Consider the following 144,179-nt stretch of genomic DNA (forward strand, 5'->3'; position numbering starts at 1 on the left):
ATCATAGACTTGTTTGGCATATACAACGACATTACGAAAAGGTTGTTGAATTTTAATGAAAAAAAAATACCCATCAAATCCATTACACATCCAATATCCATTAAGTAGCGTAAACATGTACCTATTACTTTAATATACACCAATATATAGGGCTTATGGTGTACCTTTGAAAATGAAAATGACAAATGAAAATCTAATATAGTAAACTTAGTACCAATTTAATAAAATCGCACTTACCTATTTCAAGTGCATATTTCCTCTTTATAGAATTTTGTGCATCGGCAGATTTAATGACAAACTTCATTAAATCTGCCCAGCATATTAAAATGGTAAATATTCAACCAAATACCTGAAAAAACTGTCAACAATGTATACGCTCCTTCTGTCAAAAATAGTTTGATAAATATTACACATGCAACATCTCAACGGATAAGCTCATTCCGGAAACAGGGGTATTTAACTTTTAATGTGCACAATATTGTTGATATTGCATCAAATAAAAATGCATGAGCATGCAAACATCATTCATATAATCTTCTTTAATATACCGTAACAAGTTTTAAGTGAATACCAGTGGCCAATAAATTGTATTTGCTAACCCGAAATAAAAAGTGTCACTTTCATTAAAATGCAATGGCTTCGTCCATTTAAGTGTGTGTGTTTTTTGTAGAAGATGCCATCTACGGAATGTATAGTCAGTTTCAACTTTGTCCTTGAAAAAATCAAATGAGTTTTGTATGGGACCATTCCTTTTGATACTAATTTAATATATTTATCTTGTTTTTTATATGTTGACATTATATGTTATTCAAAGTTGACATTAAAACGTTTAGTTTTATATGTTATTCAAATTAGTATTATTATTCAAATTTAAACTCATTTATATTATAAGTGACTTTTGGTATCAGTATCAGTACAGAGAAATTATTAGTTTACAATTTAACCCTCTCAGCATAATACAATGTATTATTAATAACTTATTCTCTATATGGCCTTAGATAAACCATTGCGTGAATTCATTTCCACTTACCAGGACCACAAAATCAACAGATATGAAATATAATTTATTTTCTTTATTTTCATAAAACTATGTAAATAAATTCAAAGTCAGTGTGTAACAACACACACATGTATTTAAGATTAATAAAATCTTTAATGTTAGTGTTGAAGAGACATGCAAATTTATTTTACAAACAACAAGTCAATAAAACCACACTCTAGCAATAATGTATTTATTTTATCATATTTGTTATAAGATTTTTTTTAAAACCAACCATTCATCATTTATACAAAATGTTCGTTACTATCCCCCCGCCCCTTCGAAGAAGAGGGGTATATTGCTTTGCACATGTCGGTCGGTCCGTCAGTAGACCAAAGCTTGTCCAAGTGATAACTCAACAATATCTGGACGTATGGTCATCAAACTTGACATGAAGGTTGGGTCTGACCAGTAGATGACCCCTATTGACTTTGGGGGTCATCTGGTCAAGGTCAAGGTCACAGTAACCTTTAACGCATAAAAGTTAACAAATCTTCTCCCAGTGAAATCTCAACAATGCCTGAATCTATGATCATCAAACTTGACATGGAAGCTGGGCCTGACCAGGAGATAACCCTTATTGATCTTAGGAGTCATTGGGTCAAAGATCAAGTTCACAGTGACTTTGAATGTGAAAATGTTTCAAATTCGACAATGCCTGCACCCATGGCCCTCAAACTTGTCTTGGAGTTGTGTCTGACCTGTAGATGACCCCTTATGATTTTAGGGGTCATCGGGTTAAAGGTCAAGGTTACAGTGACCTTGAACGAAAAAAGCTTGTCTGTGTGATAACTTGTCAATGCCTGCATCCATGGTCCTTAAACTTTACATTTATATTTTTGGTGACCAGCTGATGACTCCTATGGGTTTTGAGGTCGTAGAGTCAAAGGTCATGGTCAAAACACACTCTATCCTCAAACATTGAATGGTCATAATCTTAAAACTGCCTCAACGGCATCCAATGTCAGTGACAAATCAGCTGTCATTTCGGTCCATGCATATTTCATACAATTGCCAATATAATCCTGACAACATGGCGCTCAAGGGGGGGGGGGCCATAATGTTTGACAAACATCTTTTGTAAAAACTATTTTTACAGTAAATGCAGTCCTGTGTCAATATAATTAATGTCAAATACTGTTGTTTATTTTCCAATTCAGCCATTAACTGTCAAATGAATAGTTTACAAAGAAAATCATTAAGAGTGAAATTTAAATATAAAATGACTATTTTGGTACATTCCAATTAAAAACAATAATCAAACTAAACATTGTTTCAACATGACAAATGGTATTTATTATTTCTTTTATATAACACTCCCCATTAGTATGATAATTTGAATTGCAAGAAAAAGATCTAAGATATCAAATTTGATGGATAATATAATAATTAACAATAATCATTTTTTATTTAACCCTATCAATACAAGATAGGACGTTGACAATTAAGCCCTCTGGGAGCAGCAATTTGAAACGTTTTCTATTCCTCTCATGAACTTTTAAGTTCCTGTTTGTGGTGTTTCCTAAAACAGGAGTCTGTCAGATGAACTTGGTCATCAAGTGGCTAGTACCGCTACACTCTGAAGAATAGTAAAATGAATATTTTAAATCATAACAATCGTGTATGTGCGTTTAAATAGGCATTTGAACATATTTTAAAGGTAGATGAATGATATTTTGCCAATGAAGGGAACGCCCCTTTAAAACACCATGAAAACTAAACTATATAAGTTACAAGAACTGGAATGTCAAAACATGATTTTAATGCAACAGAATGCAATTTGGTCTCTATAGTACTCAAATGTTCAAATTTAAACTATTTAATAAGCAATAAAGCAGAAGTATAAAAATCCATGCTTTACATTTGAATGTTCCTGTAAAACTTTCCCTTAAGTGGAGTATTCAAGACAATTTGACATCAGGCAGTCAAACAGACTTACAAACAGATATTCAACATATTACCCATAACATGTGATAGGGTAGGCATTCTTAATAATTCCTATTAAGTATTGCTCTCACTTTATTTTATGATATTTATGTTCATTGTTATCAATGAAGGTTGAATTATGAAGAAGCCAATTATTATATATAAATATAAATGTATTTTCTTTTATTCAAATGACTGTACTGAGTATACTGCTATATTTACTGAAATATGTTTTCAATTTCACAATATAGTTTTGTTAACAATCTAACCTGATAATGCTATGTATATCCTTACTGCTCGTGAAGTATTAGATCTGGTGTTGGTTCCATTCCCTGCTGTAGCAGACATATATGTGTAGAACTTATCAACACTGGTTCTTCTGACTTTGGATGGTAAAACCACTCAACTGAAACATACATTTATTATATACAATAAGAGATAAATAATGTATCTGTCTTTTTATCTATAACATGTTATTTGCAGGATACAGTTAGGTCTCAAATCACAAATAGCTTACATTTAGTCATTTATATCACGCACGCAAGCACGCACGCACGCACGCACCCACCCACACACGCACACACACTTCTTTATGTGTGGTGAGAGTGGTCTAGTGGTACAGGTGTCCGCCTCTCATCCAAGAGGTTGTGGGTTCGATCCCCACTAGGGGTACTTTCTCATGGCCTCTCAAAAAGGACACAGTACTGGTTTCTGCCCAGGAAACGGACTCGAGAGTGATCTTATAAGCTATCAGCTTTCGTCTCAATCGAGCTAAAATAAATTAGTATAAACCAATAATATAATTACATACTACTGAACAGTAGCAATTATCCTCCTGTGTGCCTCAACCAGGGTGTATTGAAAGAAAGTTGGAGAAATAGACTTTAGAATGGGTAAGATTCCTTGAAAATGACGTCATAGCTGTCAACTTCTCAATGTTTACACGCGGTTTAGTTTGATTGTAAATATGTGGAAATGAAACAAAATATGTTTAAAGCGAGGGTGTATCTATACACAGTAAGGGCGAGACCTGCAAGCAATTGTTGGTCTCGACCCAGAGTCGTGACTAGTGTAAGATTATGGAATAATATGCACACAATAACAAGGTAAATATCGTTCTCAAAATGCAGCTTGTTGTCACTGTTTTTGTTTCAAGATTCCTTGGATAAGTTTTATGCATAAATTGGGTCACAAATAAGAAATTGTTTTTTTCTTACCTCTAAATTCATCACTGTCATGGATATCGATGTTATACCATTTGTTTTTTATTTAGGCAGAGTCCATGTGTCTGTAAAATCGTTGAATTAAGTTTGGAATCGAGCTTGTTTATGTCTGGTCCGCCATCTTTGTTTTGGATAAGTCAGTTAACCATACTCCCAGTGGTCGGTTAAATATTGTCCAAAAGTTAGCCGAATCACGCGCTGGTTAGGATAACTTATTTTTTATACAATCGGTTTACGGATAACTTGACCAAACCAGGGAGATAACCAAAAGATAACCGCTGGTTAGGACTTATCCACGTTTATACAATTGGCTGCTGGACCATATGCGGCATATATGGTAGGAATCATTTCATCTTGTAGACCTGGCAATCGGTTTGGCAGAAGATACTGTGTCGCGAAGTGGTCTTCATTGCTTAAAATGCGGGTCTCCATTTCCTGTATCAAATGGTCGAGGACTACATTGGACAGTGTTATTCTCCAATAGTCGGCAACTGTATCCACATCCGGGTTAGCGCGGTGATTTTGCCTACCAGCTCCTCTCGGTCTCGTAACCACACTACTTCGAACCAGCTCTATCAAATTCCGCGGCAACATTTGTAGCTTTTTCATAGAGAGTGCCCCACACGTCTGGGTCGTTTCGCTCATTGTTCATTAGCTGGGTGACGACCTTAGCCTCACCAATTGCATGCAATATATCGTTTTCTGCTTTTTGCTGGTTTGTTAATGCAACCGTGGAACTAAGCACATGTTCAGCCACTATCAATGCTAAAATGAAGCCAAAGCAAAGTATCCCTATCAGATACTGCCCTGCTTTGTCATCTCCGCCGTCATTAGTGTTTCAAGCGCATGGAATACAACGGGAAATGCGTTCTTGAACGTCGCCAGTGCATCGGCGGGACTCGACCACATTGTTTCGCACAAAATACGCAGTTTCGTTCGCTTCTCCACAAAGAATGTTGCAGCTGTGAACCAACGCTGATAACCAACGCGAGATTGGGCGTTGCAGTGTACGCATGCGGTGATCGTTCACAAACAAGAGCCTGAACTCCTCGATATTTCCCCGACATGTTTGATGCCCCATCGCAGCACTGCGCTCGAACTTTTAAGACATCAAGGTCGGCTTCCTGTAGAAATGACATAATATTGGAACAAAGTTCAATTCCTTTGACAGATGCACACTGAACGAAGCCCAAATTTCCTCTCTTACTGTCAACAAACCTGACACAGAGCGACAACTGTTCTTTAGTTGATTAGTCGGTAGCTTCATCGACAATTATTGCAAAGTATGGACAGTTCCGACAGTCGCTAAGAATCCTTTCCTTGACCTGTTCAGCGCAAATGCCAAGTCAAAGAGTTTGTTTTGGATGTCAGGGAAAGTGTACTTGGCATTATGTTGTGCTCTAGCTATGTGCTCCGACAGAATTTCATTGTGTGCAAATGCAGTAAGTATTGCGTAGAAATTACTAGTTTCCTATGTATGCCCTCGTAGTGGTATGTTTTGCTTTGCACAGAGAACTATTATTTCAATCGTTCTATGCAAGACATGTCTGTTGTTGTACACTGTTGTCCTAGCGGAGTCCGACAGTTTCTTGCTAATAGACTCACTTTTTTCAAACTGTATGTCTTGATAACTTTCAGCTCTAGCGGAAGCATTAATATGGCACGTTTCATTTTCATGACGTTTAACCAACGATGACAAGTTCTTGCATACCGGATGTGCATTCGGGCACGCTGCGTAGCCGGTAACTCGGCAAGCCTCGTTACCTGGCAACGCAGGTGCCCTCGGGTCGGATTTTTCTATCCGGAACGGGAACACATGACAGATATTATTATTCTTGCATACCGGACGTGTGTTTAACTGTTTGATACACTTGTATCATCTATTCTACATTTTGGTAGTGAGATATTCGGAACATATGAGTGCAAGGATCTTGAACTTATACATACTTAATTTTTGAGACGAATTCTTTGTGTAAAAAAATCGACAAATCTTTCCGCACTATATGGGGAATTAGGAAGATTACCACTGATTGTTTTTAGAAAAATTAGAATAATTAAATATTGGATTAAGATATTGAAATGCAGCGAAAATAGCATCTTGAGAAAGGTTTATAGTATTCTTGAATATGATGCAAATATAAATAGTACATACAATGGCACAAACTTGGCACATCAAATTAGAAAAACGTTACAATAACTTGGATTAGAATGTATATGGATTAACAGATTTGATAATGATATTACTTTTCTTGTCATAAAACAAAGATTAATAGACATGTATTACCAACATTGGTACTCAGATATCAACAATTCTCGAAAATTAAGGTCGTATTGTTTGTATAAACACGAGTTTATATTAGAACCATACTTTGATAACATATTTTGAAATATAGAATCGCCTTAACGAAATTTAGGGTGTCTGCTCATAATTTAGCCATTAAAACAGGGAGATACAATAATACCCCTGTAGAACAAAGATAGCAAGTAATAGTATCAGAGTATCATTTTTATTAGTATGTCCAGCATATAGAGATTTACGTTTGAAATATTTTAAGTCTTATTATTGTAGATGGTCTTCTTTATACAAATTTGAAAAAAAATAATGTCTTAAATATCAAGACCGGCTTTAATCGGTATTTCGAAATACATATATTTTGCAATGAAAAGAAGAACTTGACTTGGTTTTTTGTGTACAAAACTTATTTTACTTTCTAAAATGCATTGTATCTTACACATGCTAAATGTTATACTTTTACTACCATCCTGTTTGTTATCGCTATAAACTTTGTATGTTTTTTATGCGAAATAAACAACTATTGTATTGTATTGTATTGTATTGTTTCCGGTCATGTGACCAGTGCTGGAAAGACCCATCTTACATACCCCATGTAAGATGAGTCACGCGTAACAACGCACCACTTCTTATTTCATTTATTGTATGGTTTATGAAAAATATATTATGCCATTTCAATAAAGCGCAATCAAATATATATGTTTGCACGACTTTTAATTAAAATTGAAAATAAATAATCGTATAAAAACGCTATTTTTAGTTATTCAAAATTACTGCGCTCTATGACGTCAGTAAACAACGTCGCACGCGCTTTTTGGTGTAATTGTACGTAAGTTCGTTTACAACGTCATTTTTTCCACAAATTAATAAATTTAGATATGCAAGAAAAAATATCTATCATGTATTTCCGGTCCGGATCGAAAAATTCGACCCTTGGGCACGCTGCTAGGCCGGTAACTCGGCAAGCCTCCTTACGGGCTTTCGCGAATGCCCTCGGGTCGGATTTTTCTATTAGTACCGGAAACACATGATAGATACTTATAATATTATCAGAGTTCGAATTATTTTATGTCATGCGCTGTTCACACATCGCAAGGTCAGACGCATTAAATTTAAAATTATAAAACAGAAATGCAGTAGGCATACCGGAATGATCGAAATGGGTAGGACAGACAAGACGACCAGGTTTCAGTCAGAAGACGTCGCTTCGTTTTCTCATCAGTGGCACAGAAGCAAAACCGCCAATATACGGATATGGAGGGTCCTGGTCGACCATGTCAAGCGGTTACAATTTTAATGTTAATTCCTTGGTTGCTTGGAAGTTTCGTTACCACACTACTTCGAACCAGCTCTGAAAACCTTCGATTAATATTTTTTTTAAATAGTGTAACTATTTAAATACGGATTTATTTTCATATTCGATGGGTTCGCTACAGATCGACACTATACCCCTTACCCCCTCACCATTCAATTTTTAATGCATTTTTGAAATTTTATTTTTTTCATTTTTGAGAAAAAAAGTGTAAGCACGTGCCTACAGTGCCTAAAGGAAGCTACGCCCCTGGGTGACCTGTATATTCAATATCGTGTCAGACTGGTATTGATCTATATGCGCGTAGCTTTATTTAAAATACGATTATTAAGAAAATCGGTATCAAATATTCGCGGCCCCATTGCCGTTACTAGCCAGAATATTGCGGCCGCGGCCGCAGCCCCAGCTCCTACGCGCCTGAAGTAAGATGATGAATAAAAGCAGTTAATTGTTATTATGATGAGGATTGTCCATGAAGCGTAAAAAAGAGCACATGTGTATGTAGTGCAAAACAAAAGCAAAAATGACATTAAATTATTACTTACGGTGTGACACCTAAAATATATAACAACCTCCAGAATAGTATCATCTTAATTATCGTGTGTTTTTTTTGTCACGATTTTGAGGGAGGGGCTCAAGTAAAAAGATTACGCCCCTAAGTTACGGCCCCTCAGGCTAACGTCGTGTCCTGGAATCGCCCCTACACATATATCAACAGGACCCGTATTCACTAAAGTCTCGAGTCTGAGTTTGAGACTTAAACTCAAACACATGTTGTTGTTTTTTTGTTTATTTTTTTATACAAAAGTCATTAATATCACTCCTATTGACAACAAGATGGCCATATATTTCACATACTGGTAACAATGATTGACATCAATGCTTTACTTATCACTATTCAAATGGAGCATCAAGATTTGCAGTTTTGAGCCTTGAATTTCAGGCACAGTCTCAAAGCGTTAGTAAATACTGATTCTGTATGCTCCAAAAAAGTGTTGTCCGGGCGAAATTTCCACCCAACAGTACAATCGCGGATTTAGAGGGGGCGCACCTGGCTAATTTTACATTCATTTCAATATGGGAGAACAAAAGTAATGAAATACGCAAAAATGTACCATTTCCGACATTTCTAAAAAAAATATCTTGAGGAAGTAACCCCAAAACCACATGCAATTAGTTTATGCCATATATGTCCGGTTCTTAGGTAGGGGCAGATTTCAAAAGTTTGCGCCTCAAAGTAGCTCCCCCTCTAACTTTAATTTCGGGACCTGTAGTACATGTGAACTTAAAACCGTAAGAACATATGGTTGTTTACATACAGATCATCGACAATTATAACGTCGACATGTACATATATGTAGCCATTGGGAATATTGCGCTTTATCTAAGGTGGTATTAAACCGAGGGTCGTTCTTTTGTACGTGCATTCGAGATATGTTAAACTTATTTACTGTTAAAGCAATGCCTTAGAGTCCAGTTTTATTCAAATTTCTCAATCAACATATAAACAATCCATTTTTAAAAAGGGGACACGAAAAGGGGAGTCAATTACCTATAGTTACACCTCAACTTCCTTTCCTTAAATGAACTGCCTTTCGGCAATTGCGTTTATCAATCGATGTACGCAACATCTTCGGATATGTTCGGATCGCAAGCCAATATATATATGAAACTATTGATCTTATTATTGTTTGTATTGGGTCAGCAGGTCCCGTTAAATATAAATCAACATTTTAAAAAGTGTTAACTTATTCTATTTTTAAATGTATTGTTGCCGTAAGTGTTTCAATTTTACGTTTAAAAGTGATTTCAAGGTGTGGATCTTTCCCCGCGTTATTGTGACGTCACTTGAAAAATTTGTTTCCGGTTACAGTCGGGTCGTTCTATTTACAGAATGGGTCAGAAAGGATTATTGAAAGGTTTTCTTAAATGAAATGAAGTACGTTTTTAACAATTCTTCAATGAAATAATGGTGAAAATATCAGTAATGAATTGCGGGGTTGATGTCATTATCGGGGATATGAACGCAATTGGGCTGGTCGTTCGGACTCCACACACTTTAACCAGCCCAATTGCGTTCATACCCCGATAATGACATTACCCCCGCAATTAATTCATTAATTAAAATGGTATGCAATATGTTAGTAAAACTATATTGTGTTTAGACAAACAAGCACAATTCAATGTCCTATTCTCGTCTTTTTCTTTAGTCGGAAACTGTGAATCTAGAGTTTTGGCCAAGTGAGACTGTGGTGCTTGGAACATCTAGAGTTATGGCCAAGTGAGACTGGGATGCTAAGTACATCTGGAGTTTTGGCCAAGTGAGACTGGGTTGCTAAGTACATCTGGAGTTTTGGCCAAGTGAGACTGGGTTGCTAAGTACATCTGGAGTATTGGCCAAGTGAGACTGGGGTTGTGGGTGAATCTAGAGTATTGGCCAAGTGAGACTGGGGTAGTGGGTGAATCTAGAGTATTGGCCAAGTGATATTGGGGTGGTAGGTGAATCTAGAGTATTGGCCAAGTGAGACTGGGGTAGTGGTTACATCTGGAGTATTGGCCAAGTGAGACTGGGGTTGTGGGTGAATCTAGAGTATTGGCCAAGTGAGACTGGGGTAGTGGTTACATCTGGAGTATTGGCCAAGTGAGACTGGGGTTGTGGGTGAATCTAGAGTATTGGCCAAGTGATATTGGGGTGGTAGGTGAATCTAGAGTATTGGCCAAGTGAGACTGGGGTAGTGGTTACATCTGGAGTTTTGGCCAAGTGAGACTGGGGTGGTGGGTGAATCTAGTGTTTTGGCCAAGTGAGACTGAGGTGGTGGGTGAATCTAGAGTTTTGGCCAAGTGAGACTGGGGTGGTCGGTGAATCTATTTTTTTGGCCAAGTGAGACTGGGGTGGTGGGTGAATCTAGAGTATTGGCCAAGTGAGACTGGAGTGCTTGGAATATCTAGAAATTTGGCCAAGTGAGACTGGGGTGGTTGGTGAATCTAGAGTATTGGCCAAGTGAGACTGGGGTGCTCGGAACATCTAGAGTTTTGGCCAAGTGAGACTTTGGTGCTTGGAACATTTAGAGTTTTGGCCAAGTGAGACTTGGGTGCTTGGAACATCAAGAGATTTGGCCAAGTGAGACTGGGATGCTTGGAACATCTAGAGTATTGGCCAAGTGAGACTGGGGTGCTAGGTACATCTTGCGTTTTGGCCAAGTGAGACTGGGGTGCTGGGAACATCTGGAGTTTTGGCCAAGTGAGACTTGGGTGCTTGGTACATCTAGAGTTCTTTCAGAGAATAACAAGAACATAAAGGCAATTCATGAACACCTAACAAATTTAAACTCTTTGTTAAAGACTTTCTTGTGAACAATTTTAGTTGATTATGATAATTATTTAAACAGTTATCGCAAACTGGCAAATGGAAAAACAGTCTTTTTTTAACAATTATTGACTGGTGTAAAATGGACATAACACAGTGAGAAGACTCTGAGGTTTCTTTAGTTGCAGTCCACAGTTTTTATCCAGAAGTTTAATAAAAGAAATCAATGTCCTCTAGCAAAGACATGAATTGTGAATTTGAATTAGGGTTAAAATGTATATATGTATGTCACTGGTAGTTTCAACATTTGTTGCACAACTGTTAAGGGTCTTTGCACTGATTTCTTTCAGACCAAAGTTTTATGTCTGTTTTTCCTGTGTATGTCTTCAAGGGTGTTCCACTGTTATGGCCAGTGACAGTGGTGATATGTCTTGTAGGAATGCGGGCCTCACTCAGGACGGTGGTTGTAGCCCAACATCAGTGATTTATATACTTCTGCAACAGCCCTGCCTCTTCACTGATTGTTGCCAGGTTTCCCAGTCTGAAAAAAATAGTTATAACAATATTTGCAAATGTATAGAGGATATTTGTTTATTTCAGTGTAAGATCGTATTTTATTTCACGAGTGTCATAGAAAAACATATTTTCACGAGTGGCGAAGCCACGAGTGAAAATGTAGTTTTTTTATGATCACGAGTGAAATTAAATACGATCTTACACTGAAATAAACAAATTTTCTGTTTCTTTTATGCTTATTTTCGGAGTTTTATTTGTTTTTTTATTTATTTCTGAATTACCCTCTTTTTTGAAAAGGGTGGGCTTTACGCCGCTACCCGTGGGGCGCCCCTCATGCATAATTATAGCTGTCAACTTTTCTACTTTCGGTTTGCTGAGAAATAGTTCTCTGCTATTCATTCTTATAGCTTAATATTCGCTCGTTTTTTATTGCAAAGCTTTATGAACAGTAAACAATGAAGTATTATTAGTGCACATATGTTCCAAAAATAATGAAAACACTTTTATTTTAAGATGGACATGAATCATAACCAAATTACTACGCCGCTATTTAAAGAATGAAAATTTGGAAGGTCAAATGTGTTAGCAAAACAAATGTGGATACTCATTGGATTTTATAACCATTTTTCTTAGTTTAAGGCTGCATGTACGCGTGTTTTTATAGTAAGTTAATATTCAGTCATCTTACTGTCAGAGACCAGTCTGTTTCGCTTTAAAATGTTTGTTTTCCAGATATTAAAAGAGTAAATGCCACGCTAGTTTGGATCTATCTGTAAATTGTTGTGTGAATTCTCCAGGAAGCTCATTTTACGTACTACAATGGTTAACAGTTCAAAATACATTTGAACGATGATATAAAATTTTATTTATGTTCGAACAGTTGTTTTTGTCTGTAATTTGTTTGGTATGAAAGCAAATGTTCGAACATTCAGCTTCAAAGATCAGTAAAATGTTTGATAAACGGGATAACCGGTAATAAACGGTAAGTTGTTAATTTCCAATTATATATTTATTTAACATTTTTTGACATAATTTACTGAAGTCCAATGTTCTGTTTTGATCAAGGCAAGTACATGTAACAACAAAGGAATTTAAAAGTAGTTCTGAAAGTTGATATTTTCACTCCTTATTTTGCAGTGAAAATATCAAATTGATATTTTCACTGTTGTTATTTCACTGTTAAAACCCCATATTTCATCGTAAAGCATGAAAGAAAATATAATATTTTGAAAAGATATTGATATCCTGCATAATGATATTGCCTCCCTTTGTGATATGATCTTTTTTATATGAACACATTGTAAGGAAGTCAATATTAAAAATAGAAAATATATATTTTAAAGTCATAACATAAGAAAACTTATCATGAAAATAATATCAGAAATGTAAGCAGTCCACATTTTTCATAAAGACAATCAATCTTACTTGATGTGTCCTAGTCAGATATTGTTGTAGTAGATCTTCTGTAACAACTCTGGTCTCTTGAAACTGGAAGAATGCTGAACATAACGGGTTAAGATCCTGTACTTAATGAAGGACTTCCCTGGACAACAGTCACGGTCTAAACTATAATTAAAAGATCTTTTCATCAATGAATATGATAGTACAAACAATTTGACATTTTAAACCAGTACCATGAACAGTGTGTTGGCAACAATATTGCTTTAAATAATTAAAAAAAAATCATAACCCCCACATCCTCATAGATTATTTGTAGAATCATGGTGAAAGATCTAAATGTATTTTACTTGTGATTATAGTCAATTTTATTTTCACTCGTAAATTGGTGTAATTTTTTTTTCTTGATCAATCAGTGAAATAAATTATGATCTTACACCAAAATTCAACACAAGTTCTCTATATATCTTCCCAATATGTCATATACTTTTCATAATGTTCAGTAGTACATTTAAGAATGTAAATATACAACTTTTCAAAGGGGAAGCGTTCTTTTGACTTCATACATCTGGCCAACAGGTGACTTTTGAGTGTCATTTTAATGTTCATGCCACTTATTTTATTCCATCCTCACCAATCAATCCATGCACACTTACACAAAAGCTATGACATCCTGTAGATGAATATTGCAGTTAGGTTGCTGGGTTCTGTCTTTACTAAAATGTCTCGAACAGCAACTGCAATTAGAAAAAAAACCTTCAGCTGTTTACAGTTTCTGACTCGAAATGATGATGATTCACACAGCTTATTATTGGATAAAAACATCCTGTTGGACCATCAGCAAAACACAATGTGCAGTGCGTGTCTTATGACCTGCTGATTGGGAGCACTGAGGATCTCTGTAACGGAACTAACCAGAGCCTGGATTGTTCACACAGCCGGTCAAAACAATCAAATCTCCATTTGCATGCTGTGTACTAAACACTTTCAGCTTCCTATGACACCGTTCAATAAACTTATCAATGACTAAAATAAATGATCAAATAACTACCAGGAAAGAAATGCAAATAATGAAGTTTAAAACTTCATAACTTTTTTAACTAAATAAAAAATCATATTACAGTCAAATTGGCTGAAATATCAGAAAAAAATGTGTCTTCCTGTACGAAATTTTCCGGGTGGAGAATTTTTCCAGGCGTACTTTGAATAATAATAAAAAATAGTGTTTGAGGCAGAACCTGGCGGGGTCTTGGGGCGAAATATTTAAATGAGGTTGGGCGGAAATTCAAATTCCGGACGGAATTTCAGGCTACGGACAGATTTTCATATTAAGCTTGAATTTTAGTTATACGGGCGGAATTTCAGATTACAGGTGGAATTTCAAAATTAGACGGAGTGTCAGTTACGGGCTGAATTTTAGTTTACGGGCGGATTTTCATACAGATGTCACATGGAATTTAATTAATTTTAATTTTATGTGCGCAATGATTTACAGGCAGAAAATATTTTAAATAAATATAATTAAAAAGGCAATGTGAATAACCATACTAAAGCTTGCTCAATTTATTCTGCATTTCAAATATTAATAAAAGTTACACTATATTATCATATTGGCTATAAAATATAATTCCAGTCACTAGTACACTTCACAGTAGAATGAGTACTTCCCTATTGTTCATCAGTCTATTATTTGTGAAACGTTATTGCACATACGTGTTCCTTTCAGTGGTGGCCTGATTTAATTCTACTTCAGGGAACGTCATGGCAGCATTTTCAGTCACATCACATACGGATACTCTAAAAACAAGACATTATTTTTTTTTATTCAGCGGAAATTACAAACTTTCTTATCATAAGAAAACCAAAAGCATTTTTTTTCCAAAAAGAAAACGCACTTATAAAAGGCAGAGTTATGAGAAGAGTGCTATAATGCTGAACTCTGTGTATGGTAAACTAAGTCTTTGGTAAATTATTTTGCACAATGACCTGTAAAAGGGTAACCATGAGTCTTGACTTCTGTCTAATGCTTATATTTTAGGCAGTCATACCTAAAATGGTATTTTTTAAACAATATGTACTTGTAATATTAATGAGATATATGGAAAGCTTACATGTAGTGGATATAATGTTTAATCATTCTTCTCATGAAGAATGTTCTCGCACAACAATGCAAACTCAAACGCTGTTTCAAAAGCTACATTTTTAAGAAATGAATTTTCTAGAAAATTACATAAACGAAGATACACAAAGAGTGCTTATATTATTCACATGAAAAGTGGGCAATGATATGTTATTTTGTAATGCATTTTAGAAGAGACCACAATGTCAATGTATCAATAGAAACCTATGAAATTTCAGTTTCAACATCAAGGTAATATAGTGCTCAGATTTAAAAATTTAAGTTGTAAGCTGTGTTATTTTTTATCAAAAGTAATAAGAAAATCTAAGTACATCAATATATTACCTTATTTCTTGGCAAATGGTAAAAATATTACATTTTTTTAAATATAACATCTTATGCCCCCATAAAATGATGATTTGCCCTTGGTCGTCCGTCTTTCTGTGATTCCGTCTGTAAGTAGTATGACAACTTGTGTCACTCAAAACTCGATTATATCACCTAAAGAGTAAAGTCAATAAACCTCGGGCACTATTTAGGTAATGACTGGGCCAAGTTTAGTTCAATTGCTATAAGTGATTGATGTTGTAATATCCCAACAAGTGTCATAAATAACATTTAAAGTGGACTTTAAGCTTCATAAAAACTGAGTGTAAATTTATATCATGGGGTATGGTTTTTTTCTTTATGTTTTTGACTCCCCTTTGTACCGGGTAGTTTTATATTTTTACTGCATCTTTTATTTTACAAGGAGTATGCAGTGTACAGATAATAACATGAGAGATGTTTACCTTTTACTTCGCTATGTGAAATGTAAATGATAAAGGGAACACAAACAATTCAATAATTTCTTAAGACATTTAAATGATTTTGGATTTGTTTTGCTGAAAACATTAGGCTAAGTAAGAAATTACGCTTCACTTAAATGTTAAAGTAGGATATTCCGCCCCAAAGGTTGCATAGAAAAACAGAAGTACGAAATTCCGTGTCACACAAATGTTAAAGTGTATAAAAACGCCCGTAATTTTTTTACGCCTGGAACTTCCAATAATTTTTAGCCCAGAATCTACAAGAAACATGAATTGATATTGGGCGAAATAATGATTCCGTCCATACTCCAGGCGGAATTCACTGATTCCGTGCCAATTCCGCCTCGATTCCACCTCTTTATTTCATACAGGTTGTTTCTTTTTTCTAGTTGCAAGTTCAAAGACCCAAAATTCTTGCACATAGTCAGGGGCAGACCAATCATTAAAAAAATAAAATGCCAACTTTTTAAAATTTTAAATTAAATTCAAAAATCACAAACCTTATTTTTATTATAAATCCTATCAGAACCTAAACCCATTGTAACTTGAGTGTGACATTTCATTGCTGCACACTGCATTAAGGCTGAGATATATTCCAAAATCTGTTTTCTAAGCGCTCAAGATTATGTCAAGGACACATTCTAACCAAGTTTCAAGATTACCTGAAAATAAGGTACTGATACATATACTGATGTTTTTTTTAAAACTGGAAAAATTTGCATAAACTGCAAAAGATAAATGTGTCGTAAGCAATGTGATACATTTATAGTAAGAAAGATACAAACAATGTACACAACAATATCTATTTATATAAGTTTTTGACAATTTTCTTTTTTTCTTTCATTGGTATCAGCTAGTGTGTCTAGTTCCTTTAAATGCAATTTTACTATACATATGTTTATACCATCAACGTCATAAAAATAACTCTCCCCTGAGCTAATGAAAACAGAGTCCACCAGAACCTCCCCCTTCTACCTCAATCCTTGTCTGGTCAATGCACACTTGGAGGAGGCAACCTTGGTGAAAGAAGTCAAAATTGTTAAGTTAACATTTATCTGAGCCGAAAGCAACATATTCTTAATTAATCTAATGTAGATCGGTTTAATTTTGCAACATCCCTTTTCTTCAATTTCTTGAAATCTCCTGTTTTGGTGAGGTCTAAAATTTGCGACACCACTAAACTATGAATGAGAACCGTTTGTAAATTGAAATTTCACTAGGTTTTGAATTTACATCCAGATTACAACTTTCCACAAAAAAAGCTTATTTTAACAATCTTCAATATTTGTGTTAAAACTGTTAGGAAGTTTAGCACAACATGTTTTTTTTACACTCCTTTAGTGTGACATAACGGTACATCGAATGCAAAAGTTACCTGATACAGAATAATGCTGAAAATCATTTAGTTCAATAATCATGATTAAAACATTGCACTTTAATAATCTTTTTTAAACACGGCGGGTAATCATTGGAGCCATAATATTTTGTTATGTGTTGAAAATGCTCCAATGCGTCGTCCTTTATAGTGCCAATGAGTGGAATATGGATGTAAACAGTGAGTATGGTTTTTTATTTTTTATTTTTAGAGGTTTATACGAAATAAATAAAAAAAAAATGGAGAATGTAGTTCCACATAGGAATGGCCATGAGTTGTTCTAAATGTAAAAGTTCTGAACAAAATTTAATATCTGATCGTCTAGAACTTGCATTACTTGCTAGACGTTAGTGTCGACAACGTAAAAATCTAGATTTTCATGAGAATTGTTCTCGTACCTTAGGTTTAAGCATTATATTTACATGTGTATGGCTTTTTTTATTGACAAAAGGCTGCCGCATTACAAATTTTAGAACTTTATTTGTTATACTTGCTGCACTATGCTCGATTTTATGAACGTTGTGGTGCCAATGAATAGGTTGTGGTGCTCATGCATAGTAATTTAGTAGGAAACGAATTGTGAAAAAAAACACTAGCAATTTCATAACATGAAAATTAACAATTAACGGAATTAATATCATTTTCGATCTTTTTAAAGTATGACCAACAACCACACTGCTTCGCGAACTTTAAGGTTCATTTTATGTCTAATAAATTAATACTTAAAAGCAAATGGTTGTCGTAATTCCAATTCTGTATTTCCAGGTATTATAAGGAAAAAATCTAACGATTGTGTTTATATATTTTCAGATGGGTGTCTTTAAAGGGAAAAAGAGGCTGAGAGAAAATACCTTTTCTTGCAAATTTTGAGCAACGGAGTCATTTTTTTCTTGACATCAATATACTCGTCTCATTTTGGCTCCTGGGGCCCTTTTCGCCCCGTACTGCTGGACTCGTATATCATCTGATTCCTAATGTGCTTATATTCAGATGCTCTACTAGTCACTGGCTTTCACCCAGTATATCATACTGCTGGGGGAAAACTCGTTAAAGGCTGTGACACACGTTCAAAGTTGACCATACTCACCCCGCATTTTGGCTCCTGGGGCCCTTTTCGCCCCGTACTGCTCGACTCGTATATCATCTGATTCCTAATGTGCTTATATCCAGATGCTCTTCTAGTCACTGGCTTTCTCCCAGTATATCATACTGCTGGGGGAAAAACTCGTTAAATGCTGTGACACACGTTCAAAGTTGACCATACTCACCCCGCATTTTGGCTCCTGGGGCCCTTTTCGCCCCGTACTGCTCGACTCGTATATCATCTGATTCCTAATGTGCTTATATCCAGATGCTCTACTAGTCACTGGCTTTCACCCAGTATATCATACTGCTGGGGGAAAACTCGTTAAAGGCTGTGACACACGTTCAAAGTTGACCATACTCACCCCGCATTTTGGCTCCTGGGGCCCTTTTCGCCCCGTACTGCTCGACTCGTATATCATCTGATTCCTAATGTGCTTATATCCAGATGCTCTACTAGTCACTGGCTTTCACCCAGTATATCATACTGCTGGGGGAAAACTCGTTAAAGGCTGTGACACACGTTCAAAGTTGACCATACTCACCCCGCATTTTGGCTCCTGGGGCCCTTTTCGCCCCGTACTGCTGGACTCGTATATCATCTGATTCCTAATGTGCTTATATCCAGATGCTCTACTAGTCACTGGCTTTCACCCAGTATATCATACTGCTGGAGGAAAACTCGTTAAAGGTTGTGACACACGTTCAAAGTTGACCATACTCACCCCGCATTTTGGCTCCTGGGGCCCTTTTCGCCCCGTACTGCTCGACTCGTATATCATCTGATTCCTAATGTGCTTATATCCAGATGCTCTACTAGTCACTGGCTTTCACCCAGTATATCATACTGCTGGGGGAAAACTCGTTAAAGGCTGTGACACACGTTCAAAGTTGACCATTCTCACCCCGCGTTTGGCTCCTGGGGCCCTTTTCGCCCCGTACTGCTGGACTCGTATATCATCTGATTCCTAATGTGCTTATATCCAGATGCTCTACTAGTCACTGGCTTTCACCCAGTATATCATACTGCTGGGGGAAAACTCGTTAAAGGCTGTGACACACGTTCAAAGTTGACCATACTCGCCCCGAATTTTGGCTCCTGGGGCCCTTTTCGCCCCGTACTGCTCGACTCGTATATCATCTGATTCCTAATGTGCTTATATCCAGATGCTCTACTAGTCACTGGCTTTCACCCAGTATATCATACTGCTGGGGGAAAACTCGTTAAAGGCTGTGACACACGTTCAAAGTTGACCATACTCACCCCGCATTTTGGCTCCTGGGGCCCTTTTCGCCCCGTACTGCTCGACTCGTATATCATCTGATTCCTAATGTGCTTATATCCAGATGCTCTTCTAGTCACTGGCTTTCACCCAGTATATCATACTGCTGGGGGAAAACTCGTTAAAGGCTGTGACACACGTTCAAAGTTGACCATACTCACCCCGCATTTTGGCTCCTGGGGCCCTTTTCGCCCCGTACTGCTGGACTCGTATATCATCTTCAGTTGAATTTTGTATTAACAAGCCGTTTTTAAAATCAATGAATTTTATACAAATTTTCAATATCTTAACTAACTAATAGGGAGTTTAAGGAAAACGGTTATTATAGCCTTTCTTTTAATGTAACAAGTACTGAAACGTGGAACAAATGCAAATTGGTACATCGTGTGTTGAGATTCTAGAAGGTAAAATATGTGCGTCTTTTTGTACAAGGTTAGCTGTGACATATTATATACCTGAAAAGTACTCAAAAGTACTAGTACAAAAACAAATAGAGTATAAACGAGAATGGTTGGTGCATTTAAAGAAGAATCATAAGAATCTTTCTAGAGATTCAAATACAGCTACATAACAAAATGGCCATCTTATTATCAAGTGATAATATGTGAAATTGTATGCAATAACCATCTATAACAAGCACTGCAGTCCGTGGTTGACTTCCATTCACAACATGTTTTTCTGTAATCATTTCAACATGAAGTAGTCATATATGTTGTCGTCTTTTCAACAAAGTGAAAAAGTGATATAGTCATCAACTATGAAGTCCTTTTTCAGGCTAACTTTATCTATTATTATGTTACTTGATTTCTGTATTTTCATTTTAACGTTTACGTGTTAAAATATTTGTCACTATCTGCTTTAATCATTACAATTCACGACTTAGAGCTTAGATATCACTGCCAAAAGCCGATATATTATATATAATGTTCACCCAAGTATAATAATAATTAGAAAAAAAACTTTTGAAAGAAAATAAGCCTAGAACGTTTTCATAATTATTAAATTGATCTTGAAATGCATAACGAATTTGTACGATATGCAATTTCATTTAATAACAAGGGAAGTAATAACAAAATAAATATTGTTTTTATTTATTTATATAAAACTGGCATTCTTTCCAAAAGAGTATAGATTAGTTTACATGTAATATACTTTAAAAAATTATTTGCATTATTGTTTTAATTACATGATTCTGAGTATATGTTTCCGCATAGTAGTGTATTTACACTGCTGTACTGCCAGACTGCTAGACTGCTAGCTTCACATCCATGGATATTCATGTAGTTAAACCCGATAAACTCACTCGCTACGTATGAATTTCTTGTGCTTCATTAAAAGAACATACAGTTAGCTTGAATTGTTAGGAGAACTATTTTTATTGGATGTTTTCATTGTAATCAGTTCTGGTACTACTTTGATTATTCAAATTCGCTAACGGCAATCCAATCAAAATACAGCGTATGAATACATTACGTCAGTGAATCCCGAGATGCGGCTTGAAAATGCAGATAGCGCGATTATGGCTATGAACTAGGCCACAAGTGCCCTAGTCCAAAAATTAACTGAACTAATCCTATCTAGATCCAATCATGGCTCATGTGATAGTTATGCTAGATAAAACGAGATAGATCTACTTGAACAGGATGAGGGTCAATCGAATATACAAGAACCTCTGAAATAATTATTTTATAGTTTTGTAACATTGGTCAACATTAAAATAGGAAGAAGTCTTTCGAGTAGTTTTACATTGAATGAACGACTTTTCATTTTTAAATTGCCCACATATTTCTGACTAAACAATAGTTACAAATTTAAGCTATCTGATGTATTTATGAACCATACCAGGGGCGTAGCTAGCCCTCTATTCATATGGATTCATAATTGTGCCATGGAGGTGCATCCTGGGCTTTCTGAGCTGCTTAATTTATTTAGTACTGGAAAGTGGACAGTTTTAGGAACACATGCTGATTTTTTTTGGTCAGAATCATGTGGATTCTGCCGCGTACTCGCGTATAGGCAGCTACGCGCCTGCATACATGTAGTATATTCAAATTAGATGTACACATTTGTAAATTAAATCTAAAAAGACGTATGTAAAGTTTAAAAAAATATTACATTAAAAATCACAAAAATGTGAAATGAAAATTACTGATCCCTGAATACCACTATGTAACATGTATAACCTCCTACAGAAATCAACAAAATACTTTTCAATGGTATTATTTTGGAAGTCTCAGTGAAACACTTGGGAAACCGATGAACACATACAACATGAACTTGCAACATGAACGAAGTATGTCTAGGTAACAACATGTCCAAAAAATGAAGCTTACAGACATGGTCGACGGGTTTTAACTGAGATAAAACCCTCCTTCTGGGGAAAACTCAGAAACCTCTGCCCGTTTGTCATCCAGATTTACAGGTTTTGTCTCGTACCACTAGATGTCGTGCCTCATCACCCAAAAACTTATCAACAAAGATGTATAGAAAACATATCATTTGCATGATTCATGTATACATACGTACTTTATCAATTTGTACAAACGTATTTTATATTGCTTTGTTCTTTGAAGACAAATGATAACAAATTGATCATTCATTTAATTCTGTAAAATTTCACAATTAAATGAATCGATGTGAATGCATCGGTTCCCCAAATCTGAATACCTTTGCATTCATATGCGCACGAATTACTCGTGCTTATAATTCGCCACCTGGCGGTTATTTCATTTTCAACAAGAGAAAATAATTTCCTTCTTATTCGTTTAACTCAAGCGTTGGAAATTATATGAGATTTAACTATTCTTGTCACGTAGTTGATATTGTTTGTTGTGTGTTTAATTTATACTAAGACAATATGACATGCATGCCAATGACTGTGTCGGGTCAACTCGGCCCATTTACATTTTCGGCCTGGTCCAGTTCGGCCTTTTCCTTTTCGGCCGACCATTGACGCTCATTTCACACATACATTTAGGTGTTTATGTATGACTAAATGGCATATTTTGAATGTCACATTCAAAACACGTGGTAAGTAATACACAAGCCATAACATGTGGAAAAAAGATAAAACGTTGCTAATGGGATTTTTAGAATGTCTTATACACTATTTTTTTCAATTCACAAATATGTTTTATTTAGGAATTTCCCTCGCTGCGTATCGGGAGGCGACAACGACTGGGGCGGGGTCAACTGTGGTTGGTCAGTCAATTGGTCAGTGTCAACTGTGGTTGGTCAGTCAATTGGTCAGTGTCAACTGTGGTGTGTCAGTCATTTGGTCAGTGACTGTGGTCGGTCAATCCATTGCAATCTTCCTTGTTCGGATCATAATTTAAAAACCGCTGGATAGAGTGAATTTAAACTTCATTCAATGAACATAAGACATGAAGTGCAGTGTACATGTACCATAACTCTATTTTAGAAAACTGCAGGGTACATTCTCTGGATAGGAAATGACCAAAAAAGCCATGCCAGTAGAGCACAGGCCCTCGTTGGCCTCTTGCAGGGACGGGCCTTATGTTTGATGTATGCTTTTGAGGGTCTTAAAGATGAACACATTTGAAAGTTTTAAAAATTACCACATTTTTATTTTGTTAACATGTTGTTGTTTTTTAAATAAACATAGTATATACAGGTTACATTTGGTAATTTAAAGTATAAACACACATCATGTTATGTTATTTTAAGATAAACATAGGTATTTTAACGATAAGCATACACAGGTGATGAAAGAACATGGTATACCAATGCCGGTATTAGGTGCACACCCCAAGTACCATTTAATTATTTAAAACCGTTTTAGGAGGCTTAGTTTTATTCCCAATGATGACTGGAGGTTGGTTTTGTATCAAGAACTTGTCATTAAATCTAATCATGAATCATACATGTCATCTATTTGAAAGGCTCCCCAGGGGATTTTTTTCAAAATTCCAGGGTATTTGAGTCCCATACCAGGGGATTCTCATAATCGCCATTTTCATAATCTTTAATTCTGGAGGATATTCATCCCCCACCGGGGAACCGGGTGATGGTTCGAAATTCCGGGGAATTGCCCCCCCCCCCCGCCGGGGGATATGGCATGTATGTTGAATGATAAAATTCTCTAAATCATCATTCAATTTGAGCTAATTCGTCAGCATGCTACATGCTGGGAGGAGAGTTGCGATTTCTTCGTTATATTTTTGAAAACAAAAAAAATGTACATTGAAACTGCTTTAGTAATTTAGTGGAATGACAACGTATGATCAAATAGATAAAACTGACCCAAAACTTGCAACACAGTGAACCCTCAATAATGTCCACGCGCACCGCCACAACCAGAAGACGTACGAGTACGCTTCAATATAACGTCTAGCACTCTCAGTGTTGGAGGCGTGCGTCGAGCAGACGCGGTTAACGCAGTAGTGCCAACGCCTCGCAACCGCGTCTACGCGTTAATGGAAAAATTGACAAAGTATATGACGTATTTTAACGTGTTCACGGTTCACTCGACGATCATTTAATAATTCAATACCTTTCATCGCTTTAAAATTACTGTAAAAGTGTTTTGTAATTAGTATTATTTATTAATCTACTACTAGACTCGAATGTGAACTGATGCAAATAGCTTCCATTAAAGGCAACCTTTAACCAGCTTACAAACAGAAACCATGAAACTGACTTAAACAACAGAATGGCATAATTCGTAATGTTGATACTTTTCAGTAATCAGTCAATAAAGTGTTGTTCGTTTAGCATAGCTCTTACTCTCACGATTTCGTTAAAGTTCGTACCGGAAATCATGACATGGTGACACTGACCATCTCGACGATTTATGGCACTGCCTTTAAAGCTTACCATTACGTGTCTACAAACGCTAAATGACATTTGTATACGCCGTTGCCACCTACGACGATGTCCGAAACTTTGCTAAAGAAATAAGCAAGGATGGACACTCGTGATTTCTAAATTGTATGCGTGTGTTGCATCTTGCTGCAATCTTCAGTATCGTAGTGTATTCATAAAGGTGGCCTAAGATTATAAAATAAAATAAAAAAATAATCAAACGTTTTGTTCTGACAGATGATTCTTTTCCTTTTTAGTATATGTATATTAGGGATATAAAATGATTGCTAATTGTAGTTTCTAGCTCTAATGGCCAAAGGCGAGTATTGCTATCGTTATCATGCCAATCCTTTTTATTTGCATAGCCTTCACTAAAAATGGATGTGCGTGAAGTTAGCACCGTAGCACCGTATCACCATACCACCGCGGGGATGCGGTGCTAGCACCGTATCACCATCAAAATCAATACAATAAGAGCATTAATCTCGAGAAAACATGTAAGGCTCGTTCTCGCAGAAACGAGCAAGGGGACCATAGGGACCTATGTCACTGTGTGTTAAAGGTTTTCCTTGTTATAACTTGACAATGCCTGCACCCATGGCCCTCAAACTTGACTTGGAATTGGGCCTGACCAGTACATGACCCCTTTTGTTTTTGGGGGTCATCTGGCCAAAGGTCAAGGTCACAGTCACCTTGAATGGTAAAAGGTTGTCCGAGTGATAACTCGACAATGCCTGCAACCATGCCCCTCAAACTTGACTTGGAGAATTGGCCTGACCAGGAGATGACCCCTATGGTTTTTGGGGGTCATCTGGCCAAAGGTCAAGTTCACAGTGACCTGGAATGGTAAAAGGTTGTCCGAGTGATAACTCGACAATGCCTGCACCCATGGCCCTCAAGGTTGACTTGGAGGTTGGGCCTGGCCAGAAGATGGTCCCTATTGATTTTAGGGGCCATTTGGACTAAAGGTCAAGGTCACAGTGACCTTGAATGATAAAAGGTTGTCCGAGTGATAACTCAACAATGCCTGCACCCATGGCCCTCAAAATTGACATTGAGGTTGGGCCTGACCAGTAGATGACCCCTATTGATTTTAGGGGTCAAAGGTCAAGGTCACAGTGACCTTGAAGGCGACCTCGACAATTCCTGGACCTATGGTCATCAAACTTGACATGAAGGTTGGGCCTGCCCAGTAGATGACCCCTATCGACTTTGGGGGTCATCAGGCCAAGGTCAATGTCACAGTAACCTTTAACGCAAAAAAGTTAACAAATCTTCTCCCACTGATATTTCAACAATGCCTGAACCTATGATCATTAAACTTGACATGGATGTTAAGCCTGACCAGTAGATCACCCTTATTGGTTTTAGGATTCATAGAGCCAAAGGTCAAGGTCACAGTGATCTTGAATGGTAAAAGGTTGTCAGAGTGATAACTCAACAATGCCTGAACCCATGGCCTTCAAACTTGACTTGGAGTTGCATCTGACTTGTAGATGACCCCTTATGATTTAAGGGGTCATTGGGTCAAAGGTCAAGGTCACAGTGACCTTGAACGAAAAAAACTTATCTGTGTGATAACTTGACAATGCCTGCACCCATGGCCCTCGAACTTGACATTTAGGTTTCTGGTGACCAGCTGATGACTCTGGATTTTGAGTTCATAGAGTCAAAGGTCATGGTCATAACACACTCTATCCTCACACTTTAATGGTCATAATCTGAAAACTGCCTTAATGGCAACAAATCAGCTGTCATTTCGGTCCATGCATATTTCATTCAATTGTCCATATAATCCTGACAACATGGCGCTCAGGGGGGGCATAATGTTTGACAAACATCTCTTGTTTCAGTCATGTTTTTCTGGATAGTACTAAAATTAGCCATTAGCGGTTGGCCTAGGGTTGAATTCGATTGATCTTCGATGGAACCAAGTAAGATATGAGCAAAAGGCAGATCCTTTGATAATCATTATCCAAGTCATAGGGTCATTCTAAACATATGTGAAAGCGATTGACTATTCCGTCTATTTCCAATCAGAATATGTAATCGACACCTGCCGGGTAACGGAAACGAAGCTCCAATGAAAATAAACACTATGGCATTTTGATCACTTAGTAGCAAAAGATAGTAAAAATGAACTAAATAACTAAAGGGATGAATTTATGTTGGTGGGGGCCATTGTGTTACAGTTCGATCATGATAATTATACGCTTAGAATGAAAACTCTTGTGAACATAAATGACTGTGTAGGGATAAACAGTTATAATATATATATAATGACCAATCTCTCCACCAGGTTTGAGGACTGTACATTTAGGCATTGTTTTTAGGTTGATCAGAAAAGGTTTTTGTGTTCAAGCTCACTGTGAGCTTGACTTCCATATTAAAAATGAATTATTTGCAAGTCACGACCAACCTTCCATGTTTGATGATCATAGGCCAAAGCACACTCTTGTTATCAATCGAACAAGCTTTTTTGTGTTTAAGGTCACCACAACTGCAACCTTTCACCTACCGACCTCAAAAACAAAATCGGTCATCTGCGGGTCATGATCCCGACCAAGTTTGAGGACCGTAAGCCAAAGCACACTCAAGTTATCAATCAGACAAGCTTTTTGTGTTCAAGGTCACCACGACCATAATCTTTGACATACTGACCTTAAAACCAAGGGTTCATCTGCTGGTCATGACATTAGTCCAACCAAGTTTGAGGATCTTAGGCCCAAGCAATCGGCCAAGGTTTGGTCTGCAGACTTATGGACTGACATATGCAAAGCAATACACCTCCACTTCTTTAAAGGAAGGGAATATAATTATATACTGGAAAAAACATGATTATTGTTCATTTATTGTAAATACAAAAAGGTATTGCTGGGATCCATCGCTAAGCAATGATCATTGATATAGTATTAAACAAATGAGGATTATAACAGTGATTGTTCATTTAGTTAACGACAAATTGTTATTAAAACATGGTTCACCATACCCAATACTGGAGTATTTTTAGTGCAAAAACAAACTTTGATTATATGAGCATTATTAAGCTACAACAATCATCATTCATTTAGGGTAAAACAAATGGTGATTACAGCGAGGGTCATAACTACAGGGATCATTGAAGTCCATTCCAATCCAATTATCCTCATCTTCTTCCTGGTACATGTACTGGTCTCCCTCCTCCTCGGTTTCATAATGCAGGTTCTCTCTTAGTCTGAGAACTGGTAAAGGCGCTGGGCTTATTACTGTGGGCTTATCAGCAAAACGTCCATACTTGTGTGAGTGGATGAGCCTCACAAATGCAACAAAGCCTACTAATATTATGGCTGCAATGAGGGCTACAAGTAGGACTATTGTTAGGTCACAGCTACAGTCATTTGAATGCTTGGAGGCTGAAACAAGTTTAGAATTAGGTCTCAATATTAACAAGAAAAAAATTGATGCATAGCATCAAGTCGGCGCAATAAAATTAGAAGAAAAACATGCATGTAGATAACCAAAAAAAGTTGTTATTTATTTCAATAATAAAATGTTAGGTATACATATGTTCAAAGGACATAGTGGTTGATAATACTGTTACAACTGTATTTGTGCTTTTAACACACTTTACTGTTATGAGTAAATAGAACATGGATAAAAAAGACAATACATTATGAGGGAATAATCCGGAATTCATTCTTTCGAAAGACATGTTTAAAATGAAATAAATGTGAAAAAATGTTACCTCATTTATGTTAATTAAGATATTATCAACATCAAGACATTGAAATGTGTTCATATTCCATGAATCTACATAATCCAGTATCAATGTATAGTTACATGTATGTAACTGTCAGTACTGGAATATTTATAATGAATAGTAACAAAACAGTGCCTCAAATATAATGACTTTCATTTATTCAAAATAAGCATGTATATTACTGAACTTCAAACAGTCTGGTAGTTCATCAATAGCTATGCATCATAAGCTTAAATATTCTCTGAATATATACTAATCCAAATTTAAGTAAATTTTGAACTTGAACAGGTTTGCTCGAACTCTTATCCCATGAAAAATAAAGGAACATAACATTCCCCCTATAAGACTCGTACCATTTTCTGTGATGACAATGTTGGTGGCATTTGTTCTTTCCAATTCCACTGTAGGATCATCTAATCAAACCATATAGAGACAAAAGAATGTTAGCTTGGATTCAAGATCAGAGTGTTAACAAGTCATCATTTAAAAGTTACTTATCATTTTAATACTCAAGTGTTTTACACAAACACAAATGCAATATATAAAATGAATGTACCATATTAAATGTTCATATATCTATTACATCTTTATGTCTTTTATGCCTTGGACCTATGTGGCATGGACAATTTATGATGACATTTTAAAATTACGTTACAGGTCCAAGTATTTTTTTTTCATATGAATTTTTAAAAAGCTTAGGATAATTTCATTGTGCTGTTTTGTGCAAAAAAAATCCTTGCATTGTTTCATTAAAACATTGAGCTATATTAAAAATAATGTTTTAAAATGACACACATTTCATGTGACAATCGGTCAAAATTTTGTATATAAAATTTATTTAAAGGCAATTTATTTGATCAAAATTGCTTAAAGATGTACTGTTATGCATAAATAACTGAAACAACTACATTGCTTTTAACATTTTCATTGAAGCTTTCTTCAGTTGCCTTAATTTAACTTTAAACAGTCCCATCTGTAAACATTGCTTCTCTTGGTTCACTTCTACTCTATCATGGACATAACATGTTTATAGGTTTTGTGGTGGTTTATTCCTTAAATAATTTAAACATACTTTTATTTACATTTTCCTTATATTCTATGAAAGTTGTGTGAAAATATTGTATGAAAACTCTATGTCCAATCTGTTGACACTATATCACATACGTAGACACTATGTCCCATCCGTAGACACTATGCCCCGTCTGTAGACACTATGTCCCACCTATAGACACTATGTCCCATCAGTAAACACTATGCCCTGTCTGTAGACACTATGTCCCATCAGAAGACACTATGTCCCATCAGTAGACCAGTAGACACAATGTCCCATCAGTAGACACTATGTCCCATCCTAAGACACTATGTCCAATCTATAGACACTATGTCCCATCTATAGACACTATGTCCCATCTATAGACACTATGTCCCATCTGTAGACACTATGTCCCATTTGTAGACACTATGTCCCATCAGTAGTCACTATGTCCCATCTATAGACACTATGTCCCATCTATAGACACTAAGTCCCATCAGTAGACACTATGTCCCATTTGTAGACACTATGTCCCATCAGTAGTCACTATGTCCCATCTATAGACACTATGTCCCATCTAAAGACACTATGTCCCATTTGTAGAAACTATGTCCCATCTACAGACAAGTATGTTTAATCTATAGACACTATGTCCCATCAGTAGACACTATGTCCCATCTATAGACACTATGTCCCATCAGTAGACACTATGTCCCATCTATAGACACTATGTCCCATCAGTAGACACTATGTCCCATCTATAGACACTATGTCCCATCAGCAGACACTATGTCCCATCAGTAGACACTATGTCCCATCAGCAGACACTATGTCCCATCAGTAGACACTATGTCCCATCAGCAGACACTATGTCCCATCTATAGACACTATGTCCCATCAGCAGACACTATGTCCCATCTATAGACACTATGTCCCATCAGCAGACACTATGTCCCATCTAAAGACACTATGTCCCATCAGCAGACACTATGTCCCATCTATAGACACTATGTCCCATCTAAAGACACTATGTCCCATCAGAAGACACTATGTCCCATCTATAGACACTATGTCCCATCTAAAGACACTATGTCCCATCAGTAGACACTATGTCCCATCAGCAGACACTATGTCCCATCAGCAGTCACTATGTCCCATCAGCAGACACTATGTCCCATCAGCTGACACTATGTCCCATCAGCAGACACTATGTCCCATCAGCAGACACTATGTCCCATCTATAGACACTATGTCCCATCAGCAGACACTATGTCCCATCTATAGACACTATGTCCCATCTAAAGACACTATGTCCCATCAGTAGTCACTATGTCCCATCTATAGACACTATGTCCCATCTAAAGACACTATGTCCCATTTGTAGAAACTATGTCCCATCTACAGACAAGTATGTTTAATCTATAGACACTATGTCCCATTAGTAGACACTATGTCCCATCTATAGACACTATGTCCCATCAGTAGACACTATGTCCCATCTATAGACACTATGTCCCATCAGTAGACACTATGTCCCATCTATAGACACTATGTCCCATCTAAAGACACTATGTCCCATCAGTAGACACTATGTCCCATCAGCAGACACTATGTCCCATCAGCAGACACTATGTCCCATCAGTAGACACTATGTCCCATCAGCAGACACTATGTCCCATCTATAGACACTATGTCCCATCAGCAGACACTATGTCCCATCTATAGACACTATGTCCCATCAGCAGACACTATGTCCCATCTATAGACACTATGTCCCATCAGCAGACACTATGTCCCATCAGCAGACACTATGTCCCATCAGCAGACACTATGTCCCATCAGTAGACACTATGTCCCATCAGCAGACACTATGTCCCATCTATAGACACTATGTCCCATCAGCAGACACTATGTCCCATCTATAGACACTATGTCCCATCAGTAGACACTATGTCCCATCTAAAGACACTATGTCCCATCAGTAGTCACTATGTCCCATCTATAGACACTATGTCCCATCAGTAGACACTATGTCTGATCCTTAGACACTATGTCTCTGATAAGGTGTTGACACTGTGTGGGAATGGACACCGGATATAGCTAAAAAAATGATCAATCGATAAGTGTTTGATTTTGACACATGGTCAGTTATCTATTATTTTTTGTATTTTATGTTGATATATTTAACAAAATCGAAGAGTTTTGAATTACTTGATACTGTGCAATATACGACTATGATGGAAATATGTATCCTCTTTTGTATAATAGCACAATTCACTCCGAAAGTTGCATGATCGCTCACAAATGTTAATTTATGTGGTACGATTTCAAACAAAAATCAACAAATTAAAAATAAGAATAAAAGCTGAATCCAGTGATTTCATTGTAATTACATAATCTAGTAATGTGTAAAATATCAATATGATATGTTTTGTTGTTAAGGAGATATTCATACCTTTTGATGCCCTGGCAGTGTACTGGGGATAGATGAAGCAAATAAATAACTGCACAGGGGATAGCTATTAATCGGACTGAGGATAGTAACGATGTATTTAGAATAACGAGACTGTGATAATGATTACGGCTGTTTATCTATACCCGAGCTCGAGGGAAATTGTTCGATGTTGTCCATATCGAGGGATGAGAGCAAAAGCATGTTGTTGTTTTTTTGTATCTGTATGCACATAAAACTGTTTCATTCATACATATTAGTTAACCATGATGTGTTTTTCACAAGCATCAATATCTAAATATTTGAAATACGTCGGTAATCAGATTTATTGAGTAACACAAAAAATATGGCCGTATAATTTATGTGGTGTTTGCATTTCATATATATAGTATTGCTTTGTAAATCAAGTAGGTACGTTTTTGCACACAGCAAGTCACCAGTAGGGAATGAGATATTGTGATCAAATTTGGAACACGTAAAGCTTTTTTCTTAGCTTGGGTCGATTTTGGTATAACTTAGAACAGAATAATGGTCTCTGTTCGTTTATTTTAGTGAGAAAGAATGTATTGTGACCAACCCTGATATTTACACAGCGTGCATATACGTTCGTTTAGGAGAGCATGGATCAAACTCATTGTTAACTAAAGTTTGCTCAATAATTTCTTATCAAATTGTACTCTCACTTTTTGCAGATTATTTGAAAGTTCGAAATAGACATACACATGTATATTGTATATTAACAGTGTCACTATCAATTTTTGTCCCATTTTATATGTTATCACCAGGACACAAATTTCTCAACTTTGAAACTATCCCCAGTACATAATACGGCTATCCCCAGTACAGTACTGTGAACATTTCTAAGGGCATATCTTTAACAGTTTAAAAGTTACATTGCCATATCTCACAATAAAAATAGTTGCGCTTATGCTAGTGAAATCCTTCGATTCAGATTTTTTATTTATTCGATATGTTTCCTAAAAATAACAATACTAGTTGAAATTCTGTAAGTTTTGAGGTGATCAGCTCAGATCCGAAGAAACACTTTATGAAGTCTGCTAAATCGTTAGCACTTTAAAGTATACCATAGGCAAAATTAAGCATTCAGCTATTAATTCAAACACTTGCTTCATTTGTGAATACGGTAGATATGTGATTACACAGCAAGATCTAACCTCTGGTTTAGAAAAACAACTGCATACTTGTCTGTTTACTAATCACTTTTTGAGCTATATCCGGTGTCCGTTCCCACACAGTGGTTTAACGAACAATCAAAGAAATACAACAGAATCTTACCATCATCTATGACCAGTGGAATAGTGTGGTTGTCTGTATTCAGTTCCAGTACAGTGATTGTGGAACCAACACTTATGTTGTACATGACATGGTCAACAGCTGACCTTCTTCCATATCCTGGGTGGCCATTCATACAGTAGGTCTGCAATATATATATTTTGTATGAAGCAGTTCTATCAGGTTTCACAATTATATCCACACTTAAGTTGTTTTATTTTGTGAACAGAGGCAGTCTGAACAGCAGTTTGAAAATATCAATTACACAAGTTTATGAAATTGCTTTGCCAACATAGGGTTAATTTAAGACGCCCCTTTGCCGACCTGGCATGAGAACATCCTCTCAATACTTCAATAAATTATGACTGATTCGAGGACTACCATTTTGACAAAGATGGACACTAAACCTGTGTAGAATCCATTCACCACCTATGCTGAATACGCTCATACGCCTTGTCCAATTAGCGCACTCCCTTCTCACCAATGGTGCCACAGATTCGATTCCTGGCCTGGGCACAATTTTTTATTGTGAGTTTGATTGGTGATCCAGGTCCCCCACAACACAAGTCCACCCTCTTGCATAACATTGTGCCAACAAGAGTGATTTATTGTAAGTAAATTTAACTTTCTTCACAATTGTTGTAAAAATAAATTAAGTTAAGAACAACGCCTATGCTGATCTCCCTTGATGACCATTGTGAGTTACATATAAAGAAGTAAGAGCTGTGTGGTGTTTTTAATTAATTAAATTTTACATTTACTATCAAACCCATCATAAATGTATATGTAAAATACATGTTTGTTTGCAATTCAATGTGCCAGTACACTAGCAAGTGACATCACACTTTTTTGAATGAAACCAAGATGTAAAATACACTTAACAAAAATATGTAAGGTCATTATCAATACACATTATGTAAAAGTTATTTGTATCTCTGACCAGTGCCTAAAATAAAAGGAACAAACACAACCTACCAAACACTTACCGGGTTACACGGACCTTTGCAGACCTGTAGTGTGCAGGAGAAGGTCATCTTCACAGCCCCACCCCGTAGTGATGTAGTTCTGAAGGCTCCAAACTCAGATTGTAGCTCTCCTTGACTGGAGTGGGTAAACATGGGGAACAGCTCGGTGTTGGTGGCACAACTTGAGGGACAGCAAGTTTCACATTATAACATGAATGACAAGTATTTACTTGATAATTTAAACAAAATATCAACCAGTGCAATGCTAGATAAACATGAATAATAAATTGGACTCCAGTTATAAAGCCTAAAAAAAGGACTTCTGCAAAAGATTTGATTTTAAAAACAATACATCTTAAATCAGTTTGTTTTTTTGCATCTGAATCCCAAAAGTACTCTTTTTCATAAAGATAAACCTCAATCCTACCCCAATAACCATTTCTTTTTATCTTATAGCAACTAGTACATATATATTTATAAGAAATCTTAGGCTCTTAAAATGCTTCAAACCCAAGAGAATAAATACTGAAAGGTGGAAAACACACACTGATAACTGAAAAAAAATACTATAAATTTACTATTTTTTACCTTGCTTAACTTTAATTTACATGTATGGTTGATATTGTGTGACCCAGTTCCAGATAAGAAAGTGATAAAAAATCCTAAGCCTATCTTTTAATTCTAATAATAAAATGGATTTGCCTGATTTTGACTTACAAATTGGAGACAATCAAGAAAGTGTCTGCAACACATCTTCTGGCTTTGATGTCAAACATCTCTAAAAGAAAAACAGTGAGATATATGAATATGTGATTTTTGTTTAGATGCAATTTTTTACACAAGCAATGAACTCTTGCTTTACCAAGACTTGGACTTTCTACATGTAAAGGAAAATGCATTGTAAACAGCTGCTGTAAGATATTTCACAACCATCTTTTTGACCATTGAGTGAAGAATAAATTTTACATTTCACAAATTTGATTACTATGAAAATGAACCTGAGAATCCATCATCCAGTGTGAGGACCATCGTGAGGGTGTCCATCAGTGTGACAGTCTGCCCTCCTACACTGCTCCCATCCTTGTACAACCTCATAGTCGCTGTAGGCTTGATGGTTTTGTTCAGGGCTGTCTCATCTCTCAGAGGTCTGAAGAGTTTGTGAGAAATATGTTGCTCTGATAAAATACCACCACTTCAGAAATCAATGAATTTATCAAAACAAGAATTAGCTCTTCATAAAGCAACTTTAGGTACCAATGCTGGTTTAGATATTAAACAGGGAGAGACAAGTTCTTCAGGTACCCCAGATTTACAGGATTGGCCACAGCAATGTCCGATGTATCAGCTATACAAGTGACAGGGAACTGCTTGTCTTGTCCAGTCTGGTAGTCAGCATGTCCCTGTATCACAACTCGAAATGTCCTCTCCTGGATAATTGCATATCAAATTTATTGCAATTTTGAATAACTTTATTGAAAAAAGTAGTTTTTAATATAATGAAGAGCATTAACTTAAAAACTGATAATAACAAGAAAAAAGTAACAAAGGGCATTAACTCTGTAATTAGCTGAAATAGAATTGCGGTTCCTGTACACTGCACTTCCTCTCATTATGATCTATCACTGTATGAAGCTTTATTAAATTCCATCCAATAGTTTGCAAGTTATGCTCGGGACAAGAAAAAATATTAAAGGCCATAACTCTCTCATTAGCTAAAATAGAGTTATGGTTCTTGTGCACTGCACTTCCTCTCATTGTGCTTTACCATTGTATGAAGTTTCAATAAATTCCATCTAGTAGTTTGCAAGTAAATGTCTGGAAAAAAATTGACAGAAAAAAACAAATAAAGGGCCATAACTCAGTAATTAGCTAAACTAGAGTTATGGTTCTTGAACACTGCACTTCCTCTCATTGTGCTTTACCATTGTATGAAGTTCCAATGAATTCCATCCAGTACTTTTCAAGTTATACTCCGACAAAAAAAAGTAACAAAGGGCAATTACTCAGTAATAAGCAAGAATAGAGTTATGGTTATTGCAAACTGCACTTCCTCTCATTATGCTCTACCATTGTATGAAGTTTAATCAAATTCCATCCAGTAGTTTTTAAGTTATGCTCCGGACAAGGTAAATTGCAAGAAAAAAGTAACAAAGGGCAATAACTCTGTATTTGGCTGAAATAGAATTGCGGTTCCTGTACTCTGCACTTCCTCTCATTATGATCTATCACTGTATGAAGTTTTATTAAATTCCATCCAATAGTTTTCAAGTTATGTTCCAGACAAGAAAAAGTAACAAAGGGCAGTTACTCTTAATTAGCTGAAATAGAATTGCAGTTCCTGCACACTGCACTTCCTCTTAGGCCTAAAAAAAAAATACATTTGGTTCGGGTTACCCGACCCTACCTACGGAATAGGCGCCGACCCTACCGTTTTTATAGTCAGTTTGAAAAAAAAATGAAAAACTAAAAAAAAAAAAAAAAAAAAAATAAAAAATATTTCGTTTTTTTTTTAATTGCTTTTTAATATTAAGTTTTAACCTTAAATGCTTGTACAGAAGATAGCTTTAACACCATTCTCCAATGATGAAAATTATATTCTTATATAAAACCTAATAAAAAAAAAAATAAAAAAAAATAAAAAGCCTACCTACCCTACCTATTTTTTTTAAGGATGTAACCCTAACCAAACAATTTTTTTTTTTAGGCCTAGGCCTAAAAAAAAAATACATTTGGTTCGGGTTACCCGACCCTACCTACGGAATAGGCGCCGACCCTACCGTTTTTATAGTCAGTTTGAAAAAAAAATGAAAAACTAAAAAAAAAAAAAAAAAAAAATATTTCGTTTTTTTTTTAATTGCTTTTTAATATTAAGTTTAAACCTTAAATGCTTGTACAGAAGATAGCTTTAACACCATTCTCCAATGATGAAAATTATATTCTTATATAAAACCTAATAAAAAAAAAAAAAATAAAAAATAAAAAGCCTACCTACCCTACCTATTTTTTTTAAGGATGTAACCCTAACCAAACAATTTTTTTTTTTAGGCCTTATTATGCTCTACCATTGTATGAAGTTTTATCCAATTCCATCCAGTAGTTTTTAAGTTATGCTCCGGACAAGGTAAATTGCAACGGACTGACCGACAAACCGACCGACAGACCAACCACAGGGTGACTCCAATATACCCCCTTCAAACTTTGTTTGTCGGGGGTAAAATAAATCAGTAAGGTATTGGAGTAGCTTCATATAATGCACTTGCTCTATATAAAAAATTCAGCTCTAAAAGATAACAAACCTGTTTCTCTCATTTTCACCATAAAGGGGTCATGATGAAAAATGACAAAGGAGTAGGCCACCAAAGCGAATATTACCCCACTCCCACCCACCTCAGGGGAGATAACAAACCTGTTTCTCTCATTTTCACCATAAAGGGGTCATGACTCCTGACAGGATATTCCAAAATGAAGGTGGACGGGTGAATTTGACAGTCTGCCAACCCAATTTCTGTTTACCCACCCCCACCACCTCCCCCCCACACATGAGTACCAAGGAAATAATACAGGTGCACAAAATCACATATACAAAGGTTCACATCATGGTCATGGATAGCTGAAAGTTTGAGAAAAATATATTGAAAAATGACAAAGGAGTAGGCCACCAAAGCGAATATTGTAACAAATTTAAGGCCTGTATGCACCTAACTTCAGGACTTTTGATGGTCTTTTTAAGGACAAAATCAATTAAAGGTCTTTTTAAGGCCATGCAAACATTCTGATTAATACAGGTGCACCAAATCACATATTCAACAGTTCATATCATGGTCATTGACATCTGAAAGTTTGAAAAAGATTTATAGAAAAAATGAGAAAAAATGACCAAGGATTAGGCTAGACAAAGCTGTATAATTTTTGCCTATTTTAACTTATTCAGGGGCCATAATTGGAGACATGATCATGTGATTCCAACCACAATCACAGGGGCAAATGTTCTCACCATGTCTAAAAGTTTGAAAAAGATTCATTCAAAAATGACGAAGGAGTAGGACGAACAAAACTAATTTTACCCAATTTAACTCATTAAGGGGCCACAACTCCACTCAGGATCATGTGACTCCCACCAAATTCATGGAGGCAAAGGTTTACATCATGGCCATTAATATTTGAAAGTTTGAAAAAGATTTGCTCAATAGCTTCAAAGAAGAATCCTGGACAAAGCTAATTTTGCCCAATTTAACTCATTAAGGGGCCACAACTCCACTCAGGATCATGCGACTCTGACCAAATCCACGGAGGCACAGGTTTACATCATGGTCATTAATATTTGAAAGTTTGAAAAAGATTTGTTCAATAACGACAAAGATGAATCCCGGACAAAAAAACCGGACGGACAGACGGACAGACAGACGGACAGACGGACAACCCGATTCCAGTATACCCCCCCCCAAACATTGTTTTGGGGGGTATAAAAACTTTGTTTTGGGGGGTATAATTATATTGAATGATCTGCTGGTGATTATGTTTTTCATACTCAGAATGTTCTTTTTTTTAAATTAAGTATGGCATATAAAGAAAAAAAATCTGCTCAGCTAGTATTTCATGGCTACACAATTACTCTAAGCAAATGATAAAAGATTAGGTTTATATTACCCAATTTATTTTGTTTGCTTGCAGATCAAAAATATAGACTCCTGATTCTGCAGAGGTGTAATGCTGGCATGTGTCTGCACACCCCAGAATGTAAACAACCCCGTGGTCTGATGCTCCATGGATGCTGACTTGCAGGGTTTGCTTCGTGCAACTGTCGATAAGCACTGCAAAGCATTAAGTACACCATTTGTATAATAGACTAATGATGCATATTTTTTAAAGAATCACACTCCTTATTTTTAGCTCGACTATTTTAAGAATAAGAAGAGCTTTTCTACTCACCCTATCGTCAGTGTCTTGGTCAAGGTTTCGCACGTTTAAAGGTTACAGAGAGTCTAGATAGAAGCACAAAAGAAAAGAATCAATTTTAATGCATTATAATGTTTAACTAATTTGACTTTAATGATCAAAACAAAAAAGCATATGATTTTGTACAAAACAACCCCACATTACCCATATCTTGGCTCTTATTTTACTGGAGAATTTGTGGCCAAATAGCTTTTAATTGAAAAACCCATTTGTAAAGGCTTTTCATCTCTAAGTTAATTATTATATCAATATCCGAGAAATATTTAATATAAAACAACAGAACGCCATTATTCTGACTGAATAAAGCCAAAATATGGAGGAGGGGCACGTTCAAATTTGTGCCTATTAATGCCAAATCCCGGACCCCCCATGATAATCTTTTGAATAAAGAAGAACTTGAACAGCAGATTTTTTTTGAAATTTTAATTGTAAATTAGCTATGATAATGGGCTTTCTGGGAAACTTTTTTGATCATTTGGATTTTTTATGTTTCCCTGTAACGCCCAAAACACATCAGATTCACAAATACACAAACATTTATTAACCCTGCCATGAATACAGCTTGTGTCACCGTAATTATTCCTGTATTATCTGTAAAAATTGAACTGAACGATAAATTCAGAACAGTTTTAAAAATGTCTTCACTGTTTAAATTTTGTACTTTTTTGTAGGTAAACCTTATAACAGATTTTGAGAAAGGCAATCCGACGGCGACACTAAGCCCCTGCACATCTTTCCATAAGCTATTTTAGATTTTGATTTTAATGTTTTTACCATTTAGCCAACGGATCACTCATAGTTAAAGAACTTCAGCAAAACATTATTTTTTAACCCTTAGGGATGTGTTTAACACAGCAAGCATAAAAAATATATATAAATTATAGCTATGGAAGCCAGAATTAGCTCACTCAATGAAACAAGAGTCTGATATCAATTTAATCTTAGAATATATACTGATATTGTTTAAGTCGTGGTTAGAATTGACTCAGGTGCATTAACATCAGTTGAAATTAAGTCAATACTCAACATCACATATGTGTTAGAACTTGTGATGCCTGTTATCATTATGCAAGTGTGGTTTTAATGGGAAATTTTGTTAAATCCTACATCCTACAAACATGTACCAAAAACTGGATAGTTTTTGTCAGGTATTTAAGTTTCACTGTACAGTATGGTTTCCTAGCACTTATGCCACTGTAATTTTAAGGCATAAGGTTCTTCAACTAAATGGAGGACTCAAGTAGCATTTAAAGAAAACAATTTTTTGCTCCAAAAATTTGAGCGAGCCCTTTTAAAACCACTGATTTTACTGAATAATATTGATTATTAATATACTATAATGATATCCCTGAACAACCTGTTTTCGACCGCCTAAGGATAATTTAGTTTTCAGTCATAAATAAGTGATTATAAAAGACAAATGTTTGTGTGAACCTTTTAAAGCAATCATTCATCTTTGAAAAAATAAAAAAAATTAAATCTGTTTCAATCGTCTGTTGTTTACATTTGCATCCAAAATGGTGGCTGTCACATGTTGTATTTGACCTATATACATTGTACAACCTATTTCGACCATGACCTTTAACTATACTTCACAATAAAAGTTTGTGGACAGTATAATTGTTCATGTTAATTTGTATTACTTGTTTTAACTGTGTGAAGTATTTTTTTTTTAAAGTAATAAAATGTTTAACAGCAACATCCCTTCTAATGGCTTTCATATGGGTACAAAATGATAATTTCACCCATCATGAACCTTGGTATCACTGAACCAACTCTGAATGAGCCTCATAATACCTGCCTAGGCTGCAATATTTATAATTTTATGAATCATAAATGAGAGATCAATTATAATTCAATATAGTTACTTTTAGAATAAGCAATATACCATATATTGATGCTCTTTTAATTTTGTGCACTATACTTAGAAAACGATAGGGCATAGGTTTTAGGCTCTGGTAGATATGTAAAATCTGGCAGACAAAAACAACATGAAGTATTTTACACCTGAAATCATTCTAACTGAAGGGTTTAATTTGGCATTAATTAAAAATGACCAATTGGTGTTGTTTCAAGTAAAACTGAAGTTGTTTTTAGCTGGACTATTCGAAGAATAGGTGGGCTATACTACTTGCCCCGGCGTCGGCGTCCGGTTAAAGTTTTAGGGCAAGTTGGGATTTTCACTTATAAGTCCAATACCCTACATTCAATTGACTTAATACTTCACACAGTTGTTCAGGGCCATCACATGATGAGGTTAAATAACTCCATATTATTCTTTACACAGATTATGGCCCCTGATTGACTATGGAACTTGGGTTAAAGTTTTAGGGCAAGTTGGAATATTTATTAATAACTTCTATATCCTTTGTTCAATTGACTTTAAACTTCACACAGTAGTTCAGGACCATCACACAATGAGGTTACATAACTCCATATTATCCTAAATACAAGTTATGGCCCCTGATTGACTTAGGTTAAAGTTTTAGGGCAGGTTAAAGTTTTAGGGCAAGTTGGGATTTTCACTTAAAACTCCAATACCATTCATTCAATTAACTTAATACTTCACACAGATGTTCAGAGCCATCACATTATGAGGTTAGATAACTCCATATTATCTTTTATACAAATTATGGCCCCTGATTGACAATGGAACTTAGGTTAAAGTTTTAGGGCAGGTTGGGATATTGTTTAATAACTTCTATACCCTTCATTCAATTGACTTAATACTTCACACAATTGTTCAGGACCATCACCCAATGAGGTTACATAACTCCATATCCTTAATACATGTTATGGCCCCTGATTGACTTAAGGTTAAAGTTTTAGGCAAGTAAAAGTTAAGGGCAAGTTGGGATTTTAATAAAAAAAACTTCTATACCGTTCATTAAATGCACTTACTAAAATTCAAAATTATTTACGACCATCTTACAACAAGAAACTTAACTCTGTTTTAAGCTTAAATATAAGTTATGGCCCTTGAATTTTATTATTATTATTTTTTTTTTTTTTAGATTTCCTTTGAAAGGCATATTTGTATATTCTTAAGGCCCCCCAAAAAAAGTTTGTTTAGGGTATCCCTCCCAAAATTTCAAGGTAGGGTAGGTAGGGATTTTTTTTTATTTTTTAAATATTTTTTTCAAAATCTGTCATAAGTTCAGAGTGTTTTCTTGCACATGGCAGTCTTTCCTACATTACTGTCATTGCCTGACTTTGTTTTATCTTATAAACAATAATTCTGATTAAAATCTGCATTTATCCGCCCTTTGTAACTCTCTATTCGCTAACAAATATTTTTTTTGCTCAGAAATGGAAAAAAATAGTTAGGGTCGGCGCATTTTTATAGGTAGGGTGGGGTTACCCGAAACAGACATATTTTTTTTAGGCCTAACCACATTTTCATACTGGGAAAGTTATTTGAATGACTTGCATCATTGTTTGGGCGGGCTGGTGGGAGGGCAGCATCAAAGTCACTTTAATATGTATCAAATAACTTAAGTTAGGTTTGACATAAAGAGTCCAAACTTGGTATTATTACATCGTTATTGTATTCTAAGTCAAAGCGGCGTAGTCGAGCGCGCTGTCTTACGACGGCTCTTGTTACACTAGCATTCCCATTCTTTTTCAAAAGAAATTTTCTGACAGTTCTACTGTTATGGTTAACAATTGGAGCTTATTTTGACCGGAAGTGACTCAAAATAGAAGTTTTTTACCTATATTTAGAGGGCGGTCGAAAATAGGTTGTCCATATAAACAGACACTTCAGAGTCTTTGATGATATCTGTTTTGGTGACTCTATGCGTCCATATCCCACTTGTTGTTTTCCTAGCCAAGAATGACAGATCCCAACGCTAAGTATATTGAACAGAAAGATAACGGGCACCTGAGTGCTAGATAGTTAAAAATTGGTGATACTTTGTTGACAGATCGATCTAAATTTGTGTTTCATAAAACACTCAAGTGTAATTAGAGAAAGCTATTGGCTGAAAATAATATATATGTTTAACTTTTGAGTTTTTATTTAACAATGCAGTGTTAAATATTGTGGAGTTACAGTTGAAGAATATATTTTACATTAGTATGAATCAGTCGACTTGTGGCGTTTCGGGAACAAAATGAATATCCAAATGTTAAAAAAAGTTCTCTATACTATGGAAGGGATTATCTGCCAGTTAATACATGCTGCTTTATGACATTTCTCATTTTAAATTGCATGTGAATTCGTCTAAATGGCAGGTGCCTTCGTTCAATTGTTTTGTACCTATTTGTTATTGACAAACGCATTTGTCTAGATGTTTACATCTTCAAGTTGCCTTCACTTTATTGGTTAGTGTTTACGTCTAAACGACAAATGACATGTGTCAAGTTCTTACATTTAAATAACTTAATAACTAAATTGTGTACAAAACTACAACTTAACTATAAATACTAAATAACTAATAGTATTTATATACTGTAATAAGACCATTTGTCAATAAGCATATAGACAATACACGAATGCATCTAGACGAACGCAACTAAGCAAATGGAATTAGAAGGAAACCAGTAAATATTGATATCCTGCGACAGCAACATTAAATGGGAATGAAAACCAAAGGCTGGTACCCTTCTTATCCACGGGAGAGCACTCTCACGACTTTTGCTACGGTTGCAGTCAACAGGAGCTGTCAAAATTATATCTAGAAGAGGTAATGTATGACATTATCTGACCCTAAAAATTTAATACTGCTAGATGCTATTTTCTGCTGATTATTTTTTTCCTGGATGTTTTTATTCGGTACCGAGTTAGACACATATCCAAATTCTAATCTGCGTTTCGGCCTGAATTTGAAATGTTTTGTCTGCTAGGCGTCAAAAATGCGCCATTTCGGACTAGAAATTGTTAAAATGATCTTGGGGAGTACCCCTAAACACCCCTGCCCACACCTTAAACCAAAATTTTTTTACTTAATGTGACAGACAATATCCTCGGGGCGGATCCAGGATCTGACTTTGAGGGGGCATAACTTATTGGGGCATTGTTTTTTTTGGACATGCGCTCTTCCCTCAGAACCATTTTTTTTGTCTTATTACATTATATCAATATTATGAGTAATAATATTTGCTGTTTAATTGTACTCTTGTATTTTAATTTGTACACAATAGTCAATTATAAGTAAAAACTTGTCATCTGTCATTTATCATTTAGACGTAGACAATAAGCAATACAATGAAGGAAACTAAAAGTTGTACACACAGACACATGCGGTAGTCCATTACAAACACGAACGAAGCAATTACATGAAGGCACTTACGATTTAAACGAATGCACTAGCAATATAAAAGGAGAAATGTCATAAAGCAGCATGCATTAACAGGCGGATAATCCCTTCCATACTATACGCGCATTATTGTGGCTAGTTCCAGGATAATTCGATTCTGTCTTCAACTCTTGCATAAATAAACTTACATGATGGATAGAAGTCGGCACCGACAACGAGAACAGTGTATGCAATTATATTTAAGGAACACAATGTGTTAATTTTGTTCGATGTGGTAGACATCTTAAATGTATTCAATTAAAAAATGAAATGCAGACGAAGTTTTCGAAAAGTTTGACAGCCGGACTGTTGTTTTCGATAAAAATGGCCGAGGAGTTCCGAATGGAGTAGAGTGCGTGATTAGGTTACGTTATACCGTACAACCTCCAACTCAAAACAGCAGTAGCTTCCCTTTTCCGGGATTGTGTAAGCACGCATAAAGCAATCATTTTTTACATTACCAAAACACATATTCAACTAACACCGTACAGATCACTTCGTACGGAAATGACGTACTGAGTACTGTAAAAGTTCACTAATGAAATTACGTCAACTAGGCGCTCGTATGCTAGTATAATTCAAAGTATTGCCGCCTTGATATTCAATACATTTTCTGTTTCAATCTACCCACTTATTAAAATGTCTGCGTACCATCCCCTTTTTTAGGTGCTTACCGCCGACCTGACGGCAATTTTCATTTTTTCTTCCGATTCAAATCCGCGACGTCGTAAGTCGGCCTTAATCTCGGAAAACACAAAATTCAGAGTACTACAGGCGGATGTTGAAGTCTTTCATACCCCCCCCCCCCCCCAAAAAAAAAAATAATAATAATAAAATAAATGAATAAAATAGAATAATAAATAAATATTGTTAGTGAGTAGCTAGTGTCTTCAGCCCGATGGGCAGGAACGTTGTCTTGATAAAAGATCAAATTTTCAATTTCGCAGTCCGTTTCTTGCTCAATACATTCGTGAGATGTCTCTGCACGACCTAAAATGCAACATAATTATGTTAACTCAATGAACCCAAATCGTATTATACGAAGTATCTGGAATCAATTAGAAATAACTATTCAATTTCTTAATACTATTTGTGATCATAATTTATATGTTAATGTAACCTACTTTTTGATAGTAATCTGTATCGATTGTCTGTCCGCTAGGTACTTCATGCTGCAGGAGCCTTCCCTGGATGTCCATGAAGAAATGGTACATTATCTTCTTTGATGATTTGAATCTCCTCGCTTTCTTAGGAGGACGCGAATAACGTCTTTTCCACACCATAGACCCCATCTTCGTTTCAGGGTCATACAAGTTCACACAGGTTTCCACACCATAGACCCCATCTTCGTTTCAGGGTCATACAAGTTCACCCAGGTTTCCACAACATAGACCCCATCTTCGTTTCAGGGTCATAAAAGTTCACACAGGTTTCCACACCATAGACCCCATCTTCGTTTCAGGGTCATAAAAGTCCACACAGGTTTCCACACCATAGACCCCATCTTCGTTTCAGGGTCATAAAAGTTCACTCAGATTTCCACACCATAGACCCCATCTTCGTTTCAGGGTCAAAAAAGTTCACCCAGGTTTCCACACCATAGACCCCATCTTCGTTTCAGGGTCATAAAAGTTCACCCAGGTTTCCACACCATAGACCCCATCTTCGTTTCAGGGTCAAAAAAGTTCACCCAGGTTTCCACACCATAGACCCCATCTTCGTTTCAGGGTCATAAAAGTTCACCCAGGTTTCCACACCATAGACCCCATGTTCGTTTCAGGGTCATAAAAGTTCACCCAGGTCTCATCGGTGGTAATGATACGAGCTACTTCCATTTTCTACCGCTGTATTCTCAGATGGTTCTATCCTGGTTTCATATTTCCTACAGTCAAAAGGCGCGGCATCCATCTTGCTCGATCGATTTCCGCCAATCTATGGAAATGACGCGCTGCTCTTTGTCGATACTGCCGCTATCCTGTTGTCGACTATAATTTGTCGACCGCTTCTCTTACTGTCACTTATGTAGTCACGACCGTCGTTCTAAACGTGATTACTACATATTCAAGGTTTAGTATCTATTCCATCGGACCATTCTCCAAATCAACCTTATACGGCTAAAGATGGGCTATTGAAACGCAAAAATAACAGACTCAAACCCTGAAGGAACGTATCTATTTGGTACAACGTATTTAGTTTGTAAATTTCAAAATATAACTAGTTCTAAAGCACATATTTCGGACATTGAACGTACGTTTAAGCTAAAAACACACAATTTTGAAATTTACAAGTGTCTCAGTTATAACTTTTGGATTTTTATGGGCAAATAAAATAGCACTGTCATCAGCTTATATTATCAATCTACATTTTAGGTCAATGCTAATTGTCCTATCATTCACGTAACAAAGAAATAAGGAACACCATATGCCTTGAAGTACAACACATGTTAACGGCTGATAGTCAGAAAATACACTGTTAACAGAACATTTCGTTAAAAGTATATCGTTTAGCTAGGACATGAACAAATATGTCAATTGAAATCCCATCACCTGTTGTTAGCCACGTAGAATATCATGATCCACCGTGTCAACGGTTTTCTGTAAATCTAACATAGATTAGTAAAATATATATGGTTATTATTAACCTCTTTCGCAACATGGTCAGGCACAAACGGTTTGATAGACAATAGCACAATGGAATCTTGTGGAAGATCATATGTTTGGTTTCAAAGGGGAAAACAGTCCATATAAAATTGGTATAAGAATAAGCTCGTCGTGAATCACCTCTTTAAGGTATCTCTCCGTAATTAAGTCAATGTTGACTAGCTTTTAGGTAGCCCTTGACTTAACCTATTCGCTTCGAGTGACATCATACATGTTGGTGCAATTACCATCTGTTATGACGTCTGATTGTTTCAAAATAAACTGAAATGTATGAAACGTATCTGTTGTTTTTGTAATAAATTAAGGCTGTATCTGTAAATGCTAGGCATACTAATTTGAAGTGATCATCTTAAGTATTCTAAAAGCGTGAATATATTGGAAGTAAATTGCCATAAGTTGGACTATTCATCTGCTTGATATCTTGAAATTGAAAGCTCTCGCCTACACTTTATAGCAGAGTAACGTATCTACCGCGAACTTTGCCGACAGGAATAAAGCATGCATGGTTGAAATATTTCAACCGTTGAATGCCTGTGTGACATTAAATAAGAAATTACTTGAATTGTGTGAGAAAATTAAGGCAAACTAATTTCGGTGTGTTCCCTGTTTCCCAACCGCTAATATTTCCGATAGAAATTCACCGTTCTTAAAAAATATTATCAGTAAAAAATGTGTACTCACGGCTGCCGACAGCGAAACATATGCATTTGTTTTTCTCTTAATCACCGAATTCAGATCGAAAGTAAACAACAATATCTTTTAGGTACATTTAGATTGAATTTAAGGGCGCCGACATGAACACAATTTGGACCTATATTTTTAGAATGGACGATTCTCATAAGATGGCAATTGGAAATAATGGACAAACGAAAAATAATAATCTAAGATCATTGTTACTCACATTTCGACATATATCAATCTTAAGAGCTGCTGGGCATATGATCATTGTAGTAGTACGTAATGGCTCAACGGTCGTTCATTTCGCTCCGCATTCCGGTCCATATGGTTGCATTTTTATTAAATAATGTGTACACACCACTATGCTTGGGGATCTCAGTACCAATGGTTTTAAAATTCATGAGACTAAGACTTAGTATTTAAGTTGATTTAAAAATGAGCCACTGGGTAAGTTCCGGTCAAATACTTCCATTCTTGCTTACAGTTCTTCTTCTTCTCTTCACCGATGTTTCAAAGTAAACGCGGAGTGTGAGTTTGCTCGTTGTACTTTTGTCCACATCTCTCCCAAGAGGTAGTTTGTACTTGACACATAAAAGGCACTGCTTATGGTCTCACAAAATAAACACCAACACTGAATCACGCCACGGCGTGTTTCAAATCAGATAAATTAATTATTGTCGGCAGTTGTACACAGTAAGTATAGTGTATACACTAAAAGTTAAAACAAAATACTTGCCAACTTAGTGCTTGACTTTTCTGTCAACAATCCTAAAAAAAATAATATAAACACATTTTTTGAAAACGAGTGCAAAATACTTACAGACAGGGCTGTAATTATCTCCAATAGAGCATTTCATACACACGATAAATATCAGAAAGAGTGTAAGCTGGCGCATACTTGGGCGCAGGCATACGGTATTTTAACGGGAAAAAGAACGATTTTGTGACATTGATTATTCACTGAACGAGTTCGTCTTATGGAAGTATCAAATTACATAAAATATATTAGGTTTCAAAACTTTATTGATAAAACGGAAAGTGGCTTTTGTTTTATGGATATTTAGATTTTTTGATAACAGTTATTTGTACACGCAAAACAACCCTTTTTAAATTTAATAATTGTTTATTTTTCTATATTCGTATAACAGCATATTATTTAACTATTTTTCTGCAACTTTTCGGGTAAAAAAATGTTGCAAAATAATGAAAGTCACGTAGTTTGTGTTACCGTTTAATATGTAACAACATATGTTTTTATTTTCAAAGCGTCCAACGATAATACACCTTAAAGAAGACGCTTTTGAGAGTTATGAATTGAGACATTATTGATCGAAAAGACTGCTTTTAATATGAACCAAAATTAAGAGGTGCAAGCCCACGACACACAAATATATTTAACCAAGATTAAAATTACAAACACGACCGTCGCACAACTCAAGGACAACACTGGAACACGATGTTCTTGCTAGTTTTAAAAATGATGAAGAAGGACGGTCGGAAAAAAGTAAGTAAGGCCTCTTTGTGACGCTGTAAGGTTACTCGATCAGCATTAAAACTAAAATTCTGTTATCAGCTTGGGTATATATGTCGAAATTGTTCTTTCCAATAACCTGTCAGATTACGGTTGACGCAGTTTAACAGTATTATCGCCGACGATGACCGTGTGACTCGGAGCTTCGTTGATGATTAGTACTGGTTATCACACAGAAATGATAAATGTTTCTCAATCACATGCACCCTTAAGCTACAGCCTCATCCGAACCACGTAGGCTTAGCGCACACGTAGAGCAGAACATTTCCATAAAGTTATATTTTTTCTACATGGGAAAAGACGAGGGGGGGGGGGCAGTAGCGATCACAGGGGCAGTACATGCGTCTTGCGGGCGTAGTACGTTGGCGCCGCGGGGGTGGTGCTACGTGGGTGAAACGTGGCGCAGCATCGCTTCCGTACCGTTTTTAGACTATCTGCGCTTGCGTCGAAACCATAAAAATAGATTAGTTGTATAGCGGTCCGAGTATGAGTTCTTGCTTGTTCGGCTATTTCCGCGCTGTATTTCTGTATCCCGGCGTTTTATTTTTAGCAGAATATTACTATTTTTAGATCGTTATATTTATCAGATTAATGTGGGTCAAATAATGGAGGCTCTGGTGGGAAGGTAACATACTGATATTCACTCTGAGTTTAGCCCAAGATGTTCTAGAAATTATTACCGACCGCAAGTGTCCCATCGCCTGCAGGGTTTGTTAATATAACCTGGTGTGACCCTGAGGCACGCTTATTTGTAATAGTGTATTTTTGATATTACTTTTATGAGATAAGGAACAAAAATATGATTGTCTGAAAGTCAAAATAGTTGTATCTCAGGTTTCGCGTTGCTTATGCTTCAAATACTATGATTTGCCTGCTATACAATAACAAAATAATATTCATTCTATGATTTTTAGGCGTATACATTTCTAATAAGATGCTTTAATTCGTTTGCTTAATAGCTTTGTTCTGGTGTATTCTTGGCATAGTTTTGGACATAAGGCTTCTAATTTATTCTAATGCACCAGTCATTTGTAACCACGGCCCCACTAGGTCCGGGGAATAGCGGGGACTTTGACTTTTGGTCTAGCCCAGCCCGGGTAAAATCCCCGCCCTGCGGGAACGAACTGGAAGTAAAATCACCGCCAAATGCCCCCGCACCCCAGGAACCCTAGGTAAGGCTCATTCCCCGCTGTATTTAGTGCGAAGACAAACCCACCGCATTCACCCGGCACTACGGAGCCACCGGAAAGGTAAAAACAGGGCCCATTCCCCTGGTTATCCCTGGTATACCCCGAACCTTAAGGGCCCGTGGTAACAATTGACTGGTGCATAACACACATGCCCTGATACGACAGTGAGTTATGCATACGTTTGATGTAGTCCAAATAATTGTACGTTGACGGATTTTTTTTACGATTTTTGATATGGCAAATCCTTCACATTTGCAATTTAATCAATATTTTGTAGATATTTGTTTCATAAACCTGGTTTTTGCGCTAAAACCCACGGAATTCAGACTTATACGGACAATGTAGCACAGAAACTAAGCTCCGAAAAACAAAATAACACGCAAGTAAACTGCGTTACAATGCGGGTACTCTGCACCTATCCTACCTTAATGTTCACCATCCGTAAATGCCGAAATTATACGTTGAAGCGGGCGAATTATTCGCCATCTTGTTCGGCCGATGTACTATAGCTATTACGTGATACTCCCCTGTGCGATTGAAAGGGGCATGCATTGTAACTTTAATACATGAGGATACGTCAACTGAAGTGATAAGCTGTACATTTTAAATGGAATTATTGCTGAAGTTGTTTGTAAAAAATGATTTTCCTTAAACAAAACGTGTATGTTCATTAAAGGAAATGATATATATGATGTACAGTCGAAACTCGTTGGCTCGATATCTCATGGCTCGATATCCTCGTTGGCTCAAACTAGATTAAAAGGACCGATTTTTTTACTCTTTGTTCATATACAATTCGATCGGATGGCTCGATATCTTGAGGGTCGATATTTCTCCACGCTCGAAGTCATTTTCGCGGTCTCAAGAAAGAATATATTATCAAATTTAAATGGTTTAATAGTTTGATTAAACATGCTATCACTTTAAGTTCTAATTGTTATCCATCTTTAAATGTCTATGGATTTTGATATAACTTATAAGCTATGTTTGTGTTACCCACTGTTTAAAATTGCTTGTTTGTTGTTTTCGCATAACTGTATTTTTATAATAAATAAAAAAAATCAAATGATATTTTCTAAGTATCGAAGAAGTCATGTTACGAATTTTACGATGTGTAACTACATCTAATTAATAATCTTCTCTTCTCTTGTGGAGATAGCGTAGCCAATAACAAACGATGTAAACAAGACTTTTTGTAACGAATAAAAAAAATAACATTCTATAAGCAATCCCGCTTGGCTCGATATTGTCGAGGCTCGAAGTATTTTGGCCGGTCCCAAGAATATCGAGCCATCGAGTTTCGACTGTATTGTATTTTCTTATCGTATGATATCTAATCAAAGCAACGAAAAATCTTTAGAAATGATTTAAAGGGGCATGCATTATAACACTAAATACAGGGGGATGGGGGATTACGACGATTGAAGTGACATTTACATAAACAAAATGACACAAGACGCCATAAAATAGATATAGATATTGTTGTTTCCTCGCATAGTGTGGGCACAAGCGCTCTTGGCCTTTGGCACATTTTTCACCTTTATCTATGTGCCCTTCACCCATTCCCATAGTTCAAATTAAATTTGCAACTCTCACATATTTGCCCGCAGATAGTCTTTCAGCACCTCGCGCTTTGATTATAAAAGGGCGAGAATTGCTTGTCACTCAAGTTGAGACTGCTAAAGAGATGGCGGCCGCAAAACCAAGAGTCACACTGCAGCGAAGGGAATGGGGAAGGCGTAGCTTTTCTCTAGTGTATACCCTGCAAATAACGAGGAGCAATTGCAAGTTCTACCCACGTACCCCGGCACACCAGTCACGTGGTAGTCGCGACAAATCATCGCCAAATGATGTGCTTGTCCATTTTTTTCCCCACGTGGGAAAAAGAAGGCTACACGGCGGTCATGTACCTTGAAATTACTTGCGAAGTGCACGCAACCCATTGAGGACCACGCACGACCTCAAAACCTCTACGTGGACCCTATGCTGCGCCTTCGCGGGTCGGATGAGGCCATGCCCTTAGACAGCGAGTTTAAATCAAAGTACTGAAAGTACAAGATTCGGCTCTAGAGGAGAAGGAACGTTGAACACGCGTCCCCTCCCCAGGAACAGAGGGGTATTTGGTTTAAATATGAGTAGTGGGTCTTTTAAAAGCGATATATCACTGTCAATAATATTAGAACTACGTCTGCTTTATGGTTTTCATCAGTTTTCATCAGTTTCATACCCTCTTACTTTTCAATACCCAATCCTCATTGTATACGAAATATGGTGTGTTTATTAAACATACAGAGTATATCATGTTCTTGTATAAACGCTGTTCAGAGTCGAGCCATGAGGTTTTTTGTTGGTACGGGTAGATACACGCCCGACAATGCTCTCTATAGGAAATTTGGTTGGCAGCCCCCACAGGTGAAAAAGTGGAGATCTGTGTAACAATGGCATAGGCTTAATCGAATGGTTACAAATAGAGTTAATTATAAAATTTTCAAATTCTGTTGTAATAAGAGTAGCAATAGATGTAAAAATTGGCAGTTTCAATATAAAAACCATCTGTCATAAATAATTTATATTACTTCACTTCAACATTTGGATAGATGTGAAAATATGTCCTCAAAACATTTTTGTGAAAAAAAATACAATGGACTATGAACAAGTTCATTGAGGAATGGAGAGCCAGTATGAATAATGTAATAGGCCCATCTGATCAAGAAAGAAATAAACTTAGAACATATAGGCTACTTAAGGTTGAATATGAAACTGAAAACTATGTTATATGCTCCAATAGAACTAGAAAGCACAAGTCAGCAATGGCAAAATTTAGGTGTGGAGTTGCTCCACATAGGTTGGAAACGGGAAGATATGAAAACATCCCTGAAAATCTACGTTTATGTCCTATATGTAAACTTGCCATAGAAAATGAAATTCATGTCTTTTTTCACTGTCCTTCTTACCAGATTTGCAGAAATGATATTGTTAGAAACGCCATTGAGCTTGATGTATCATTTAGTAATGTGTGATCAAGACAAATTGAACTTTGTTCTCTCCAACGAAAATAAGTGCCATTATTTTTTACTTGATTCTAAAAGCCAGAACTGATCTCTTGCACAGGTAGTGTGTGTATATATATAAATACAAACCAACACATACCAACATGATTTGCTATCTGCTGTTGGTATTTTGAATCAAAAGTTTAATTTAGCTGACAGCACATATCAAAACACTGTGTATGTGATGTTTAGCTATTTTAATTCATAGATAATTTTAGAATTTATGTAGATAATATCTCCCTTTTATAAAAATAGCTTAGTCACTTTCTAAGTCATATGTAAAATGGCTTTGCTAATCCGACCACAAATGATCTGATCATATTTCGTATCTTAATCCTATTTCTTATTTGTGCATTAGTACTAATTTACACTATCAGAATTTTGTTTTCATTGTCTAAAAGCAGTTTTTAAAAAAGGATTAGCAACCGTATTTTGCTCATATCTGTATAAAGATATATTGATATGTGTCTTAGTTGTATATAAAATTGATAGTCTCTTATAACTCTAACTAGAGTGGCAATGCACTTGTATGTACTGTTTGCTGAATGTACTTTTATTCATGTATGTACAATGCATTGATGAGATTGAAATAAATAAATTAATATACAGAAAATAGACATAAGACGAATGGCTTTTCGTCGAGAGTATGCACTTAACACACTGAATTTAGAATTGCGAGATACCAGCGAGTAAAAATATCTCGGTATGAAAGTTTCAGAATAAACGCTTTCATGTTTTGTGTACGAATACATTATACATATACGTTCAGAAAAGTCTTTTTTATTTTTTGTACATTTGTTAACATTACTGTAAAGTTGTTTCCGGGGTATGAGATTTCAGCGGATGAATCAGTTTTTGTCAGAGTCATAGCTAGGCCTCTTTGACCTTACATTCGCTTCAATGGTAAGTAATCTCCAAGCTATGAATTGTTAATTAGTATCACACTGAAGGTTTACCTATTAGTTTACTATTATTTGTTTTATTATTAAGTTTCCTGAAGTTAATACACTCTTTGATAATATCTAGTTTTTTTTTTTATTTACCATTTAGGTTTTTACCTTATTCGAAATTGTTGGGATAAGAGTGAGGCGGTGCACACAAACTAGTTTAAAACCCCAGTAAATTAATATTATACTGACCGTTCCAAGGCGATACCTAACACTCCTTGATAAACACTCCTAGTTTTTTTATATATATTATATATATATATATAGTGTGTTGTCTGTGGACCTTTGTAGTGTTGTTCCGTGTTTTTGATGTGTGATTGTTAGTTTTTGTGTTGTCTTTGGTGTTGACCCTGTGTCATAAAACGGGGATTATGTTTGAAGATGCGCTTTTACTCCAAATAAGATTTTTAAGAATTGTTTTAATTTACCGAAGGGTGAATAAATATCGAAAACAATGGTTCTTATGAAGAACCGAGTTTAATTTGAAAGAAAGGTGCAGAAAACACGGTATTTCTACCCTTTGAGTCAATAGTAGATCATTGCAAATCTTTTAGGACTCATCAATTTTAGGACTCACCAATCATTTAATATTTTTGCGTTTTCAGCTATTAAATACACGGTTACAAATGTAACTGTTATCAGTAATTACTATTTTCATGCAATGACTAGAAAGTAGTATGTATTTATTTTTAATAAGAGTGTCACTTTCAACTTTCGACTACTGTACTTGTCGCTGTAGTTTTTCATATAAATATTGAACTCGCACACTTTTTTGAAAATATGTATTGACACGGAGGACTATACAGTCACCAAATCAAAGCGCTTAAAGCGTTGAATGGCTTTCGGTCTGTAACGTTTTGTGAGTATAGTCTTGTAATTGTAAAACATAATTATTAACATAAAAATTTAAAGATAGTATATGCTCGCTCATAATTTCCTTCGCGAACACTTTTAGAGTTTAAAGTTGATTCTCAATGAGACCATGCAGTATAAGTCACTTGAAATGTGGACTACGCCAAACCGTTACTTATAAAGTATTGAGTAATTCTCAATATCATATTAAACCCTTAATGAACAATGCACTGCCACGGAAAAGGCATTAAGGAAATTTTAGTAGAATCTACTCTACACTTGAAACTTGACTTGGACGTATTTAATTTACTACCAGGGTATGCCAGCTAAACCAAATGCATCCCAACAAAATGCATTGGGCATATTAATTAGTTTAATGTTTAAGCCTTCTTTCTACAACGCCAAATACCTCTGGCTCGAATCACCCACATACTATTTATTTCCTGTATGTTTGATGTACATACATGTATCTTGATTATGCCCTCAACGTATATCACTCGTGGATAAAATGAACAGATTTACTTGAACAGATTATATCAGGTTTTTATTTTTTTTTATATGCATATGCATCATGCTACATGCTCAAAATATGGACTGAAATTACTGAGACAAACTGAGAAATATTTACATACTTTCCGTTCGGCATTACATGGCTATGACACAAATTGTAGCAGGTCGATAGCCTGTCAACGTTTTACGCCATTTAATTTGAGTGGTAAAAGTGTATAATATTCATTTATTAATGGTTAAAAGGTTGTTAGTATGTTCTTAAACAAGATAATGGTTTTATACGACATACATTTTACAAACACAAATATAAACTAACAATCTCAATAAAAAATGTCAAGAAATTTAAAACATAGAAAATGTACTCATGAAATAACTAAATCCCCCCAAGATAATGATTGTAGGATAAAATGATGCATTCATTTAAAATATTATGAATTTATATTAAACGCTTAATTAAAATTGCATCATAATATGATCTATATGTTTTCCAGGTTTTGACGACTTCGCAGAGTTTATTTCCGGGGAGTACACCTGTCCGAATACGATGACCCACATTCTATTTTAAACTACAGTGTACATGTAGATATTATCGGTCTGCTGCCGAAGCAAAATCGAAACAGAGGTATATAGGATTCTGCTTTTTATATTGCGTTCTGTAACTCGCCGATATTAAAATAATTGGTTATTGTACAATTAAATTGCGTTATATTACGCAAAACGCAGCTTATTCGAACTGTATTAACCGCATAACATAGATTAAGGACTCATTACAGCGTTATTTATAGCAAGCTTATTAATATGCAGAACGCAGTCCGTAGCTATTGCCTACGAGGTATGTTCGATGTGAATGTAAATGTAAATTAGGTCGGTGACCACCGCAGTTTAAACCGCGCTGGGGTTGATACGCCCGTGCGCGCATTAATTCGCCAATAGTGAAAAATGTTATGTCGATCTGCCGATGCGATATCCGAGATACGGTTATAAAAGTCTGCAGGCCTAGCGGCCTACAGCCTAAAAATGTTATTTTTCCGTCGCTCCAAGCACCACAGGGCTTGTCTTAAATGTTCATCATTGCGACGTAAAATAAAAATTACCTTTACCGTTGTAAGTTTTCTTTGGGCCTTTTATACAAATGCTCTAGATTTCACTGTTATATATCAATGAAAACAAATTACATTTACAAACAAAGTTCGAAATATAACCCATACAAAGAATGACTTAGCATAATCATAATACATGTTGCAAAAGATGCGCCATACAAAGCAGAAAAAATATAATTCAAACCGCAGATATGGTAATATAAACTAATACGTACACGACAAGAGCTACAAGTGCTAGAATATTCGAAACTAGGACCTTTGCACATTGATGAGTTTCAGATCAGAATGTTTCACAAAAATTCACACATGCCTACCTTCTAACCTTTTAATATCGTTTCAGTTTTCGTAATAACATCAATCATTTTGCCAATAATTATCAGTTTAATATGTTAATGCTATAATACACAGGCACATTCATATCTTAGATGTGTTTACATGTAACCTCAACAAGAAACCATTGATAAAACTTTGACAAAATAATATGTCAAACGTTACAGAACCTTAAATTTCAATTGTGATTCCTTTTATGATCTTTACATTTATATTACATTTAGTTTCTTTTATCGTTCATTTATTTCTGTTTTACGATATGATATTGCCCTTTTTTACACTTTATTTTTTAACCTTTCTTCTTTTTACAATTTAGAAATTCTGATGATTTTTTTTATCCTTTACACCTTTCCTGTTCGTTTTAGTTCTCATTTTTCACACTTTCGGTTTCCCAGGAAGTGTCTCTCCGTTATCAATAACGCCCTCTTCACTGTCGGTGAAAGAATCTTTTGGCTCGTACTGTTTACTTGTGTTTTGTTGCTTTTCGAGTTTCCTCACCATGTCTTCTCGTGTTTTTCGCTTGAAGAAGCCACACTAAAGCAGAAACAATGTTTGCTAGTAGAAGAATGTTAAGGACATTTGTACCAACATTGATCGTCATGAATTCGGGGTCAAGTATGGATTCATAATCAGTTACAAACTACAAGCGAGTTCGTATGAACGCCGAATCTTTTACATTTTTATGTTCACTCATTGGAAATTCAAGAAGAAAATATACTTAAAACATGTATAAATCATGTACTAATTCGTAAGCATGTCATGTTTTAAGCAAACTTAGATTAATAACAAATATATAACAGTCTGTTTCCTTTAATAAAAAAGGAATCTACATGGCCAAGCCAAGTAGCTTAACTCTAAACAAACACAAAAATGGCACCTAGGTTTCAACAAGGAATGTAAACAATATTTTGAGTTGAAATTTGAAGTCACAAACCTTATACAGAATGAAAACGAGAATTCCTATGAAAATGATTCCTCCCAAGATGCTGAGGAGTATCACCCACCATTCCACTTCCTGTTTTAACGGCTGCTTTGGGACTACTTTTGTGATGATCTGAAATAGAACAGAATCGTGTAGAAGAATGTAACTTTAATCCACTCGCTTCAAATAATGTATGGTCCATTGGCGAATGGTTTTCTGAAAATATAAATGTTCGTGAATCGACCGTTATTAAGATTTTTTTTCGATTTCAGACGTGTTAATTTTTAGGTTGTAGACCGAATGCAGACTTAAATACCGCAAATCAAAATCAGGTATCGTAAGATCTACTTCGACATGACATAAATTAAATTAATGCGCCGGAGTAACAAAATGGGACTTATGGTGTTATACGGTTTAAAAAAAGTGCAAATTAAAGGGCCACTTTAAGAAAATACGTTAATTTAAGGAATGAATTGCGGAAGTGATGCCATTGTCGGGCAATGGACGCAGTTGGGGTGGTTAAAGTGTACTTTGACCAGCCCAATTGCGTTCATATGCCCATCAAAGCATAAAAAAACGAAAATATGTTGACTAAAAGACCCTACCTTACATTACCTATTACACAGAGTGAAAAAGTCCTCAGCCAAGATCGGGCCTCATTCAATTAACTTTACACCAACAATTAACTTGCGAGATAAAATTAATATGCATACATTCTAGTAAATATAGGTGTATTAGTTACTGTTATGCAACTAACTACTTATCTAAAAAAACGATTTACATTCCATATTCTTAGATAACAACCGGTACAGTTTGGGGCCACTCAAAATATGTTTAATTTCGATTTCTATTGCTAGTAAACAGAATTGTAAATCAGTAAAATCATGCTTGTAGCGCCTGCCACACATTGATATAATATATTATAATGTGTGCTCGTTTTGTGCTAACAAAGGCCGTCATACTAATAATAATGAGATGACTGTTTGTTTTTCACCGTACTTTATTCACGTTTTCAAGGCAATGTTTTATCTTAATGACAATGTATTAGCTAGATGAATTGATAATGGCTAAATTTCGTAATCTACCTATACGCACATAAAATAACTGGCACACTAGCTCCACCGTTTACATCTTTCCATCTCCATCTCTCTTCTCGATTTTACTTTCTATCTTACACGCACGCACGCACGCACGCACGCACGCACGCACGCACGCACTCTCGTTCTCCCTCTTCTCGCTCTCCCTCTCCCCTCCATCGCTCTCCCTCTCCCACCTCTCTCTCTCTCTCTCTCTCTCTCTCTCTCTCTCTCTCTCTCTCTCCTCCCTTTCTGTCCCTCACTGTCCCTCTCTCTCTCTCTCTCTCTCTCTCTCTCTCTCTCTCTCTCTCTCTCTCATACCTTTGCCTCTAGTTCTGGTTTGCTAGTCCCTGTGTCTGTTGTGTTTGCCCGAGATAAAAATGGTATTGTCTGCCGGGTCTGAAAGATATAACAAGTCTTGCACATTTTTAAAATTATCTGAATAACAATTTCATTTTTGAAATACTAGTAACAACTTTTGACAATCATTCAGTTGAATTTAACTTGTATTTTAAATTCGGTTCTTTATTTTTGCAAGGGTTTCGACACAGTTTTTATCAATTGAAATAAACAAGCAATGTATGCAAATGCGGTTTTAATGTCAAAGCTCCCGACCTTTGCTAGGGTTCCAAATAGCTGAGATACACTGAACTTCAGAATGACCACCATACTGTTTTCAGGTCGGATGTTTTTTGCGGAGCAATAAAGCGATGTACACGTAGACGTACTGCAATCCTGCGAAAAAAAAACAACAACAATGCATTCAGATGTTCAGATTCAGGTACAATGTATATAGTATTTATAAAGATGCAATAAAAAAAACAACCAGTCGTCACTAGAATAAAAAAAAAAACTTTTTTTTTTTTTTTCTTTATAAGAGATATTGCAATAATGATCAGGTCACACGTAGTTGCTGGTGTGAAAGTGAAAAAAGTGTACTTGTAAAAACGTCATTTCGTGACTTGAAGATCATTAAGGTAACGCAATCCTGAAAGAAAGACTATTTTACTGCAGAGGCGACACACCGTCGTGACATATGTACTGGCATGGCTAACTGTACCAGGTGATTTATGTCCGGCAGGGCTGGGTCCAGTTCGGTTCTGGTGTTGTGAATCCATTGTCGACCAATCACATCCATGAACACATCTGGGAACACACTGCTTCCCTGTAACTGGCATTCTACTGAACAAGGCGAACTACACCTGACGTTAGTCCTGTTCAACCAAAGAAGGGCTTTGCCGTCCCTCTGAACTTGAGGAATATGAACTGAAACCGCAGCATCTGGAACTTGGCTCGGTCCAAGGTTACCAAAGGCGAACGTGTGTTCAACAGTATCTTGAAGTTTTAAATCGCTTATGAATATTGACTCCAGAGATGAAACACTGAAATATAATTAATTTGTAACCGTCATGGTACTTAACACAACGGAATTATTTCTGCAATTGAGCTTAAACCTTTTCTTGCGTGCAAATATATTTTAAGAAATTTTAAGGATTCAATACAAACCTTTTTGTTTATAAACTACCAATCTGATTTACTGTTAATTTAGCAATCCAACTAATGAATATTTCACGAAATACGTCTTTTATGAATTCATATGTTAGTTTACAACATGTATATGCAACTCATACATTACCCTGACAATTGTGTTGTATATACATGCTTCATTTTGATTTCAAGCATTTCTTCGTTGTCAATACCATTCAGTTCTTCACTAAGAGATGTTGCAAATGTGCGAACCTCAAATCTATCTGTCGTGATGTGGCTTGGTAGTTTGTATCGAACAGTGACCTTTACCCCGCTGTCATTGTACATCGGATTACCAAATAAGCACATCAGAACAGAACTTGTATCATTTTCTTCTGTAAAGTTTGTTCGTTGTAAAAAACCCAACCACTCGTACCGACTTTGTGGACCAACATTACTCCCTTTGGTGATCAAAGAGCAGCTTACTTCACCATCGCCCATTTGTTCATTTACTCTCACATAATTCAAAAAGTTCGGTACAAGCAGGTAGAAAATGGAGCCATAAGAAGGATCTCCGGTCTTGGTAATGTAGACATCCACAGAGAAATCAGGCGTACCGATTACAAGAAATCCATCTGCTCTTTGATAATGAGCTTTGGTGGTCAGATGGAGGTTCGTCTTGCAGATATTGTTTGGACAATCTTTCCTGAACTGAACCTGAAGATTAACATTAATAATTACGTAAGAACACATGCATTAATTGTATATATTTTTCTTTAAACCAAACAAATCATTGTAGGTATTATTGCGTTATCATGTGATTTTTTTTTCAACACGAATGGGTACAAATGAAAAAGTATATGATAGTGAGACCTTACCCACTCATTGAGTCATGTTTGTTTATGCTAATGTTTATCATAATTGGGTTTAACAGAGATGTTTTTTTCAATGTTTTAATCTGTAGTTGATATTAGTTATTCAAAAATCTAAATCATAGTTATGTTTATTTACTATTTATCAATTCTGTCTAACATACTAGGCATACATAGAATCTAGAACTATCATTACAAGCAGTACTCTGGCTAGAACTCTGAAGTTTGAAATGCGTATTTCATACGAACGTGCATTTTCAAAGTGTTTCACATACAACAGTGCCCCTGTAATGATCTATGATTTCCCCTTAAAAATGCTTCTTCCCTTCCCGAGTGATTGCCCCTTCTTTTAAATAACCTAGCCAGAAAACTGACATGTATATAAGCTACTAAAACGGAAATAAAAAAGCAGCAAAGAATGTTACCAATTGTTGCATCTGAAACAGATTGAATAACAAAAACTCAGAGAGTTATTTGAAGAGCATGCGTTATACAATCGTAACATAAAATGTAAGAATCAAATACTCATAGAAGAAAATGAACATGACTATTGAGATCAAGATGCAAATTTACTAAGATTGATGCAAATATAAACAAAACCATCACGAAAATCGATATGTGAATTAATGATAGACGAGCCTTATAGATTTCATTACGTGTATGAAATCAAGATAATACAACAACAGCATAACAGATTAAGGCCATGAACTATATGTCTTGCATTTATGAAGCATGCCCACATTTGTTTTTTACGTTGTGGCAGACTGGGGTTTTTAATGGATTTAGGGGAAATGGCAAACTATTAGAAATTTAGATGTTGCTGGAAAAAGAAATTTAAAATACTTTAATATTCATTGTAAGAAGTTGGAACTATTAAGTTTAAATGTAACACTGAATGTAACACAAAGAAGCTTTAAGAACCCGGTCCAGTTTAAATGTAACACTTAGTTCCTTTATGAATACCGGTCCAGACAATAAGAATATTGTTTTACCTTTTGCTCTAACAATAGCAAGGGGTCGCCTGGATTGTTGCCATCAAATTTCTTTATTGTAGGGCTAATATCAGAGGAACAGAGTATTTTGCTAATCTCGTACTCTGCTTCGATCTTTATTTCGCTGACAAGATCATTAGGTGACTGGAAATATAAAAACAAAACAACAACATTTTTTGATGTTTGAATATATGTATTGTACTTGTAGTATAATACATTCCATTTGGAAGTGTTTTTACAAATCGATAACATTTCGATAGGTTTAGAACAGTGGGATATAAAATGTGTGATAGGCTATTGGTACTGCACTTATAAAAGCGAGTATTTATTTTGTAGGCGTAGCGCTAACCAAGTGGAATCCGAATTTGAAAAAAAATAAATCGAATAGGACCACACTGATCGAAGTACAAATCGAAAACCTGTCATAGTAATGTACACGTTTAAAGCCCAGCAGACATCACATTATAGACTAAAGCTAGAAATCACATTAGTCACTTCAAAATTAGTCAAATAAAATAAATGAGTATCGGAAATGACCTCTTTAGATCCCTGATTGTTTAAAAGTTGAAGAATCGCGAACGATTTTTCGAGAAAAATAAGGGTAAACACAACGAGACAAACGCTAGAAATAGTATACACATTGTTTAAGGACTAAATTGTTATTGGTTTACAAAAACGTCATTTCGGCTCGTGCTAAAGTGCAACAATACGCTGACGATATAGAACTAGAGGGATACTGCTGATCAATTGCTGACCATACAGATATAGAAGGTGAAATGAAAGTAGTATGAGTTATTTTATTTTTCATAATGTACTATTAGTGTATAAAATTGTAAAATTAATTTTATAATGATATTCGATTAAAGTTGATATTTTTAAAGAGCGTTTAGTGGCAAGCCACAAGCAAACTGGCTTACCGCCTTCAAAGGCAATCATTTCAGTCTAAACGAACGTTTTAAAGAGCTCAGTTCCTGTTGGCCATATAATATGACGCCATACAATAGCTCCATGAATACAACTCATGGCGTTTCGTTATATTTTTAGGGGTGAAAACATTCCTGCATTGAAAATAAAACACATGCTCAGTCAAACATTGCAATACTATGTTATACTGTGTATGGTTTTGATATTTCTTTAAAAAACTGCTATTACTCAGGAGTTACCCAGCAACAATTAAACAAACAAAATCTTTAGCACATGTCGAACACTCAAACCATTCGGACACAACTCATCCCGCTGGTTAACTACGACCGAGTATCTTTTTCTCAAAGGTATTTCTTGTTAATTTTGTAATAATTGGGATACGTGTGAAGTTGTGTACACATGCATTTGTTTAAATCCCAAGTGATCTCGTGCTCCAGTAGACTCGTTTTTCACTGACTGATTATCCCATGATTTATTGACAATGTTATTCTGGTGCAGACGTGGTTTGTTTGTCGTGTCTGTACGTTGTGCGCGCGCGCGCGCGCGCGTGTGTGTGTGTGTGTGTATCTCTCTCTCTCTCCCTCTCAGAGCCGCTCTGGCCCTGGCCTTGTGCCTTGTACAGAGTTTATATGTATGTTTTACTGCTGGTCGTGTTTCTGTAGTTTTAATGTACTACTAATTGTATTTGCACCCAGGAACAAAAGCAGTAGCATAAAATAAAGGCTTACTTTTGTCAGTAGAAGGAACTCGTCAGTGTATGTTATAGTGCACTTTTCCGTGTCAGAAAGAACAGTTACGTTCGCGCCAGCTTCCGAAGACCCTGTCCTTTTGAACACTACCCGTTCCCTCTCTGGCTTTAAGGTGTCAAGTCGAAATACCACACCAACGTCTCATGGAAAAGACAGGTTTATATACGGAGCATTGACAGTGTTGCGGCTATCATTGCTGTCGATGATATTCTCAACAAACCTAGGCTGCTCAAAACTTTCTCTTTTAAATATTCATGTACTCAACAAGACACACACGATTGTTTTCAAATACAGTTAAAATGCAAACAATATACGATAACTTGTCTTGTTATTCATAACATGTCTTAAAATTGGAACAGGTACCAAAGAAAACACAGCTTTAACATTGTAGAAAATGACATATTTGAAAGTTGTTCTGATAATAATCTTAATAAAAAGTATCGAACATGTTACAGTAAATGTAGAATGACATTTAAGGATTGTTATAGTAAGTCTAAGATTCTTGTTAAGATTGACAAAAAGTCCAGTTTTTAACTTTTCTGAAGTCACAATGCATCAAAAAGATATATCTTGTAGTATAGCATACATACAGATTTTATAGCACATTGGGTATGTGTACTTGAAGCAAGCCTTTACTTTCACATTGCTTGTATTCTTGGTGAGAAACTGAATGTTCTGCTCATTACTGGCATCTAAAACACTCAGCTTAGCTTCCAGACTAATCACTGGTTGGCCGTACAGAACAACTGCTTTGTCAGACAAATACGACCCGACAATGGTATCTACAAATATATGTTCTTATTTACTGGTACTGGGTTCATAACATCATACGTTTGAGTTAGAAACAATATTCAATGATCTTTACTGTTAGTGTCAAATCTAAAATACCCTTTTTTAACATACGAATAAGCATCCATTCCAAAGTCATTGTGCAACAGGGACGAACTTATGATTGACGTAATGGCAAATCAGTAAATGTCGGATTGCTGTAGTTTTGCCTTTTCATGAAGAGACATAAACCTTGACACATTGGTTTTCACACGCACACACGCACGCACGTATGTACGCACACACACGCATGCGCGCACACTCACGCACTCTCACACACATAATGTATATTAAAACAACAAGACAACCTTTTATTCCATCACCGTTCAAGTCTGCAGCTCTGGCAATAGAAGCGCCAAATCCAAATAGTGAAAGCCCATTCGGGAGGGCAATGGCCGCGATCCTCTGTGAAAACGTGGGCCAAAGCCCCTTCTTGTAACCATTGTAGATATACACTGCACCGTGCAGATCATCTTCATATGGGGCCCCAATGGCAATGTCTGAAACAAGACTATGCTAGGAGTGATCCATTGGTAAGTATTCGCTCCTCATTCGACAGCCCATCTTGTCGAAATATAGCATAGGAAATGTAGAGGTTAAAAGAAGGGCATTTCAAATTGAGTACATGCCGGCTAAAAACTCCGGAAACATTCAACCAACACGCATTTTCACTTGTGTATTTTACAATTTATTCCGAAATGACTATATGTAGCGAATAAGTATCCCCGGTTGACGGCGCATAACATATTGTATAATAATCAACTGAAGTTTAATACAAAATATTGAAACGGCTTTACTTTTCTCCGTTTTTTTTAAATTACCTGTATATCCGTCTTTACTGGTGTCATAGAGTGATGCAATAGCGGTTCCAAATTGGCCACCCGACGCCCCTCGGCCAATCAACGTCAGGTTGGGATAAAAGGGTCGTACAGTCTGCTGCAAGTAACATATATTTACTTTCATTTGAATAGTAAATATACTAGAGGAATAAAGAAACCTTAGCCATAAAGTTTCGAAGATGATATAATTCTGCAGGTTGGCAGATGATCTAAATGAGTATATGACCGAACTCAGGTTAACCTCTCTCACTCACACACCAACCACATTCACGTGAGGGATACTTAAATGGGACAAACTGGGTGACACTCAAGTGATCTGATCGCATTCATAGGCATCGCTAACACTCCACTTCATCAAGTGACCGATACAGTACATATATATGTTTATATTTTCATTATCATATCGGATCTCTTTGATTGTGGGGTGTATACAGTATACAGTGTAAACATATGTTTATTTGAGATGTGTTTTTCTCCCACCTCAGATAACGATAAGTAGATCCAATAATTTTACCATGCTAGATATTCTTATCTTGCCCAAGGGCGAAGATAAAATGCCCGTATGGATCTACTTTTTAATGGTCACCACATTGTAATTAACTCCCTTGTTGAAGACTGTCGTCTGTTCAAATGTCACCATAAAACAGTTTTCACGCACCTTTCAATAAATAATGCTTCCCTCTCCTTAGAACTATTTAATTAAAGACCGATTTGACTATTAACATAATCTGAATCACTGTGCGCATATCCATGACAACCACGAATTATCGCATATCCATACGCAATTATTTTCACTAAGCACAAAAGAGTTCCATCAAAAAATACATTTTTACTTAATTTTGTTTAACTGAGGTGGGAGAAAAAGCATCTACCATAGCCTCTCGTGTAAGGTAGGTTCATCACTGTCCTTCGCTCGGGTCGGAATGAACCTATCTTACACTCTCGGCCATGGAAGATACGTATAATCTCATAGTTAGAAATGGAGACAAATAAACGACAATAATTGTCTGAAACTGAAGTGAACATTTTAAAAAATGGGTTATAAAATGATTTTGGAGTGTATAAACACAGATGCAAAATGCATTATAATGCATGTTTTTTTAATATGTAGCCGTTTTCCATTGTTTCACGTCATTTAAATACGTATTTGCATATAGTTTGCCTTTGTAGTCAGCATAAAGCGGATCTAAGCATTCGAAAATTGAAAGTTGAAAACACTTAATAAAAAAATAGCACATGGATAGAATTAGCGAATGAATCTACTTCTTTTTGGATAAGAAACGCTCGGTGTAAGACGTCAGCACGTCGCGATGCTATAAAGGATGACACAATAACTACAAACCAACCGACTGTAGGCTGGGAAACACCCTGATATGAACCTTTAGCGAAGAACCTCAAAGCTGCCTAACTTTGCAGCGAAGGATGAATTGCAACAGCCCAGTTTGCTGGGCATTCACGATCATCACGAATAAAAGAAATATGTAATTGGCGAATCCTTTTGAAAATCAGCTTTCTTTATAGAAGTCCAAGGTATTGGAGTACTCCAATGGAGTATCTCGATCTCTTACATATTGTCTGGGAACGCGGATTTCCCTTATTTTTTCCAAATCTCCGATATATTCCATCTTTTCTACTTGTCATGTACATCTTACACTCACACTCATTCAATTGGTATTTACAGCAAGTCCTCAAGAACGGTTCAAGTGGCCTAGCCGAGCACTCACAAATGTCCCACTCACGCAAAACACTTGAGTCTCACTCACACCTGTGAATACGGATATACCTTTCACTCAAAAATATCTGAACCGAAAAAATGTTTTGTAAAATGCAGTTATTACTAAATAAAGTGTGGTAAATCATTAGGAGTATTAAAACTAAGATACAAAAAGCGGGAACACCAGCAAATGTTGATTTTTGCTCAAATATCGTCTTTGAAGACCACAACTTTCATAATCGTTATAAACGGCTTAGTTGATTGGCATATATATCACGTGATATTATCAATATAATGTTAAAATGTCAAAATATCCGTCATTTTGTATATGGCCAAGTGGTTAAGGCGTCGGTCTATTTTTTCGGCGTTTGTTCGAACCTCACTAAAATCAAAATGCTTTTTATACTATAATTGTACTTTTTTTTCTGCAGTCTCGATATCATAGAGTAAAATTAATATCAAATAAATATTGTCGAATTTATTTACGGCGAAATTAATTTTTGGTCCAAAAGCATGCGGGAGTTCCTATAAGGTAAAATATATTTTCACAAGTTTCTTAACATGATCAGATTCCCTTTCCCGTTGTTATATTACACGCAAAGAAATATGAAAAACAATGTTTTACAGACACAGCATATTATATAGATATATAACCATGAATCTAAGGAATTGGACTCCCAAATATAATTTTCTACAGAACTGATAAAACAAACAAAACATAAACGCCTGATGGAATTAATGGACATATGTGAACTTAAATCAAACGAATAACCAAGAAAACATCTCAAACAGCGAAGTCTAGAAAAGTAACTAATTTTCTAGTTAAAAAAAATAAATGTAAAACAAACATTAATTTACAGTTCGCAGATCATATTGCAAAGAGAATAAACTACAATAACCTGATTAGGACTACATTGGAGCAAAATGTTCTATATTTGCAAACATATAAAGAAGACACACCCAGACTACAGTCAGCTTGACCCCAAAGGGATACACAAATGGAAATCCTACATCGATGTAGAGGCTTGAAAGCACCTTCCATTTCTTTTATATAACATTCTATTAAAGTAAAACATTACAAAAAAGAACATAGTTACATTGAATGGTCCCATGTACAGATACACCGCTCCTACATCGATGATGAGCCTCCCATCTGGCCCCTCCGGGCTGTGCAGAGGGGCCCCTACAAAAAGATCATCTGCTCCGTCACCGTTCACGTCAGCCGTGCAGAAGGATGCCCCGAAGTAGGAATTCATTGGCAAAACCTAAAGTATCAAAATAACACGTAACTATGATACCGTTTATTAATACAACCTTACAAATAACATTCGTCAAACTGTCAAGGTCATACACACTCGATTCAATTTTAATATGATTATACTATCCCGTTTGAAACTAAGGTATACATTGGCTTCGGTGACACAATTATTTATCCTGTAAATTCCTATACATTCTAAGTCTTTACCGACATGTCTTCTCCCTCTACGGGATCGATTTTCAAGGCTGGAACGTCGAAATTGTATTGATTCTGCTCGGCTTCAAATACCAAAACCTGTTGATTGAACATATGATAGTTTTAGACATGCCAATTCGAGATTTTTTGGAAGGAATGAGTCGTTGAATATATATATATATATATATATATATATATATATATATATATATATATATATATATATATATATATATATATATTGTAAAATTATTTGTTTATATTTTCAATTAACAGTTTACATCTTTGTCAATCGAACATGCTATTTGAAAACGCTATGATATTTCGTAAGGGGATAATCATATTATTATTTCAAACGACTTATACGTTGCAGAGTTCATTCTCTAGCATAATCAGTATGAACATGCTCATTATTTGCCAAAGCTGAATTATTTCTCAACCAGGAGCTGTTGAAATGATATGCTTCCTTATTTTTTTATTCATGATTATATCAAATAATGATTTAAAATAAACAAACAACAACCAAACAAAAACACGTTGTGGGTATATGTATATTTCGGTTGGTTTTAAAATTCAAAACTATCTTTTGCTACGAAATAGTAGTGTTTGTATAAATAATGTATATGTGATTTTGAAATAAATTACATTAAACAATCACGATATTTGGCTGCATTTTTTATTTCAATATTTCTGTCAAAAAAGAGATAGTGAAAACATCTCTTCAATATTTACTTATCTGAACTCATTTTTGCAACACATCTCAGCTGCCTTCAATTCCTTTGTCTACCAGAAATGTCACGGCTTTCAACATAAGATTACATCTAATTTAAACATATCTCTTCTAGTTAATTAGGCTATATAATTGATTTTGATGTTTGAATTTTCACTTAAAGTTATCACAAAACACCCCGTAATTTAACATTTTACATGCAAATAAATCCAGTTCATATTATAAGCGCAACACGTATGGTAAGCACTCGGATGACGTCTTTCGGCCAAATGTTTTTACAATACATTTCCCCTATGTTTGGTGGATTATACCTTTAATCTTTCAGAAGATATGTACAGCAGGGTATCAGATTAAAACATGCCAACAATCACAATCTTTTAGTACCATGACTTCGCGCAAAAGTAGCGAATGTAAGCAGTGGCTGTGTTTTTTTTGTGATATTCTTCAAATAAATTGACCAAACTGAAAATCTGAGGACCTATAATTAGGATAAAAACATGACACCAGCGACAAGACATCGACTGTCACTGACTATGTCGTAACCAGGATTCGAACCTGGGTTGTCGCGGCCACAACGGGAAGTACTAACTACTATACGATCACGGCTAACGCGGTGTCCTGATTTAACATTTTTGTAAGTACTAAATATTTGCAAACCACTCGCATTAAATAAGTATTTTTTTTGTTTGCAAGCCAACAAACATATTTAATATGTATCAGCACATATTAAGCAACTAAATGTGAGCAATTGGTCTGCCTAAGCTATGTTAAGGCCAAGAATAATTTGATAAATTTGATTGACCTTTAGGCCTACACATTTTTCAGAAAATTCAAAAATAAAAACAAAAATGCCAAATCTGCAATAAAAATTAAAGACATAGTGGGGATGAGGGACTACAATATGAAATTCCAACAAATTCACCTTGATATATCGGAAATCGAGTATTTCAAATCTATGGTTTTCCTCTGCTCTAAAATACATTTGTACGCGGCATTAATGTTCCGTATATAATTTATCGAACGTTGTATACCAGTAGTCTGCGCTTTGACGCCGTTAATTAAAAACATTTCTTATCGGCTTCGTAAAAGTCTGCGGGCGCTTTATTATTTGATATGGTAAAGCAGGCTGGTGCAAAAATGACTGAACATAGTTTTACGTATCATGATTTTGGATGCCTTCAATAGATGAATATACCAAACAACAGCTAGATCGTGCCTCCAAGACCGGTTTCCATCCCGGTTAGATAAATTGTTTATAAATAAACATACTTCTTGTTTACTTTTGAATGATAAATCGAATATTTAGTGTGTTAACTTTTTTTCTGGGCATTTGGAGCCAAAGGTAAACAGCTAAAACTAAGCGGAAAATGGTTGATAGAAACACCTTGGTTAAGCTACTCGACGATAAGAGACGCGTCGTACTGTGTTTGTTTGGTGGCACGGACGGAAAGGAGAAAACATTTACGGCCGGAATGTTGGATTGGAAGAACATTTCATTGCTTATAAAACGGCATGCCAATGAAACGCACCGTCTCGACGCGTCTGCTGGTGCCGACTGCTGTAATCCAGTCTGGGAAAAGTGGGTCGATAAACAGCGCTTTATGAAACGGCGAAGACGTCAGGAAACAAAACTCGGCATATCTTGCCCAGAATCATTTAAATAATTGTACTTTGTGCAAAGCAGAACAAACCATTGCGTGGTCATCTGGAAAAAAATAGTAACTTTATCACAATAGTTCGGGCGCATAATGATTTTTTGTCTGATATTTAGCGAATCCACAGTATAATGCTAAATTCTCTTCTCCTGACATACAGAACGATTTTGTGCGAGCCAAATACTAGTATTGAAGATCAGATCTCAGCGTAACGACGGTGCCACCGAGCACGTAAAAGAAAGCAAGGGATCTCTTTGAAAAACAGCTAGGGTATCGCACCCGAACTTCCTTGTATCCCACCACCTTCTCTTCCGCGTGCTGTCCCTTCAGCAAAAACAAAAAGTACCCCGTTGCTTGCACTTTCACGGGTTATCCTTGACCGCATGGTCTAAAGAAATACAACTACAACATCAAAGCTCTCCTGCGTGAACATTCGGCGCATGCAAACTATGTGCATTGCAAGTCGCGTCCCTTGAAAATAGCGTTTGTCCACAGTTCGAACTTTCCCTGTGTCTGAACTATGATGGCAAAAGTTCACGACATTGGATTCATGTTTGATTATTCAGCGAAACGGCTAGCAGTGTTCCTTTTTGGAGACGTCACAAGGAAAGAGGAAACGATAAATTATCTTCGCTCGTTGTGTCAAACACGGTGGTCCAGTTGTGCGGACGCACTCGAAACTTTTCAAATACGTTTCTTCATAGCGATCCACGTACTTAATGTAGACGGAGACGAGAAGGCCAGCTAGTATTTGACATCTTTACTGCGCTTTGAGTTCACAATCTCACTTGTAGTGGCGCAACACATTTTGGGTACTACCGTGAAGCTGACAAATCTACTTCAGAAGGAAGACAATGATCTACTATACGCTGTTGAAGTCATTGTCAAATTGTGCAACGAATGGAGGGCTGATCCTGATGTATGGAATGGACTTTACATGAAGGAAAAGGATAAAAGCTCAGGCTTCGACATTTAAACATTAATGCCAAGGAGAGTTGGTCGACAACAAAACAGAAGAATCCTGAGGTCCAAACACCATCTGATTACTTCAGAATAACCTTGTACAATGTCTTCATTGCTCATTTAGTACAAAAAATGGAAAGCCGTATCCTGAGAAATGAAGACAGTACAATGCACAGCATGTGTTGCCTTCAAAACTGGACGTTCTGCAGGACGACATGCTGCCATCAATTTATGCTGCTTTTGTCCCTGATCTCCAAAAATCATTTGACACTTTTTCTTCTTACCATGCCACCTACATCAGCCTCTCGTGAAAGGTTAATGAAATGAAACGAGTACATCTTTTCTTAAGAACGACAATAAAAAGCAACAGGTTGTCTTCCTTGGCCCTATTCCACAACCACAAGAGCATGATCATAGACGTCGACCGCGTCATCAATGTGTTTGAGTCGCAAAAATGCCGGAATCTAAAGTTTTTTTAATGACCCCGGAAAGTGTGTTGAAGAAAGCGACATAACAAGACGATGACATTGTTTGCGCATACACATATGTGAAGCTCTGGATTTGACATAAACATGTATTAATATTGAATGGATATTAATAAAAATATAAATATTTTATTTCTATGACCTGTCTTCTTCAGCTAAGATAAATTCGGTTTAAGGCAATGATATATGAAAAAACATATTTTTGCTCATTAATGTTTTGCAACTACGAAATATACGCCAAAATGCACCTTCGACCACAACGCGAAAACAAATTCGGGGGGGGGGGCATGCCCCGGACCCCCTAGAAACTGGCCTCCACATATATTTTAGGCCATGGAGAAGTTTGCGTTTCAGTAAATCTTGCTTGTTTTCTGTATCCCATTACGTTTTCGGTGCTAAATTCTAAATTAACTTTAAATTAGTGTGTGTGTGTGTGTGTGTGTGTGCGTGTGTGTGTGTGTGTGCGCGCGCGTGTTAGTGTGTGCGTCTATATATATTATAGTACATTTTTGATACTTTGATTTGATTTTAATTTATACACTGAAACCTTATCAAACTCATTAAGAAATATCATACATAGATTGAGCAAATGGTACCTGTCCTATAAGATTTGCTCTTGGAACACCTATGACGTAGTATTCCACTTGACCGCCGTCGTAAAAGCCACTGGTTACTGCCGAACCTGCGAATGATAAGACAACTACTCTTCAATCCAATACGTAAATACCTGCTAGTTTTAACAGTGTTTTCGATTAAGGAATGCTATCTTTGTCTTATATGATGTTATATTATCCTATTATCCGTTAGCACAGGGCATTCGTAGATGATTGACTACCGGGCCTTTCCCTTTAGTTAATGTAGTAGTATGAATACTATATAATTAAGTTGGCTTGTTTCACTCGAGCTGTACTGTGTCATTACACTTAAACTACAGTTTCAAAGGTTTCTTTTCATCGAGGGTAATACTTCATAGTTTTGTTCTTTCATTCCAGTTAAGTTATCATTACAGGACAAGTCTCAACAATGAGCCTTGAATCATATCTGTTACTTTTTCACGATATGAAGGATAGCTGTTTTATCAGTGAAAGATTGCATTTTATTCCACCGAGGACCAATAGTTATATTTCACGAGTGGCGCTTATGGTGCGATTGTATTGTGATCCTACAGTGAAACATATGCCTTTAATCGAAATATATGACACTTAATAGACTATTTTAAAACAAACGTACCAAAAGCGCATTCTTTTTTTTAAACAGATCGTTACTGCTGGCAGAAAGTAGTAAATTCGATTTGTTTTTTGCTCTCAAAACATGATTGAACTATACCAATACGTACCAGCTAAAGAAGACAGTGTCTCTTTGGTTAAGCTCGGCTTTGTTTCCATGACATTTGCCGTGTCAAGGAGCGAGTCCAGGTCAACGAAGCCACCTAAAACAATTATGTGAATGATAACATGATAGCAGGGCATTGTTGGAAAGATGTCCTATGTCATGTTGCCTGGTGAGGCAGATTGAAATATGTCCATGCCTTCTTTGTATGGATATTTTTTTCCCGAGGTAATGAAATGATCCATTATATTTATATACTGATAAATAACGTGTGATCGTTGTTCAAAATGTAGAATATATATATATATATTGGTATGATTGGTGCAAAACATCCACACTTTTTCTGGGTAATAAAGTTGCATCGTACGAAACATCCAAGTTCCATAGTTATTTTGTTCAGAGTAGATACGAACTGTTCAATCCAACACACGTTAATGGCACACATATTCAAGATAACACTGAAAAAGTGCCGATAATCCAGACACTTTTGATTTTTATGTAGCGTATGTTCAATACGAGTACAAAAACAACACAATTCATGGGTACACTTTGTCTAGATTGTTTAAATATGCAGAAGTGTGAAAGAAAGTGAACATTCGAAGTGTGGTGAATATTAATAATTTGAATTGTTCAAGGCATTTTGTTTTGAATGGTTATTCTGACTAAATTAACTTTCTGCCCCAGAATAAAACAAAAATATTATTATTAGACTTTTTAACAGTTTAATTTCCAGGTGTGATTTTGCACGCGCAGTCACGTTATCCCAATAAACTAAGTATAAAACAAAGCTATAAAGGTTTAAGCTACAGTGTTCCTCTATTATTATATCCTTCAAGCCTTTGGTCATGTTGAAGATACTTACAGATGAAATGAATATGATTGATACTGTCGCCGAAATAAGGCGATATATATAGAGCAATACAAAATTACCCAAATGATACTTGAACTGAATTTGGCAAGTCATCCATTTGGGACGCAGAACATTATTCAGAATAATGTCTGATGTTCATAGGGATAGCTCCATTTAAGAATCTCACGATGTTTTTCTAGTTATCATATGGAATTTAAGAACAATACAACTATTGAATTAATATTCATAATTGAATGATCCATATACCAATGTCATCCATACTATATAATAAACATAAATAAACATTCAGAACAGTATTAGAATGGCTCCATGATATGAATAAAATTCTGTCGAAAAAGAGAGTCAAAATGCAATTTTCATAAAACAAATCACCTTCCAGCAGTACTTTTAGTACTTTGATTAAGTGCAGTAAATGTATTTACCTGTCCAGTATTTCAATCCTGGCGCTCCAAACAGTATATGCTTCATCTAAAAACAGATATTAGGTATTGAAACAGTATTACTTTACAACAAGAGTATTACAATTCAAATCAATTACAAACTATTTTAAACCTCATTTATCAATAGCAGCAGCTGGGAATAAAATTGCAATTAAAGTAATGACAAGCATGCTACAAATTTCAACGCTATCAACTAACACACCTCTTTCGTATAGTGGGCATCGAATCCGAGCCCAGCCATCCCCCAGTCATACTGTTTATTATTCTCGTCCATGTCGTACGTGGCTCTGCTGCCATTGACCAGTAAAGGAAGTTTTTTAATGTTTTTTACCGTCAAATCACGTGGTATAATGTAACAAATGCCATTCATATACCAATCTATGTTCTTGGTGTTGTGCCATCGAGGAGCACATGTCTGAAATTATGTAGACATCTTCTTTAGCAATTATGTATAGCTTGTTTGAATCATTGACATTTTTGTTTAACTTTTTCTTATTTAAATGTACAGTTGTAAACCCAAGCCAATATAAATAAATCCAAGCCAATAGTAATAAAGACTAAGCCAAAAAAATTGAAACAAAGCCAAAGAAATTATTCGTCTTGAAATCGTTAGTGAAAAGACAAAAACCGTAAGTAATCCAAGAACTATACAGTATACCATGAATTATAACACGAACATATGTATGTTCAGCTTTCACAAAATAGCATATTAAATAATGAAAGTAATGATGATGGAGCACTTAGACCAAATAACAAATAATAGCTGGCCAGCATTTGTTCAAAAGAAGCTTTAACAAACTACTAGTGATACACCTTACTCTTGGAAAATTCAAATATTACGTAAACATAACATTTTCATTGTAAATTTATTATTTATTCTTTCTTTATCTTTATTTGTTTTTTATTTGTTTGTATATAGTTTGTCGCAATGACTATGCTTGAAATAATCACTGGTAGAATCATTGCCGACTCTGCCTTCGAACAACATGCTCCCAATTTACCACGATGCCGGCTGGGGAGTTGGGGTCCGAGGGTAAATCTAAACTGGCGCCCAACCATTGACCGTCTTTGCCATGAGTGAAATATTTAGATACTCCATTCGTCGTAACTTTGTCGCCGCCGAGTGTGTCTACAATGAACACAGGTTTTAATTTTATAAAAGAAAATTGATCATGCTCATTAGTTGAATAAAGAGCACTGACGTTGGTGTGTGGCTTGTATGCATGCTGTGTTGTGTAATTCTAAACAGGCGGACACTTATACAACTTCATTATCTCCGTGTGTGAATGCTCAAGTCAGTGTTGTAGTGCATTATATCTTGTATAATGATGATCTTATATCTTGTATATGTCTAGTTTATTTAGACCCTTACAGCAAGCCTGTCACAAGAGTTTTCTGTTATCATAAGAAGACAGTTTGTTAACATGAATTGAATCTAAACCTCATATTACATCGTTGTACAAGGAATATGTGTATCAAAACATAAAGTTTTGCATGAGATGAAATATATTATGGCTAAATAACAAAACAATACAGTTCACCGAAGAAACTTTAACTAAAGGATAATTGTCAATTGTCGTCGACATCAATTCTATATTGATAGTCGCAAGTAGAGGTGAAACGATTAAAAAAAATCGATTCGATTCGATTTCGATTTTTGTTAGCACGATTCGATTATTTTCGATTCGATCCAATTAAAGTTTGCAATTTAAAAAAATGCATTGACAAAGTTGTAAACATTATTTGTTTTTGTAATATCAGTAGAGTAATGCACAAACAATAGTGTGAACATACTTTTGTGAGAAGCCAGAGCAATGAGAGTATCCTAGTCACAGTCTTAAACAGAATGTATTCAGGAATAACTTTTGAAAAAGAACTTGAATTCTTCAGACCTTCAAATCTGAATTATTTAAATTCGTTTTTAAAAACAATTACATGTCCACATTGTCACTCAATAAGCCTCAGGAAATTGAATCAAAAAGCCTTTTTCTTCAGTATATTTTTCATTCATAAGATTTATTAACAGAAAGTAACAAAAGCAAATGAAGTGCTGACATAGTGAATGGACAGAGGCACATTCTTTGAACAACCACTTCACCTACAGGAATAAAGCATTAAAATGGTCCATTTGAATACTTTATTCATTTAGGTCAGAAATCTTAAGATTTTTTTTTCAAAAAATTAGCATGTCCACATTGTCACTGCTCAGTGTGCCCCTCTGTGCATTCACAATGTCCCCAGCAGTTGAGAAAACCCGTTCACTAGCAACAGATGTTGCTGGGATGACCAAATAGCTGCTAGCGAGCTTGGAGAGGATAGGATAGTGACCAGCTCTCTCTTTCCACCACTGGAGTGGATCTGACTTTAAGGATACCACAGGCTCCTTCTCATAGTCTGCAATTTCACTGTCAACCCTCTGGTCTAGAGATTTTGCAGGCTCAACACATGTGACAAACACATCACCAAACAAACTCTCTAGAGCATTTTCAGAGGAATTTGGCTCTGGTGACAATCTGGGCTTTAGCTCCGGTGACAATCTGGGCTTCTTCATAGCTGGTTCTTCTTCAGGTTCTTCTGGCTGATCAAGGGGTTGGCTTCGTAGTGCTTCAAGAGCTGGTAAGGCAGGCATTACAGCTGTCCCAGTTGAACTGTCCTCTGGACTGCTTGGCTCATCTTTAACTTTCACATCACTCTGCATACTCTGAAATAAATGATAAACTGTTCATGTTTTTATTAAATTATTTTAACTACTATTTCAAATATGTGTAATATGTAGGATACATTATTTCATGACTTAGTAGTATGACTTAGGTAAACATTTTTGTATAATGCTGATGGTATTCTACCAAATACATATATGTTGACCCGACCAGGGCCGACCTTATGTCTTGCCTAGGACTAGATCAGCATTTTTGTTGTGGTATCAAACAGTTGATAACAGTAAGCTAGTAACCGTACAGCTTGCATATACTTACATCAATGGCCATTGCCTTTTTGCTCATAGACTTGGAGATGTCATTTCTGTCTCCTTCCGGAATGTATGGCAGAGATTTGAACCTAGGATCTAGGGCAGCAGCTACATGCAGCATGTCAAGTAGATCTGGCTCTGTGTACCTGTAAATATACAAATGACTAGTGTAAGCATTTATTTTATTCATTGATCAATTTAACCTGTAAAATCTTATATTTAATGCAAAAATATAGAAAGCTATGTTAAAATTTACTTTGCCCATTAGAATTTAAGTCCAATAAGCACAGTTAACCCATATCAGACAGGACAGGAGGTGCTGTCTGATAAGTTTCAACTGTTTGCTAAAGCTATGAATGTTTCACAGTTTGTTAAAAAAAATATCCAAACTTATTTAAAAATTAGCCCAATTAATTTTCAAAGAAAGATTTGTCTTGCAAAATATATTTTCTAGTATGAAGTTTATTATTATAATAATAACTATAATATAATATAAAGCTTCATACTAGAAAATGTGATATCTCTAGTTTGATTCAAAAAGGGGGATTTTGCATCCAAATTATAACTCACAAAGAACTGATAAATACCTTGGCAGGAGATTTTTCACAATGGCATCTTTGACGGCTTTGACGAAAGCATTGTCTCCTGGCATAATCTTCATTTGGACCAAAAGCATCTCTTTCATGGGATGTATCAGTGATACAGTTGGGCTGCTGTCTGAACATAGCAGATTTGTAGCCGTGTTGATTGGTCCAAGGATTTTTAATGCTGCTTCGAGATTTTGATTGTCTGTATCCGACAGAGTGACTACATCTGCAATGTTTTTCTTGACATCTTTGTGCAGTAAAGTGGCAAAGATGGCTGCCTGCTGCTCTAGATACCGCTCAATCATATGGAAGCTAGAATTCCATCTAGTTGCAACGTCCATGAGAAGTTTGTGCGTAGGTAAACCAAGTTGAGACTGCAATGACCTCAGAACTGCGGCTGCTGTTGTACTGCGATGAAATAGCCCAACTATTCGCCAAACTCTTCCTAACAAACGGTCCATCTCTTTGATTCCAAGCCCTTTCTGTGTTGCCAAATTGAGAGTATGGGCAAAACAAGGAATGTGCTTCAGCTCTGACAACCTCACAGCTTTGACAATGTTCATTGCATTATCCGTTGTAACTGTGGGTCCTTTTTCATGACGCTCCAAATTCCAACGTTTTACAGTGTCAACCAGAGAAAGTGACAGATTCTCTGCTGTGTGGGATTCTGAGAATGCCTGAGTCTCCAAAGTATAGCTAGAAATTTCCCATTCAGTGCTGATTGTGTGAGCTGTTACAGTCAAGTAATTCACAGTTGCCCTTGACGTCCAAGAATCAGTTGTGATTACTAATGATTCACAACATCTAAGCTCATTCATTACCCTATTCTTTACCCTACTATTTATACCTGGGAGTACAGTGTTGGCAAAATGAGTCCGGCTAGGGAGGCAATAGCGTGGCTCAGCAATCTTCATGAGGTATTGAAAACCCTTATTTTCAACTACGCTAAAAGGTCTCATGTCCATAGCTATGAATGCTGCCGTTGCCTGAGTCAGTGCTTTGTGGCGGTCATTTGAAGTAGATAGCTTTTGTTTCATGTTAAACATGCCTGGTATTTTAGCATTGGATGACTTATTTGCTGATGGTTTGCCTACCGGGGAAGATTGCGGACCGGAGGTTGCGCTCGAAGCAGACGAAATGTCAATACCGTGTTTCCGTTTTAAGTGATTGGACATATTAGTCGTGTTCCCAGATTTACACAGAATATCTGCGTAGCAAACTTTGCACGTCGGCTTATTATCTTCGTCTGACGTTCCATCTCTGAATCCAAAGTATTCCCACACTTTGGAACGATACTTTTTTGGAGCGGCTCGTAATTTTACAGTCGGTTCCGACATCGTAATCAAGAATGAACACGCAGACGCTTGCCGCAATACAAATCAGATAACAGTAAGCGCCTTGACGATCAATAGTAGCGTCGTGAGTTACGCCCGATACGATTGGCTGGAACAGAAGTATTCAGCCAATCGTTGCGCCTCTATTAAAATACTCCCGATACCGTTTATTTTGACAGCTGACTAGAAATTTACATCGGAATTTGAATGGTTTGTTTCGACAAGTAAATAATTATATTGAGAGCTATTTGACAGTAAAAAATCGAACCGAAACTGACACCTTACGGATCGAATCGAATCGAATCGAGGCCAAAAAATCACAGTTCAATCCACATCGCGATTAATCGTTTCACCTCGCAAGCACTCTATTGCACTTGAAGTGTGCATAGCAGGATACTATATACTTGATAAGTGTTCTTATTACAGATTCATATCAGTTAAGTAGAAAATATTCTGTTTCCGCTTTCCGAATTCACGCTGCAAGTGTAGATTGTTAACTACATGTACTTGTGTTTCAAAATGATAATCAAATTGTTTATTAGAAGCAAATACATGTACTGGTAACAACCTAATGTTCTGTCGAGTGAATGTATCGATACATGGCTATGTAGCGATACATGAGCTGATGAACATTTGACAACTACGGTATCTAAGCTTCACCGTAAATCAGAAATATAAACACCCTGCACGAGGGTTGGGATGAACCTATCTTACACGAGCGGCTATGGTAGATGCTTTTTCTCCTACCTCAGTTAAACAAAATTAAGTAAAAAAGTATTTTTTTTGTTGGAACTCTTTTGTGCTTAGTGAAAATAATTGCGTATGGATATGCGATAATTCGTAATTGTCATGGATATGCGCGCAGTAATTCAGATTATGTTAATAGTCAAATCGGTTGTTTAAATAATTCTAAGAAGAGTGAAGCATTATTTCTTGAACGGTGCTTGTAAATGTTTCATGGTGACATTTGAAACGAGAAATAATAAATTAGCGTTCTAAACATATCCACAAGACAAGGTTTCCATGATGCTACAGATGACAGTCTTCAACAAGGGAAGTAATCACAATGTGGTGACCATTTAAAGGGAGTCACATATTAACACATTTTATCTTCGCCCGTGGGCAAGATAAGAATTTCTAGAATGGTTTAATAATTGGAGGTGGGAGAAAAAGCAATATAAACTTCATGAGATAAAGCAAAGAAAATTTCAGGAGATACAGCAATAGAAACCTCATGAGATAAAGCAATACAAACTTCATGAGATTAAACAATAGAAACTTTATATGACAGAGCAAAAGAAACTTCAGGAGGTAAGGCAATGAAAACTTCAGGAGATAAAGCAATGGAAGCATGAGAAGATAAAGCAATGGAAGCTTCAGGAGATAAAACAATAAAAACTTCAGGAGATATACAATGGAAGCTTCAGGAGATAAAGCAATCGAAGCTTAAGGAGATAAAGCAATGGAAACTTCAGGAGATAAAGCAATCGAAGTTTCTGAAGATTAAGCAATTGAAGATTTAGGAGATGAAGCAATCGAAGCTTCAGTAGATAAAGCAAAGGAAGCTTCTGGACATAAAGCAATGTAAACCTCAGGAGATATACAATGGAAGCTTAGAAGATAAAGCAATGCAAGCATCGGGTGATAAAGCAATGGAAGCTTTAGGAAATTAAGCAATGGAAGCTTCAGGAGATAAAGGAATGGAAGCATCAGGAGGTAAAGCAATGGAGGCCTCAGGAGATAAAGCAATCGAAGCTTCAAGATATAAAGCAATCAAAGCATCAGGAGATAAAGCAATGGAAGATTTAGGAAATTAAGCAATGGAAGCTTCAGGAGATAAAGCAGTTGAAGCTTCAGGAGATAAAGCAATGGAAGTATCAGGAGATAAAGCAATGTAAGCTTTAGGATATTAAGCAATGGAAGCATCCGGACACAAAGAAATGGGAGATTTAGGAAATTAAGCAATGGAATGTTCAGGAGATAAAGCAGTGGAAGCTTCAGGAGATAAAGCAATGGAAGCATCTGGAGATAAAACAATGGAAGCTTTAGAAAATTAAGCAATGGAAGCCTCAGGAGATAAAGCAATGGAAGATTCAGGAGATAAAGAAATCGAAGCTTCAGGAGATAAAGCAATGGAAGCTTCAGGAGATAAAGCAATGGAAGCCTCAGGAGATAAAGCAATGGAAGATTCAGGAGATAAAGAAATCGAAGCTTCAGGAGATAAAGCAATGGAAGCTTCAGTAGATTAAGCAATGGAAGCATGAGGAGATAAAGAAATGGAAGCTTCAGGAGATAAGGCAATCAAAGCTTCAGGAGATAAAGATATGGGTGCTTCAGGAGATAACGAAATGGGAGCTTCAGGGGATAAAGAAATGGAAGCATCAGGAGATAAAGCAATGGAAGCTTCAGGGGATAAAGAAATGGAAGCTTCAGGAGATAAAGAAATGGAAGATTCAGGAGATTAAGCAATGGAAACTTCAGGAGATAAAGCAATGGAAGCTTAAGGAGATGAAGCAATGGAAGCCTCAGGAGATAAAGCAATGGAAGCTTCAGGAGATGAAGAAATGGAAGCTTCAGGAGATAAAGCAATGCAAGCTTCAGGAGATTAAGCAATGGAAACCTCAGGAGATAAAGCTAAAGGAGTTTCAGGTGATAAAGCAAAGGGAAGCTTCAGGAGATAAAGCAATCGAAGCTTCAGGATACAAAGCAATGGAAACTTCAGGATATAAAGCAATGGAAATTGCAGAAGATTAAGCAGCCATCAGATCATGTTTAACGAAACAAGGATCAAGTAAAACATACACGAAACGAGAGACTTACAGTCTATTTCGAACTTGTCACAGTTGGCTGGTTTCCCATGAACCACTGGGCACTTATTGACGGTTCCGGGCTCATAGACACTGGAAATCTTACTGTCATTTGCCTTAGGTGCTCCTATGAATACGCTGAAAATAGTCGAATAGGATTTAACTAGCCTTTGCTGACAGCACGTCACTAATGTTGACCTCTCTCTTATCCAATTTTTGTTAAATTTTAGATAAAAAAAGCAGTTGGACTACGAAGCACAGTACTTAGTACTGTAGGTGTATGTGTCATTATGCAGTGGAATAGCGTTCTGGTCACATTGGACACTTGGTGTACCCAGGTGCGTTACACCTTACGTTATCATTATCTGTAAATTTAACATACGTGAGAGATAACAAATCTTTCAATAACATGCCCACACTTTCATAACAAAAGTTAATGGTAGCGAAGCACAGCACTTAAATACTTTAAAATTGTGCCAGATTTAAGACACACGGACATTCCACACTAGACAGACAACGTCAAAATACAACGAGAAACACTCAACATCACAATACAACGAGAAACACACACCATCACAAAACAACGAGAAACACACACCATCACAAAACAACGAGAAACACTCAACATCACAATACAACGAGAAACACACAACATCACAATACAACGAGAAACACACAGCATCACAGGACAACGAGAAACACTCAACACCACAGGACAACGAGAAAAACACAACAACAAAAGACAAAGAAAAACACCACAATACAACGAGAAACACACAGCAACACAAGACAACGAGAAAAACACAACACCACAGGACAACGAGAAACACACAACACCACACAGCAACACAAGACAAAGAGAAACACACAATACCACAGGACAATTAGAAAAACACTCAACATCACAATACAACGAGAAACACTCAACATCACAATACAACGAGAAACACTCAGCAACACAAGACAAAGAGAAACACACAGCAACACAAGACAAAGAGAAACACACAATACCACAGGACAATTAGAAAAACACAACAACACAAGACAAAGAGAAACACTCAACACCACAGGACAACGAGAAAAACACAACAACACAAGACAACGAGAAACACTCAATATCACAATACAACGAGAAACACTCAACATCACAATACAACGAGAAACACTCAACATCACAATACAACGAGAAACACTCAACATCACAATACAACGAGAAACACTCAATATCACAATACAACGAGAAACACTCAACATCACAATACAATGAGAAACACTCAATATCACAGGACAACGAGAAACACTCAACATCACAATACAATGAGAAACACTCAACATCACAATACAATGAGAAACACTCAACATCACAATACAACGAGAAACACTCAACATCACAATACAACGAGAAACATTCAGCAACACAAGACAAAGAGAAACACACAGCAACACAAGACAAAGAGAAACACACAATACCACAGGACAATTAGAAAAACACAACAACACAAGACAAAGAGAAACACTCAACACCACAGGACAACGAGAAAAACACAACAACACAAGACAACGAGAAACACACATCATCACAGGACAACGAGAAAAACACAACAACACAAGACAAAGAGAAAAACACAACACCACAGGACAACGAGAAACACACAACACCACAATACAACGAGAAACACACAACACCCCAAGACAACGAGAAACACACAACACCACAGGACAACGAGAAAAACACAACAACACAAGACAACGAGAAACACTCAATATCACAATACAACGAGAAACACTCAACATCACAATACAACGAGAAACACTCAATATCACAATACAACGAGAAACACTCAACATCACAATACAACGAGAAACACTCAACATCACAATACAACGAGAAACACTCAACATCACAATACAACGAGAAACACTCAACATCACAATACAATGAGAAACACTCAACATCACAGGACAACGAGAATTACTAGCTCTCCTCATTTCGTATATTATCTGGGATATTATTTCATACCTTCATATTGTAGTAAGAAAAGGTATCCTTTAAATTATTAGTTAGTTTTTTCTTCTTTAAACCTAAGTCATGTTTTGAGGCCGATATTAGTGAATTATGATCATTTACTAGAACAAATACATCACAGAAACACAAAGCATCTCAATGCAACAACACAATGTTTTGTCGTGCTGTTCTTGTTTTTTGTGTAAGTAATAAAATACACACAGAATAACAAGACAGGGAAACATATTGCATATATTCGAAACTGTGTACCTGTCGTTTTCTATGATGGCAACAGAAAATCCAAAATAACTCCCATTATCACCAGATAATATATGTGCATTCCGTTCATCAATGTTAAAGCCTGCTACCTGCAGAAGTTTTGTGAAAATACACAAAAAAACTAAACACTGTTTGGAACAGAAACGCATCTTGCTTGTTTTTTTCTAAACTTGAAAACACATTGACAGCGTGGGTTGAACAGAAAACATCGTTCTTATTAAGGAAATGATTACATTTGCGTGAGTACGTTTAATTTATATTACAATACATCCGTTGTAATGTTAAGCGAAGGCAGTAGTTATAATATGTTTTGTTTGTCGATTTAAACATGAAATAATAATGTTGACTAAGTCACTGAATACCTGAGAACACGAAAAACATTTGTAGTTAAAAGTTTAAACCATTTAATAACGTTTTTGCTATGATTGTGTTTCTCGGGAATAGATTGACGTACTTTACCTAATATTTTGATCAAAACACAAAATTATTTTTGTAGCCTTACTCTAAACTCCACTCACTAGTATGCTTCACATTTAAGGGTGTAGGATATCACTTCCGATAGTTGAAACAGGGACAATGTGGTATACAGTACTAACGACGAACTGAATCATCCATACAAGTGTCACCGTGACAATCGCTTTTGCCAAATGTAAATATTGTGTTGGCCTCTTATCTATATCTTTGTTCCCTTTTTAACTTTTACTTAACTAAATTAAGAAAAATAATGATATCAATTTAACTTTAGTTTTAGCGCTTTTTAAGTATGTGAAAACTGTGACAGCAAGCACATGAACATCTTCCTATGACAGCAAGCACATGAACATTTTCCTAATAAAACGCTCGTAGCTGATAGTTAAACAAAGAGCGGGGTATGGTCGATCAATCGCTTTCCAGCCAATCAGCGTCCTCTATTAAATCATCCTTAACGTTTGACGTTCTCTATCTCTTTTATTAGCCCACGTTTCTTAATCGATTTATTTGTCAGGGTTCAGTAATGAACTACATGTATATGCGAGTTCAATAACTAATTAATCGTTGTCAGTCCATTGGAATAAATTTGTTTTATTTTTCAAACATGAAGTATGACTACATTTTCATGGTATCATTACTTGTAGTTATCGTCAAAACGCAGGTAAAACTAGTATGCATTGTGCCGCAACGGAAAGCGATCGATCGACCATAACCCGGTTTACATTTCACTAATTGAAGACTTACGGGCATTGAAAAATAACAACCCTATGGCTCATTTCACAGGATGGCGTGCTAAATAACATCACACCAAACGAGCATTTGATGCTGTAAAATATGTCTCACTTTTTATTACAAATAAAGCAATAAAAGGTATGGAAAAAAACATTACCAAGTGCAACTTGCATCATTATGCCCAAATCATCCACACTTTTATCATGTGATTACAAATCAGAACCTTACAACAGATTTTGTTCCGAAATCAATTTTTATATTTTATTTCATGAATTCACGGGAATATGAGTCATTTTATGGACACTTCCATGATGATATCGAAGTGCAGATTCGCCATCCAGATCACATAAATGTCCTTTTAAAGTGTAATTATTTACCGTCGCCAGTATAAATGAATTTGTTTTACGGCTTTTAAAATACTAGTTTGTGATATAAAAACACAAAAACGCTTCATAGCTAAAATATGACTTTAAATCGTTTTGAGAACAGATCGTTTTTATTTTCGCATTACTTCATAATTCAAGTTAGGGTTGTGGTTAAATTGCTATACATATTAAAGATATACTCTCGACAAACAAAACAAAAACAAAAAACAATCGTATTGATAGTAAGGAGTGTTTTTTTTCTTTCTACTAAAATATCCGTAGCTGATGCCGTGATTATTTTTCATTTTGTTACTATTGTGTACAAGTTGTTTTTGTTATTGTACTACACCTTGACCAACCACTAATCGGATTAATGTATTAAAATAAAGAGCGGTCCCGATATTTTGCATTAGAGTTGGGGTCACCCTTCCCATAATTTCCAAAATAATATCAGTCTTAAGCAGCGTTGGAATTCTGGGAACCTCTCCCGTGATTATATGAGCTCAGATCTGCTAATGACAATGTTTAGTCAAATCCAGTGACTAATTGGCGAGTAGTATTCAGTCTTTGATTTCTGTCAGTATCCAAACAGAATCAGAATAAGCGTGCTTTAAAGCTGCATTTTCACAGATTAAACAGTTTGACAACTTTTTAATTTAAGTCCTGGAACGAGCCATTTTTGCGAAAATCCATGGAAACCCGCTATAAAAGACTGCCGGCAAAAAAATATATTTAAATTCAAAAAAGTATGTTTCATGCATTTTTTTTTTAAATCGTTAGTAACGGTTTTAAAAGTTGCGCTGATAAAAGTTTATGCACGTTGAGCCATCCGAGATGGATAAATTCAATATGTGCGATAGTTTCAGGTCATCAGATGACTTAGCAGACTAAATAACCAATTCTCTGTGCATGACCATCCTTAGTTCATGGGGCATCCAGATAATCTGTTCAGGCATAAATGAAAAACAGTAACCCTGTGTTTGTCATGGCAAAATTAGTTCACATCCTATATTCATCCATGGTCAGTCCTCAGTACATATATATATACAAGTGCATAAAACTCTACTGTAATTATATACATGTCACAGTTGAACTTAATATGATATTACATAAAATACTTGTAACAAGGTTACATTGTAGGGTGGGTCATCGGCCAATATCAAGCGTCATTGCGAAGTTTCAAAATATAGCATTGAGCAAATATTGAACAGAACACGTTCTTTTTTATGAATGTGTGTTGATTTTAAAACAAATTTCGAAGACGCTTCATGCATCTGTTAACATTTCCTGACCTGAATTAAAAACAAATTGTTTGTTTACAATACCCAAACCCTACATTAGCGTTTTATACTAGTTTCAAGAATGTCTTGTTTGTTTAATTTCCAATACAATTGAATACAACGCATACAATTCTGGTATATATCTTCAATTAATTTAAGTTTATTTTTTCCGTTTTTAGACATAACCCGATAACGCTCATTTCTATCAACCGATTACGCTCATTTCCATCACCCAATTACGCTCATTTCCATCACCAAATTACGTTCATTTCCATCACCCAATTACGCTCATTTCCATCACCCTCATTTCCATCACCCAATTACGTTCATTTCCATCACCCAATTACGCTCATTTCCATCACCCAATTACGTTCATTTCCATCACCCAATTACGTTCATTTCACTCAACCGTTTACCCTCATTTCCATCACCCAATTACGTTCATTTCCACCACCCGATTACACTCATTTCCATCAACCGATCACCCTCATTGCCATCACCCAAATACGCTCATTTCCATCACCAAATTACGTTCATTTCCATCAACCAATTACGCTCATTTCCATCACCCTCATTTCCATCACCCAATTACGTTCATTTCCATCACCCAATTACGCTCATTTCCATCACCCATTTACATATATTTCCATCACCCAATTACGTTCATTTCCATCACCCAATTACGTTCATTTTTATCAACCGATTACGCTCATTTCCATCACCAAATTACGTTCATTTCACTTAACCGTTTACCCTCATTTCCATCACCCAATAACGTTCATTTCCATCACCCGATTGCGCTCATTTTCAACAACCGATCACCCTCATTGCCATCACCTAAAAACGCTCATTTCCATCACCCAATTACGTTCATTTTCATCAACCGATTACGCTTATTTCCATCAACCGATTATGCCTATTTTCATCACATAATTACGTTCATTTCCATCAACCGATTACGCTCATTTCCATCAACCGATTCACTCATTTCCAGCACCCGATTACGCTCATTTCCATCACCCGATTACGCTCATTTCCGTCACCCAATTACGCTCATTTCCATCAACCGAATACGGTCATTTCCATCAACCGATTACGCTCATTTCCATAAACCGATAACGCTCATTTCCATCACCCGATTACGCCCATTTCTATCACCCGATTACGTTCATTTCCATTACCTTATAAGGCTCATTATATCACCCTATTACGCTTATATCTACTATCCAATTACGCTCATTTCCATCAACCGATTACTTATTTCCATCAACCGATTACGCTCATTTTAATCACCCGATTACGCTCAATTTCATTACCAAATATCGCTCATTTACATCAATCGATTACGCTCATTTTCATCACCCGATTCCTCTCATTTACATCACCCGATTATGCACAATCACATTACCCGATTCAACTCATTTCCACTACCCGATTCCGCCCATTTTCATCATCCGATTCCGCTTTTTTTAATCAACTGATTACGCTCGTTTTCATCAACCGATGACGTTTATTTTCATCGCCCGATTCCGCACATTTTCATCACCCTATTCCGCTCATTACCATTACACGATTCCGCTCATTTCCAGCACCAGATTCCGCTCATTACCATTACAAGATTCCGCTAATGTCTATCACCAGATTCCGCTCATTTTCATTACCCGATTACGCTCATTTTAATCTCCCGATTCCACTCATTACCATCCCCCGATTTCGTTCATTTAAATCACCCGATTCCGCTCATTACCATCACTCGATTCGGCTTATTTCCATCACCCGATTCCGCTCATCACTTTTATCCGATTCCGCTCGTTTCCATTACCCGATTCCGCTCATTTCAATATCCCGATTCCGCTCATTTTCATCACCCGATTCCGCTCATTTCAATATCCCGATTCCGCTCATTTTCATCACCCGATTCCGCTCATTTCAATATCCCGTTCACGCTCATTTTCATCACCCGATTCCGCTCATTTCAATCTACCGATTCTGCTCATTGCCAACACCCGATTCCGCTCATTTCCATCACCCGATTCCGCTCTTTTCCACCACCTGATTCTTTTTCATCTATTTTATGTCTTAAGTGTCTTATTTCAGCTTCCAATTCATCAGTGCCTGCGAGATAAGGGGAAATCAACACTTCGAGAAATATGTTTTGGTATGATATATCAATGATTTTGAGGAATAGCTCAAAACCTATCCCTTTTAATAGTTGCAAGTTTAACTATATATGATTAAGTTTGCTATAACGAACGCATAAATGTGGCCACAATTGTGTTGATGATCAGTGAAGTGTTCAGTTAAACTATCAATCTTGAATGTTCAAAACTCTTCAATTAACTTACTACATTTGCTAAATTCGTTTTCACAAATCGGGTGAAAAGTGCTTTAACAAAGGGAAACTTATATAGATTTAATTAAGGTATTAAACACCCTAAACGAATAGACGTAGTTTTAATACATGTGTCATCAAGTCATCAACCTTTTATACCACCATGTGACAAAGTCCGAGCTAAGATATACCATTTAACTAATTTTATTTAAAACAAGCTTAAAACGAATCAGTAATAATAATATATAACATTTGGCACTAATAACGAATCAGTAATAATAATAGCAATTATGTTTGCATAAATATAATTCAAATTATTTGCTAAGAAATAGTTTTACTTAGCTACATGATGCCGTTTCTAAGGCATTCGGATACATTTGCATGTCACCGTTATCAAGGTCACGTGATTTTATTCATCACGTGACGAGATCTCGCGATAGTTCTTTCTCTTCGGCGATACTGTAGCGGCCGCTACAATTCAAAAACTCTTAACAATATCTAAATTAATCGTAGTATTTTGACAAGCATTCAGCGATGCCGGGACGCGGAAGAGGTGTGAAGAGAAGACGGCACCAGGTCGACCCGGACAGGACAGCTGACGTGCCTGAACAACGCGATGACGGAGGTAAAGATATCAATGTAACCGCCCCAAGGATCATTGATTTTGAATCCATTATAAGGGAATCTAACATAATAAATGGGTGTGGTGAGGCAGTTTGTAACGTACAACCATTACAGGACACTGTGTCTAACATTACCAGTCCCACAAATCCCACCCGCAAAACTCTTGTGTGCAATTATTTTAATGCGGGTCATTGTCACTGGGCGAACTGCAAATACTTACACTCATGTGCTAAATGCGGGGAAGGCCACCCGGCGGCCCATTGCCCTAGGCCACACACGATACAAAATATCCCCCGTTACCCTGCGGGAGCGACATTTCGTGCCCCCCGACCGAGGCGACCAGATCAGGCCCAATATAACGGTGGTCGACACCAGATTCGGTATTCTTCCATGTAATTTGAATGCGACTGAAATTGCCCCATCCCCCATCAACCTTAACACACTGTCAAAACTTCTTTTAAATTACAACGAGTCTGAGGCCGAATATTTGTTAAAAGGTTTCACACAAGGTTTTAGCCTACATTATCAAGGCCCTAGACAGGAGCGTATGTCAAAAAATCTAAAATCAGCAATGTCAAATCCGCATATAATACAGCAAAAAATTAACAAGGAAATCACGGAAGGACGAGTCGCGGGACCGTTTACATATCAGCCACTGCCAGACTTTATAGTGTCGCCTATCGGTTTGGTTCCCAAAAAAGCCCCGAATGAGTTCAGAATGATCCACCATTTATCTCACCCTCATGGCACCTCGGTTAATGATTTCATAGATCCTAATCTGACATCTGTGCATTATACCAATTTTGATAAGGCGGTGGAGCTAATACAAGAGCTTGGCCAAGGTTGTCACTTGTTTAAGATGGACATAAAAAACGCATTCAAGCTCATTCCAATAGAACCTCAAGATTTTCCGCTATTAGGTTTTCATTTTCAGGACTTCTTTTATTTTAATAAAACTTTGCCTTTTGGTGCGTCGATCAGCTGTGCAACATTTGAACGTTTCTCAACGTTTTTAGAACATTGTGTTAAAAGTCGTTTGTCATCGGGTTCGTTGATACACTACCTAGATGATTTCCTGGGTGGTGATAGGTCAAAATCCGCTTGTTCGCAGGTGATGAACACATTTGAAAAGATCATGCATCAACTTAATGTACCCATGGCTTCGGATAAGACGGAAGGCCCAGCGGAAGTTCTGGTTTTTCTGGGTCTGGAATTAGACACTAGGCAAATGGTGGTTAGGATCCCAGGGGATAAAGTCAAGGAGGTCATATCCAAAATCCAGGCTATACTACAGAAAGATAAGGCAAAGGTAAAGGAAATTCAATCCCTCATTGGCTCTCTCAATTTTTGTTGCAGGGCCATTGTGGCCGGGCGCCCTTTTTGCAGACGTCTCATCAACGCGATCTGTGGTTTCTCCAAGCCATTTTATTATGTCCGAATTAAAAAAAGCAGTGAGGTTAGATCTGGCGATGTGGCTCTGGTTCTTTGAGAGATTTAACGGCGTATCGGTTTTTCACGACCGTTTTTGGTTGTCGAATGAGGACGTTCAGTTTTTCTCTGATAGCGCAGGAGGGCCAGGGCGTGGTTTTGGTTTGTTTTTTCAGGGTCAATGGTTATCAGCGGCTTGGCCTGAAGAATGGCATAACGAGGGTATAACAAAAGACATCACAGTCCTGGAAATATTTCCTATTTTAGTAGCTACATGTATCTGGGGCCCACGCCTTAGGAATAAGCGCATTAGGTTTAATTGCGATAACTCGGCCGTGGTACACATTTTAAACACGCTAACATCGAAATCTGACAGAGTTATGTCCATTGTTAGAACGATTACTCTGAAATCCCTCCAGTTTAACCTTCTTATTAGGGCCCAGCATATAGCCGGCAATAACAACGGAATATGCGATGCTTTATCCCGGTTTCAGATGGACAGGTTCAGACGCCTAGCTCCGGAAGCAGACCTGGAACCGCAGCTTCTTCCGGTACATCTGTGGAACGTCTTCAGCGTGGAGCCGTCGACCTTTTGCGACATGCCATTGCCCCTAACACACAATCAACATATAGAACAGGGTTAAATGCACTAAGGGGTTTCCGTCGGAAACTCAATTTCGACGATGTATGGCCAATTCCCGAACATCATATAGTAATGTTTATAACATACTGTTTTCAAAACAACTGCAGTGCAAGTACGATCAGGACATACATGGCCGGCATTAATTACTTTCATAAGTTGCAGAATTTTAAGGATTTTTCTACAGTTTTTGTTGTAAACAAACTGTTAGAGGGATGTAGCAGGGCAGGTCGACACCCGGAAGAAGCCGACAAAAGGCGCCCAATCACACTCTGTATTCTCATTTCAATAACGGAGGCACTTCCTTTGGTGTGTTATGATGCATTCGAATCTAAATTATTCAAAGCTATTTTTACGTTGGCATACTTTGGGCTTTTCCGCATTAGCGAGCTAGTCGCCCCTGCAAACGCATGCGCAGGTAACCAAATACGCGGGGGTGATTTGTTCTTATTTGAGGACGGAATAAGAATAGGCGTACGCTTGGTCAGATCCAAAACTAGTCAACGCGGTCCGCCTATCACCTTTAAAATACCCAAACAAAGCATTGGGCCATGCCCGGTTAAAGCCGTTACTGATTACCTGGCTGTAGCGCCAATGTCCCATACTGCCTTTTGTCACATGGACGCCGCACCCGTTACTAGGCAACAAGTTACTGCAGTCTTAGAAAAATGTATTAAACGCGCGGGACTTGACACAAGCGTTTACAAAACGCATAGCTTCCGTATAGGTAGGGCTACTGATCTCGCGGCACATGGGTGTCCTCATGATATGATAATGAAACTTGGTCGGTGGTCGTCGGATTCGTTCAAGCGATACATTAGAATATAGACACGCCGAACTGAATATGCCATTGAGGTCATTACTTGAGTATATGTATTTAATAGTATGAGGATTAGGACACGTTGAATTAGACGGCCCGGGGAAATAGGTTAGGAGATAAAACCTCATATACATAAATAACATTACGGATACATATATAAATATATATATATATATATATATAGAGAGAGAGATAAATATATTTCGCAGACATATGGGTCCTGGGAGATTCAATCCCGCGTCGGGCCGGCGAGAGAGCACGATCGAGGGGTATACCAGATCTGAAGCTTCCCGCGTCAATTTCCTGGTGGGGAGTCGGCGGCCTCACCTGGCCTAAATTCAGGAGGTCGTTCGAAACGCAGGTTCTCTTGTGTTCTCCACCTAAGATCATAGTCATACATCTCGGGGGAAATGACTTAACCCAGGCTCCTGGTAACGTAATTTCAAACCAAATCGCAAAAGAAATCCGCTATCTTAGAGCGGCCTTTCCAAACGTAATAATAATTTGGGTTGACATTTTGGACCGCATGGACTGGCGCACACAGTCTTACCCAAAAAAAATAATTAAAGCCAAAAGAAACCGCTTAAACAGACATGGTAGGAGCTGGGTTAGGCTTACGGGCGCGTTCGATGTTCTGTCGATCGATATTGACTCTACTACACCGGGGTTTTATCTGTCCGACGGGGTACATCTCTCGGACGTCGGACTAGAGTTTTATTTAGATTCAATGAAGGACATCCTTAAAAAACATTTCTAAAAACAACCGATCATTTGTGTGGCCTAGGCATCAGAATTTTGGAGGATAAATTTATTTCATTAAATTTATTGTGGCGTAAAATTCTGTCGGTTGGTTGACCGTTGGCACATAAATATTAATAAGTTTAATATAATAAATCATTTATTGACTATAAAATAATGACTACTGGATTTTTGACCTCTACCAGCGTTTAGCGTGGCTCCGGTCTCATGTCCTTTACAATGGTTTAGAGGTTACAGTCCACCAATTTTTAAATATAGTTAGGAAACATGTTGTACAAGTTAGTTTAGTCTTGCATGGCCGTCGGGAAGGTCATTCCTGATATTGTACCATGTGTCAAGGCTAACGTTGTTTTGTCAGAGCCAGTGCCGGCTCCCGAGCTAGTGCCAGCTCGCATAAATATTAGTTTGAGCTAGTGCCAGCTCGTGTACAACTGTTAGGTTTAACATCTGTGAACAGTTTTTCTTATTTTACATTTACAAGCATTTAGGATGCTTCAACCGGCGGTCTTACGACCGACGGGATTTTACGTCACGCTGCGGTCAAAACTTGCCACTACTTAGGTTTTTGATAAATATGGTTCATACATATGTATATATGTATATGTCTAAAGGTTTCCATCAATAAAAGTAAACATATACCCACGTTTTGTTAGTTTTTATTTCGCATGATATAAATAATATATAACATTTGACACTAATAACTAATCAATAATAATAATAATTATATAAAAATTTGGCACTAATAACGAATCAGTAATAATAATATATAACATTTGGCACTAAAAAACGAATCAGTAATAATAATATATAACATTTGGCACTAATAACGAATCAGTAATAATAATGTATAACATTTGGCACTAATAACTAATCAGTAATAATAATAAATATATAAAATTTGAGTTTAATAACGAATCAGTAATAATAATATATAACATTTGGCACTAAAAACGAATCAGTAATAATAATATATAACATTTGGCCCTAATTACTAATCAGTAATGATCATAATTATATAAAATTTGGCACTACTAACTAATCAGTAATAATAATATATAACATTTGGCACTAAAAACGAATCAGTAATAATAATATATAACATTTGGTACTAATAAAGAATCAGTAATAATAATATATAACATTTGACACTTATAAAGAATCAGTAATAATAATATATAACATTTGGCACTAGTAACGAATCAGTAATAATAATACATAACATTTGGCACTTATAACGAATCAGTAATAATAATATATAACATTTGGCACTAATAACGAATCAGTAATAATAATATATAACATTTGGCACTAAAAACGAATCAGTAATGATAATATATAACATTTGGCACTAAAAACGAATCAGTTATAATAATATATAACATTTGGCACTAAAAACGAATCAGTAATGATAATATATAACACTTGGCACTAAAAACGAATCAGTTATAATAATATATAACATTTGGCACTAAAAAACGAATCACTAATAATAATATATAATATTTGGCACTAATAAAGAATCAGTTATAATAATATATGACATTTGGCACTAAAAACGAATCAGTAATAATAATGTATAACATTTGGCCCTAATAACGAATCAGTAAGAATAATATATAACAGTTGGCACTAATAACGAATCAGTAATAATATATACATCTTTTGGTACTAAAAACGAATCAGTAAGAATATATAAAGCACTTGGCACTTATAACGAATCATTTATTGGCGCCGCACTGAAGTGCGCGCCTATTATGGAATGGGAATTTATTTTATTTAGTGGTAGGAGCGTTTTTTTTTAGTTGATTGACAGTTGGGTTTTACTGTTATTTTATTATGATTAAAAAATGCAAATGGATGGCGACTGCATGGGTGTTAAAAATGCTATTTATGGTTGAATGGATTGTCTTCAATTTATCTTCAAAACATTATATCGGAAGAACGACAAATAAGTTTAATAACTGTTCCCGATTCGTTTACGTTTTCCGATTGGTTACCTGTAATATCATGTGCCGGAAATGTAAACATTCGGAGGAGTTCCGAATGAAATGTAAAATGTGTGGACCGGTCATTATGTGAATGGGAATAATTATGTTTTATGTTGTCTTGTTATGTTTACTGCATTAATAAACCATGAGGTAAGCTGTTTTCTTTAATTTAATCGATATTGGAATTAAATGTTCACCTAACTTTATTTGTTAATGTGTTGAATGTGACATTAGTAAAATTTTATTACGATTGGCCCCGAGTTGTTTTATTTTTAGAACACTACACATATCCGGATGTTGCTATTTTTAGAACCAGAAGGTATTTACCCGCTATTCATAGGTCAATAATGGAATTTTTACATCGTCGATTAATAGTTGGAAACTCGGTGAAGTTTTCTCATGAATATACGTTTAAAATAAATAAACACTAAAAGTGCACACTGACAGTTGATTACGATACATCTAACAATTAGAGTCATTACAGTAATACATGGATTATAAGTGAATTATACGCGTAAGAGAAGATTTTCTGTCGAAAAAACTAATGTCAACAATCAGCATGGAACTGGGATATTCGTATCAAAGGGCTATTCATGTAAGTATCCTTGAATAGTTGTGTACGTTTTTGTGTTCAAAAATGTTTGTTTTTTAATTTATCTTTGGAATTCTTAAATCATTTTTATTTGCTAAATGTTAAGACAGCGTTTTAATATTTCTACATGTACTATAAATATACATGTTACATACTTTACATCTACTTATAAAGCACCAGTCAATTGTAACCGCGGCCCCCCCAGGTCCGAGGAATAGCTGGGACTTTGACTTTCGGTCCAGCCAACCCCGGGTAAAATCCTCGTTCTGCGGGGACGAACTGATGGTCAAATTCTCGCCATATGCCCCTGTACCCCAGGGAGCCTAGGTAAGGCATATTCCCTGCTATATTTTGCTCAAAGACAAAACCACCGCATTCACCCGGCACTGGGAGGCCACCTGAAAGGTTAAAACACAGCCCATTTCCCCGGCTATCCCCGGCATATCCCCAGACCTGGGGGGCTGTGGTTACAATTGACTGGTGCATTATGTACATGTTACATATTTTTAAATGTACTTATGTGTATGATATGAGTATGTAATCTTTTATTTGATTGTTTTATCTTAGAAAAATATAAGACTTAAAATACCCATTATTTGTTTACAAACTGCATATTTTCAAAATAAACCTGTATTAAAAGATGTACATGGTTTCGGGCTGGAAGCCACGACAGCTTGGGCACAAGCGACATTCATTTGCTTGGTGTAGGTCTCGTTGAACGCCATACTGTTGTGAATCATTATCAACCATATGCACAACAACTACACATTTGTGCCTACCAACCCTTACTCTTGGCTAAAACGGGTATTAGAATGTATTATTAATACATGTGCATTTGTATTTTACGGTTGTAGTTTCTGTTGGTTGATAATCAGAAGTCTAATTTCTTTCAGGCAGGAAAATGACTGAATATTACTATTATATGAAGAATTCCAGCCTGCATTAAATATTTAGTTGGATCATTGAGACAGATTTGATATCCATGTCTATCCACAATGAAGTCACATCTGATAGAGATGATGTGAGTATTTCATATAAAACATATTTGAGTTTGTGTTTGTTGTTTTATAAACTCACTGTATTCAATAATCCAATGGTGGTGGTGGTGGTGGTGGTGGTGATGGTGGTGGTGATGATGAATTTTATTGGTAAATTTAGTAATTTTCTTTATATTATATACATGCATGTATCAGCTTATTGTTGTTGTTTTTAAATAATGTATCTGTATGGCAGTATTATTATCTATACAAATTAGTTAGAAAGTACTTTTTTTTCTTTTACAGCACTTAACATTCTACTAGATGGGTAAAGAACCTGAAGGGGCATGAAAACCAAATCAGCATTGACTCAGCATTGAGTAATTATCATCTGTGCACACACTACAAGTACAAACGCATGGGAACAAACCAAACTTCAAATGTTGAAGAGTGAAGAATTATTGTGAAAAATTCTAAATGTTAGAATACCATTGACTAAATAAAACAAATAGACATCGATTACCAACAGAGACTGTTTACATGTTATAATATTAAAAAGACATTAGTTGAGAACTTTCACTCTGACATTTTTGGAGGGCCATTACCGCCTACTTAGTGTTCTTGTTTCTTTACATATTTTAATTTAAAAGTACATTCATTGTTTTTAAATCTGAATTCTGAGTTAGTATCACAAGTAAAATTCATTTATTTGAATGATTACATTTTATGAATAAGTCCAATTAAGCTTTATCAATTTTTACAAGAAAAAGGTTGATTTTTAAGCGTTTTATTAGTTATAAAAATGTATAGTTACATGACATTATGTATATTTTCTTCAAAACTGAATGGTAAACAATCATAAATTATCTTTTAAATTGTTCATTAGACATCATAGGAAATATTTAAAATGATTTCAACAGGTTATCCTATTATTAACTATTTTTTATGAATTTATAAAACTGCTATATATTTTCAAATATCGAAATACTGCTCTGTTCTGAAGACTCACAAGATCAATCAAAATGATTTTTTTCCATGTGTATCAATAATTTGTTCGGTTGAACTTAATTTTTCTGTTAACTGAAGTTTATTTTACCAGTAAAAAAATCAACTAATTTAGACAAAATATTTTTAATTCACGGTAAAAAATCTTCAAAATTTGGATAAAAGTCCCATAGTGTACCATGATAATAACTATGATGTCGGTAAAAGCTTTATAAAAGTATGTATTACTTATTCCTTAATTCAGTTTAAATAATTATGGCCTTTAAGGATTTGTGTTTTCATATAGATTTCCTGTTATATTGAGCTTTGTAAATTTTTGTTGTTGTTTTGTACAATTACTTCTTCTATTTCCTAACTTTTGTCTCATTTGTCAAATTGAATTGTTACATATTTAAGTGAAAAAAACACACAATATTTTTAAAGATGCACTCTTACTCCCAAATAAGACTTATCACAATTAATATTATTGTATTATTGTTTTGATTTTTTTGAAAATGGGTTGATAGATGTCAACAACAATGTTTCTAATGAAGGATTTTGAGTTCAATTTGCTAATAAGAATGAACATAAAACATGGTATTTCTGCCGTGTGATACTATAGTAGACATCAGTAAATCTTTTAGCAATCACCAATCATTTAATATTTGTCATGCTTTTTGCTGTTATAAACAGGGTCACAAGCTTGTTATCAGTAAACAATATTTCAGTAAATGCATTATTAAGTAAGTATTTATCATTCAATTTGATGTGTGTTATAAATACAATTATATGTATTGATTTCAAATAAGAGTTTCACTTTAAAGATGCTCATTTAAAGATAATGAACAGACACACAAAAACTAGACACATTTGATACTAATTATATGAATGATTATTGTTTAGGTGACCTCTGATTTGTTTTGCAGATATTCATAAATGGGTGTTATTATTTATTGTCTTCAGTTTCTTATACATTTAAGGATTTTTATAATTGCTTTTCTGGTATATATTACAATGTAATTTAATGCAAATGAAAACACACTTTAAACTAGACACATTTGATACTAATGATATAAATGATTATTGTTTACATGTACTCTGATTTGTTATGAAGATATTCATAAAGGGGTGTTCTTCATGTTATTATACATTTTGGACTTGATTTAGTATTGCTTTTCTGGTATATATTCATTTAATGCACAAAGAAATTATTTTAAGTGTTCAGTATCATTTTCACACATTGTTTACTATTATTTTTTTGCATATTTGGCCTATTTATGCTTATATGTGCATTGTTGTATTTCAAAACCTTTGTGAAAAATAGAAACAGTATTATTTCTTTCATACATAGTCTGATACATATTCAGTTTAAATGCGTTATTTTTTATCATATTTGAAAAATTTGCCATTGTCCAATATGACACATGCTGTTTTTGTGTTAATATCAACTAAAAACATATATTTTCAACTCTTCTTTAGTATGTAAATGAAGAAGTTAACATTATAACTCCATTGACCAGATTTTTATGCAATTTTACATTACAATTTAGTATTATTAAACAGCTAAAAACAAGGCATGTTATGTTATAAATGCATTTCATCTAGTAAACAATGTTCACTTTTTATATAACAGTTCAATAATTATGTTCTATTTATGTTTGCAACTTTCAGACGAAATGATAATGTTTATTAAAGTACTACAAAAAATGTTAAATTGTTATTTTATATCATTTCGTCATGATGAATGAGGTAACTTATTCTTCCCTACAAGTTGCCATCCAGCATGGTGACGTTGCCCCCTCCCCCTATATGATTAGAACTGCAGTGTACATGAACAATAACTCTATTTCAACGTATTGCAAGAGTTATTCCCTTTGTATCTTTTCCTGTCCAGAGCATAACTAGAAAACTACTTTTTTGGAATTTCATTAAACATCATTCAATGGTATTTAGCACAACGAGAGGAAGTGCAGTGCACAATGACTATAGCTGTTTAAGCTAATTACATAATTATTGCCCTTTGCCGCTTTTTCTTGACCAGAGCATTACTTTAAAACTACTTATAGTATTGAAATAAAACTTGGTATATGAGTAGGTGGCCATGACAAAAAGTGCAGTGCACAAGCACCCTAATTCTGTCGTGTTCCTTTATGTACCCCACCCCTTATGAAATGTTCAACTTGAAACTCTTCAATTTCAATGCTTTTGCCTATGTTGTCAAGCAGAATACTACAAATATTTTGAGAATTTCATAGATGCGGTTCAATGCACCATAATATGCTTGTTGGCCTTGACGTTCCTTGTTTTTCAACATATAACAAATGCATAAACTATTAAACGGCGCCCTTTGATGCTTTGCATCAATGGTCTTTCTTGTAATATATATAGTATAGTGCAGGAAATGAGGGCAGGGGTGAGAAATTACTTTTCATGCATTAATCAGAAAATTAACGATGTTAATATATCTCTGAATTAATTGAAGCTGGAAAACGAAGATCTTAAGGCCCAAAATAATGTGTTACGGAGAGAGATTGGCTCTTTGAAAACTACAGTTGATAAGCTGGAATCTCATTCTCGTAGAAACAATTTGAAATTCACTGGAATCGAAGGTACATTTGATGAAAAGTGGAGTGATACCGAAGAGAAAGTGCGATCATTCATTCGTGACGACCTTAGCATGCCTGAGTTAGAGCATGTCGATATTCAGCGTGTTCATATACTGAAAACCCGAGATCGCCAGAAATGTATCATAATCGTAAAGTTCACCAAGTTTAAGGATAGAGAGGCTATCTTTACGTCTGCAGAAAGACAGCTGCGAAATTCTACATATTCGGCGAATGAGTACTTTACTGAAAGGGTCAGTACACATAGGCGTGAACTCGGAAAACGATTGGTCAACGAACGTGCACGTGGTAACTATGCGGTCATGAAGTATGACAAATTGATTGTCAACAGCACGGTGTATGGATATGATGATAACAAGCAGACGATATACGAGATCGGTCGTGCGCGTGGGAGGCCGGGACGGCGGGCGGAAAACAACGAGGCCAGCGAGCGGGAAACCGGAGATGTCAGAGCGCGAGGCGAGGCGATTGGTTGGCGAACGGGGCGAGGATGACGAAACGACAGCCGAAGTGAATAGTGACTAGGGACTTGGTCAAGGCTCAGTGGATTTACTACAACCACGTGCTTATATTTATAAACACTAACATGATAAGCTGGAATGTATACGGATTAGCTAAATTGAGCGATGACATTCAAACAAAGAAACGTTAAAATAGATTTGATATTATCGGGTTATTAGAGACATGGAGTAATTTTAAATCGGAGTACGATTCGTTTCTTTCATCTTACTGTCATTTTGACTGTGTACGAGAAAAGCATTATAATGCAATTAGAAATAGCGGGGAAGTTAGTGTTTTTGTAAGAGACAGTTTGATTATATCAGGCTTTATCAAGCAGATATGCACAGATTTTAAAGACTGTATAGTACTTTATATGAATTTTAGTGTTTATGAAAACATGAAGGATATTATCATATATTTTGCATATATCTCACCGGAGGGATCTACCAGTTACCATTCTCTTGGAGAGACTAATGGCATTTTACTATTTGAAAGTAATATTACGACATTAAAAGATAGATTTCCGGACGGTTATTTGTATTTCGCCGTCGATTTTAATGCTCGAACGAAAGATCTAAATGATTATATTATATCAGATAACTTAAATTATTTGTATAATATGGAAGTTGATTATGGTCAATATGAATTTGACTTGCCACGTAAAAGTAAAGATACGGAGGTCAACCGTTTTGGTATGACTTTAATTGATGTATGTTGTACACATAATATACACCTGGTAAATGGTAGATTACCCGGCGAATGTGATGGCAATTTCACTTGTATTGCAAACGAAGGCCATAGTATTGTTGATTACCACATAGTCTCTTCAAAATTATTTGAATGTATCGCATTTTTTAATGTTGAAACCTATGATATATCTGACCACTATCCATTATACTCGAAATTAGCATTTGTTGAGAAGCAGCCAATTGATGGCGCACAACAGGGGGATGATACTATAATGTTTGATCGCTACTTCTGGCGGGAGCGTGCGTCGGATAATTTTAAGCGAATATTTCAAAACAATTTTGATACTTTGAAAGATAATATTATACATTCAATAAGGGGGAATATTAATGATGCGGTAGCTATAATAGTACATTTATATACGATGTCCGCTGTGAATTTGGGTGGTGGATCGGGAAAAAAGTTTGGCTGTTCCCAACCAGCATTGTGGGATTTAAGTTGTTCACAGGCAAAGAGGGATAAATATTCATCTTTGAGACGTTTTCGATGGACGAATAATAATACAGATTTTCTTAATTATAAGGCGCGAAGAAAATCGTTTAAAAATCTATGTACGGCAAAAAAGTTGTCTTATAAGAGAAATAAACGCGCCTCACTTATACGGTCTAGAGATAATCCTAAGACATTTTGGCGGTTAGTAAAATGCTCAAAAGTGCATTCATTGGAGAGTAATGTTATTTCACCTAACGACTGGACAAAGTACTTTAAATCTTTATTATACAAGGAAAATAAGGTACCGATTGAAAATATTAATTCTGATAGTATTCCAAACGCGACCGCTGCCATCAACGACCATTTAAATCGTCCTATTTCAAATGACGAAATAGAGAAAAGTTTAAAGAAATTAAAAATAGGCAAATCACACGGTAAAGATGGAATATGGGCAGCATTTTATAAAAACACTATCCCTAGTATAACACCGATTTTCAATATGTTATTCAATCGCATTCTAGACACAGGTGAATTTACAGATTCTTGGAGTGAAAGTATTATTGTTCCGATCTTTAGATCAGGTTGCAAGCAAGACCCAAACAATTACAGGGGCATATCATTAATAAATGTTATGTATAAAGTATTCTCAAGTATAATAAATGACCGCATATATGCTTGGGCGGATACTCAGAATATTATTGAGGAATCACAGGCGGGATTTAGGTCGGGGTCTTCGGTCGTGGATAACTTATTTTGCCTACAAAGTATGGTTCAAAAGTATATTACAAGGCCACGTGGTCGTTTTTATGTTCTTTTTATGTTCGTTTGATTCATTAGTACACTTTAAGTTGGAAAGGTATGAATGGCAAATTATTAGTAGTACTGACATCCATGTACTCGAAACTACGTGCACATGTTGAAATTGACAGAAATACTATTGCTCAAGGATTTTTATGTAATATAGGCACTAGACAAGGTGAATTGAATTCTCCGATAAAAATTTCTCTTTTTATTAATGATTTAGTTGCATATATAAGAGAAAAATGCAGGAATGGCATTTTCATTACAAATAATATTCCAGATATTTACTGTCTCATGTATGCTGACGATATAGCGAACTGTGCGGATACAGCAAATGACCTTCAATTACAACTCAATGCAATTTCAAGACTTTGCCATGATACCGGCATGCAAGTAAACCTAAAAAAGACAGAAATTATTGTCTTTAGGAATTGGAGGCCATTACGCAATAACGAGAAATGATTTTTAAACGGTGAAGAAGTCAATACTGTGTCAATTTATAAATACATGGGCTTATTATTTACACCAAAATTATCATGGACCGCAGCTAAAACAAAATTAGCATCACAGGCTCGCAAGGCTAGCCTCTCTATCAGACAATACCAAAAACCATTTATATATTTTACCCATTCCGATATTTTTAAATTGTTTGATAGCATGGGCACCCCAATCCTCACCTTCGGGTCTGAAATATGGGGCTATGAACACAGTGAAATAATTGAACGATCACATGTAGAGTTTTGCAAATACTTTTTGGGTGTTAATTCTAGTATAAATAATAGCATGGTATTGGGTGAATGCAGACGTCTTCCACTTTGCACTATATATTATTATAAATGTATCAAATGTTGGTGTACATTGCTGCAAATGCCAAACCATAGATTTCCAGTAAACTGTTATTTAATGTTGAAATCCTTAGACGACATTGGAAGACGAATATGGGCAACTTGTATTAAAGATTTGCTGTTAAGGTTTGGGTTTGGATATGTTTGGGTTGCACAAGATGTCGGGGACATGACCATGTTTTTATATTCTTTCAAACAGCGCGTTACAGACTGTATGGTGCAAAGTTGGCATAACGATATCGATAGCTCTTCGCGCTGCGATACTTATAAATGCTTTAAATCGTTATTGAATCCTGAAAAGTACTTATTCATTGACATACCATTTCAGATAAGGCGATCACTAGCGCGATTTAGATGCTCTAACCATAAACTAAATATAGAATTAGGCAGACATTATAATCATATATTATAAATACGTATAACGTAATGATCGCATCTGTTTTTATTGCCTCATACGTCTGAACGTACAGATCATTGAAAATGAGTATCATGCCTTTTTTGAGTGTCCTCAATACGGGGAAATAAGTACAAATTACCCTTTTAATTGGTTCAATGGTCAGACATGTCAGTCAACATTTATTAACTTAATGAGTACCCAAGATGCATACAGCATACTTTGTTTCAAAAATAATGATTGCTATTGAAAACCGATAGATAATCGAGATAACAAGGGGGCACTGTTTCAATTATATACTATTTACAATGTTATGTTGCATTCTGGGCCGGAGGCCTTTGTTTACAATAAAGCATAGTTGAGTTGAGTTGAGTATAGTATTTAGCATTTGATACTTATAATCTCAGACAGAGATCAGGGGAACATATTCATCAATGATATAATTTGTAACGAATAAAACCAGTTTTTTAGTATTTTTTTAATAAAACAATATTCATAATCATGTCTGACGTTCATTCCATCTCTCTGACGTCATCTTGCAGTACATTGTAATTGGCTTATAACATTTAACTCTCCACTGAGTTCAGATAAGGAAGTGTTCAGCTGCAATGGGAATGGGATTCAAAAGGAAACAGTAAGCAAACGTGAGTGACTACTAGCGTCTGTGCACTGGACTCCGTGTAGGTGTCGTGTCTGCGAAACCAGGCACCGGTCAATTACACCTGGACATCTCATTCACGGTCTTTACAATCTGATAAGTTTCATCTGCCGTTTTGTCATTTTCACTTGTAAAAGTTAAAGTTATACCCAAAATTCATTTTACAACGTTGTGTTGATGTAGAACCTTCAGAAGATATGAAACTGTAGAGTAACAAACATATCTTATAATGGTGAATATTCTCCCTTTAAAACTTGTACCAAGTCACTGGCGAAAATAAGAATCAATCGAATTTGAATGTTTCGTTTCAGAATAGGGCTATCCCCGCGACGATTTATTTTAAAATTCAAAGGAAACAAATGGACGATCCATGCAGCAGTCGCTTGACTAAAGGCATACGAATATATGCCCAGCGACACTAAACAGGTAACACAACACCACAACACAGCATCGGCAGCCCTACACAGAATAATTTAGCTCTTCTGATTTTCGAAAAAAAAAGTATTGGCAAAGTGTTGGCGTCAATGTCGGTGTTAACCTGGGGTATAACTTAAAAAATGTTCAACATATCCAAATGAATCTTGTTATACATGTTGCCAAGACATTACGCACATGTACGGCCGAATTTTTAACTATATATATAATAATAATCTATAAAATTCCGAAAAATTACGGGCGTTGGCGTTTGCTCCGCGGTGCTTTTGTTTCAGTTCATAGTTATACGATTTATATTCTGTATAAAGCTCTGTATTTTAAATTGTATATTACTCAGACTTTTCATCCTTATAATTACACGCATTACAACGTGGTGCTATTCGATTGATCTGTAGAGAAGTAATTTAAGGCATCTGATTGTGAGTGTTCAGTACAAATGTCAAACACTTGTTGCGCAGGTGGTGTCAGAAGCAGATGGTATCTAGCTGATAGCCATGTTCTTCAATACAAGAACAGTCATCCGTATGGCGGAGTGCAGTGGCTAAAGGGTTTGGACAAAACTAATAGGCAATTTCATCCAGATGCTTGTACTTTTCACAAAGATGAATGCAACGACAACATATAGCCGTGATAAATGGACCAATGAGTCAGAAAGAGGGAAAAGTTCATGCAAGTAAAACAAGCAATGGAGCCACATTCAAGGGCGTTGCTGTGGATACCAGGATGCACACACCAGCACATGTTTTCCTTGGCGCTTCCCTTACATAAATATACCACAGGTTTAATATATTTCTAGTCGTTTGCCAGAATCCCCCTCCCCCCGTACGATAGGTAATATTAAGAACCTCCCCCTCCCCCCGTACGATAGGTAATATTAAGAACCATCCTTTTATAGCTCGTAATGCATCACGACAAACACAGCTGAAGCGTTCTTCTTCTTCTTATTATTAAAATAACGTTTAAGAATTTGTGGATGAAACAAGGTATACACTAAAAGCTGATCGATTTTTAATATACGCTTAGTTCGACCTAAGTAGATACATTATCAAGTTACCACAGATACTTTAACTCTTCGTTATCAAATGAAATACGCTACTTGTATAATTTCCTTTATGATGTTATGTTTACTTTAAAAATTACAATTTAAAATAAGATCACAAGACCATAGGCAGTACTTGAGGGGCTTTAGAACGAGATAGTGTTCTTTGAAAGGATAATCGTAATTATCTCGGTATATGGAACATAAAGTGATACAGGAACTCGAATGACAGCATGGTTCATGGAACAAATTATACAATTACCTTATTGAACCATGTACATAGTTCTGTTGAATACGAGTCAAAATGGGGTAAAAAATCAGACAAAAGAGCAAATATGTCAACAGGCAGATACGTATATTTATCAAATATATACATTATTAATGATGGATTAAATGATCAATAATCATTTCCAGCGCAATCGTATAAAATACTTTTCGTTTATTTCCATTTCACTTCGAGATCCACACAGAAAATAGAATATACATACAGGATGCCAATCCAGATGTTTAGATGACGTTAAGAAAAAGAATAACTTGTATTCATTATCAATATAAACAATATACCAGGGTGTCTTAAAACTCAGTGACAAAATGGGATTTTAAGATTAATTTGACATAATAAGATTTTAATGAAAACTATTCATGAAATAATAATTATCGTGGTACATTCTCGCACGATTTAAAGACAAAAGGCCACTAACGCAGAATAAATATAAATTAACATAATAAAAGGTACTGTAAACCGGCGCACGTAAACATTTTCGACTTCAGTTGAATACATGTATGACTTTAAATGATGTACGTGAAGTTAGCGGCTTAGCGGCCTAGCAACGTGAAGTTAGCGGCCTAGCGGCGTGAAGTTCGCGTCCTAGCGACCTAGCGGCGTGAAGTTGGCGGCCTAGCGGCCTATTTTTTTCTCTATTTCAAAGCAATTGTTTTTTTATTCACATTTTTTAAAATATGAACTATATTCAATAAGTATAATTCTATGAAGCAAAGTCAAATTACAAGTTAAGAATTTCATATCATAATATCTTACCAAATATGGTCAAAACTCATTATAACTATATTGTGTCTACACTTTTACTTGTGTTTATTATTTATGTTTTACAAAAGCATGATGTATGTTTGACAAAAGCATGATGTATGTTTTACAAAAGCATGTTGTATGTTTCACAAAAGCATGATGTATGTTTGACAAAAGCATGTTGTATGTTTCACAAAAGCATGATGTATGTTTCACAAAAGCATGATGTATGTTTCACAAAAGCATGCTGTATGTTTGACAAAAGCATGATGTATGTTTCACAAAAGCATGCTGTATGTTTGACAAAAGCATGATGTATGTTTTACAGAAGCATGTTGTATGTTTGACAAAAGCATGATGTATGTTTGACAAAAGCATGATGTATGTTTTACAAAAGCATGATGTATGTTTGACAAAAGCATGATGTATTTTTGACAAAAACATGATGTATGTTTGACAAAAGCATGATGTATGCTTGACAAAAGGATGATACATGCTTGACAAAAGCATGATGTATGTTTCACAAAAAGCATGATGTATTTTTGACGAAAGCATGATGTATGTTTCACAAAAAGCATGATGTATTTTTGACGAAAGCATGTTGATATTTCGCAAAAGCATGGTGTATGCTTGACAAAAGCATGATGTCAAGCGGCATGTCTAGTTAAGTATTTCCTTTGGGGTTCACCTCGTGCCTTGAAACAGAGTCTCCCTAAGAATGCTTGACTTCTGCTGGGCGGGACACTTCAGTTTCAAGTGTATTATTTTATAACCATGATGTTCGTTTTATTTCTGACGAGCAGAAAAATACTTTTTAGGGTTTCACAGTCCCAAGATGTATTTGAGATTTTTATAGAACACAATAGTTCGAATACGATTCATTCCCATTAGAGCATTGTTCAGCAGCAACTTAGAATGTATCCCTCGATATAACTTCAAATGAGGGTTTATACAAAATTACAGAGTAAGTAATGGTTTTGCCTTTCATTTGGTGTTGTTGACTCTGTCCAATGAGACGTTTAGGATTCTCGGAAGGACATAAAATAATCGAACAGAAGGAGGGCGTAGTTTCTCATGACCATGATGGCGATTATTTCATTGATATAATTGTTATAATTGCAAGAGAAATGTGGTTTTTTTCTGATACTCATTGCCACATTCTGAATTATTCAGGATAATACGAAGAGAAACTCATTGGCGGTCTAGATAATAATTGACCGTATTGCATGTAAGTTTGCACTTTTTTTATGACAAACTCCTTTGGTAAATACAACCAGCCCTAAACGCGTTTCCTTTAGAAACTACTATAAAAACTACAGAACCAACCAAGAAGACTACCATTAAATGAGTAACCTGCTTATAATCACAATAGATCAAGGCTTCATAGGCCTTTAACGAGAAACACACGCCACAATACAGATGACGTACACATTAAATAGCATTAGAAATACGTATTAGAGTGACCGCAATGTCCTTATATACATTCTGAACGTTATTCATAAAGTCCAAGTGGTACTGTCTTCAAAATGCAACGAATTCATACTACTGTGGGTGAAACGGTTAGATTGAAATCTCAGCAACAATATAGTTGTGATTGATTTAACAGAAGTTCAGAACCTTTACGATTATACCATTATCAACGATTGTATTATCCATGCGTAGAATTGCTTTAAATGACCTTCTGAAGTAATTTTATCAAAAACAAAAATAAAGAAGAAATGCTTTTAGCGTTTTGAAAACACATGTTGACAGCGTATTGAATGAAACTGTGATACAATTTAATACCATTGCTGAAATAATTGTTTCCGTGGGCGCGCGATCAAGATTTTTAATTCACTTTTTATTTCTATTTGGAGAATATTATCATACTTTTCATTACATTTGAAAAATTGCTAAAACATAGGACACCATGTGCAGGGGGTTGAGAGTACTAAATAATCTTTTATAAATAGCTCAATAACAAGACGGTAACACTAACACTAATCTAACTCTAACACAGGTCAATAACCAAGACGGTAACACTAGCACTGGTCAATAACCAAGACGGTAACACTAGCACTGGTCAATAACAAAGACGGTAACACTAACACTGGTCAATAACCGAGACGGTAACACTTACACTGGTCAATAACCAAGACGGTAACACTAGCACTGGTCAATAACCAAGACGGTAACACTAACACTGGTCAATAACCAAGACGGTAACACTAACACTGGTCAATAACCAAGACGGTAACACTAACATTGTTCAATAACCAAGACGGTAACACTAACATTGGTCAATAACCGAGAGGTAACACTAGCACTGGTCAATAACCAAGACGGTCACACTAAAACTGGTCAATAACCAAGACGGTAACACTAACACAGGTCAATTACCAAGACGGTTACACTACCACAGGTCAATAACCAAGACGGTAACACTAACAGTGGTCAATAACCAAGAAGGTAACACTAACATTGGTCAATAACCGAGACGGTAACACTAACACTGGTCAATAACCGAGACGGTTACACTAACATTGGTCAATAACCAAGACGGTAACACTAACATTGGTCAATAACCGAGAAGGTAACACTAACACCGGTTAATAACCAAGACGGTAACACTAACACAGGTCAATAACCGAGACGGTAACACTAACACTGGTCAATAACCAAGACGGTAACACTAACATTGGTCAATAACCGAGACGGTTACACTAACATTGGTCAATAACCGAGACGGTAACACTAACATTGGTCAATAACCAAGACGGTAGCACTAACACAGGTCAATAACAAAGATGGTAACACCAACATTGATAAATAACCAAGACGGTAACACTAACACAGGTCAATAACCAAGACGGTCACACTTACACAGGTAAATAACCAACACTGTAATTCTAACATTGTTACTAACCAAGAAGGTCACACTAACACAGGTCAATAACCAAGACGGTAACACTAACATTGATCAATAACCAAGACGGTAACACTAACATTGATCAATAACCAAGACGGTAACACTAACATTGGTCAATAACAAAGACGGTTACACTAACATTTGTTGATTACCAAGACTGTAACACTAACACAGGTCAATAACCAAGACGGTAACACTAACACTGGTCAATAACCAAGACGATAACACTAACACTGGTCAATAACCAAGACGGTAACACTAACACTGGTCAATAACCAAGACGGTAACACTAAAACTGGTCAATAACCAAGACGGTAACACTAACACAGGTCAATAACCAAGACGGTTACACTACCACAGGTCAATAACCAAGACGGTAACACTAACAGTGGTCAATAACCAAGAAGGTAACACTAACATTGGTCAATAACCGAGACGGTAACACTAACACTGGTCAATAACCGAGACGGTTACACTAACATTGGTCAATAACCAAGACGGTAACACTAACATTGGTCAATAACCGAGAAGGTAACACTAACACCGGTTAATAACCAAGACGGTAACACTAACACAGGTCAATAACCGAGACGGCAACACTAACACTGGTCAATAACCAAGACGGTAACACTAACATTGGTCAATAACCGAGACGGTTACACTAACATTGGTCAATAACCAAGACGGTAGCACTAACACAGGTCAATAACAAAGATGGTAACACCAACATTGATAAATAACCAAGACGGTAACACTAACACAGGTCAATAACCAAGACGGTCACACTTACACAGGTAAATAACCAACACTGTAATTCTAACATTGTTACTAACCAAGAAGGTCACACTAACACAGGTCAATAACCAAGACGGTAACACTAACATTGATCAATAACCAAGACGGTAACACTAACATTGATCAATAACCAAGACGGTAACACTAACATTGATCAATAACCAAGACGGTAACACTAACATTGGTCAATAACCAAGACGGTAACACTAACATTGGTCAATAACAAAGACGGTTACACTAACATTTGTTGATAACCAAGACGGTAACACTAATACAGGTCAATAACCAAGACGGTAACACTAACACAGGTCAATAACCAAGACGGTAACACTAACACTGGTCAATAACCAAGATGGTAACACTAACACTGATCAATAACCAAGACGATAACACTAACACAGGTCAATAACCAAGACGATAACACTAACACTGGTCAATAACCAAGACGGTAACACCAACATTGGTCAATAACCAAGACGGCAACACTAATACAGATCAAAAACCAAGACAGCCACACTAACACAGGTCAATAACCAAGACGGTCACACTAACACTGGTCAATAACCAAGACGGTAACACTAACAAAGGTCAATAACCAAGACGGTAACTCCAACACTCGTCAATAACCAAGACGGTAACACCATCACTGGTCGATAACCGAGACGGCAACACTAACACTGGTCAGTATCCAAGACGGTCACACTAACACTGGTCAATAACCAAAACGGTAACACTAACAATGTTACTTTATAATAGTAAGTTGTCTAACATCGCCAATACAAACTTATTATTAATGTGCTAAATGCGTTCAGACTTGAAATTATAACAAAATCATTTTAAAGTAGGGATGCAAACGAATATTCGAATATTCGATCGAACGTTTGGTATTCGAATGTCAAAATAGGTATTCGAATAGTCGATGTTTTTGTTGAATTAATAAATTAATTAACTTTTTGCCTACAACTGTCATCTTCGTCTGTCTTGTTTTTACAACGATGGACCCCTAATGCCAGAGGTGTGAACTTGATGACACTATACACGCGTCATATCGGATATATCGCCGGGAACTATAAACAGTCCCCGTAATTTTACATTTACTGGTTGTTAAACAAGTGACATCAAACACATTCTAATTATTTTGGGTACATTTAAATGGCCATGCCAATTAGGGTTTAAGAGATCGGCCTTTATACCAATGTTTTGTCTTCACTGCTAATCAAGCTTGGCGATATTGCTAAAATCACCTTGATGATATGAAGGACATGTGCTAGTTATGTGCTTTAAACTGTTTTCCAGGTTTTCGATATATCCCTCTTGCGTACAAATTAACTGTATGGTTTTACGTTTAAGGATATATGTCCTGTATTGTTGTACAATACATCAGTCAAAATCGACGTTTTGCCATGGTGTCGTTCTCTATAATTATAGTTCGTAAACATCAATCCCAGAACGAGGATGCAAATCCGGGAAAATACGCAATTACCTGATCTTATTTTGCATTGTTTACAAAAATGAACGCAGAGGAATTGGTATAATTCGTTTTTTTTTATAAAGATATATCGCTTTTTCTTGGGATATATATCTTGAAAATAGGGAAATTCAGAGGCTAATTTGTGGAACAATAAGGGTCCGTCGCGTGTACCGTATACGACACAGAAGGGTAACAGGGCCCCGGCTATTACGTTAGTGAATACTAGTTTACTACAATTCTTAAAGGTTCATTCTGGTATTCGAATATTCGAATATTCGATCGAAAGAATTACCGAATATTCGAATATCAATTCTGCCATTCGAATGCATCCTTATTTTAAAGAGATTTTATAATGGCATGAGATTGTATGAGGATTGCATGCTTAAATCTGTAACATAACGTAAAAAATACAACAAGATGAACAGTGATATGCGCTGTAACGTGTTTGTCAATATCAATTAGGTTATGCGTTTGCCATGTAAGGTGCTTGATATAAAAATAATCGATTAACAGGTTTACAAAGGGTTAAACAAGAAGAGCTAACGATTAGTCACGGTCACAATTACCGGCTTACGACAAATAATAGTTACATTTCTACTGTCATCAGTGATAATGCAGGGAACAGTCTAGGAAGTCATTTGTGTGACTACGCATGCCAGAGATGACCGAGTAACTACGATTGCGAAAGTTGACAAAATATCGTGTCCGCACCAATAATGCATCGCTATTTTGTCATGTCATAAATCCGTCAAAGATCGTATATTTCCGTGTTTATTCGGAATGTTTATTAAATAATGCGAGGTTTTTATCATTGCTAGTCATTATTGATATTAAGATCATGGTTGTTATGTAAGAATTTTGCAACAGCTTCAATAAAACCAATTCAGCCGCTCCTTTGATGCAACATTCTTGTTGTAATTTAGAAAGCAATTACAGGCTAATAGTGTTTATTCATGTTTTATTACTTTAATCGAGTCATTACATGTTGTCGTTATTTGTTTTGTTCTGTGTGTTTTGTTATGAAAATATAATGTGTTCTCGTACAAATATGCGTATTACTCTCGAGTGACTTTTGATTGGTATCTGATTGCAAATAATCATGAATAATTAATGCTCATGTTCTGATATAATTTATCAATTGGAAAATGACATCTTTTATTTATACTTGTGGTTCTCAGTAATAATATCTACCTTGAATTTTTAAACCAGAATTTTAAAATATATGATTTTGTATTTGTTTGTTTTCTGATATCCTCATGCGATTATTATTGATTAAAGCCCATGTTTTCTGTTGCAATTTATAATCGTATATGCATGGTTGCTGTAACTGTTGTTGTTGTTGTTGTTGTAGTTGTTTAAATTGTAAGCTGTTGTTGTTGTTGTTGTTATTACTGATGCTTATGTTGTTGTTATTATTGATGTTATTGTTGATATTTTTGTTGTTAATGTTGTTGTTGTTATTGTTGTTGTTGTTGTTGTTGTTGTTGTTGTATGTGCTTATTAAGAAGGGCGCCGACTATATTGATATTACTTTAGAAATATTCCAACTTAGGGACTAGTTCATAAATTGCAGAACAATGCTTTCAAAAGTTTCCACGTTGCATGATAAAATATGAAGTTTAGTATGTTTTATAAAACTTTACACTTTAATTGATAATGAAACCTTAAATTATAATAGCCCTGCTTATCATTTTGAAAACTTTGATTTAAAATACCAACTCAATCATAACAACTCGGCCATCTCCGAGATAGATACACGCCGAGGTGTTCCGATTGATATCAACTTCTGCCTAAAATAGATGAAGGTTACACGGTACTATTACCAATATCCTTTATGTTTGTAAACCTCCTACGCAGTAATCTCCCTTGGTGACGGCAAAAATGCCGAGTTTTTAAAAATTAACCTTGAGCTTAATTGTTTGTTTTGAAAATGTCGTTCTAAAGAATGAACTCCAGGTAATTCCCTCTTGATGTATAGTATTTGTATCCCCGTTCTTTATACTCATTTGAGTGAAATATGTTACAAAAACTTATACAAAATATAAAGCAAGGAATTCACATAACATGCCGGTACAAATAAAAGGTGAATTTCATTGTATTGAAATCTATGTATTAGACCATTGACTCTATTTCTTCCGAAGAAACGTATGTATATTTTTGTTATAATTTAGTTTTAACCGGAGAATTAGCTTGACCCTCCCACCCCATAATATCTATAATTGCGGGCTTAAACTATTGTAACAATATTATTAACCATAATGTCCTTCGAGCATATGTACACCCAACATCAAAAAATATTATCATTGAAATAATAACCATTTTTGGTTAACTGCATGCACGTTTTTTTTTCTATTTTCATTGCGCCGACTTGATGCTTTGCATCAACTTTTTTCTTGTAGGTATATGAAACAGTACGGAACTATATTTATGCCGCGGTACAGTGTATATGGTCCCCGGCAGCAGATCGAGATTCCTGCTGTCGGCGCAATATTTATATAAATTTATTTCATGTTATAACATATCACAGTGATATGTTCGTAAGCGAAAACCTTTGACATTTGATAACATCCAAACTGCAGCAAATTAATAAATATAATGACGATTCCACTTATAACGTTTATTAGACACTGAAAAAGACACTAAAAAAGGAAATTTAAGATAAAATCCAAACAGTATTTAGGGAAGTACTAATAACCAGCCTAAATTGACGGTGAGCAAGCTGTGAGTATTAATTTTGTTAAAAATTCATCATTCATTACGTACAAGTTTGTTCGCATCGTTACGATGATGATGATGATGATGATGATGATGATGATGGTGGTGGTGGTGGTGGTGGTGGTGGTGGTGGTGATGATGATGATTGATGATGATGATGATGATGATGATGATGATGATGATGATGATGATGATGATGATGATGATGATGATGATGATGATGATGATATTCCCATAATGAACTGAAACAATGATGGAAATTACAGGGACAAGCCCAATACCAAAAATTAACCAAGCTTAGAATACAACCTACGTTTTTAGCCTAGGCACTCATTAATGATAAAGAACGGCTCGTTTGCTACGCTCACTCCGCTCATTCACTACGCTCACTCCGCTCATTCACTACGCTCATTCCGCTCATTCACTACGCTCACTCCGCTCATTCACTACGCTCACTCCGCTCATTCACTACGCTCACTCCGCTCATTCATAACCATTTAGATTGTTCTTTTTGTTCTCAAACTACTTTAAGGGATCAAGGAAAACATACACCAAGATACAACACAGTAAATAACATTGCAGGGATTATGCGAGGTGCCTATATCTGAAATCGGACACATCTGGTAGATAGCAATAAAATATATTAAAATGCATATTTAAACGTTAAGATTGTAAAGGGGCTAGTTTAGCTTGATAAGCTTTTTTATTGTCATCTTATCATTGTCGTTTGTTTTTGATTGTTCTCAAATCGCATGGTGCGACAAGAGTGAAACTTGTATACGGTAAATCTAGTTTCATATTTCGGTACACACTACCTTTGCCTCAATGTATTTCACTGTGTTCGCTGATAGTTCCAAGAAAGTAACAGCATGCATGGAAAAAAATCAAACTACGTGTAAGATGTCGATGTATACGGCACATATTGTATTGTTTGATTCTTGTTCGTTTGTCTATACTTTTTCTGTTTAATTTACATTGAATTATGTGTATCAATTTTTTGTATCCGTGAAGATATTTCAGACCTGGAAATCTTTTATATCAGTGAAGACCATTCAGACCTGGCAGTGATTATATCAGTAAAGATCAGTCAGACCTTGCAGTATTAATATAAGTGAAGACCATTCAGACATGGTAGTGATTTTATCAGTGAAGACCATTCAGGCCTAGTAATAATTATATTAGTGAAGACCATTCAGACCTGGTAGTGATTATATTAGTGAAGACCATTCAGACATGGCAGTGATTATATCAGTGAAGATCATTCAGACCTTGTAATGATTATATCAGTGAAGATCATTCAGACCTGGTAGTGATTATATCAGTGAAGACCATTCAGACCTGGTAGTGATTATATCAGTGAAGACCATTCAGACCTGGTAATGATTATATCAGTGAAGATCATTCAGACCTGGTAGTGATTATATCAGTGAAGACCATTCAGACCTGGCAGTGATTATATCAGTGAAGACCATTCAAACCCTGCAGTATTAATATAAGTGAAGACCATTCAGACCTGGTAATGATTATATCAGTGAAGACCATTCAGACCTGGTAGTGATCATATCAGTGAAGACCATTCAGACCTGGTAGTGATTATATAAGTGAAGATCATTCAGACCTTGTAATGATTATATCAGTGAAGATCATTCAGACCTGGTAATGATTATATCAGTGAAGATCATTCAGACCTGGTAGTGATTATATCAGTGAAGATCATTCAGACCTTGCAGTATTAATATAAGTGAAGACCATTCAGACCTGGTAGTGATTATATCAGTGAAGACCATTCAGACCTGGTAGTGATCATATCAGTGAAGACCATTCAGACCTGGTAGTGATTATATCAGTGAAGATCATTCAGACCTGGTAGTGAGTATATCAGTGAAGACCATTCAGACCTGGTAGTGATCATATCAGTGAAGACCATTCAGACCTGGTCATGATTATATCAGTGAAGATCATTCAGACCTGGTAGTGATCATATCAGTGAAGACCATTCAGACCTGGTAGTGATGATATCAGTGCAGACCATTCAGACCTGGTAATGATTATATCAGTGAAGATCATTCAAACCTGGTAGTGATCATATCAGTAAAGACAATTCAGACCTGTTAGTGATTATATCAGTGAAGATCATTCAGACCTGGTAGTGATTATATCAGTGAAGATCATTCAGACCTGGTAGTGATCATATCAGTGAAGACCATTCAGACCTGGTAATGATTATATCAGTGAAGACCATTCAGACCTGGTAGTGATCATATCAGTGAATACCATTCAGACCTGGTAGTGATTATATCAGTGAAGATCATTCAGACCTGGTAATGATTATATCAGTGAAGATCATTCAGACCTGGTAATGATTATATCAGTGAAGACCATTCAGACCTGGTAATGATTATATCAGTGAAGACCATTCAGACCTGGTAGTGATTATATCAGTGAAGACCATTTAGACCTGGTAGTGATTATATCAGTGAAGACCATTCAGACCTTGCAGTATTAATATAAGTGAAGACCATTCAGACCTGGTAATGATTATATCAGTGAAGACCATTCAGACCTGGTAGTGATTATATTAGTGAAGACCATTCAGACCTGGTAATGATTATATTAGTGAAGACCATTCAGACCTGGTAATGATTATATTAGTGAAGACCATTCAGACCTGGTAATGATTATATCAGTGAAGATCATTCAGACCTGTTAATGAGTATATCCGTGAAGATATTTCAGACCTGGTAATGATTATATCAGTGAAGACCATTCAGACCTAGTAATGATTATATCAGTAAAGACCATTCAGACCTGGTAATGATTATAACCGTGAAGACCATTCAGACCTGGTAATAATTATATCAGTGAAGACCATTCAGACCTGGTAATGATTATATCAGTGAAGACCATTCAGACTTGGTAATGATTATATCAGTGAAGACCATTCAGACCTGGTAATGATTATATCCGTGAAGACCATTCAGACTTGGTAATGATTATATCAGTGATGATCATTCAGACCTGGTATTCTTTTATATCAGTGAAGACCATTCAGACCTGGTAATCTTTTATACCAGTGAAGACCATTCAGACCTTGTAATGATAATATAAGTGAAGACTATTAAGACCTGGTAATTATTATATCAGTAAAGACCATTCAGACCTGGTAATGATTATATCAGTGAAGATCGTTGAGACCTGGTAATGATTAGTGAAGACCAATCAAAACTGGCAGTCATTATATGAGTGAAGATCATTCAGACCTGGTAATGATTATATCAGTGAAGACCATTCAGACCTGGTAATGATTATATCAGTGAAGACCATTCAGACTTGGTAATGATTATATCAGTGAAGACCATTCAGAACTGGAAATAATTATATCCGTGAAGACCATTCAGACCTGGCAGTGATTATATTCGTGAAGACCATTCAGACCTGGTAATGATTATATCCGTGAAGACCATTCAGACCTGCTAATAATTATATCCGTGAAGACCACTCATACCTTGTGATGATTATATCAGTGAAGAGCATTCAGACCTGGTAATGATTATATCAGTGAAGACCATTCAGACCTGGTAATGATTATATCAGTGAAGACCATTCAGACCTGGTAATGATTATATCAGTGAAGACCATTCAGACCTGGTAATGATTATATTAGTGAAGACCATTCAGACCTGGTAATGATTATATTAGTGAAGACCATTCAGACATGGTAATGATTATATTAGTGAAGACCATTCAGACATGGTAATAATTATATTAGTGAAGACCATTCAGACCTGGTAATGATTATATCAGTATTGTTTTTATTTCAGTTGAGGTCATACTTGGTAGTATTTATTTAATACTCGGTCGAAGACAACGTGACGGTTTGGATTTTGTAAGTAACCAAACTCTCATGTTTTGAAAAAATAAGAATGGAACCTAAATTTACCAATAATATTCACGAATGATTTAATGTCTTTAAAGCAAAAAGGCTTAGTCACCGTTTGTATTTTGTTTTGTTTTCATTCGATGGGTGGCTCAGGTTCGCAGTATCCATAACGTACATAAATACTTGCAGTATTGTCCTCACATGAGGGCAAATGCAATTAAAGAGTTCATTTTGTTCCTGATTTTGTCGCAATGATTATAAACAGCATTCATACAATAACTCCTGCATTATCCCGAGAGTAAAGACGTATTGATTAATGGATGAGGTTGGCTTACGAAATGTGAATGCTTGAACAAATATTTTACATCAAATTAAGTCATAAAACAGTACCATTTTAAGGATCTGAGGATTGTCTGAACTGCTGCTTTCAACATACATTCTTGAGTAAACCTTCTTCGTTAAATAGTATCAAACAGAAACACACAAGAAGCGACCGCAAGAAACTGGAGTAAACGTGCCATGTGCCAAAACTGATATGTTTAAACCGCCAAATTATGCTGAAGTTCCGAGATATCTGCATGTGCAGCAAATATATCTCACAGACCTACACTCCGAATGCCAACACGGCACAGTAATCTCTGTCGGTTATATCAAACTTTTAACAGTTGAGTCCGATTGCTATAAGTTTTCTGCTCAATGAAGCATCACATTTTCTACGATGCAAACGTGCTGACTGTTTGGCAAGACAAGCCCGTCTCGCCCACGAGGTATTCCTGTGTTCGCCCAGAAACGGTCTGTCAAACAGGGTTTATCACGATGAAGGGAAGCATCGATAAACGAACAAAAAACGAGGAGGTATTTCGGACATGTAATAGACAACAAACTTACAATACCAAAAGTACCTACTATTACAATCAATAGACGTTTAATCAGTCCTGCTTTGATTATAAGCCTCATTTTCAGAAAGCCCGTAGTAACACGCCGTTCGTCCGCGTAACGTTTCTAAATGTAAATGCATCTACACCAACTTGCATTTCGCATTTTCATATCAATGAATGGCAATTTTTAATGTTTTCAAAATACACATTATAGACAACGCGGTTTGGTATTGTTAGTGTAATAACGCTTCATAAATGTTGCAATCAACTCAGTTCTTAATTCCAGTTTAGCTAACTGATCCAAGGCCATGGTGGGTATATGGTGCACTGATCCAAGGCCATGGCGGGTATATGGTGCACTGATCCAAGGCCATGGCGGGTATATGGTGCACTGATCCAAGGCCATGGCGGGTATATGGTGCTGATCCAAGGCCATGGCGGGTATATGGTGCACTGATCCAAGGCCATGGCGGGTATATGGTGCACTGATCCAAGGCCATGCCGGGTATATGGTGCACTGATCCAAGGCCATGGCGGGTATATGGTGCACTGATCCAAGGCCATGGCGGGTATATGGTGCACTGATCCAAGGCCATGGCGGGTATATGGTGCACTGATCCAAGGCCATGGCGGGTATATGGTGCACTGATCCAAGGCCATGGCGGGTATATGGTGCATTAGCTAACTGATCCAAGGCCATGGCGGGTATATGGTGCACTGATCCAAGGCCATGGCGGGTATATGGTGCACTGATCCAAGGCCATGGCGGGTATATAGTGCACTGATCCAAGGCCATGGCGGGTATATGGTGCACTGATCCAAGGCCATGGCGGTATATGGTGCAGATCCAAGGCCATGGCGGGTATATGGTGCACTGATCCAAGGCCATGGCGGGTATATGGTGCACTGATCCAAGGCCATGGCGGGTATATGGTGCATTAGTTCAGTATTATTTACTTCTATGAGTTAACTCAGTTTATGCTGCTGTTTAACTGTTTAACTGTTTAACTTAACTGCTGCTGTTTATACTTACATTTTGGATTATGCAATTTGTATGTTTGCCTTTTACACGAGTTCATATTGCTGGTTTGGCCATACGTATATGTTTTACATAAAAAAAGATAAATGCTTGTTTTAGTGTAAGATCGTTATTTATCACATGCTTTCCGATGGTTCAAATATATTATTCAGTGAATTAAAAATGATATTTCACTGTTTCAAACAGTGAAAAAATCAATTTGATATTTCCAATGTTTTAAAATTTGAGCCCATTCTCACGTCCAGATCAAACATCAGCGCGCACAGTGCTTGGGCACAATTTCAACGACGTTATTTCAGAAATGACGTTCCATAAATTTCGCAAACAATTTACGCGCTTTCTGAAAAACTACAATAAAATGTCATTTTATATCCTTTCTAGCATATAATAAAAAGAAGAAAAAAACAACACCAAAATGATTATCAACTTGTGAAAACAAAAGAAAATAGCTTCTGCTGCTCACTCGGTGAAATACATTACGATCTTAAAATGAAAGAAACAAATCTCCTCCTTACTTTCGTTATTTTAAATAGTTCACCGCGTGAACACCAAAAGAAGATATTTATCTTATGGCTACGCCACTCGTGAAATGTAGCTTTTGGTGCTCCCTTGGTGGAATATATTGCGATCTTACACTGAAGCACACAATTATCCTCTATATATTTCACCGAGTGAACACTTAAAGCTATATTTCACGTTGCAATTGTGCCCCAGCCCTGGGCTCTCTGCCGTTTGTTTTAGACGTGAAATAAGGGGGTAAACATATCAAGGTCATGCTTTCACTTTTTAAAACAGTGCAATATCAATTTAGATTCAATAGTCAATCTCTCTAAACCACCGGAAAGCATTTAATAAAAGAGCGGTTCTTATCATATAAACACCGCTAGGAAAATGAAGTCATTCAACTTTGAATATTTTTTATTTTTTTTGTAAAATACAGAGGATCTTTAGTATTAGCGTCAAATCACCGTTTGGAGTCCCGTCATGAGCTTATAGCATTTACTTGACGTTATACACTTAAATAAGTTTAACAATATTCCTTCAATTTAGATTACAGTGTTTCACATTAATTTCCGTTTTCTGCTTTTTTGGTGGAGTAGCTTTATTGATAAATGATGAATTTATACCACCGAGGATGAATGTAAAGTACTTAAATATGTGATTAAAGACTTCAGCCAATCATAAGATATTTGAAATGCGTTAAATTGCCATCGTGATATTGTTTTACTCTGTGTAAGCGCACTTTTACCAGGTGTTAAGTGGGCGGTAAGTGCAAAACCTCCTATATTTATAAAACCCACACAACAACAGGATATTAAATGCTGTAATAGATTAATAATTATAATTTAAGGCATTTTATTGGACAACTTTTAAAGAAGTGAGTATGCTGTAATTAAGACTATTTAAAGTTTCCTTAACTTTTTGAGCACGTCATAAAGACATAACTAATGTGCGCTTTTTAATTATAATTAACTTAATAATAATATAATGAACACTACAGGGACAAGCCCAGTAGCAAAAACATTCACGAAGACCCTATTTTGAGAGACTATGTGCCTGATACTAACAGATACTCAACGCGACACATGCAGCGTCACAAACAACAAGAACACATTTCAAATGCATAACAATATCTTTACTAAAACACATGGCTCCCGGAGGAGACACAGAGACCCGTACATAGAGCAGTATTACTGCGATTTGTAGAAGTGGAAGAGGCTGATAAATTTTATTCTAGCTGTAATTTGGTTGTCGTGTGTTATTTTCTACTTATTTTGGTAATTCGCTGTGTTGTTGCCTTGGATGTATTCGGGCCACTGAAAACAAATATATAAGAATTTCATGTACGTGAAGTTTTGAGATATTGTCCTGTATTCTTGAAGATGTGTACATACAAGTTAGGAGGTTTGTTGTTGCAAAAAGATTTTACTGAGTGTTTCAAGGCGGTTACCACAATTACTATTTATGGACGTCATAGACTGAAGTTAGCCATATTCAAAACACATTTTAAATAATATCAACAATTTTGTAATAGTTCTATGATCTATGAGAAAATCTAATATATTGAAACGTGTAAAAATAATTCTCAATTTGATAATCGGTTGTATATCTCGTTCAAAATAAAACGGCTTCGTCACCTCGAGATATTGTGTGTTTAAGAGAGGAATAATAAAACTGACATTTACCAGGTCCTACTTGTCAAAATCCAACAACATCCTCGTATTAATTCGAACCAAATCATCATCGTAGGTGACATAAATAAAGATCAACTCAATACTTCAAATCATAAATTTAAGGATATTCTTCTTTTAAATAATTTGACAAATATAATTAATGCTCCTACACGAGTGACAAATACCTCTGCAACACTTTTGGACCCAATCGCGATAAGCAATAACATAAAACTGCATCACGCTGGCATACTTGATTCAAATAACTCGATCAGTGATCATCTAGGTACTTTTGCATACATTGATTTTAACTTTCCGGAAAATAATACTTACCAAAGGCGAGTCTGGAACTATAAACGCGCAGATTTTACTAAACTAAATGACCTAATTAATAATTATGATTGGTCTTCTTTACACCCGCTTGATATAAATACAGCAACACGTAAATTTACAGAAATATTCATAAACTTAGTCAAACAATGTATTCCAAATTATTTAGTTACTATACGATCCGACGACAAACCATGGTACACAAACGAGATTTGAAAGTTTTCAAGACAACGCGACAGGTTAAAGAAGGTAGCAACCGTAAGCGGTAAAACATTAGATTGGAATAAATACAAAACTTTTAGAAACAAAGTTAATAACATGAAAAAGTACGCTAAAACAATTTTTTATAACAACATTGAGGAGTCTTTAAATGATTTCAAAAACAACAATCAAAAACAATATTGGAAGACCGTAAAGCTCTTAACTAAAAGCAATACAAACTGTGACCAGAATATACCACCACTGCAAAACAATGACCTGTCATTTTCATTTACTGACACCGATAAAGCAACTACTCTTAATAATTACTTTTCGTCAATATCTACTGTTGATGATTCAACTTCTTCTCTTCCTCCATTTGCCTCTAAAACCAATTCCTCTTTTACCAATATTATTATTAATGAACAAGAAGTCACAGACATTCTTAGTATTCTGGATATAAATAAAGCAACAGGACCTGATCAAATATCTCACCGTATGTTAAAAGAAACAAAAAATACAATTTGCAAACCACTCACAATATTATTCAACAAATCGTTAGTAGAGACCACTTTTCCTAGCGATTGGAGGTTAGCTCATGTATTGCCATTATTCAAAAAAGGTGAAAAGTATTTGCCCTCAAATTATAGACCAATTTCCCTAATTAGTTGTGTTGGCAAGGTTATGGAAAGAGTAATACACAAACATATCCATAATTATCTTATACAAAATAATCTCATATTCAAAAACCAATCAGGCTTTTTACCAGGACATTCGACAATATACCAGCTCGTAGATATGTATAATCAAATTTGTAAATCGTTTGACGATAAAAAGTCAACATGTATTGTATTCTGTGATATTAGTAAAGCATTTGATAGAGTATGGCATAAAGGTTTATTATTTAAATTAAGACAATACGGTATCAATGGTGATGTTTTAAATTGGCTTTCAAGTTACCTTCAATGTAGATCTCAAAGGGTTTTTGTAAAATCATCATTCTCTCAAAAAAATGTCAATAAATGCTGGAGTCCCCCAAGGGTCCGTGTTAGGCCCTTTATTGTTCCTTATATATATTAACGATATAGCTGATCCGTTATTAAGTATAACACGCCTTTTCGCTGATGATAGCTCGCTAGCTGTTACTTCAACTGATGTTAATTACATTGAACGTACATTGAATCATGATCTTTATAAAATACATCGTTGGGCAGAGCAATGGCTTATAACTTTTAACTCTGCTAAAACGCAAGTTATGTTCTTCTCAAGAACCAATGATAACCGTCCAACTCTTATTTTCAATAACAGCCAACTCAACTTTGTTGAACACCATAAACATCTCGGAGTAACACTTAGTGACAATGGAAAATGGCATGAACATATTAACTCTATAATTAATTCTGCATGCAAAGTATTGGGCTCTATGAGACTACTTAAATATAAACTGAAGCGGAACACTATTAACCAAATATATATTTCATACCTTCGTCCAATTCTAGAATATGGGTCAATAATCTGGGACAATTGCACTAAATATGAGAAAGACATGTTAGAAAGAATTCAGTATGAGGCGGCAAGACTAGTCACTGGACTTACCCGTTCCGTCTCTATTAACAATTTATTAAATGAAATAGGTTGGGTATCTTTAGCTGATCGAAGAAAAATGCAAAAACTAATATTGATGTATAAATATAAGGAAGGTTACTTGCCACATTATTTAATTGACGATATGCCTCAACTTGTTAGAAATAATACCCCATATAATCTTAGAAATAATGATAACCTTGAAACACTTGCAAGAAGAACTGAAATGTATTCTAATTCCACGATACCATCCTCAGCGAAATTATGGAATGATCTTAACCCAGAAATAAAAATGTCTGACACACTAGCAGCTTTTAAATATCAGCTTAAAAAGATGTACAAACCCCCAACAGTCCCAAACTACTACTATCATGGTGAGAGATTAATGCAAATTCAACACACTCGAATAAGAAACAAATGTAGCAATCTTCATGCAGATCTTTTTAACAACTTTCTACGTGACGATCCATTTTGCGAATGTGGCAATAGTTATGAAGATGCTGAACATTATTTCTTCAGATGTCCTTTATATGAAAATGCGAGATTAACTTTATTTACAAAAACTAGACCCTATCACCCTTTAAGTCCTGATAAACTCCTGAATGGTATAGACAGTTTAACTGATGACGATAATAGTAAACTCTTTCAACAAGTCCAAGCCTTTATTAAACATACAGGAAGATTTCACCAGCAAACTACCTAAGCGAGTATACGAAATAGTAAATAGCCATGTGGAAGCATAAGCGCTGTAACATTTGATGTAACGCTATGTGAGGGTTGTGCTTGGGGTGGTGCTTTTGTCTCCTTTATATGTTTTTCTCTGTCCTTTTTTTCTCTCGTCAGTTTCTTTTTCTTCTTCTATATCAATTCTTCATGTTCTTGTTTGATACAATGTTGTTTTTCTTCGCTTTTTTCTAATAATATAACGAATATTACTTATACACGCAAATTCACAAATTAAATACATTATATACTTTTAGCATATTATGCATTATGCTCTTTTTAGCATATACTACTTTTCATACCAATCATCTTGTTAACTCTAACGAAACTATAAGGGGAGGGCCGTAACTAATGTTGTTGATAACTTGTGGCCCGACCCTTTTGCATACAACTTTGATAACATTTATTTCAAACTTTTCTATATACATGTATGTAAATATTTTGACAATTGTAATAATGTTTATAATTATGCAATAAAATATTATTAAATATTAATTCGAGTTTGGTGTCATCGCAATAACATGAGCTGTTTAAGGCAAACCATACAATGTAACAGTGATCGACACTAGCGCAGAGGGAAATTATTTAAGCATCAAACGAAAGCTGTTACATTTCCTAAGTATTGCTTGGATAATATTATAATTTCTTAGTCCAGTTTGCCATGAGAGGAAACTACAGCAGGATTTTAAAGATATTCTTATTTTTCTATCAAACAAAACATGAACACATTCATTACATGGTAAGATATTTTGAATGTCATTGTGAAATGGCTGTTTTTTTCTATCAAACAAACGCGCGGAGTATTTTATTACATGGATAATGCAGCACTTCTGCGAAAGAAGCCATTATTGTAAATTTAAAATTGAATTAATTCCCTAATGAGAAATAAAGGTGCAATATTTTCTCTGAACCATCAAAGGACGGTTTTCAAGATTTAATTCATTACGATAGAGGAGTCATTAGCGTTTGTTATGAAGAGGGATTGCTTTTCGTCAAGCTCAACAGGCAATGCATTTCAGTAGGTCTACAGTTAAACGGATGTAAATGAGATTAGAGGGAATTGAACGTAAATATTGTTCAAGGATGATTCAAATAGCTACTGGATACATCTCAAAAGCATGCATTACAGTAAGTTAGTTTATATTATAATATGTAGCAGGAAATCAGATGCCTAGATTAATGAAATACATTCATGATCTTAAAGACAATCCACCTATTTTGATAACGATTTAATATATTTCTGGCTTTACATAAACGTGTTATTGATAAGGATCTTTATAAGAGATATGCACAGTGGGCACAATGCACATTCAACACATGCAAATAGCTTATTAGACTATTTTTGACACGAGTACAGTCATATTTTACTCTCGAAAAACCATTAAATTAAAAATGGTGACTGGCGATGAAAAGGGGCAATATGTAAGTGGCGGTCACGCGATAAACAACTGTAAAAAATGAAGATACATTAAAATATTTGAAAGAGCTGTCCCGGTTGGATTGTAGCTGTGTATTCACTTAATCAAAAAAAAAAGTGTAAACTTGTCAGCGCCCTCTCTGCACCCTCTGCTTCTACGGTATTATTTTGCATGAACTATATATATAACCAAGTTATGTAAAATGATCCCGGAGGACCAGAAATTAGATACCATCTTCCAGCTGACACACAGAGTAATTGAACCAATTAAATACCCTTTTCAGGACAAATACATGCCATTTATACCTCTTCCAACGCATGTTGCGAATGTTAATGAACTATTTTAGCAAAGGTATTTTTAATTTGTTTTTATCTTAAATAAGGACAACAATTTTCTTTTTATAAAGCAGTTGAAAGGTGGTTCACCCTCTCTTGTCAGATATATTATTCTATTTTTGTTACAAAAAACACCCAGCTACAATACACAATATCATGTTGCGTATGTATATTTATACTCATATATCGGAATATATATGTATATGTGTTATTTCAAACTATCCTTCCATGTTAAACGTTTTGACACTTTGACTCTAAGGATGCGAGTAAATTGTTTAAACGTATCGAAAGAAATATACCTTATGTTTGAGGAATTTAAATGGGCATACTCATATTGCTTGTACATGTACCCAATGACCATGTAAAATGCTTATAGCAAATTTTGTCGCGACATGGAGTGATAAGGATATTCAGCAATTACTTACTATAAGATTGATGTAACTAGAGCTATATATTTCACTTTTGAGCTTGATAAAGTTATTTGGGAGGGTATGAATTTATTGTACTAAATACTCCCTTTTTTGGAATACGTTGTTGCTAACCGGCAGTCCGTGGGAATCCAGTTACGTGCTGGTTTGATCGCCTATGATGTAGACTGTTGTTCCTTCGCCGGCTTGTGGAAAAAAACCTTCTTAAATATCATTTTTTTAAGTTTTATTTTCTTGCGTTTATTCCAATCAATTTATTACCATTTATTAGTCAACTTGCATGCATTAATGTATGCTTCTTATAATGACAATAAATGCGCGAACTCTTGTAAGATGAACAAGGCATACACATATTGACCAAATTCCACAGGTAAAAATTTACCGAATGAATATTTGAAAATTCAAAGATGTTAACAAAACAAATGTGGGTTAAAATTGGATTATAAACAATTGTTAACACGTTTTGGAGTTGGTTCACGCTACATAGATATGAATACACCCTCACAGTCAAAACTCAGTTGTATATGCATGAAGACAGGTCGTTTCAAAGTTGGGGTAAATACCACGCTTCGATCTTGACAATTCGAGTTATTTGACGTTTAGTTTGGTTGGGTATTTTAATTTATCAGTTAATTGCTTTGTGAATTTTCCGCGAAGTTTGTATTACAAAGTCTGACAGTTTGAAGAGATGTTAAGTAGATGATATAACATCGAATTTATGTTCGAACATTTGTTTGAGTCAAATGTTTTGTACAAAAGAAAATGTTGGGGCATTCAGCTTCATAGAAAAACTACGGATATCCATTTCCCTAATAAACGGTGATTTGTGTTTATTTAGTCTTTATGACACATATGCATTTTTAAGATCAATTTTGACATAATTTACTGATTCAAGTGAGGTACTCAGTTTTTTTTAAAGGGAAGTAACTACCAATGATTTCAAAAGTAGTTCTAAATGTTGATATTTCGACTCATTAGTTTGCAGTGAAACTATTTCCACTGCTGTTATTTCACAGATTTAACTCCATATTGAAGCGAAAAGCATGATATATATAACCTACATCTATGAACATACTTGTCAGTTTGGTAAGTATTGGGTCAGAAATTATAAGGGGCATACAAGGTGAATTTGGTCAACTTTTAACAACTTATGGGCCATAACTCTGGAATAAAAAATAAATAATTGATATACAGTCAAACCTGTATTAAGTGGTCACCTTTGGGAAAAGGTCAAAGTGGCTGCTCATGACAGGTGGCCACTTAATCAAGGTTGGAATTTTCCGACACTTTGGCTTTGTTCAAACAGAGGTCGATTATGTATCTTAACCATCACCTCACACCACATTCAGTATCAGCAGTACCATGATTATTAAAGAAGGTTGAATACAAATGTAGAAAAAATAATTTTATTGCAAAATTATAAATACAATGCAGTAGATAAAAGCTTATGCATAGCATTTTCGTTACTCCTGTCTCTAATTCATAGTGCATTTACATTGAGCCGACATTTTCATGCCAAGCACGTCACTCTGTGAAACCAGTTCAATGAGTTCCTCGTTTCCTGTAATTTTCCTCTTTTAGCGTTTGGATTGCTAGCATAATCATCCAGATGTTCACGCTTACGCTCTAGCAAAAATTTACTTGAGTCCGTCCACACTTAAATTCCTTGGCAGACTTCTTGCACTACGTCCGTTTTCTAATAATGTCATACACTCGACACGTTCTTCTAGAGTCAAACACATTAGATTTGTGTTATTGTCAGCCATAATCAAAATTAAAAAGAATATCAAGAACAATGCTATGTAAATATCCGTTCGTAGAAATATAAATCCGTGCACCTTCAAAATTATTATGGAAATGAATACACATCGTTACTTGTTTCGCACAGTATGTAATATCCCCATAACCATGTCACTCCATTTGCTTTAAATTGGACAACAAATGCTCCGGTAAGAGAGAGGACAAAGGGATTGGGATTAAATTTCGACAATGCACTGGTCATAACTTTAGACTAAACATTGCTATCTGACCTTAGTTTAAGATTGCATATTTTAGAGAGCGAGGACGATGCCTACGACGTCGCCGACAACATGTGCATGCTAGCAAAGCGACATGAAAACCTAACACTACATAAAGCAAACACAAATTCCGACTGCTACATGATGAAAGTGAAGTATCCCAGTGTTTTACCGGATTGTAAATGTTTCTTTCAATAGGAGTGCTGGACACCTGGATACACAAATGAATGGTCTTGAGTGATTCAGAAATGAAGGTACTCGTAGAATAACATAATTATATTACCGTAGAAATATAGTTATATATATATCTCCGCTGATGTTTGGGTAGATAGGAATCACTTTTCTCAATGAGAGTTTGTTTAAATCAAATACTGAAACATTTATCAACACATAGGCGCATATGGGCTAGTAGTGTTATCAATATATGTTTAACATAGAATGAACACAAGAACTTCAAACAAACACATACACACATCAAAGTATATAAAAGAAAGGGTTAATCGGGGTTGTGAGGCGAAACTAACACGTCATTTATGGTAAACATCTTATCAAAATAATTATTATGCCGTTCCCTTCAATCATAACATATCATTAAAACAAACTTGAATGGTTTGAGAACACAGAAGAGGAAACCAAGCATTCTATCCTAATTATGCACATGCGGTATCATGCGTGTACGATCTTGTTCTATTCTGGATTTATGTTTGCTATTTATACAAACACGCAACATTGTTAACGATCTCCTTCTGTTTAATCAAAATAATAACAACCATTATTTGCTCACTGATTATTTTTTTAATCCGAATTCTCAAGAAAATCTCCGTTTGGTTGAGTAACAGTAACAAAAGTTATCTGCTATAAATCAAGGTTGGTTACTGAAAACCTAACGCATATATCAATAGATGTGATCACATCAGTTCACCGAAAGTCTGGTAACTCCATATTGATGGTTCACGTTTTATAACTATATCAGCAACCATCGCCAATGTTGCAACTAAGTCAGTTAAACGGTACAACAAACTATTGGGTTATCATTCATTACCGACACTGTGGTCATTTCATAGGATGCGTCATTCATTACGGACAGTGCGGACATACCATAAGATGCGTAATTCATTACGGACAGTGCGGTCATATCATAGGATGCGCCATTCATTACGGACATACCATAAGATGCGTGATTCATTACGGACAGTGCGGACATATCATAGGATGCGTCATTCATTACGGACAGTGCGGACATATCATAGGATGCGTGTTTCATTACGGACAGTGCGGTCATATCATAGGATGCGTGATTCATTACGGACAGTGCGGTCATACCATAAGATGCGTGATTCATTACGGACAGTGCAGTCATATCATAGGATGCGTGATTCATTACGGACAGTGCGGACAAACCATAAGATGCGTGATTCATTACGGACAGTGCGGTCATATCATAGGATGCGTCATTCATTACGGACAGTGCGGACATATCATAGGATGCGTCATTCATTACGGACAGTGCGGTCATATCATAGGATGCGTGATTCATTACGGACAGTGCGGACAAACCATAAGATGCGTGATTCATTACGGACAGTGCGGTCATATCATAGGATGCGTCATTCATTACGGACAGTGCGGACATATCATAGGATGCGTCATTCATTACGGACAGTGCGGTCATATCATAGGATGCGTCATTCATTACGGACAGTGCGGACAAATCATAGGATGCGGTCATTCATTACGGACAGTGCGGACATATCATAGGATGCTTCATTCATTACGGACAGTGCGGTCATATCATAGGATGCGTCATTCATTACGGACAGTGCGGACATATCATAGGATGCGTCATTCATTGCGGACAGTGCGGTCATATCATAGGATGCGTCATTCATTACGGACAGTGCGGATAAATCATAGGATGCGTCATTCATTACGGACAGTGCGGTCATATCATAGGATGCGGTCATTCATTGCGGACAGTGCGGACATATCATAGGATACGTCATTCATTGCGGACAGTGCGGTCATATCATAGGATGCGTCATTCATTACGTACAGTGCGGTCATATCATAGGATGCGTCATTCATTACAGACAGTGCGGTCATATCATAGGATGCGTCATTCATTACGGACAGTGCGGTCATATCATCGGATGCGTCATTCATTACGGACAGTGCGGACATATCATAGGATGCGTCATTCATTGCGGACAGTGCGGTCATATCATAGGATGCGTCATTCATTACGGACAGTGCGGACATATCATAGGATGCGTCATTCATTGCGGACAGTGCGGTCATATCATAGGATGCGTCATTCATTGCGGACAGTGCGGTCATATCATAGGATGCGTCATTCATTGCGGACAGTGCGGTCATATCATAGGATGCGTCATTCATTGCGGACAGTGCGGACATATCATAGGATGCGTCATTCATTGCGGACAGTGCGGACATATCATAGGATGCGTCATTCATTACGGACAGTGCGGTCATATCATAGGATGCGTCATTCATTGCGGACAGTGCGGACATATCATAGGATGCGTCATTCATTACGGACAGTGCGGTCATATCATAGGATGCGTCTTTCATTACGGACAGTGAGGTCATATCATAGGATGCGTCATTCATTACGGACAGTGAGGTCATATCATAGGATGCGTCATTCATTACGAACAGTGCGGACATATCATAGGATGAGTCATTCATTACGGACAGTGCGGACATACCATAAGATGCGTGATTCATTACGGACAGTGCGGTCACATCATAGGATGCGTCATTCATTACGGACAGTGCGGACATACCATAAGATGCGTGAATCATTACGGACAGTGCGGTCATATCATAGGATGCGTCATTCATTACGGACAGTGCGGACATATCATAGGATGCGTCATTCATTACGGACAGTGCGGACATATCATAGGATGCGTGATTCATTACGGACAGTGCGGTCATATCATAGGATGCGTCATTCATTACGGACAGTGCGGACATATCATAGGATTCATCATTCATTACGGACAGTGCGGTCATATCATCGGTAGGGGTCGACAGAAATGATCTTAAATCAAAGCTTTGGGAGGTAGTAGTCGAGAGGAATGATCTAAAAGCAAAGCTTTGGGAGGTTACGGTCGAGAAGCTTGCTTAGGGTGAAAATGGTCTTGAAGTATAAACTTAAAGCACAGTTTAGGATGAGGGTGACCCAGAGAAAAGAACTAGAAGCTTGCTTAGGGTGAGATTGGTCGAGATGTATGAACTAGAAGCTTGCTTAGGGTGAGAGTGGTCTTGAAGTATGAACTAGAAGCACAGCTTAGGGTGAGATTGGTCTAGATGTATGAACTAGAAGCTTGCTTAGGGTGAAAGTGGTCTTGAAGTATGAACTAGAAGCACAGCTTAGGGTGATATTGGTCTAGATGTATGAACTAGAAGCTTGCTTAGGGTGAAAGTGGTCTTGAAGTATGAACTAGAAGCACAGCTTAGGGTGAAAGTGGTCTTGAAGTATATACAAGAAGCTTGCTTAGGGTGAGATTGGTCTTGAAGTATGAACTAGAAGCTTGCTTAGGGTGAAAGTGGTCTTGAAGTATGAACTAGAAGCTTGCTTAGGGTGAGATTGGTCTAGATATATGAACTAGAAGCTTGCTTAGGGTGAGAGTGACCTAGAGGTAAGAACTAGAAGCACAGCTTAGGGTGAAATTGGTCTAGATGTATGAACTAGAAGCTTGCTTAGGGTGAAAGTGGTCTTGAAGTATGAACTAGAAGCACAGCTTAGGGTGAAATTGGTCTTGAAGTATGAACTAGAAGCTTGCTTAGGGTGAAAGTGGTCTTGAAGTATGAACTAGAAGCTTGCTTAGGGTGAGAGTGACCTAGAGGTAAGAACTAGAAGCACAGCTTAGGGTGAAAGTGGTCTAGATGTATGAACCAGAAGCTTGCTTAAGGTGAGAGTGGTCTTGAAGTATGAACTAGAAGCATAGCTTAGGGTGAGATTGGTCTAGATGTATGAACTAGAAGCTTGCTTAGGGTGAAAGTGGTCTTGAAGTATGAACTAGAAGCATAGCTGAGGGTGAGTGGGGTCTATATGTATACACTTAAAACATAGCTTAGGGTGTGAGCTGTCTAGATGAATGCACTTAAAAGCATAGCACAGGTTGAGAGTGTCCTAGGTGCGTAAAGTAAAAACATTACATAGTAGTGGGTGGAAAACCTTATGATAAAGCATCAAACATTAATCCCTTATAGTGCTCAGTAATAGTATTGATATTGTCAACCAGCGTTGTGTATTGTTTGGACAACAATGAGGCTCTTCGAAAAATCAATCGATATTTTGGGGATGAGCGATCTGAGTCGTACTGGTGTGTGTCAATTAGGTAGTTTGCTCTTCTAAAACAAAACATATGCGCAAGCAGCAATATATGTGGTTACTGACGTTAGTTATGCTGCTCTTTGTTTACACAAAATAGCTTTCAATAGCGTATATGTTATTAACAAGCAAGCATTTTTCGTATTTCCATTGTTATTGAAAAAGGCACAATCCAACATCATTAACTATGGAGGTGTGCATACCAGGCTCTTTTCAGGTGGTAAAATCCTATCATATAACTATTAATTTCTAAAGGAGGTGATCTGTGTTTTTGTTGATTGATATTGGAGGTCTTAACAAAATATTATGTTTATGGTTTACATCTCTTAGATATGCCTGTCCTATCGTTTAATGAAATTTGTGCAATACTTTCATATGGACATTATCTAATGTTTGTCTATAAAAAAACCTTGGTATGTCCACTTCTATATATTTGTTTTAACCGAATATATCAAACCATAGCAACCGTTGTTGCCTTTTATTGTCCTCTCATTCTCATGGTGTTCATAAATATCAAAATATATAAAGCCGCGCGTTACAGAATAAGGAAAAACATTTCGGTTCTAAAGACAGGAATACCTCACTAGTTGAATGTGATATCAACGCCCTCGAGTGGCCATCGTTGTAAAGCGATGCCGAGGAGCATATATATTAATGAATGTTGGTATATCTAGGGACGATAGTTTGACATAATTTATATATGTGTATATTTCCAACTCAAAACTTTTAACAAAAGGTATAGGCGATAGAAGACCACTTGCACAGAAAACATTGTACGTACAACTAATTAAAACATTATATATACATTCCATCAAATTCCTGACAAAATGCACAAATTTAAAATGGAGATTATAAAGCATAACTATGACAACGTTTCACGAGTTCTAACCATTTAATTAATGAAACATAAAGTTATACTTCCATAGTAGAAAGTAATGTAAATAATTGAATTACGGTTGATATAAAAATAAAATGAAAGCGTTTCTATTAAAAATATAGGTCATTTTATTTATACTGGTTTCATAACAAAATTAGTTAATTGCTTAATTACAAAATACCAATTATTATGATACAACAAATGCTGTTATGGTGATTTTGGGAAGCATGTGAATTCACAGTGAAATATTGAATATATAAATTCTGGGGTTGATTGAGGCTGTTCATAAATAGTTGTGGTAGGTTTTCCATTGTCAACATCTCATTGCCTCGACCAAATCGGTATTCTATGTAAAAGTATTTATTTCTATACTTTGAACATGGCTGAGAAGAAATAATTGCCCAATGGAACCTATCGTATGATTGCTATAACCAGAACAATCTTATACAAACACAACACGTCTGGAGATCGATTCTATATAATTCTTCCATATTGTCAATAACGTCTTCATTACCCGCTTGGGGGTGTCTATTAATATATAGTCAAAAATCATTAACGCAAGTGATAACTATAATTCCGAAGGGATCTCAAACCAGACGAAAATGCCTTTATTATACTAATATCAAAATCCTATGTCTTGCTTCGCGGTTTTGCTCACATGCAATGACGATAGTTTGACAGTGGCGTAATGTTTGTTGTCAGCTATAGATTGGTACTTGTTTGACCTTTAAACAGGATCGTCGTTTAATGTCAGCATACAGGGCTTGCCCCGCTAGTTCCCACTGAGCGGGAAAAACAAAAACATCTCTAAGGAATGTTTTGAAAAGGATGAAATAAAAACTCTACTTTTTGCATAAACCAACCATAACAATAGATTATCGGGAACACTATGTGCAGAAATAAACGCCATTTGCCTGCATGCAGCTTGCATCACTGTTACAAAATCAGAAAGACATTAAATTGTTTATTTTAATTTACCATATTGTGTGATTAAAGATAAATTCCCCTAATAGTATACCCACTTATATACAGGACAATTTTGAATATCTATTATCGGAGAAATGTTTTTTTTTTAAAATATCTTACATACGGGTGTTTTTTTTAATCTTTGCCCGAGTGTATATTTGACACTTTTTATCTTGGATGGAATAAAAAAATCGATTTATAAAAAAGAAACGGTATGGCAACGCTAAGCATACTTTTGAAAGGAAAACAAATAAAAACAATAGATACACAAGTCAATAAAAACAGTTTATAAGACGCATGGAATATTTTCACTGTTTTCGTTGGGCGAGATGTTGTCATGTGACAAACCAGAGAAAGTGATAGTAAAATGGTAAAACATGATATTAAATTGCAAAAAGTGATCTTGAGTGGCAAACAGGAATTGAATAACAAAGAAAGGATTTCAAATGACAATATGTTAGGCCACAACAAATTGATCATTTGTTCGTCGGATTTGCCGCACCTAAAATTCGAAAAACGAAAAAAAAAATAAAAAAACTTTTTTTTTTGCGCCCGCATTTACTATTTGGCCGCGCATATTATGTATTTTTTTTACTTCTGAATTTCCTCTATTTTCTGAATTTTTTTACTTAAAATTTGAACCTGCAACGTCGACTTCGCCTTTTTTTGAAGGTATTTCCATGCTTTACATTCTCCGCGAGCAAACTTTCCTCGTGTCAGGACAAAATCAGCTCCGGGTAACCGCAAAACAGCCGATATTTGTTGACAGTCTTTTTTTGTCGGGAATATTTTGCAGGACGCACCGTTGTTATCTATTTCCGGTATTAATTTGCAGGATACTTTCAGTTTTCGTTAATGTAAAATTTGAAAATCAGTGTCATAGTCAATGGATTATAGTCTTCAGTAAACAACAACAGTTTCACAGCGTCGAAGGCAATAATTATTTATGTGTGTTTTAAGTAATTCATTGTTTTGTACTCAAAATTTAGTGTTTAATAATAACTAAATCAGATTTTGAGTGCAAAGCTTATATTAAAATACACGGACACTCGACTTACAACAAATGAACATGTTTTCGTGAGTTATTTTTTAAATTCTAAAATGCATTTCTCAGTTTTATACTCGTAATTGATAAAAATAAAAGGACTTGTAAATGTTTCAGAAACAGTCTGTATTTATGCACCATTCAATTGTAACCATGCCCCCCCCCCCCCCCCCCCCAGGACCGGGGGTATACCGGAGATAGCCGGTGAAATGGGCCGTGTTTTCACCTTCCCCCGCAGTGCCGTTGGTTTTACCCGGGGTTGGCTGGACCGAAAGTCAAAGTCCCCGCTATTCCCCGGACCTTGGGGGTCGTGGTTACAATTGACTAGTGCATTACACATACATGTACAGTATAAAAATAACATCAGTAAAATCAGAAAATAAAACCTTTTGTAAGTAAAATGACTGTTTTAATTTTCTCAATTCTTTGTTCTTATCCACTTGTTTTCTTTGATCGATTTGTAGTAAAGTGGCCTGTTATTAAAGTGGCCAGTTTCTTACGGGCATTGAAGCTATGGAGGGTGTCATGTTTTTTTTTTCAAGGCACAGACCTATTAACCATTGGTTCGTGGTAAAGGCGAGGTCTTGAAAGGGAAACATCTTTATTCCACCACCTGCTCTAATATAATGACCGGTGCCACATTTGCAGATTTGTTTAATACTGCTTCAATTGTGTTGTCCCGCAATTTAATCGGCAGTGTCTTAAGTAATAGTAAAGCACTGGATCTTATTGCCATTTGTTATATATTGAGACAGATTTTCATGTGATACAATCAAAACCTTTTCATTTATATTTAAACTAAGAACCTATGTTTGCAATTAAAAAGCATTTCTTGACATATTGCATGATAAATTTAGTAAGAAATAAACTTTTTAATTTTTATTTTATTTTTCGCCTTGCGCTCGCCTCTGAATTGCCTTAAATTTAAAAAAAAGTATTTTTTTTTTTTTCGCTCGCTCGCTCCTACCTTTTTTGGGCAAAATCCGTAGAACAAATGATCAATTTGTTGTGGCCTTATATAAATGTTAACATAGTGTGTAACGCATTCCTGTATTAATTTATATGAGAAAACAAGCAACCAGTTGAAGAATGAATGTCAGTGACGTCAGTTTCGTTAGCATTATACTTTTTATCGTTGTAAAGGGGGTTTTAAGGGATTTCTAGAATGAGTATTATCAAAGACAGATTGATAAAGTCTGTGTTTTTCTCCTTTGCAATGAATGAATAAAGCGCTATTCAGCGTTAATGTCACTTACTTATGTCCATACAACGGATTATACCTCTAATAAATGAATGTCTAATCTGTACAGTACATGTATCTGGGTAATCGCCTTTGAATGGTCACCGTAAGCATAAAGCAAATCATTTCTGGGTTATGTTGTTCATATTTAACTCTTAAATGAAACGAACACAGTTTGGCTAAAGCCGTATTATTTGTCTGGTACCTTCGCAACCAGAGCACCTTGGCCGTTTCCACTGAAAACAATATAGGATGTATTTAGACGGTTTACAATTTCAGAATTCATTACATTAAACAACGCTGCAATAGATCGCGTAGTAATTTCAATTTAGGTGTAAAGTTTAACTCCAAGGAATCTGAATTAGTTATAACGCTATTAAAAAATTCACTTTGAATAGATTTGAACTAAGTTATAAAATTTTAATGTCAGCATGCTACAATTTATTATTAGTATCATTAGCTTACATTTTACAAACTACGTTTAATATTAATGCTCCAGAATACAGCCATATGGCGGATATGGCCTAGGTGTTCCGATTGGGTAACTCCGCCTTAACATTCCTGTATTTGTTCAGTTTGACTGAATCATAATTTATAAAATACATACAAAGTCTCAACTTACTGTTTGGTCAGACCGTAAATACAATGGTGTCAGAAATACTTGTACACAATGATTTATGATTCAAATCCAAATACAGACTGCTATTATAACACCCATCTTGATATCTAATACTCGGCTATCAGTGTATGCATGTCATTTATCTCTTCATGCAATATCAATTATTGCAACTTGCGCAAAATGTATCGGAAACAAGATCTCTGATATTTCTGAAGGATTCATTATTTAAACTGACAATATAGTTGGTCATACAATCAGGAGTGTATGAAATTTATATTTTATCCGCATCTGTCAGAAATGAGTAAACTCCACTTGTAATATTTAATGTATATGGTAAGTTTGCACTGTTTAAATGAATAGATGTTCAGTTGGCGTGCTCTGGATATATCAGAATATTACTGAAAGTCGTCCAATAATAGCTTTCCTTCTATTCTACTTACGTATATATGTATACCTTACACTGGAGATCCCGGGACAAGCACAGTAGCAAAGATATATAATATTAAGACCCCGTTTCGCCGTACACAGCCTTAACTGAACTCATGTGAGGTTAACGCCTATATCACATAACACAACGTCATAAAACAACAATGGCATATGCGTGCATTTACTAACATGCTAATAGACAATCAGACACACGTGTTTCAATTGTAATATGTGCGTCTATTTACACTTGCTCTACACACATTGGCTGAAGTCAGCTAAGACTGATTCATTGGCAGAGGCCGTTTCGGCCCTGAAATGACGATTTGATATGGTGATCATGTTAATATATATGGTGATCATGTTAATATTAATGGATGATAATCGAGCCCGTCCAGTTCTGTTTAATTGTATCTCAAATTGTGTTGTTTGTTCAGAATAATTTGATATGGTCATACATCTCGATGAACACTTTTCAAGGTCAATGTTTCAATGTCAATGTTTCAAGGTCAATGTTTCAAGGTCAATGTTTCAAGGGCTACATCCTTAGACTTATGCCATAGGTTGGATTTTATTTGCATTTAATTTGAAATTGACTTTTACGGAGTTGAATACAACAACATCAATAAAATTGTTATGTCTCTTTTTTATTGCCACATATTTTTACTTCAAAGCCAATACTTTGCGCATTTTCTGCATGGACCAGAAACATGTTGATAGTTGGCCCACATAAAAGCATAAACCGCCGAATCCAAGGCAGTTATAATGCATTGACCGCTATAGTGTCAGATGTTACCATTCAAATGGCACCCAGTTCAGCGGGCAAACAAACCATACGGCTCTAAAAGAAGTGATAAAGTCAGAACATTTCCTCCCCATCATTAAAATAATTAATCATACAGTTGAGCCATCACAGACAAACTCGTCAGTCAAAAGAAATCACCATTTTAGATGTCCAAGGCATAGCAGACACAAATGGAAATACATACAACCGGTTACTTAGATATGTATCCATTATTATCAATGAATGTTCGGGCTACCGCCTTGGGACATTCAGTAAGGAAGGGAATGGCTCGATTCGGTAACTAGTACTCTTTTCCATTCTTGTTTAAGTATTATTAGAAAGGAACAGTAGGAAAAGGAATCACCGTGTTGTTACTTGGTTAAAAATATAACTAGAATTTATTTCATTTTATTAATGACGGCTATTCAAAATGCTAAATCTTCCAAATGAAAGAATACCTTAACGTATGCAAAAAACTCATTGAAAAAGAAATTTCTAATAACATTCATTTTAATTACATTATAGCAAAGTATTCAAAGGTATTTCTCAGTATTTATAAAAATCAGGGCACTTAACAACCTTATACACGCAGAAAATCGTTCTGTTATAAAATGAGACCATTTTTAGCTATCAATTCTGCTTATAAAAAAAAACGACATCCCTTAGGATGCGGACTCTACACAAAAATACTACATTTCGAACTGAATCCTTCAGCTAACAATTGATCATCATTTGTCCTCCACGGGGATTTGGGACTTTTATAGCAAAAATACCGTCATAATTTTCCCTGCAAGTAACTTTTATCATTGAAGATACAATCAGGAATACTTTGAACACGCTAATTTCATTTGATCTAATGATGTCACTCTGAAGGCCACGAAGATTGTTTTCTTGCAATATACCGCTAGAAGTTTATGCCAACTAAACTACTTCGGAAAATACTTGTGGAATGATTATGCTTACAGAAAAATCATTCACCAAGAAGTGTATTATTACTGAAATTGTAGTTTCTTAGGGCCCAGCTTACTCTCAAAAATATCTTAAAATTTAAGATGAGTTCAACTAATCGCCGTCTACTCTAAAGATGATTGGAATACAACTTCATAACTTTGAGGTTAACCTGAGGCGAGAAAAATATATATCCCAACCGGATAATATTGCTCCAGCCAGGAAAAAACGATCCGGCTAACACGCGCCTCATTTATTTAATCTTTGTGTGTGATGTAAGCTTTAAGTATCGTAGTTTTACTAACTACAAGTAACTTTCAATATTTGAATCCAGACTCAGGAAAACATGCTTCCAAAAAGCGAGATACGAGCCAATCCAAGTCAGCTTGTAATTGCTCACTACTGGGATTGTCTCTGTAGTTTTTATGGTACTATTTGGAATGATGTACAGTTTGTCCCTTGCACGTTGTGGGTCGTTTTTACACTTCGGAATGTTAAACCCTATTGGTTATTCTTGTTACTCGTCTCATGTTTGTTAAACATTTCATACAGATATCTGGTGCTCATGCTAATTTAGTTGTGATATTTTCAGAATATATATGTTTAACACACACAGGAAAGAATTAACTTAAATGATATATAACGATATTCTATACACAAAATCCAAACTGCACAGGATAATAAACTGCAGAAAACACCCTTGTTTAAATTAAATTTAGTTTTTAAAAGGTTTGTAATGTTTGCTGATTTTCGATGAATGACTCTTTTTTTTCAACAAGTGTAAAGGAGCTTTATTTATGTAAAAGCAAAATAAAGTTCTCATCGAAATTTTGAAGCGAAATAGTTAAGTTCGGAGAAAAAAAAATCCTGGGCATTGGTGTACTAAAATCTGACAAATGGAAAACGACAATGAATTTTGACATTTATTGTTACCAAGGGCATGCGTTTTGCATATTTCAATAAACATTGTTTTAAGAAGATATAACGCTTTCTATTTAACGCAAGACACCAGCCCATTATACGCATTGACATTTTTAAGTAGTTTACACGTCTAGCCCAACTTTTTCTTATGCAAATGATTCGCACTAATGAACATGACATTATTTAATATTTTAATTACCACACATACAATAGTGAAACAGAAAG

The 144,179-nt window shown here is 36.0% G+C and overlaps 3 protein-coding genes across 6 annotated transcripts; all 3 read right to left on the bottom strand.

Moving 5' to 3' along the window:
- Nucleotides 1–27,342: 27,342 nt before the first annotated feature.
- Nucleotides 27,343–48,538, bottom strand: LOC128209453 (uncharacterized). 3 transcript variants are annotated; one of them, XM_052913599.1, is made up of 9 exons: nt 48,404–48,538; nt 38,637–38,800; nt 35,292–35,416; nt 34,988–35,136; nt 34,707–34,767; nt 34,011–34,170; nt 33,028–33,169; nt 28,600–28,659; nt 27,343–27,899 (listed from the first exon to the last, which is right to left on the bottom strand). In XM_052913599.1, the coding sequence occupies exons 1-9, from the start codon at nt 48,477–48,479 to the stop codon at nt 27,571–27,573; spliced, it is 1,266 nt and encodes a 421-aa protein (XP_052769559.1). In that variant the 5' UTR covers nt 48,480–48,538; the 3' UTR covers nt 27,343–27,570. The 3 variants fall into 3 exon arrangements, with proteins under 3 accessions (XP_052769559.1, XP_052769482.1, XP_052769634.1); XM_052913522.1 differs by lacking the exon at nt 48,404–48,538 and adding an exon at nt 44,395–44,532; XM_052913674.1 differs by lacking the exons at nt 28,600–28,659; nt 48,404–48,538 and adding an exon at nt 44,395–44,532.
- Nucleotides 48,539–55,682: 7,144 nt separating this feature from the next.
- On the bottom strand, nt 55,683–85,638 carry LOC128230103 (integrin alpha-9-like). Of its 2 annotated transcripts, none has more exons than XM_052942127.1 (20): nt 85,374–85,638; nt 83,112–83,236; nt 76,404–76,531; nt 75,605–75,817; nt 75,385–75,430; nt 74,099–74,191; nt 73,359–73,444; nt 68,942–69,028; nt 68,574–68,741; nt 65,745–65,856; nt 65,232–65,423; nt 64,686–64,877; nt 64,075–64,235; nt 62,423–62,566; nt 60,728–61,275; nt 60,152–60,473; nt 59,707–59,826; nt 59,413–59,490; nt 58,028–58,147; nt 55,683–57,627 (listed from the first exon to the last, which is right to left on the bottom strand). In XM_052942127.1, the coding sequence occupies exons 1-20, from the start codon at nt 85,529–85,531 to the stop codon at nt 57,469–57,471; spliced, it is 3,252 nt and encodes a 1,083-aa protein (XP_052798087.1). In that variant the 5' UTR covers nt 85,532–85,638; the 3' UTR covers nt 55,683–57,468. The 2 variants fall into 2 exon arrangements, with proteins under 2 accessions (XP_052798087.1, XP_052798082.1); XM_052942122.1 differs by having other exon boundaries at nt 65,745–65,859; nt 85,374–85,637.
- Nucleotides 77,544–79,298, bottom strand: LOC128230118 (E3 SUMO-protein ligase ZBED1-like). Its single transcript, XM_052942141.1, has 3 exons — nt 78,958–79,298; nt 78,378–78,516; nt 77,544–78,103 (listed from the first exon to the last, which is right to left on the bottom strand). Exons 1-3 carry the CDS (start codon nt 79,296–79,298, stop codon nt 77,576–77,578), a joined length of 1,008 nt encoding a protein of 335 aa, XP_052798101.1. The 3' UTR covers nt 77,544–77,575.
- Nucleotides 85,639–144,179: the final 58,541 nt, after the last annotated feature.

This window comes from Mya arenaria, chromosome 1, assembly GCF_026914265.1.
Source record: "Mya arenaria isolate MELC-2E11 chromosome 1, ASM2691426v1".
Classification (NCBI taxonomy): Eukaryota; Metazoa; Mollusca; class Bivalvia; order Myida; family Myidae; genus Mya; species Mya arenaria.

Coding starts and splice junctions, on each gene's coding strand:
- LOC128209453 (XM_052913522.1), bottom strand. CDS start 44,488: ATGTCTACCACATCGAACAAAATTAACACATTGTGTTCCTTAAATATA. Junction 34,768..34,987: donor ACTGGATGATGGATTCTCAG/GTTCATTTTCAT, acceptor TTTTTCTTTTAG/AGATGTTTGACATCAAAGCC. Junction 34,171..34,706: donor TTCTTGATTGTCTCCAATTT/GTAAGTCAAAAT, acceptor CTGTCCCTCAAG/TTGTGCCACCAACACCGAGC.
- LOC128230118 (XM_052942141.1), bottom strand. CDS start 79,298: ATGGACGTTGCAACTAGATGGAATTCTAGCTTCCATATGATTGAGCGG. Junction 78,517..78,957: donor GTGAAAAATCTCCTGCCAAG/GTATTTATCAGT, acceptor GTATATTTACAG/GTACACAGAGCCAGATCTAC. Junction 78,104..78,377: donor AAAAGGCAATGGCCATTGAT/GTAAGTATATGC, acceptor CATTTATTTCAG/AGTATGCAGAGTGATGTGAA.
- LOC128230103 (XM_052942122.1), bottom strand. CDS start 85,531: ATGCGTTTCTGTTCCAAACAGTGTTTAGTTTTTTTGTGTATTTTCACA. Junction 75,818..76,403: donor ACTCCCCAGCCGGCATCGTG/GTAAATTGGGAG, acceptor ACATAATTTCAG/ACATGTGCTCCTCGATGGCA. Junction 61,276..62,422: donor TGCTATTGTTAGAGCAAAAG/GTAAAACAATAT, acceptor GTTAATCTTCAG/GTTCAGTTCAGGAAAGATTG.